Raw genomic sequence first — 119,966 nt, forward strand, 5'->3', positions numbered from 1 at the left:
GTCTGTCTAGTCAAGGCTATGATTTTTCCAGTAGTCATGTATGGTTGAGAGAGTTGGACTATAAAGAAAGCTGAGCGCTGAAGAATTGATGCTTTTGAACTGTGGTGTTAGAGAAGACTCTTGAGAGACCCTTGGACTGCAAGGAGATCCAACCAGTCCATCCTAAAGGAGATCAGTCCTGGGTGTTCATTGAAAGGACTGATGCTAAAGCGGAAACTTCAATACTTTGGCCACCTGAGGTGAAGAACTGGAAAAGATCCTGATACTGGGAAAGATTGAAGGTGGAAAAGACAGAGGATGAGATGGTTGGATGGCATCACCGACTCAGTGGACATGAGTTTGAGTAAACTCTGGGAGTTGGTGATGGACAGGGAGGCCTAGCGTGCTGCAGTCCATGGGCATCGCAAAGAGTTGGACACAACTGAGTGACTGAACTGAACTGAACCCGACAAAACTGCTCTCTTTTTGGGATCATGCTTGCAATTTGCAGGTGCTAACACGTAACTGTGGTTCTGGCTATGGAACTGGGGCTAACTGATCAGCCTGACCCAAGTGATGGATAATTGAAAGTCAGTCTTCTGTGTATGCTACTGTTGCTGCTGCTGCTAAGTCGCTTCAGTTGTGTCCAACCCTGTGCGACCCCATAGACCGCAGCCCACCAGGCTTCCCCTTCGCTGGGATTCTCCAGGCAAGAACAGTGGAGTGGGTTGCCATTTCCTTCTCCAATGCGTGAAAGTGAAAAGTGAAAGGGAAGTCACTCAGTCATGTCCGACTCCTAGCGACCCCATGGACTGCCGCCTACCAGGCTCAGCCATCCGTGGGATTTTCTAGGCAAGAGTACTGGAGTGGGGTGCCATTGCCTTCTCTGCTTCTGTGTATATATTAGATATAACTAGGAGAAGGCAATGGCACCCCACTCCAGTACTCTTGCCTGTAAAATCCTATGGACGGGGGAGCCTGGTGGGCTGCTGTCCATGGGGTCGCACAGGGTCGGACACGACTGAAGTGACTTAGCAGCAGGAGCAGCAGCAGTCACACTGGGCAATGGGAAAGTAGCAAATGAGTGCAAAATGCAATATTAAGACAATATCTAAGTAACAGGAAATATTTTTTAACACATAAGTGAAATATGTCAAATAAGTCAAAAATAATAAAAGTAGTATAAAACTAAATTCCAGCAATTATCAACTACTGCTTCACCTATGTTCTTCCTCAGCTAGACCAAATAGAAAACACATTTATTTCAACAAGTATTAATTGATGTGGTTATCTTGGTCTGTGGATCAGCTCTATCAGAATCATCGGAGATCTTTTTATATTGATTTTAGTTTACTTGGTTTTGTTTTATTCTAGTTAAACTTATTCTATTGCCTTATTCTATTTAAACTTTATTATATTTAAACCTATTCTATTGCCTTATCCTATTTAAAACATTATTTAGTTTTACATGTGCAAAGTATCAATTTAAGTTGTTTACAAACTAGGCCTTTGCAGGTGGTCCATTTGTTAAGACTCCATGCTTCCACTATAATTGGAGAACTAAGATCCCACATGCTGCTCAATGTAGCCAAAACAACAACAACAAACAAATAAAACACACAATAGTTACAAAGGATTATGCAATGACAATAAACTGCCCTTCTCTTCCCATCCTTCAGCTGTTCAGTTCAGCTCCTCAGTTGCAAATACTGCACTAGTTTCTTTTATTTCCTTCCAGAAACATACCGTGTGTGTTTCTAGCAGATAGATTGCTTAATTTCTTTAATATCCATTCTCAGCCTCCTACTAGAAATCCTTCCTGTGTTACAGAGGCTAGAAAGCTAAAAATAAAAGCTTCCAGACTCTGTTATAACCAGAGTTCTTGAAGTTAGCTAAAGCCAAGATCATTCCAGAGGACAGTAGTGGGTGCTGGAGACGCTGTTTGAAGTAGGGGATAGGGGTGGTTTATCTCTTTCCCTGGCCCTCTGTATAGTTTCCTACTGCCACTGTAACAAATCACTGCAAATTATGTGGCTTAGAATTACACAAACTTAGGGGCTTCCCTGGTGGTCCATTGGCTAAGACTCTGTGCTCCCAATGCAGGGGGTCCAGATTCAATTCCTGGTCAGGGAACTAGATCCCACATGCCGCCTTCACACTGCAACTAGAGAAGCCTATACACTACAACAAAGACCCAGCACAGTCTAAATAAATAAAGTAAAAATGTTTTTTAAAATTACACAAACTTTTACAGGGCTTCCCTGTTGACTCAGATGGTAAAGAATCGGCCTGCGATGTGGGAGACCAAGGTTCAATCCCTGGGTTGGGAAGATCATCTGGAGAAGGGAACAGCTACCCACTCCAGTATTCTGGCCTGGAGAATTCCATGGACAGAGGAGCCTGGTAGGCTACAGTCCATGGGGTCACAAAGAGTCGGACACAACTGAGTGCCTTTCATGCACTCTTAATTTTACAGTTCTGGTGTTCAGAAGTCTGAAACAGGCTGCATCAGCAGAGCTGCATCTTTTTCTGGAGGCTCTCGAGGAGAATGTGTTTCCTTGGCTTTTCCAGCTCCTAGAGGCTACCAGCCTTGGGTCATGTCCTTGTCCCTGTCCTTGAAGCCAGCAATGACTGCTCATGTCCTCTTCATATGACCATCTCTCCAGGTCTCCTGACTCTCTCTTCCATTTTTCAGGATCCTTAAACCCACCTGGATGATGCAGCATGCTCTCCTTCTTTTAAGGTCAACTGATTTCCCAAACATAACGCTGCAACTCAATTGCCTTTTGCCAAGTAACATAACTTGAAGCACAAGCTGGAATCAAGATTGCTGGGAGAAATATCAACAACCTCAGATATGCAGATGACACCACCCTTATGGCAGAAAGTGAAGAAGAACTGAAGAGCCTCTTGATGAAAGTGAAAAGAGGAAAGTGAAAAAGTAGGCTTAAAACTCAACATTCAGAAAACTAAGATTATGGCATCCGGTCCTATCGCTTCATGGCAAATAGATGGGGAAACAATGGAAACAGTGACAGACTTTACTTTCTTGGGCTCCAAAATCATTGCAGATGGTGACTGCAGCCATAGAATTAAAAGACGCTTGCTCCTTGGAAGAAAAGTTATGACCAACCTAGATAGCATATTCAAAAGCAGAGGCATTACTTTGCCAACAAAGGTCTGTCTAGTCAAAGCTATGGTTTTCCAGTAGTCACGTATGGATGTGAGAGTTGGGCTATAAAGAAAGCTGAGCACCAAAGAATTGATGCTTTTGAACTGTGGTGTTGGAGAAGACTCTTGAGAGTCCCTTGGACTGCAAGGAGATCCAACCAGTCCATCCTAAAGGAGATCAGTCCTGGGTGTTCATTGGAAGAACTGATGCTGAAGCTGAAACTTCAATATTTTGGCCACCTGATGCGAAGAACTGACTCGTTGGAAAAGACCCTGATGCTGGGAAAGATTGAAGGTGGGAGAAGGGGATGACAGAGGATGATGGCATCACCAACTCAATGGACTTGAGTTTGAAAAATCTCCGGGAGTTGGCGATGGATAGGGAAGCCTAGCGTGCTGCAGTCCATGGGGTCGCAAAGAGTTGGACATGACTGAGCAACTGAACTGAATTGAAATAACATAACATGTTCACAGTTTCCAGGGGTTAGGACCTAGGCATTTTTTCCAAATTATTTTTTAGAAAAAAAATTATTTATTTGGCCGCACTGGGTCTTAGTTAAGTTTCGGTCTGCAGATCTAGTTCCCTGTACTGTGCATGCTTAGTCACTCAGTTGTGTCTGACTCTTAGTGACACCATGGACTCTAGCCCCACCAGGTTCCTCTGTCCACGGGGATTCTCCAGGCCAGAATATGGAGTGGGTTGCCATGCCCTCTTCAGGGGATCTCCCCAACCCAGGGTTGGAACCCAGTCTCCCGTATTGCAGACAGATTCTTTACCATCTGAGCCACCAGGGAAACCCCTAGCTCCCTGACCAGGGATCAAATCCAGGCCTCTGGCACTGAGTGTGCAGAATCTTAGCCATTGGACCAAGAAAGTCTTGGGAACTGAGACATCTTTGAAGGGTATTATTCTTCCTTCCACACCTTCCAACCGTCTATCCTCAACTGGGAAACAGCTGACTGGGGAAGTGCTATGCAGAGATCAGCACGCTCCCCACAAACACACACTCATAGGGGAGAAAGATAACTAGATCTAAGGGCAAATGGATACCTGGATACTGAGAAAAGTGATGAAGATCTCTAGAATAAAGAGTTCTTAGAAAGCCATGAGAAAATAATAAATAAAAACATGAAGATGAGTCAAAGATATGGGCTGGAGGTGGGCAATTTTAAACAAAGAAATAAAAGTAGTCAATCTACAAAGATTCTCAGCCTCCTTAATGTAAATTCAAACAACGAGTTTTAACATTTCTCCTACCATATGGACTAAACGCAAAAGATCATTAAATACTCAGCTTTGGTGACAATATAAATTGTTGAAGAAATGTGAATGGCATGATATTTTTGGATGAGTTTTGATCTAGCAACTGCACTTCTATGAAAAATTCCACATGAGTGTGCAAAAATTTACATACAAAGATGTTCACTGAGGCAGATTTATGGCATCCCAAAATACAAAATTCTGGAAGTGCTTCAAATGTTCATTAATGTAAGATTGGTCACGATTCAATAAAACAATAGAATGTACCATTTGAAGTGATGACTTGTTTGGGAATAAATGCAGTGAGATTAGGTGGAAAAATTACAGTTGCAAGCAATGTATAGTGAGTTATACTACACTACACTATAGTATCGTGCAGTATAGTACACTACGCTATATATTATTATACTGTACTGCTGCTGCTGCTAAGTCGCTTCAGTCGTGTCCGACTCGGTGCGACCCCATATAGGGCAGCCCACCAGGCTCCCCCGTCCCTGGGATTCTCCAGGAAAGAACACTGGAGTGGGTTGCCATTTCCTTCTCCAATGCATGAAAGTGAAAAGTGAAAGTGAAGTCGCTTCAGTCCTGTCCGACCCTCAGCGACCCCATGGACTGCAGCCCACCAGGCTCCTCCATCCACGGGATTTTCCAGGCAAGAGTACTGGAGTGGGGTGCCATTGCCTTCTCTGATTATACTATACTACATTGTAGTAAATTATAAGCAATTTACATGTAAGAATTACAAGCAATTTGCATGTTAGAACATGAATACAAATGTGGTTAATATAAACTGTTAAGAGTGGTTGTTCTGAAACATGGGATTTTGGGGGACTTTTAACTTTTCAGTTCAGTCAGTCAGTCGTGTCCGACTCTTTGCGACCCCATGCATTGCAGCACGCCAGGCCTCACCTTTTACTTTACATATTTCTTTTTATTTTTGAATTTTGTACAACAAGCATTCTTTACATAACAGAAGAGAAGCATAAAAATGTGGAAGTAATTAATATATGGATTTAAGAATAGGCCAAGTCTTTATTTACACTGGATAAATTTGACTTCACTTTGTCACATTAAATCGATCACATTAAGAATTCGTGAATCATGATTAAAGCATTCTCCTCTAAAAATGAACAGATGAATGAAGAAATGAGTAATTAAGAGAGATTTTCTCTTCAGGCCTTTTGTTGCCCGGTATTTCTGTCTCTGTCTGTCTCTCTCAATAAATTTGTTTAGAGAGTTCCTCTTTCTCAGGGTCCTTTTCCTACAAATGAAAATGTCCTCTAGGGCTTTCAATTCCTATGTCTACAAGATGTCTGTCATGAATTTCCTTTCCGTTTCATTTTAGTTTAAGTAATATTCAAATAGATCCTCTAACACTTTCATTTGGGAAGAGAGATCCTTAGGTGAACTTAACCAGAAATGGGAATTCCTCTAAAGTTCTTTTTCATGGCATATCATTTTCCTGGGTCCTTGAGAACTGGTGGTCTTTTAACAAAACTCTACTGTGTGGTGATCGCAACATCTTTCTGTTTTGTAAAATGTTTATTGAATTGTTTAATCAGATTCAGAAACTGAGCACCTCTCCTACTCCTGGGTTCTCGTTTCCTCCGGATCTGAGACGACATTGCACTGGGGAGGTGACTCATTTCTTAATCAGCAGGGCATGACTAACTTTTCGAGCACAGTCTTGTAGTGACGTAATAGCTTGGATTTCTTCATTCTTTGTATTCTTTTTAGAGGTTATAGGTAAGCCTGGAAGAAGAAAGTGATGGTCCCCTGCTGAGAAGTGACTACCGCATGCATGTAAACACAAATATACTTCTGTGAAAAGGCGAGGCTAATGGGACTTCACCCGCAGGACTGGTGGCTCTGATGCATGCCACAGGGTAGTTAAGATTTTTCTAGCATGTATCTCACACAGCCAGCATTTATTTCACTCCTTCCTCCCTCCCCATAACTCTTAGGGAAAAAGAACTATGACTTTGTAATAAGTAGAATGCATTATATTCTGAAGATATTTCTTTTTATAAGTATTATTTCTACCAAAATTCTAGTATGTAAAAATTAACTGAAATTTATGACAATTGTTTAAAAGGAACTGTCTTTACTGCAAAAGATAAGGGATTACTTAGGCACGCCTAAGTAATGACATCTTGACTAATCACGTCCAGGAAAAGTTTGGCACAGAGTGGCAGATAAATCACTGATAAGATAGCATTTGTAAGAGGAATATGACCGAATCAGTGAAGTCATAATGCCTTGATTTGAAACATTCAGGAGGTAGAGACATAATTTTACAGTATCTTTCTGTTGTTGAATTTAGTACACAATTATTGAGGGCCTCTTTGCATTAATGGCAGGCAAGGGGGACTTTGCTGTCCATCCAGTGGTTAAGACCCCACACTTCCAATGCAGGGGGAACGGGTTCAAGCCCTGGTTGGGGAGAACAAAGATCCCACATGCCCACATGCCACACTGCAACTTCTTCCCCTAGACCGCAAGCTCCATGAGAGTTGGGTCCACTTCTCCATTATCACTTCTCTACATCCATCTACTCAAGCACCTTGTACACCTCCTGGCGCTGAGTAGGTCCTCAAAGAAGGTGTAAAAGTGGGAAGAGAAATTAGCATTAAGTGCCTACTCTGTCCCAGGCCCTTTCTTGGTTGATCTGTATAACAGACTCCTGAAGGAGGAATCCTTTCAATCTATTTCCGGGGCAAGAGCAGAGAGGCAGACGTGGAGAATGGACTTGTGGACATAGCAAGGGAAGGAGAGGGTGTGATGGTGAGAGGGAAGCGTTGCCGTACATACATAGCCATGCATAAATTAGATAGCTGGTGGGAAGCTGCTATACAGCACAGGGAGCTCAGCTCTGAGTTCCCTGATAACTTAGAGCAGTGGGATTGGGGGTGGGTGGGAGAGAGGCTTAAAAGGGAGGCAATACAGCTATGAAAGTGAACTGAAAGTGAAATTGGTTCAGTTGTGTCTGACTCTTTGTGACCCTCATGGACTATACAGTTCACATAATTCTCCAGGCCAGAATACTGGAGCAGGTGGCCTTTCCCTTCTCCAGGGGATCTTCCCGACCAGGGATCGAACCCAGGTCACCCGCTTCACAGGAGGATTCTTTACCAACTGAGCTATGAGGGAAGCCCTAATTTATGTATACATATAGCTGATTCATGTTTTTGTACAGCAGAAACTAATGCAACATTGTAAAGCAATTATCAGTTCAGTTCAGTCACTCAGTCGTGTCCGACTCTTTGCGACCCCATGAATCGCACCACATCAGGCCTCCCTGTCCATTACCAACTCCCGGAGTTCACTCAGACTCACCTCCATCGAGTCAGTGATGCCATCCAGCCATCTCATCCTCTGTCATCCCCCTCTCCTCCTGCCCTCAATCCCTCCCAGCATCAGAGTCTTTTCCGATGAGTCAACTCTTCGCATGAGGTGGCCAAAGTACTGGAGTTTCAGCTTTAGCATCATTCCTTCCAAAGAAATCCCAGGGCTGATCTCCTTCAGAATGGACTGGTTGGGTCTCCTTGCAGTCCAAGGGACTTTCAAGAGTCTTCTCCAACACCACAGTTCAAAAGCATCAATTTTTCAGTGCTCAGCCTTCTTCACAGTCCAACTCTCACATCCATACATGATCACTGGAAAAACCATAACCTTGAGTAGATGGACCTATGTTGGCAAAGTAATGTCTCTGCTTTTGAATATGCTATCTAGGTTGGTCATAACTTTCCTCCCAAGGAGTAAGTGTCTTTTAAGTTCATGGCTGCAGTCACCATCTGTAGTGATTTTGGAGCCCCCAAAAATAAAGTCTGACACTGTTTCCACTGTTTCCCCATCTATTTCCCATGAAGTGATGGGACCGGATGCCATGATCTTTGTTTTCTGAATGTTGAGCTTTAGGCCAACTTTTTCACTCTCCACTTTCACTTTCATCAAGAGGCTTTTGAGTTCCTCTTCACTTTCTGCCATAAGGGTGGTGTCATCTGCATATCTGAGGTTATTGATCTTTCTCCCGGCAATCTTGATTCCAGCTTGTGCTTCTTCCAGCCAAGCGTTTCTCATGATGTACTCTGCATATAAGTTAAATAAGCAGGGTGACAATATACAGCCTTGTCGTACTCCTTTTCCTATTTGGAACCAGTCTGTTGTTCCGTGTCCAGTTCTAACTGTTGCTTCCTGACCTGCATACAGATTTCTCAAGAGGCAGGTCAGGTGGTCTGGTATTCCCATCTCTTTCAGAATTTTCCACAGTTTATTGTGATCCACACAGTCATAGGCTTTGGCATAGTCAAGAAAGCAGACGTAGATGTTTTTCTGGAACTCTTTTGCTTTTTCCATGATCCAGCGGATGTTGGCAATTTGATCTCTGGTTCCTCTGCCTTTTCTAAAACCAGCTTGAACATCAGGAAGTTCACGGTTCACGTATTGCTGAAGCCTGGCTTGGAGAATTTTGAGCATTACTTTACTAGCATGTGAGATGAGTGCAATTGTGCAGTAGTTTGAGCATTCTTTGGCATTGCCTTTCTTTGGGATTGGAATGAAAACTGACCTTTTCCAGTCCTGTGGCCACTGCTGAGTTTTCCAAATTTGCTGGCATATTGAGTGCAGCACTTTCACAGCATCATCTTTCAGGATTTGAAATATGATAGCTGACTCATTTGAAAAGACCCAGAGGCTGGGAAAGATTGAGGGCAGGACGAGAAGGGGACGGCAGAGGATGATGGTTGGATGACATCACTGACTCAATGGACATGGGTTTTGGTGGACCTGGGAGTTGGTGATGGACAGGGAGGCCTGGCGTGCTGCGGTTCATGGGGTCACAAAGTGTTGGACACGACTGAGTGACTGAACTGAACTGAGACACTCTCAGTTGTTATTAATGTTGCCTTCGTTACTAATATTGCAAAACAAGAAATTATTTCCCTGATTTATTTTAAGGAATACATTGGGATTACGTGCTATTTGAAATATTTGAAAGCAATTATACTACAATTAAAAAGAAAAAAGTATGGAAGGAGGATTCCTTTAAGATCCTCCTCCTATTCCTTTCTCTCTCTCTTCCTCCTCCTATTTATTTATTCTCCTTCTCTTTAAACAAACAAACAAAAAATCACGACTCAGGGGTCAAATTGAGATCAACTGAAACATTAGCTGTGAAATTAGCTCTGTGTGCAAGCACAGGCACTGCTATTAATAGTTATGTGATCTTAGGCAAGAGAATTACTGGTCTCAGTTTCCAGCTCTTTAAAATGGGGATGATTATACAATAATTCATAGCAATGTAATAAGAACTGTATCAGATGAGGGGTATAAGGTGTATGGGTCAGTGCCCGAGACTTAAAAATGGTTAGACACTCTTTGTCAACAAAGGTCCGTCTGGTCAAGGCTATGGCTTTTCCAGTAGTCATGTATGGATGTGAGAGTTGGACTATAAAGAAAGCTGAGTGCCAAAGAATTGATGCTTTTGAACTGTGGTGTTGGAGAAGACTCTGGAGAGTCCCTTGGACTGCAAGGAGATCCAACCAGTCCATCCTAAAGGAGATCAGTCCTGGGTGTTCATTGGAAGGACTGATGTTGAAGCTGAAACTCCAGTACTTTGGCCACCTGATGCGGAGAGCTGACTCATTTGAAAAGACCCAGAGGCTGGGAAAGATTGAGGGCAGGACGAGAAGGGGATGGCAGAGGATGAGATGGTTGGATGGCATCCCTGACTCAGTGGACATGGGTTTTGGTGGACCTGGGAGTTGGTGATGGACAGAGAGGCCCGGCGTGCTGCGGTTCATGAGGTCACAAAGAGTTGGACACGACTGAGCAACTGAACTGAACTGAGACACTCTCAGTTGTTAATAATGTTGCCTTCGTTACTAATATTGCAAAACAAGAAATTATTTCCTTGATTTATTTTAAGGAATACATTGAGATTATGTGCTATTAATGCATAAAAACTTTGTTTCCTTAAAACTGCAACAATAAGTCTGTGAAAAAATATTTGGTGACCAGGGAGGGTTAGGAGATCAGGGAGGCCTCCTATGTAAAGTTGACTAGACCGGACAGACTGGATTGGCAATTGGAGGTAAAGGAATTAGAAGAGATATGTTGTAAGACAGAAAGAGGGGGGAAGGAACAATGCAAAAAAGGAGGGTATTTAGTCTAGGGAATTAAGGGTGAAGAAAAAGTAGCTCAAATATAAAATTATGAGAGTCCCCAGCAGTGATATGACTGTTGAGAGAAAATAGGGGGACAGGGTCCTGTTAAAGCATCAGTTCTAGAGTGAGGGAGGTAGGCAGGATGTGCAGGAGATCATTTAGAATGACTCAGGTTCCCTGGTTATAAACTGGAGGGATTGATGTGATATGAGGAAAGGCAAACGCTGGGCGAGGTGATGTGGGCTGACCACAGGAGATGGAGGAGATCAGCTTAGGAGCCACATATAGAATCTGCCTTAGTTGTGGAAGTGGCTCAGAAACCTGCAGAACAGCATGTGAATTCTCAGGAATAGGCAGAGAGGAATGTCTTGGTTCATGAGCTTCTTTTGCCTTGGCAGGCATTTAACCCCAGACATCAGAATAATATCAGAGCAAGCAGTTTAAACACTCTAGTCTCAGATGGGACATAACCTTGTTGTCATCTATGCCATTAGGAGGTTAAGTAGAGATTTGAAATAAGGTTTCTACTTCTTGTTTTAGAAACCATTCCTGGTTAGATGAGCAGAAGCATAGAAATATAACACTTTGATAATTCGATGAGTGCCTTTTAGTATCACATTAGGCAGACACAGAAATGGGATTGACCAGGGGATGATGATTATAGATGGAATCCTCTGCTGAGAATTCTCTTAGTTTATTAAAAAGAAAAATCCCTTCTTTGTCATTTATAAAAGCTCACAAGTGAAGAAAGCACAGATCACTCATATTTTTGTTTTCAAAAAATCTACTCTTTTTTGAAACTTGTGATACAGCAACTTGTGATATGTATTTTCTGAGTTGGGGGTCAACAGGTCACTTGCATTTATTGCTTAGAATTTGCAAAGAGATCTAAATAAGAATACTAATTCATTACTAAATTCATGACTAAAACGAGAAGGTACCCAGTCTATTGGTTTTTGCCGTGATAATGCTAAACGCAGATTCTCTGAAAAAAGGTAAAGTTCACATCAGTTAAGCATATCTTATAGATGTGTGAGCTGGAAATCACATTCCTTTGTTTGTTTTTTAAAATTTTTATTGGAGTATAGTTGTTTTACAAATTCCATTTTTAAGAAGTTTTTATTGGGTTATAGTTGATTTACAATGCTGTGTTAGTTTCAGGTATGCAGCATAATGAATCTGTTATACATATTCATACATCCCCATTCTTTTTTATACATAGAGGCCATTACAGCACACTGAGTAGCGTTCCTTTTGCAATACAGTGGGTCCTTATTAGTTATTTATTTTATATATAGTAGTGTGTATATGTCAATCTCAGTCTTCCAATTTATCCCTCCCTACCTCTCCTTATCCCCGGGGAACCATAAGTTTATTTTCTACATTTGTAACTTATAGATAAGTTCATTTGTATCCTTTTTGTAGATACCACATATAAGTGATATCAGATGATATTTGTCTTTCTCTGTCTGACTTACTTTACTCTGTATGACCATCTCTAGATCCATCCACGGAAATCACATTCCTTAAGGGCAGAGCTGATGTTTGCTGCACTGCATCTTTCACGGCATCCAGCATACACAGTGCCTTGTATATTATGTTAGTTTAATTAATTTTTTTTTAGTATAAGTGAAAAACATATTTATTAATTGATCAAGGGTTAGTGGGGCGTAATCAATGCTTATAGAATCAAATATTTTATACTTGATTTTTTAAAACGTGAGAATTTTTTTCTGTGGCTGAAAGAGCAAAGCAATTACCTACTTCAAGTTCATCATTAACTACCTGTAACTTCTAGGATAAGACCTCAGGATCATCTCCATAACACATGAACCCTCTGTGTTTGGCTATGGTTTCCCCAGCCTGCTGCTGCTGCTGCTAAGTCGCTTCAGTCATGTCTGACTTTGTGCAACCCCATATAGGGCAGCCCACCAGGCTCCTCTGTCCCTGGGATTCTCCAGGCAAGAACACTGGAGTGGGTTGCCATTTCCTTCTCCAGTGCATGAATGTGAAAAGTGAAAGTGAAGTTGCTCAGTCATGTCCGACTCTTCTCGATCCCATTGACTGTAGCCCACCGGGCTCCTCCGTCCTTGGGATTCTCCAGGCAAGAACACTGGAGTGGGTTTCCATTGCCTTCTCCCAGCCTGGCTCCCCCTAAAAGCTATCCTGGACTTTCAATAGTTTACCTACTTCTTGTCCGGGCTGTCCAAATATACTTTCTTGTCCTTATTGGGCAACTCCAATGTACCCCCCAAAGCTCCCCAACATTTGCACTTTTAAGAGCAGAGACTATATTTTCTACCTCTATATTTAAGACAGAGCAGGTGCTGATCTATAATGGGTGATCCCTAAAAATGTCTGTTGAGTTGAATGAATCTGTACTCATAGCCAGAAATTCTTCATGGGATATTGTGTGTATAATTGAATTGCCTGATATTTGAAAAATGGAAATGTATAATATTTGTCATTTGGGATTGTTTAAAATATCTGATCCTTCAAAAGAGACTAGCTTTAACATTTTGAAAAAGTAATGCTTCTTGAAAGAGATTATTATTGGGGATCTATGACAAGGCTCTCCTCATTAGTATAGTGGTGAGTATCCCCGACTGTCACACAGGAGACTGGGGTTCAATTCCCCAATCAGGAGACAAAAAGACCTATTTTGAGCTTATTTCCTTGTGGCTCAGATGGTTGAAAAATCTGCCTATAATGCAAGAGACCCAATGAAAGAGACCCAGCTTTGATCCCTGGGTCAGGAAGATCCCCTGGAGAAGGGAATGCCAACCCACTCCAGTATTCTTGCCTGGGAAATTCAATGGGCAGAGGAGCCTGGTGGGCTACAGCCCATGGGGTTGCAAAGAGTCGGACTGGGCTGAGGGATTAACACTTTCACACTTTCACTTTCACCATCTGAATAAAGTTCAAACAACATTACTAAAAAGGTCCTTTTCAGCTTGCAAAGTGATAATTCATTTGGATGGGTTCATCATATTTTTAATTAAACTTTTTCTTTATGTGTAATAATGAAAAGTGCTTAGAGCCATCATGTGTTTAAGTACATCTCCCAAAGTACCAACAGAGTAGCAGGATTTGTCGGAAGGTGATGGGTCACCAGTTTGAGCAGGGACATTTTTCAGCTTCACTGACCTCACAGTATAGGCATTGTGTTTGAGATTATTATTTCCTACAATTATTTTCTAAAGAATGATTTTTTAAAAATTGAGGTTATACATTGTTGCAATTTGTGCTTAAGTATACAACAAACTACCTAAGGCAAAACAAGATAACAATAAAAAAGCTGGCCAGGAAATCTAGTACTTTGGAACTAAGAATAAAGAAACAAAAAATTTGTTGCCTTTAAGACCTGAGCTAAATGAGTGTTTTAAAAATAACACAATCAAGTTAGAATTTAATTTTCTTCAGAATAATCTTCCTGGTTAGAGTAGTTTACACCAGAAGGAAAGGAGATAGATGGGTTTTTCAATACAGATATCTTCTGATAAATTCCTAAGAAAACACTGGGAAGAAATGATAGCAGTTTGGCATGAATTAGACTGGTTGAAATTGTCATTCTCACCGAAATTGTAATATTCTCTTTCATACCAGGTCAATATTCAGCAGAAAAAAAAAAAAAAGGAATAACTAGAATGGTATTAGTTCATTTGTCTGGGAATGCAAAAAAGGGTAAGGTCAGATAAAACCTAACTCATTATAAGATAAAGGAAATAAGGGCAAAAGAAAAGGTAATTTGTTCTTAGCTGAAAGGTATTTGAAGTTAAATCTAAATATATGATGAGATTATCATCTCATCATATTTTCTATCATCCGACTAATAGTTACTGTTGAGGAAAGCATTGTTTTGAGCTGAGCAACGTGCTAGATGTATAAAAATGTATAAAATAAAGTACCACACTTTGAAAGTCTCCTGGGGGGTGGTGATAAGACTTATAAGATGAAAAGAGCTCCATGTAGTAATTAATAGCTAACATTTGCTTATTATTACTCACAACTTGAGAACATAGTTTCACATACCATTTTGTAAGTTTAAAAAATATATTTCTAATTTTGTTCTTCTTCTGGAATTTCCATTGGCTTCTTCTCCTCTTGAAGACAGCGTTGGGACTTCCCTGGTGGTCCAGTGGCTAAGACCCTGAGCTCCCAATGCAGGGGTCTCAGGTTCAATCCCTGGTCAGGAAACTAGATCCCACATACTGCAACTAAGAGTCGGAATGCTGCAACTAAAGATCCTGTATGCCAAAGCAAAGACCCAGAGCTGCCAAGCAGAGAAAAACAGGATATTATTAAAAAAGAAAAAAGACAGCATTAACTCTGGGATGGTTCTCTGCTTTACTTCAGTTTTCTCATCCTTATGGTCCTACTCCCTGATCTTTCCAATTTCTTTTATGATCCATTATGTCAATATCACCTCAACCAGATTTTGCCTTCTGAATTTATACAGTGATTTTGCTTATTTCAATTTTCAAACTTCTAAAATATGTGGTTTCTCATGAAAATACTACAGACCTTGAGATTTCTAGGGTAGAACTGATCATAGATTTTTTTACCTTATCAGATTATGCGACCTGACTTCTGGTTAAGAATATGTTCATCTTATGGCCTCACTTCTTTTTCACTTATTTAGTCATTGAAACCTTTAACTGACTTCTAACTTTTCTGTTCTATATATGCTGAATATATGCAGCTATATATATTACGTATTCTGTTATGTATATTCTTAAGTTACAGTTTCAAAGGTAACCTTATTGTCAAATCCAGTGTTCTTTTTTCCTCTCCTGTTTTCCTGACCCTCTCTTCATTTCTATTCATTGGTCTTTATTCTTAAAATATTTAGGCTCCTGGAGACTAAGACATTCAGTTCTCTTCCTATAATACCTTATATTTTTCTTTGTTTCCTTCTATGAATCCTATTTTGCCTCTCATCAGCCTCATTCATTCAAAGTTTAAATGGTTTGGTTTCTTATGGGTTGCATAAAACTCAACATTCAGAAAACTAAGATCATAGCATCTGGTCCCATCACTTTATGGCAAATAGATGGGGAAACAGTGGAAACAGTGTCAGACTTTATTTTTGGGGGCTCCAAAATCACTGCAGATGGTGATTGCAGCCATGGAATTAAAAGACGCTTACTCCTTGGAAGGAAAGTTATGACCAACCTAGATAGCATATTCAAAAGCAGAGACATTACTTTGCCAACAAAGGTCCGTCTAGTCAAGGCTATGGTTTTTCCAGTGGTCATGTATGGATGTGAGAGTTGGACTGTGAAGAAGGCTGAGCGCTGAAGTATTGATGCTTTTGAACTGTGGTGTTGGAGAAGACTCTTGAGAGTCCCTTGGACTGCAAGGAGATCCAACCAGTCCATCCTAAAGGAAATCAGTCCTGAATATTCATTGGATGGACTGATGCTGAAACTGAAACTCCAATACTTTGGCCACCTGATGCGAAGAACTGACTCATTGGAAAAGCCCCTGATGCTGGGAAAGATAGAAGGCAGGAGAAGAAGGGGACCACAGAGGATGAGATGGTTGGATGGCATCACTGACTCAATGGACATGAGTTTGAGTAAACTCTGGGAGTTGGTGACGGACAGGGAGGCCTGACGTGCTGCAGTCTGTGGGGTCGCTAAGAGTCGGACATGACTGAGTGACAGAATTGAACTGAACTTCTTATGGCTTGCAGGAATCAGACAGATTTCAGGATATTTCCCTTGCATTTCCACTTTCACCCCTTACTTCTAGGACTCCTTCAGGTTGTAATTACTGCCATTCTCCAAGCCTTAGCTCAATTTATACCTTCCTCCTGAAGCTTGCCTTTATTATTGTTATTTAGTGTTAGATTCTTTTCAGACCCCATGATCTGTAACCTGCTAGGCTCCTTTGTCAATGGGATTTCCCAGGCAAGAATACTGGATTGGGTTACCATTTCCTTCTCCAGGGGATCTTCCCAGCCCATGGACTGAACCCACCTCTCCTGCATTGTAGGCAGATTCCTTACCCCTGAGCCACCTGGGACGCTTGCCTTGCCCATAGCTACACACACAACTCACTGTCAACTATCTGTTCACGTCTCTCTTCCTGCTTACACTGCAAATCTTTGAGGATAAGGGCTGGACTTCAGGTTTTTTGGTTTATTTGTTTGCTTGCAAAGGAGGGTGAACACAATACTCAATAAATATTTGTTGATTGAAGAAAGTCACATTGTTACACGGTTTCAATACAACACAACCAATATGTACATCTTTTTTAGGTGTGCATATTAATTTTTTTTCTTTTTTCCTTATTGGTCTCTGACTGTAACTGACACTTTTTGTTCTAAAGGTATGCTATGCAGTCTTTTTAGAAGTAAAAGATTAAAGGATGTCAAATGCAGGCGTATAGGAGATAAGTAGAAATGGATATTTACAAGGTTGCCACTATCAGCCAGACACTGTGCTTTGCACTGTAAAGATTTCTTTCAACAGACTCAAGAAACTGAAATCCAGCAAGGTTAATTTATCCAAAGTCCCATACAAAATGAATGGTTGTGCTGAGTTTCAGAAATCCAGGTTTGCCTGATTGATTGTGAGACTTAAAATAACACAACTGCTTTAGAAGTCACTAGACAAGAGCTGGCATTCAGCAAATGTTGCTGTCTGAGGATTGGGTTTGCTTCAACAGTAGGAGAAAAAAGTTGGCTGATTGTATATGTATACACACACACACACACATTCTGGTCATCATGCAATTCACTTCTCTGCCTGATGTTCTAGTAACTATAACATGGCTCACAGAATATAGCTCAAAATATTATCTATAGCCCTTGAGGAAGAATTAAAGGTTCATGCAGAGTACATCATGAGAAACGCTGGATTGGAAGAAGCACAAGCTGGAATCAAGATTGCCGGGAGAAATATCAATAATCTCAGATATGCAGATGACACCACCCTTATGGCAGAAAGTGAAAAGGAACTCAAAAGCCTCTTGATGAAAGTGAAAGTGGAGAGTGAAAAAGTTGGCTTCAAGCTCAACATTCAGAAAACACAGATCATGGCATCCGGTCCCAACACTTCACGGCAAATAGATGGGGAAACAGTGTCAGACTTTATTTCTCTGGGCTCCAAAATCACTGCAGGTGGTGACTGCAGCCATGAGATTAAAAGACGCTTACTCCTTGGAAGGAAAGTTATGACCAACCTAGACAGCATATTCAAAAGCAGAGACATTACTTTGCTAACAAAAGCCCGTCTAGTCAAGGCTGTTTTTCCTGTGGTCATGTATGGATGTGAGAGTTGGACTGTGAAGAAGGCTGAGCGCCGAAGAATTGATGCTTTTGAACTGTGATTTTGGAGAAGACTCTTGAGAGTCCATTGGACTGCAAGGAGATCCAACCAGTCCATTCTGAAGGAGATCAGCCCTGGGATTTCTTTGGAAGGAATGATGCTAAAGCTGAAACTCCAATACTTTGGCCACCTCATGCGAAGAGTTGACTCATTGGAAAAGACTCTGATGCTGGGAGAGATTGAGGGCAGGAGGAGAGGAGGATGACAGAGGATGAGATGGCTGGATGGCATCACTGACTCGATGGAGGTGAGTCTGAGTGAACTCCGGGAGTTGGTGATGGACAGGGAGGCCTGGCATGCTGCGATTCATGGGGTCGCAAAGAGTCGGACACGACTGAGCGACTGAACTTAACTGAACTGACTATGCCTAGTGACTACATTATTATTATTTAGTCTCCTTCGGCTGTTTTCTTCTGTTTCTGCGTTTCTCACTTCTCTGATTAAACTTATTCTTTGACTAAAGTTTTCCCCAGACAAAAGGTAGGCAGAGGACATGGTTTCCGGGATGGGGGTGGGGGGCAAGGACCATAGGGTTGTGCTCTGTTTTAACGTCTGATTACAACAATCCTATGCTCTTCTTCATATTGAGACTAGAAAAAAAAAAAAAAAAAACCAGCCAGTATTTCAGATTATGACTCTCCGGCCCTGCTCCCCATCAGGTAGCAATTTATATTTTCAAAACAGAAAAGGGTATTTAGAAAGTTGCCTTCAGCAGACAGAAACTAAAGGAATCCACTAATTGAATCCTGTAAAAGAATTTATTTTGTGCCTATGATTTTTTCTTTTTTTTCGATGAAGAAATGCTTCTAATTCATACAGAACTTTGCAAGGTAAACCGCAGGTCCTGTTTGCAGCTGGGTCTCTAAAGGTCGAAAGAAAGTGGGTTCTCTCTTTCTCTATACTCTTGCACGTTTCTCTCGCGGTCTCTTTCAGGTCCCCCGAAGCCTGCCGTACAAAAACAACAGTGCAAAGTGGGGCAGCCCAGCCTCACTTTGCCTATCAGCAAAACCTCTGTCAATCCATCGGAGGCGACAAACCACACAAAACGCCCGTCCCAGCTGCTTCGAACCTCAAGGCAGAGAAGTGACCGCAGCTACGCCGCTTGTCTCCCTCATCCGCTCCGCGCACCTGGACGCGGGCGGCGTGAGAGTCCCGGCCGTGACGTAACCGCACCTGGCAGCAGCCCCAGCGCAGCGGTGAGCCGGAACGCACGGGGGCGGGGCAGGGCGGCCTGGGGATTCTCGCGAGATTTTCCTCCTCCCGGCCCTGCTCCCGGCACCTTCCCGGCCTCTGTCCCGGTCTCCACCTCACTCTTTGGCGTCGCGTTCGAGGACGGCGGGCGCTGACGGAGCTGCCAGGGGCGGGCTCCGGGGCTGGGCTCTGCGTTGGAGCCGACGGCCAGGACGAACCGGCAGGTCCCGCCCCGTGGCAGGAGCGACCGGGGGTGGGAAAACCGCCGGCTGGGCGGGCGGGGGAGGGCCCTCCGGCCGCCACGAGTGAGGAGCCGCAGCCGCCGCCTGTTCCTTGCGGGCCGTGGGGACCGGACTGGCCGGGGAGCGCCGCGGGCGAATGGAGGCGCCTCCTTGTCCCGCCTGAGCTCAGCCGGGCTAGAGCCGAGCGGAGGGCCCGCCTCCTGCCGCCGGAGCGGCCGCGCGAGCAGCGGGAGGAGGAGCAGCGGGCGCCGGGCTGCTCCCCGCCGGAGCCCCCAGCATGGGTAAGGGACTCGAGCGCGCTCCTCGCCACCCGCTCCGACCTTCCGGATTCGGGGAGGCGGTTCCCTTTCTCGACCTCGGCGGGGAGGGGTCGGGGGTGGGGGTGGGCGTCGGTCCCTGCTCTGCCACACGGCCCGCTCCCTGTGTCCCCTCCTCGCTCTGCCTCCCACCTGGCTCATCTCGCGGAGAAGCTGGTTGCGGGGCCCCAGGCTGCTTTTCCCGTCTCGTGCTTTTCTCGCCACCTCTTTTCCTGGTCTCGGGAAAGGTGAGGGGATGGGCGAGGGGCGGTCCGATCACTTCGCCCCCCGCCCAGCTCCTCTCTGCACCGAACTTCCCTCCTTTGCCAGCCCTTTTCGTCCCAGATCCTAGTGGGTTGGGGGAAGGATGATCGAAAATCTTGACCGCGTAGCACTTTCAACGTATATATCTTCTGCGAACCTTTTTAGAGATTGGCCTTTTAAAGCGCTTTTTTGGTTTGTTAGAAAAGGCATCCCCCCCCCCCCCCCCCCAGCCTGAAACTTTCAAGGGGGTATCTCAGGGGCAGGAAAGCTTGAATATTTGCTCCGTTTCTACCCAGGCAAGTGTGTTGGCACTTAAATATTAAATCTCTTCCTGAGAACTGGATTGGAGTTGAGTAGGATTTCTGCGTTGAACCCTTTGAGAAGCAGTTTCCTGTTTGGAGTTAGACTTCCTCGCTAGAAGGGGAGAAAAGTACAAGGCCTTATAGGTTATTTACAGTGTGCTTTAAAGTTTTGTTTGGCGCTAGAGAAGGAATGTGTTGCAGTCTGGTTTGAAAGGGAGTTTTGTTGAGTAGTGTAACAATTCTTTTGATAACAAAAGTTCGATGTGGGCTAGGCGCTATCTCTCTAAAACCTTTGAAAATGAAAAGCAGTTTAAAAGAGAACTTTAAAAAAAATCAAACTGTGTCACCGTAAGGCATATGTATGCTTTGTAAGAGTAATCCCATTGTTGGTTCTGTAGTCAGAAGGACGCTCTCACTTTTTGCAGTTCAGGAAAGAATTGGTGCTGCTTCATCTCAACAAACTATTAACTGAAATTAATAATTCATGAGACTAACAAACGATTTAGAAGCAGGACAAACACAGGACTGCTGATGTGGCACCTACTGCCCACACATTGTCTTGTGGGAAATGCTTTAAGCATAGTGTTTATAAACAGTCGCAGTAGCTCTTTTGTGTTTTCCTAGACTTTACAGTTTTATAATCTGTCTCCCTTTTGCTTTCAGGTAACTTTTGTGCACAAAGTGCTCTTAAACTTAGAAACAGTAAAACCTTTGTTACTTGGGACTTTCCAGTGAATTTCTAATTGATTAGTTGAGCTTACTGGGTAATTGAGGGTTTATCCTTTAAGCTTCAAATTATAAAACCACTTTGAGTGCAGATCATACTAAAATTAAATGTGTAATTCTTTTCTGTTTTAAATAGGATGTGAGTATAATTAAATCTTTTGATGACCTAGGGTCATCATTTGTGACCTTCAGTTACTGTGGTTCGTTGAGGATCTATCTGTTGGATTGTATATAGGACTCCTGATCAGATTTCTTTGCATTTTGGAGTAAGTATTTTTTGTGCTTCGCTGTTGGATGTGCTTGTTACTGTGATCAGTGTCCCCCTTCACCCTCTCATCACCAGTTTTTCTACAGCATTTTTTTCCTGCGGAAATCAAATTTGTAATTCTGCAAAGGAAAAAATGAGTTGACCCTTATTTGGTGTGTGAGGTCTTCTTTGAGAATAGCGAGTGTCCATCCTTGCCACTTTGGAGTGTCTGTTTTGGTTGTCCAGAGGCCTTCACTCAGTGACTTTGCTGTGTTCTGCCTAGGTGAGTTCTGCCGTATTATCTTAGTACAGTGTGATGTTTGAGTACTCAACTGGACTGTCCAGAATGTATTTTAAAGTTTGGTTACTTGGGGGCATGTGCAGTTAATTTTTGAAAGGTATTTGTCAGACGAATGTGTACTTTAAATTTATTGGTCATATATTCATAATAAAACTGTCAAAATCATTTAAGGAGTTTTTTCTTTAATATAAGTCTAAGGTGCTTGATTTCACTGTCATAAGTCTTTATTTCTTATGTTTTGAGATGACAGCTTAAGGGATTCCCTGGTGGTCCAGTGGTTAGAGATCTGAGCCTCACTGCCAAGGGCCCTGGTTCAGTTCCTGGTCAGGGAATGAAAATCCCACAAGCCCTGCAGCATGGCCAGAAAAAAATAAAGTAAAAGATGATAGCTTAAAATACTTACATGATATTTTATCTAATTTATCACGAAATGAAAAATCTTTAATTTCTTCACTTTGAAGTAACTTGGATAGCCATTAAGTGATGGTTCTTGACATTTAGGTGGTACAGCGAGAGTTAAAAGCATGGACTCTGAACTGGGACAGTTTAAAGTCAAATCCTGGCTCTTCTGTCTAGGAGCTGTTGTGACTGAGCTTTAGTTTCTTAATCTATAAATGCGATAAAACTATCAACCTCAGGTTATTAGGAGGATTGAATGAGTTAATACTTGTAAAATGCTTAGAACAGTGCCAGTGTAGGTTGCTGTTATTTTCAAATGATGAAATAAAATAAATCAATAAAATAAATTAAAAAAATAAAAATTTTCAAATAAATTTCCCCAATTCTTGCACCAACTTGAAAAAAATAATGCTCAATGTTTGACCTTTATTATCTTTAAAGGCCAGTGGGATGAAATGATTTTGTACCAATGCAGAAATAGATAACTTTCAACGTTTGGTATATACTGTGAGAAAGTCCAGCGTTGGTAGTAAGGTTAGTAGAGTAGGAAAAACTAAGTGGAATGAGTGCTCGTAGAGACTTACTTGAAGTTTATCTTTTAAGCACTGTTTTTAGTTTCGACATTTGGTTAAATGTGGGAGAATGCTTATAAGGAAATTTGAGGCATTCTGTGGGAAAGAATTTGGGGAGAGTGTTAGCGAGGTGGAAAGACAGTACTTATATTTCTTATTGGGAAAGTACAGATCTGCATTTTGGAGTGGAATAAGACAGAAAGCAATTGGCACAAAGTGTTACTATATGTAACTTCTGATTTTTGAAAAAATAAGTGGATTTTAAGGACTTGATATTTCTGAATTTTAAATAAGGTTATGAACTTTTCACATATGACATATAACAAGTCAACATGTTTAAATTATGAGGCAGTTAATGGACAGAAACACACAGTTGGTTTAGAGATAATATGTACAATTCTATAATACAGACATGTATTTCTTTGGCTCATTGTTTGGAGAAAATCTTGATTCACCCAGATAAGTAAGGGCAACTAGAAATTGCCTGCTAGTAGCTCACCTTTTAATTTCAGGATTTACTTCAATTAACTAATCCAGAACACAAAAGTGGAATATTAGGGAATTTTGTTTCAAAGTTGAATCCTAGTAAATAATCAGTTGTATTCTTTAATTAGTAAGTACTTGTAATCAGATTTGTCTTAAGTGCTTCAAATTTGGATAGATATAATTCCATAAAATCACATTTAGGGTGAAAATACACATTCATAATATATTTTTCCATAAAAACCAGCTTGAAGTTTGCCATGTACCTCTCTAAATGAGGGGTTAGCCAAGTAAGATGATGTCTTATTAACTTAATAAGATGATCTAAATTTTAGGACATTTAAGATAACACATAAAGTGCTTTTGGTTCATTCCATGTTGTCAATCAAAAATACCTTCAAATTTTTATTTGTAAGTAATCCAATCTGTGATTTCTTTTTCTCTCCTCTTCTGTGTCATGGAATACCCTCTATGAAATACCTTTTAAGTATGATACCATTTTTAATGTGTTTTAAAAGTGGTGTCATGTCAAGAGGTTGAACATAGGCAAAGAAAGAGGTGAAGATTCTTGATTTGGGTGGGAGAAGGACAGCTGCAGAAGCTGTAAACTGGTGCAAGTTGTGAAAGATCTGAAAGCTGTTGGAGTTTGTATTCAGAAAAGAAAGGGGAATAAAACCTAATATGATGTGATTGAAATTTAGGTAAATTGGTAATCATTATGATGGATCTGTGACTTTGTTAATTGTGAAGTTTGATATCCAGCTATTAGGCAATAGTTCCTCAAGCGGAATTAGTTCTTTTTCAATGGAGAGGCCAGAACACTCGCCTGAGAAATCTGGATGAAGGTCCATGTATGCCTGTAGTTAGCCTCTCAGCATGAAGAATACATTCTAGCAAAAGCCAGTGCACAGACAGGTGGAGTTGGCCAGCTTGGCATGGTGGTGAGCAGCAGGCACCCTGGAGAGGTTCAGACTGGTATCTTGGAAAAGGGAGGAAATGGGTTTTAGCAGTAGGCTTTAGAGAGCTAGCAGGGGAGAAACAAAACCAGTCAAGGTCCACATTTCTTATGAGAGATAAAAGGTAAGGTATTTGTTCCTGAGAACAAAAGTGAGCTTAGTTATTGGATTGTTTAGGGTGAGCCAGGTAGTAATATTGACAAGGTAACTGAACTCTTATTAAACTGTTGATCTTACTTATTTTCTGCTTGGCACTGCATCAGTAGCTGAATCTGTGTGTGTGTTACAAGTTGTCCTGGGTAACTGGGATGAAAGGAGATTTTCTGTCTCAGTGCTTGAGGATATTTCTTGCTCACAGTTTAGCACTTCCTCTGTTTACTTGGTCGCAGGGATTTGATACATCTGCTCTTTTTTTTTGGCTGCCTTTTTCACCTGTTCCTCTCCTTTCTCACCCAAGACAAAGCAGATTACAAAATTTCAGTATACCCTTCTGTTTGAGAAACAAGTGTACAATCCTTAACAGTTTTAAGTAGTTTTAGCTACCAATATAATAATAAATGATAGAGTAAGCCATAAGAAACTTGAAAGTACTACTAATTGTTCCTGAACAATTTCACTGAAGTGGTATTAGGTTAGTTATTAGAACGACCTTTCTTGGTTTTGCTTTGTTTTTTAGTAGAGTATATCTGCCCTTTTCAGTCCTCCCTCATGCTCCCCCACTCTATATTATCCACAGCTTTCTTTTAGGTTTGCTTATATTGGATAGACGTTCAGACTAGTTCACAGTCTTTTATCACTACTAGTAAGCGTATAGGAGAAGGCAATGGCACCCCACTCCAGTACTCTTGCCTGGAAAATCCCATGGACGGAGGAGCCTGGTAGGCTGCAGTCCATGGGGTCGCTAAGAGTCGGACACGACTGAGCGACTTCCCTTTCACTTTTCACTTTCATGCATTGGAGAAGGAAATGGCAACCCACTCCAGTGTTCTTGCCTGGAGAATCCCAGGGACGGGGGAGCCTGGTGGGCTGCCGTCTATGGGGTCGCACGGAGTCGGACACGACTGAAGAGACTTAGCAGCAGCAGTAAGCGTATAGAGTTCCCTTCATAATCTACTAGGGCTTCTCTGACCCAAGACTGTGCTATACTTTCATTTTTCAGTTATAATCACTTGGTTTTAGCCCCAGGTGAGTTAGGTATTTTCTTTCTAGGGTCTCAGTGTTTCTTCTTTTGGACTAAATGACATTACCTCTTTTCTGTTTCTTGGGTTTTGTTTGATAGTTTCTGAAGACCTCAGTTGCCTGAATGTTCTATTCTTTGATTCTTTTATTTCAACTGAAAGCATGTTTACTGGTTGTTTGTATTTAAAGGAACTTGTACTCTTACAAGTAACTCTACTGTTTAAGTATTCATTATTCTAAAATGATACCTAGCTTAAAATGTTGATCTAGTGTCAGATATGGCAGTTTTATGGACTCTTTCCTGGAATCTCATTATACTATATCGTTCCTTTCCATTGCCTCCAGTAGACTTGTGTTTTTAATCTTTAAAATTTTGTTTACTTACTCCACTTGCCTTCATGATCACATTTTACTTCTCAACTAAGTTTCAAAGCAGAAATGACTAACATAGGATCCTGAATTCCAGTGACTATTTTAGTGCCATGTAGCTCTGGTTCTTTTTGATGATCCAGTGTCCAGGTAATTCTTAGGGAGTGACTGTGACATCTAATCACTAGGAGTTCCCAGTGGAAAAATACTTTAAGTGTGGTAACAATAACAGTTACCACCAACATGAAGAGAAAGGTTCTGCCCAAGGTCAGAGAAAAGAGCTTTTTGTCAAAGAAAAGAGCTTTCAATGAGAGAGAGATAAATCCAGAATTATTTGTCTTACTGTGAGGAATGTGATTAATGGTGTGTTCGGTGTGAGGAACATTAGGACACATACACATCCAGTGGTTTACAGCAGCGTTAGAGGTTGGGCACGTTATTAAAGTCATTTGGATTTCAAAAATTTCACACAGGAGATTCTGATGTACATGCTCCCATGTCTCCTTCACTCCAGTTGTTGATAAGTGTCATCACTGGGTTGGGATGGCTGAGTGTTGTGAAAGGAATAAGACATCATAATAGGAATAAAACTTAGCTCACGGATCACCAGAAATCCATTTAGAAAGGGAATTTAGTACATTAAGAAAGTATCAGTGTCAGAAATGTCAAAATATAATAGAAGTATAAGGAAGATTAGGATATAGATTCCTGCATTGGAAGTCAAATAGGATTTGTTCGTTTCTCTTCATTTGACCAGTGACGTCATGAGTCCTTGACAGTAGCCAGGATATTTTTTTCTCTCCTCCTGGTACTGAACCTTTAGAGTGAAGCACACCTTCATTTGAACTGATTTCTTCAAGATCCTTTTACCTGAAGTACTAAAACCGTACTAACCTTCTTAGTGTCTATCAGTGCCCCGGTACTGAGGAGGTCAGAATTTACTTAACATCTAGGCTGACTTTGTTAATTATCAGAGTTCTATTCTTACAGTATATGTATTTATCGTGATTATTATAATAATCAAGTGCCAAGTTGTTTGCTTTGGTTTATAAGTATAGAATTTCATACATTTGTACAATTGAGATCATCTAGTCTTGGCTGAAGCAGCGTGTAATGATTTTAGGAAACATATTTAAAGTTGGTCTTTCAAATGTATGGGCTTCTCTAGTGGCTCAGACAGTAAAGTATCTCAGGAGACCCAGATTCAATCCCTGGGTCAGGAAGATCCCCTTGAGGAGGGCGTGGCAGCCCACTCCAGTGTTCTTGGCTGGAGAATTCCATGGGCAGAGGAGCCTGGCAGACTATAGTCCATGGGTTCACAGAGTCGGTCACGACTGAGCAACTAACACACTTTCAAGAAAATGTATACTCTTCTATGTTTTTTTCCTAATTGTTGTTAGACTTAATAGTTAGAATGTGTTTTACTATCAGGGGTTTTTTTGTTTTTAATTAGACTTTAATTAAAACTCCTGTTCTACTGCAGCAGAAGGTGCCCTGATGCGTATTTTGCCTTGCTGCTTTGGAGGGTGCGTGTGTGTGCACATGTGCATGTGTTTAAGGTGTTTAAGATGAAGACTCCATTTTTTTCTTGCCTCTTAATTAGACCATTTTTATCCAGCACACTTTTTTGAAGCAGTTAAAAAAATTACCTTACATGATGAAAACAAATCTGTCGATGAATTTTCAGAATGAATGTCAAATGTAAAGGCTATTAAATTTCTAGGTAACCTCTTTCCCACAAAAATTGCCTAAATTTCTTACATTCTATGTAACCCAACTGAACTTATGATTAGAACCTTACAGTTTAAAGCCTAAATAAATGTCAAATGTAAAGGCTATTAAATTTCTAGGTAACCTCTTTCCCACAAAAATTGCCTAAATTTCTTACATTCTATGCAACCCAACTGAACTTATGATTAGAACCTTACAGTTTAAAGCCTAAATAAAAATTCCTATATTATTACTGTCTTTTATATGTAATAATCTTACTTGCCTGGAACTTATGTATGCCAGAGACCCCATAATTTATTTTATACTATTAAAAAAACTTAATACTCTTAGTAACTCACAGAAAATTGGGAGCTTGCTGTGTGTTCACCATGTTTGTGATTCAGTAGTGTTTTAATTGGAGTAACTGGAGTGGATGAGGTCTCACTTTCTTTTTAAAAAACAGTTGACCATTGGTTTGAACTTCCCAGGTCCACTTATATAGATTTTTTCAGTAGTAAATAACACAGTACTATAGGGTCTTCGGTTGGTTGAATTTGTGAATGCAGAACTGTTGGTCCAAAGAGCTGACTATAAATTATATTTGAATTTTCAACTGTGAGGAAGATTGGCACTCCTAACCCCTATGTTGTTCAGAGGTCAACTGTGAACTCTTTAATCTTTCCTGTATGACTCACTGAGACTCTTTAAGTCCCTTTAGTAGAGAATCAGTAATCAAGGATATTGAACATCTTGTCAGGTGGATCTGTAGCTTGCCTACTCCATGAATGTTAGAATGAGGTTACATATTTCTACTAAATAAAGGGGAAATTGCTTATTTTTCAATTGAGAGACATTTCTTTATGATTCTCCTGTTAAATAAATTTAGGCATAATTTGCTTCAAAAAGTTTGTTTAAAATAACTTGAACAATGTTGTTGAACTATAAAATTATATCATCTTAAATGGGTATTATGAAGCAGCTATACATACGTTCTTTGAGGCATACTAAATTGATAAATTACATATATAATTAAAAATTTTCTAGTAGCTGTGTTAAAAAATACAGGAAAGGTGAAATTAAATGTTTTGGATATGTTTTTTTCAACATGTTCAATATAAAAGTCATTAATTTGTGTACTTTTTTTCTGTCTTTGGAATCTAGTATGTATTACACATTTATAATCAGATTGGACTAGCCACGATTCAGGTGCTTCATATTACCTGTGGGTGGCGGTTACTGACTAGAGGATGCAGTTTTAGAATGTAAATCTTAAAGGCTTTTGTGAATCTAGTGAGAGTATATGTGAAAACATTTTATAAGTACTATGCAATTATAAATAGTTATGTAAGGAATTGAACTATTATAGGTTTCTGTAAATAAACCATTTTTGGCCTTTACCAATTAGTTTTTTATTAGATATTTAATTATTGATAATTTATTGTGATTAAATAACAAGTGTATATTCTCATCAGTTCAGTTCAGTCGCTCAGTCGTGTCCGACTCTTTGCGACCCCATGAATCGCAGCACGCCAGGCCTCCCTGTCCAGCACCAACTCCCGGAGTTCACTCAGACTCAAGTCCATCGAGTCAGTGATGCCATCCAGCCATCTCATCCTCTGTCGTCCCCTTCTCCTGCTGCCCCCAATCCCTCCCAGCATCAGAGTCTTTTCCAATGAGTCAACTCTTCGCATGAGGTGGCCAAAGTACTGGAGTTTCAGCTTCAGCATCATTCCCTCCAAAGAAATCCCAGGGCTCATCTCCTTCAGAATGGACTGGTTGGATCTCCTTGCAGTCCAAGGGACTCTCAAGAGTCTTCTCCAACACCACAGTTCAAAAACATCAATTCTTCAGTGCTCAGCCTTCTTCACAGTCCAACTCTCACATCCATACATGATCACTGGAAAAACCATAGCCTTGACTAGATGGACCTTTGTTGGCAAAGTAATGTCTCTGCTTTTGAATATGCTGTCTAGGTTGGTCATAACGTTTCTTCCAAGGAGTAAGCGTCTTTTAATTTCATGACTGCAGTCACCATCTGCAGTGATTTTGGAGCCCCCAAAAATAAAGTCTGACACTGTTTCCCCATCTATTTTCCATGAAGTGATGGGACCAGATGCTCTGATCTTCATTTTCTGAATGTTGAGCTTTAAGCCAACTTTTTCACTCTCCACTTTCACTTTCATCAAGAGGCTTTTGAGTTCCTCTTCACTTTCTGCCATAAGGGTGGTATCATCTACATATCTGAGGTTATTGATATTTCTCCCGGCAATCTTGATTCCAGCTTCTGTTTCTTCCAGCCCAGCGTTTCTCATGATGTACTCTGCATATAAGTTAAACAAGCAGGGTGATAATATACAGCCTTGACATACTCCTTTTCCTGTTTGGAACCAGTCTGTTGTTCCATGTCCAGTTCTAACTGTTGCTTCCTGACCTGCATACAGATTTCTCAAGAGGCAGGTCAGGTGGTCTGGTATTCCCATCTCTTTCAGAATTTTCCACAGTTTATTGTGATCCACACAGTCATAGGCTTTGGCATAGTCAGTAAAGCAGAAATAGATGTTTTTCTGGAACTCTCTTGCTTTTTCCATGATCCAGCAGATGTTGGCAATTTGATCTCTGGTTCCTTTGCCTTTTCTAAAACATGCTCGAACATCAGGAAGTTCACGGTTCACGTATTGCTGAAGCCTGGCTTGGAGAATTTTGAGCATTACTTTACTAGCGTGTGAGATGAGTGCAATTGTGCGGTAGTTTGAGCATTCATGGAAACCCCCTAATATGGTTTAAAAATGAACAAATTTAAATATTTATTACCTAAAAATTGTGGATTAATTTACACATTGTTCATGAATTTGTGTTACTATTTTCTCTCAAAAGACTTACATTTTAACTGTATTACACCTTGTTCTTTTACTCATTTATCAGTCAATAATAGGGGAATCATAGGATTTTTTTTTTTTTTTGAGGGGGTGAGTTCTATAAAATTTGACAAAAATTTATTGGTATTTTTAAAAATCTGGCTTCAAATGTGCTTAAAATTAATTTCTAGTGTTTTTTCAGAGTTAATAGTGGATTAAAAATCTGAGGAATATTTAATTGAATTTTCCAACTTATTTGCTTTTTAAGATTTTGTAAATTTGTTGTTTTTAGGATTTATTATTTTGGGAGGAGACATCACATGCACATAATTTGTTTTGGGCTAATTCTTAATTTTTGTGAGATTGAAATCCTTTTTTGTTTTTAAACTTTGCTTAAGGTTGTTTTTGGGTGTCTGTCACCTATTGATCTGATTTAGTAATGTTTAAAGGAATGCAATGCTATGTAAAAGCTTCTTTATACCAAATTTTATTTTCTTGTCTTTTACTGTGTGGTAAAAGTATATGATACTTTGCATACTTTTCACACTCTTATGTGAAATACAGAAAGGAGAGGTGGGTTTTGTATGATATCTTAAGAATGACTGCATTTATTTATCTCTGCTCTAAGAAATGCTGATTATCAGTTCTGTGTTTAACAAGCTTGAGGAAGTAAATTATAGAAATTCTAATATTATGCATATAGCTAAAAGGTTGCAAAATGCCAGACTAGATGAATCACAGGTGGAATGAAGATTGCCAGGAGATATCAACAACCTCAGATATGCAGATGATACCACTCTGATGGTAGAAAGTGAAGAGGAACTAAGAGCCTCTTGATGAGGGTGAAAGAGGAGAGTGAAAAAGCTGGTTTAAAACTCAGCATTCAGAAAACTAAGATCATGGCATCCAATCCCATTACTTCATGGCAAATAGATGGGGAAACAATGTAAACAGTGACAGACTTTACTTTCTTGGGCTCCAGAATCACTGTGGACAGTGATTGCAGCCATGAAATTAAAAGATGTTTGCTCCTTGGAAGAAAAGCTAAGAAGCTAAGACAAATCTAGACAGCATATTAAGCAGAGACATCACTTTGCTGACAAATGTCCATATAGTCAAATCTATGGTTTTTCCAGTAGTGATGTACAGATGTGAGAGTTGGACCATAAAGAAGGCTGAGTGCTGAGGAATTGATGCTTTTGAATTGTGTTGATGAGAAGACTCTTGAGAGTCCCTTGGATTTCAAGGAAGTCAAACCAGTCAATCCTAAAGGAAATGAACGATGAATATTCATTGGAAGGACTAATACTGAAGCTGAAGCTCCAATACTTTGGCCACCTGATGCGAAGAGCTGACTCACTGGATAAGACTCTGATACTGGGAAAGATTGAGGGCAACACGGGAAGAGGACGACAGAGGATGAGGTGTTGGATGGCATCACTGATTCAAAGGGCTTGAGTTTGAACAAACTCCGGGAGATAGTGAAGGACAGGGAAGCCTGTCATGCTGCAGTTTATGACGTCACATAGAGTAGGACAGTGGTTTTTTCATTTCTCCATTTATGGTGAAGATAGTCCTGGAAATAAATTTCTGGTAAAGATGTTTGGTTTATGGTAAAAAAAAAAAAAAAAAAAAAAAATTAACCCTGAAAATAACTAAAAATACTAAAAATAAATAGGAAATAAGATGTGGAACCATTATAAAGTGTTTCTTATCATACAGCTACTTCTTTGGCAATAAAGCTTATAGGGAAGTGTGTTTCTGTTCATTTTTGTGTAACTTTCTATATTTTGACTTTTCTATAATAAAGGTTATTACTATAATAGTTGCTATAATATAAATAAAGTTAGGTCCTATAATTATATAGGTGTTATGATGTGAATAAGGTTAATTTGACATACCCAGTTAGATGATGCCATTGTGCTATTTATCTGTATTGTATTTATCCAAACCAAAGTAAACATTCCCTAGTGAATGTTCTTATTGCTTAAACCTACTTGGAATTTGTGTGAATTATTTCTTCATTAGATGGTATTTCATTATCAAAAAAATATGGAATTATTAGTGCAGAACAGTCAAAACTTTTATAGTGTTATTATCTTAAATATTTTTGTGTATGATCTTTTAAAAAATTAGGGATTTTTAAGAGTTTTAAGTTTTCAGATATTTTTGTTTTAAAAAGATCAATATTTTTAAATTAAGTGTTTAAAACATATTCCACCAGAACTACTCCCCCAATTTCTTCTTGCAACCAAGTTGTTACATAAAAAAATTTTTTTGAGGATTTAATTCTTAGAGTGGTTTAGTGTACTTTTTAAATAGTTCACTTTCTTTTACTTCATTTTCATTCTGGGTTTTCATAGTTGTCTTTTTGGTTCTTACAAACACTTTCAATTATTAGTCTTCCCAGTTTTCAGTTTGTTTGCTTTAGTTTAGAAATTTCTTCTTTCTCTATAATTTTGATATTTGCTTCCATTTCCTTCTCTCCTGCCTGTCTACTTCCTTTTGTTTGTGTGTGTGTGAAGAGTTCTCTTTTACTCAGTTGGAACTGTGGGATATGGTATGAGATGAACATCTGTATGTAGTATGTTACCCTTATACAGAGTTTTGTGGCGGTTTTGTGTTGACATTTGGGGCCAGAAACTACTTGCTAAGAGTCTATCCTGTGTTTTGATGGGTGCTTAGCAGCATCCCTAACCTCTACCCAGTAGATGCCAATAGAATTGCCTGAGTTTTAACCACCAAAAATGTCTCCAGACATTCCAAAGTGTCCCCTATGGGGCAGAATTATCTTGGTTGAGAACCATTACCCTAATATAACTTAGTTTTGAATTTATATGTTCTAAATATAGTTGTCCTGAGAGACACTGATTTGCTGTTTTAGCCCCAAACTTACGTTTTCTGGGGCAAAGCTTGAGGTTAAGACCTCACACTGTGGACTCTTTACTGGGGCCAGGGGGATCAGGTTCACAAAGGCTAATTTTTATTGAATGCTTATTTTAGAATCTGTGGATCATGTGGTTTTTCATATTACATCTATTTATATGACAAATTAGATTTTCCAAGATTAAACCTATCCCATGATAGACCTTGCTTAGTTGTAATAGCCAATTATCTAATTATGCATTTGAATTCCCTTTGTTGATAATTTAGAACCATTTCTATTTGAGCGAGTACATTTTTGGGTGCAATCTTTGGTCTGAATAACATTCATATTATTTCAAATACTGATTATTTTTAAATAGTGAAGCTTTGTAGACTTATTTTGTGTTCTATAGAAGTTTTGAAAAAGCCTTTAAAACAAGCTTTTTTCTTTGTAACTTTTTATGAGGTCATTTTTTAAGACCACTTTCTGATTTTATTCCTGGATTGATCTGTTGATTTCTAAAAATTTGTTGAGTAACTAGTTTTTCTTTAAAATAGAAATTTATCCATTTCATTGAGATTTTTAAGCTTGGAACTTTAGGGCATATCCAAGAACAAGCCTAGTTTCATTAAGTTCTCACATCCCACTGGACGGCTGAGTCTGACCCAACTCTGCAGCATCTCTTTTTAGAGTGTTGAATTGACAGATCTCTTTGTGTGTTCTGTAATCTCTTGTGGCTCCGGTTTATTTTTCATTGCTCATCCTGATAGGCTTCTTTGAGGTATTCAGTCTTTTGAGATGCTTTGGAAATGGGTTGCTGGATGGGTTAGCCATAACAGTGCCAGTGCCATTTGAGATCACTTGGTGGAGTGCATCGGTTAAATGTACATATTTTCAATATTGGCTGTTAGAAGGGCTATTCATGTATTGGCAAAAAAATAAACCCAGATATCTAGGATGAATTTATTTTGAAGTTCACTGACTTCAGAAAGATCTGGTTCACTTGGCTCTAATAAATGAGATGCTGGTGTTTTTTTAATATAGTTTGATTATCTGAGAAAAATTAAAAATAGAATGCTACTTTAACATGTACATGCAAGTAGCTCTGACAAACTGATTTTTAATGAATTAAGTTAATTTTACTGGAAAAAACATGGATTGTTGAAAGTTGGACTTTGGAATAAAGGTTTTAAGTGGCTAAAATATACGAAAGTCAACTCTGTTACTCTGCAAGATGACAAAAATAAAGAGTAATTTAATGAGGAATTCATTGTACTGAGAGGCAGGCCTGCTTGGTGTAACATTACGGAGGTAAAATTTTTGTCTGACTTTTTTGGCTTTTTCATTTTTCTAAAAACATTTCTGTAGTTACCAATCCTTCTTTCACAGCTTGGTTTAGTTTCACTGCCTGTATCATAGAAGGATCCACCTCATAAAAGAAGTCAAAAGCTGTCTTGAATAATCAGCACCCTTCTGCGAGATTATCTCGTGTCAGTCTGTTTTCTGGCACTGCTGTTTCTATGTCATCTTTCTCATTGTCTGCTTTGGAAGCATTCCTATTAATTCCTGTTGCGTATTGTCTATTAGCTCTTGAATTTCTCCAAGATCCCTGTCTTGAAACCCTTCATCCTCCACTTTTTTTTTTTTTTTTTGCCGTATCTATACTCTTTCATGGTTTCCTTGATTGGCTCTGTTGTAAATGCTGTTAAGTCATTTACAACATATGGACATAGTTTTCTCCACTGGGAATTTTTTGTTTCAGGATTGATGGCTTTCATGGTTTTTTAAAAACTTAACAACAGTGGCATCTTCAGTGGTGTAATCCTTCCAGACCTTCATGATCTCTGTCAGGGTCCTCTTCTGTGAGTGTTGCCAACCTATTCTGTAGCTTTATGTATGATGAGCCTTAAAGGTCCTTTGACCCCCTGATCTAGAGGCTGAATTAGAGACATTGTGTATGAGGGCAAATAGGTAACTAACGCCTTCATTATTGAACTCATGGGGTCGTTGTTCAATAACAATGGCCAGGGGACATTGTCCAATAACAGAAGAACTTTAAAAAGTAGTTCTTCACTGGCCAAATACTTCCTGACTTAGGGAATATGTCAGTGGAACCAGTCCTTTTTCTGGATTGGATTCTCATCCAGTCCTTCTTGTTTTATAACCAAAAGATTGGCAACTGATGTTTATCTTTTCCCTCAAGGCTCAAAAATTAGTAGCTTTATAGAGGAGGGCAGTCTGGACCATAAACCCAGCTGCATTTGCACAAAACAGTGGCGTTAGCCAGTCTCTTCCTCTCTTAAATCCTGGTGTTTGCTTCCTTCTCTTCCTCCCTCTCTCTCTTTTTTTTACACTAATAAATATCCTTTGTGAATCCCCCCGCCCCGTCCCAGAATAGGGCACCTTTGTCTGCAGTAAAAACCTTTTCAGACAGATATCCTTTCTCCTCAGTAATTTTCTTAATGGCATCTGAGAACTCTGCTGCTGTCTCTTGGACAGCAGAAGCTGTTTCACCGATTATCTTGACATTTTTAAAGCCAAACCTCTTTCTAAAATTATCAAATTATCCTTTGCTGGCATTAAATTCTCCCAACTTCACATTCTTCATCTTCCTCTTGCTTTAAGTTTTCATGCAATGATTTTGCTGTTTTTCTTGAATCATACTAGAGTCTGTTGGTATGCCTTTCTTATAGCAATCCTGAATTAAAAGTTGCATTTTCGATATGAGTAAAAAGTGCAAAGTTTTCAACTGTATGCTGGGACAGCTGCAGTGAGTGACAGCTTCACAAATTTCCTGTCTTTTATTTTTTAAATTTAATAATAGTCCTTACCCTGGATTCATTTATCTTGAAATGGAGGTCAGTCGTAGCTACAGATCTCAATCTGGTGCATATCAAATAATTCAGCTTTTTTTGGCGTCACAACTTCTCTGTGTTTCTTGGGAGCATTTCCAGCATCAGTAGAGGCACTTTGTATCGCAGAGTGATATTTCACTGGATGACTGTACCAGTTTTTTTTTTTTAGTCCATTTGTCTATTGAAGGGCATTTGGGATTTGTCTAGTTTGTGGCAGGCAGTTAAGAACAGGGCTGTTGTAAACATTTGTGTATAGGTTTTTAGGTCAACATAAGTTTTACTTCTTCAGAGTATGTATAGTTTGGAGTCATATGGTAAGTGTCTATTTATGTGAAACTTCCAAGTTTTTCCTGAGTGTATATACCTTTTTTTTTTTTTTTGCATTGGCACCAACAGTGTATTAAAGTGTCACTTGCTTCATGTCTTTGTGGTTTTTTTGTTTTTTTTTTATGTTGCTGCTGCTGCTGCTAAGTTGCTTCAATCATGTCCGACTCTGTGCGACCCCATAGACTGCAGCCCATGAGGCTCCCCCATCCCTGAGATTCTCCAGGCAAGAACACTGGAGTGGGTTGCCATTTCCTTCTCCAATGCATGAAAGTGAAAAGTGAAAGTGAAGACGCTCATTCGTATGTTGCTGCTGCTGCTGCTAAGTTGCTTCAATCATGTCCGACTCTGTGCGACCCCATAGACGGCAGCCCACCAGGCTTCTCTGTCCATGGGATTCTCCAGGCAAGAGTACTGGAGTGGGGTGCCATTGCCTTCTCTCTCTCTTTTTTTTTTGTTAGCCATCCTTAATAGGTGTGTAGCAGTATCTCATGGTGTAGAATTGGGAGATTTCTTCTTTAAATTTTGCCAGGGAAGCCATCTGGCTCTTGGGATTTCTTTTTTGGAAGGCTTTTAACTACAGACTCAATTTAAAAATAGTTATTCAGACTCTCTCAAACTACTAAACCTCTGTGGCATTCTGCATGAGTGTGTTGTTTATACTGCTGCTGCTGCTAAGCAGCTTGTCGTGTCCGACTCTGTACGACCCCGTAGATGGCAGTGTCTTGTTTATAGTTTTCTTTTATTATTTTAAAAATTAATGTGAAGTCTCTGGTGATACTCCTTTTAATTCTTAATATTGGTAGACTGGGTCTTCTCTCTCTTTTTTTCCCTTGATCATTCTTAGAGATTTATCAATTTTATTGACCTTTTCAAATAAGCAATTTTGATTTCATTGTTTTTTCCCTATTTTTCTGTTTCTCTGGTTTCAGTTGAACATTTTATATTATTCAAATTTATGTCCTTTTATACTTAAAATTTTCTTTTAGTGTAGGTGCCCTAGAGTTTACAGTATATGTTGATTACTAATCTAAGTTCACCTTTAAATAGCACTGTCCCACCTCATGTCAAATGCAGATCCCAGAGTATTCCCCATTCCTGTGTCTTTTATGATATTGCCGTCATTCATTTATCTATATGCTAAAAGTCACCCAGTACATTGTTACTGTTACCAATTTAAACTAATCTTTTAGATAAATTAAGAATAAGGAAAGTTAAAGATTTTGTTTTACTTCACTTATTCCTTTGCCTTTACTCTTTATTATAGATTCACGTTTTTGACCTGTATAATTTTCCTTCTATTTGAAGAACTTCTGTTAACATTTTCATTGTAGGTCTGTTATTTTTGTTTGTGTGAGAAAGTCTTTATCCTTTTCTTTTAAAGATAATTTCACTGAATATAGAATTCTAAATTGGTAATTTTTTTCTTTCAACAGTTTAAATAGTTTACTCCACTCCTTTCTTGCTTCAGTGTCGCTGAGAGAAGCCTGCTGTGATGCTTTTCCTTGTTCCTCTGTCGTTAAGGTGTTTTTTTCTTATGGCTTTTTTTACGATTTTCTGTGTCTTTGATTTGAATATGGTATACTTAAGTGTAGGCTTTTCCTCTTTCTTTTTGTCCTTTGAGTTTCCTGGATGTATGGTTTGGTTTTGGTATAGGTTACTAATTTTGGAAACTTCTCCACCATTATTACTTCATTTATTTCTTTTGTTTCTTCTTTCTTCCTTTTCTTATATTCCAGTTATACATATGTTATATCTTTTGAAATTGTTGGATGAAACAGAACTTGGATGTTCTGTTTTGTAAAAGAATATTATTTTTATTTTTATTTTTTTTTGTTTTTTTAGAATGTCTTGGTTGTACATTATATGTACCTTTACTGAATATCCTAAATTGTTCTCCAATATAATTTTACCGGAGCTATCCTTGGTAGCTCAGACTGTAAAGAATCTATTTTTATATTTAGTTCAAGAAGTTTCTGTCGATCTGTCTTCAAGCATCTTGACTCTGTTCTTGGTGGTGTCTGGTTGGTAGATGAACCTACCATTGGCATCCTTTATTTCTATTACAGTGTTTTTTGATTTCTAGCATTTCCTTTTGATTGCTTATCTTAGGGTCTTTATCTGCTTACCTTACTCATCTTTGCTTACCTCTTTTTTTTTCCATTATCACTCTTAATATATTTAAAATTCTCAGATTTCAAAAAATTTGTTATATTTGAGTCTGGCTTTGACTCTGGGTTTGTCTTTGTGTTTTTCTTGCCTTCTGAGTGAATGATGTGTAATTTTTTGTTGAAAGTTGGACATGCTGTATTAGATAAAAGGAGCTGAGATTAATAGGTCTTTTGTGTGAGGTTTTATAGTAACCTGTCAAGGAGTGTACTCTCTAACATTGTTCTACCTGTAGTTGCCAGAGGCATCAGATTCCTTTAGTGGCCTTGTTTTTGTCTCCCTCTTGGGTTTCCCTGAGCCCTCCTTCTCAGGTAGAATCTGCATCATGTATACTCTTTCATGGTGATTAACTCTTGTTATAATGGAGCCCCATCAGTCTAGTTGTAAGGTGCTGGGAAGAGGAAGCATCCTATAATCTTAAAATTAAACCTTAAACTTTTGGTGGGTCTTTGTCCTGGGTCTGTGATGTCTTATCTCCCCACTTCTGCATGTGAGACAGAAAGGTAAGAGGGGACTGGAATCAGAGAAATGCTGTTATAACCCTTTCCAGTGGTGGAATCAGGACCTGGTTAAGTCTTTTTCCTGGAGAGCAGGTCTTTGTTTGGGTTAGTGGTTATTTCACAGTGAGTACTTTCCCTTTCCTCCTTGCCAGAACCTCAAGGAGATCTTTATAGACTCCTGACGGTGAGAACCTGATGGGGTTCCTGGAAGTAAAACCCACGAAAGGTGGGGGCCTGCTGATACTGTTGTCCCTAGGAGTTTTCTACTCTTAGGCTGTTCCACACTCGGCCTCCAGAAATTCATCGAAGTTTGTGTTCTAAATTTTTGTAGTAGATTGATTTTTGGCCCCAAAATGTTATGTCTAAGTCCTGCCCTGGCACATATGAATGTGATATTATTTGGAAGTATAGTTTTTGTAAATGTAACTATGGATCTTAAGATGATATCCTAGATTTAGGGTTGGCCATAAATCCAGTGACTGGTATCCTTATTAAGAGTAAGGAGAAGGAGATTTGAGATAGAGACACAGAAGGGGAGGGCCATGGAAACAGAGATTGGAATTATGTCAGCCAAGAAATGCCAGAGATTGCTGGCAGCCCCTAAAAGCCAAGAGAGAAGCATGGAGCAATTCTTTATCAGTCTTCAGAAAGATGCAGTCCTGATGATACCTTGATTTTGTATTCCGGCCATCAAAAATGTAGCCATGAAAGAATTTTATAAGTTTTATTGTTTGCAGTCACCTAGTTTGTGATAGTTTCTGTGATAGCCCTGGGAAGCTAATACAGTATTCATACCAGTTGATGACTCTGGTGTTTGCTGCTTGGAGTGATCTAGTAGATCTTAACTGTGACTCTGGATGTGCCTGTGTCTCTGTATCTTGAGGTGGTGGTTTGCCCCATGTCCTCACTTCTCTGCTGGGTCCAAGGAAAGTCATTGATTGTTTAGCTTGTTTAAATTTTTTCTCGTTGTAAGGGTGAGTGTGACAGTCTCCGAACTTCTTTCATGTTGGAATTGAAATTGCAAGCTGAGTTGTTTTTTTTGGGGGGGGGTGGGGGGTGGGGATCTGGCATTTTTATACTGTATTATTTTAGTGATTATCACATGCATGTTTATCTTTTAAATATCTAATGTTAATTATTGCCTTTACTCTCCTTTTGTATCATCCAAGAGTCTTAGGCTACTTTAACTCCTGATTTATATAGCTGTTATTATTTTAATCTTCCTATATTTTAAACTTCCTCATCAGCCTCCCTCCTCCTTTTCTGCTTCTTATTTAGGCTTTTTGTTGGGTATAACTGTCATATAACAGTGTATTTCAGGTGTACAACATAATGATTTGATATTTATGTTTTGAGAAATGATCACCAGAGTAAGTCTAGCTAAAATCTGTCACCATACATAGTTACAAATTTTTTTTCTTGTGATAACTTGTAAAAGGTTTACTCTCTTAGCAACTTTGAAATATGCAGTATAGTTTTATTAAAGTTACTATGCTGTGCATTACATTCCCAGGACTTACTTATTTTATAGTTGGAAGTTTTAATTTTCATTTCTCTGATGATTACTGATGTTGAGTACCTTTTCTGGTATCTGTTGACTATATGTATGGCTTCTTTGGAAAAATGTTTATTCTGATTCTCTGTCCATTTTTAAGTCAGATTTTTTTGGTTAGCTTTTTGTTTTTGTGTTTTTGCTTTTAAGTTGTATGAGTTCTTATTAATCCCTTTTAATACACATGATTTACAAATATTTTCTCCCATTCTGTAGGTTGTCTTTTCGCTTTGTTGATGTTCCTTTCTGTGCAGAAGCTTTTAGTTTGATATAGTTCCACTTGTTTAGTTCTCTTTTTGTTGCCTTTGCTTTTTGATGTCATATCCAGAAAACCATCCCCAGGACTGATGACAAGGAGCTCACAGCCTGTGTTTTCTGTGAGGGGTTGCATGGTTTCCGGTTTTAAGTCTTCAGTCCATTCTGAGTCGGTTTTGTATTTTACTCGGTGTTTACCTGCCTGTGTGTTTACCTCGCTTTGCCTTTACCTACTGAGTCTCTCCCTGGGTATTGGCTGTGTTCCTCTTTTCCTGATGTCCTCAGAGAACACCTTCAGAGTTTCTTTCAGGGTGGCAAACTCTGTTTTTGCTTGTCTCTTCTTGTGTTTTGAAGGATTTTTCCCCTCTGGTTCAGATTTTATGATTTGCAATTATTTTCTTTCTGCATTTTGGAAATATGAAACTGCTGCGTTCTGGCTTCCATTGTCGCTCATCAGAAGCCCATTTTAAGTGTTGCTTCCTTGGTAACCGTTTAAAAATTTGTCTCTTCTGAGATTTCTTTCTTTTTCCTCTGTGCTATTTGGCAGATTTACTGTGTTGAGTTGCAGGTTTCTTTTTGTCTATTCCATTTGGAATTGCTTAGACTTCTTGACTCTGTGGTTTGATCTCTTTTATCAGTTTGGTGAGTTCATAGCTATTAACTTTTCAGATAGTTTTTATTTTCTTCCTCTGGGATGCCAATTAAATATGTTAGACTGGTTTACTATATCTTCTGTTTCTGTTACATTCTCATCTCTATTGTCTATATTTTTGTCCTTCTTGGCTTAATTTTGGTTAGTTTCTATTTACCTGTCTGCCTTTTAGCTAGTTTTCTGCAGCCTTGTCTAATATACTTTAAAACGTATCCTTTGAGTTCCTACTTTTGGTTATTGTCTTTCTCAGTTCTAGAATACTTTTGTGGTTCAGGTTTATTTTCTCACTGTCTGTGCTATTTAGCTTTGTGTCAGTTTTTCAAGCTGTAGTTTATATCTCTGAACATGGTAAATGCCATCATTTTAAAGTCTGTATGTGATGAGTTCAGTATTTGGAATTCATTGAAGTGTTTCTGTTATTTCTTGTTTCCCTAGGTACTTATTTTAATCTTTTTTTTTTTTTTCACTTTACATGCCAGGTTGTATTTCCTTGTCTCTGGATATTGTAAATTAAAAAAGTATTTCTTGACATAATAGGGCATCTCCCAGAGAAGGTTCTGGTTTCTTCTCTTTTGTCTTGGTGTGAGGTTTCCTGAGTCATCCACATAACGTTAAGCTGGGGTACAGTGCTTGGGTGCATATATTTAGGTCCTATCTCAAACTGTGTGTGTAGATTTCTAGTGCTCACTTAAGTTTCATCTGATAAAATTGCTACATTTTTAGTAGTTTAATCTTCCTAAGAAAGTGATTTTTATATTTCATCAATGGTTTTTATATTTCATCTTGTGAGATTTGGTGCAGATTATCTAGTGTTCTTCTATTTTGAGTCTTTTGTTGCTATGTTTTAAAATCTTTATTACCCTACTGATCAGATAAATGCTAAAATGTCATATCTGCTTAAAGTGGATAGCTTTCTTCACACTTTAAAAAGAAACTGTTACATAGCCAAAGTAATTTAAATTTAACATTCTCTTTCAGTGGCAGTCACAATTGAAACGCACAATGAATAATCCACAACCAGAAAGTGTCGTCTGAAACAATTGGTTTTGTAGGAGAGTAGGTCAGGGGGAAGAGCCCTCAGTGATAGACAGGGTCTGTATACCTTTTATAGTCCTAGAGTGTTTTTCAGGATGTGCATTTTCTCTTCCTTTTATTTTTTTCTTTCCAAATGTTTTTAGTCAACATGTGTTTCTTCACTTTAAGCAACCATTTAAAGTGAAGAAATAAATTTAGTCAGTCAAAATACAATTGTTTTAAGTGATGAAAGAGTTTTGTTTAATTTGAAATTTAAAATAATGAATTTTTTGAGTTTCCACAATATGGAGGATGCTGATTCTTGGTATAGCAGACTTGTGAATTAAATGAAGTTTTATTTAAACTGTTGTAGCTTTTCTGCAAGTATCATTGTTACATACTGTCTAGTGAGCATCAGTGTTTCTAGTAACTTGTTTTTACCTAACTAGTGTATGTTTATTGTAGAAAAATCCTGAAATATGGGTTACTGTTTCTAAGAATGCCCTCACTTATGACAGCTGCAGACTTTGGGGATTCCCACAACTGCCCTCACCTTTGACAGTTGGTTGGAAGAGTTTGCAGAACTCATTGAAAGCTGTTATACTCTTGGGGATGGTATTCTGTTGTAAAAGGACACAGATTAAGGTTGGCCAAGGGGACAGAAGCCTGGGGCAGATTTCAGGAAGGTACGAGACATGATGTCAGTCTCTCTCTCTAAAGTCACGGATGGCCTTAAGTCCTGGCGAGGATGTGTGACAACATGGAGAGTATTGCCAACTGGGGGAACTCACTTGAGTCTTCGTGTCCAGAGTTTTATTGAAAAGATACAGTTGACTGCCCAGGTAACTGACCTGTTTAGTGTCTGGCGCTTCCAGAGGTAGAACAGCTGCAACAGGGTTTGAAGTCCCAACATAATGACATTGTTTGGTAAAGTCTTCAGGTAACAAAGGTGCCTGAGGAACTTCAGAATCCCTCAATAAACAAACTCTTCCCATAGATCAGGATGAGGCCAAGTCCTGTCCTCTCTTTTGGGTGAGATTCATTTTTTTTTAATTGGAGTATAGATGATTAACAATGTTGTTTTAGTTTCAGGTGAACAGCAGGATGATTCAGTTATACATCTACATGTATCTATTCTTTTTCAGATTCTTCCCCCATTTAGTTGTTACAGAATAAATACCAAGCAGTTTCCTGCTGTTACACAGTAGGTCCTCATTGATTATCTGTTCTAAATAAAGCAATGAGTACGTGTCAACCCCAGAATCCCAATCTGCCAATCCCAAGTACGTACTCCCCCACTCTTTTAATTCTTTACTAAAGGTGAAATATTATATCAAAAAGAGATAACAAACAGCATCTTAGATCCCTTCAGGCATCTGTTAACATTTTGGAATGTAACTCTTTATATTTTTCTGTGCATATGTTTGTTTCTTCCCTTTTTACAAAAATAAGTTGTTACAGTACCTTTGTTTTATAACCTTTATTATTTAGAATGGTATTGCAAGCCTAATTAAAAATGTTTAAAAGGGCAAGAAGGACTTCCTGGCAGTCCAGTGGTTAAGACTCTGTGCTCCCAATGAACCCATGGGTTCAGCCCCTAGTTGGGGAGCTGAGATCCCACATGCTGCTGCATGGTGTGGCCAGACATTAAAATAAAAGGGCAAGAATTTAACCTTATTTACCATATGGTGTTTTATTTAGAAGAAATAAATTATCTTTGACTCAGTAAACTTTTAAATTATGAAACAGAATCATGAGTTATAAACATCTTTATAATAATATTGGACAAGCCACTTTTAATATTTAGTGCTTTCTTAAAAAAATCTTATACAAGTAATACCTGCATATGCTATAAAAACAGAGGAGCCTGGTGTGCTACGGTTTATGGGGTCACCAAGAGTTAGATATGACTTAGCGACTGAACAACCACAATGAAAAAAACGGTATTTCCTTGCCTTACTGTTCTCTTCCTCTGTTCTCATTCTCCAGAGGGAAGCAACTTAGAACTATCTAATCTTTCAGTTTTGATTTTTTGGCTTTTGTATTTCTAAATAACAAGTTTATGTAGCTGTTTCTGATTGGATACTTGGTTTTTTAACCTTCTGATATGATAGGTAAAGATTTGGCTTACTTGTAATCTCACTTCTGTTCTAAGTTTATCCCAATACAGTTTTATTTCTCTCTTGGATACCTTTCTGAATTCTGAGTTTTATAGTTACATTTTTATTTCTTTTTCAGCAACTAACACATTATTTCTGGACTTTGAAGTTTGTATGATGAAGATTTACCTTTCTCTTTATCAGCCTCTCCAGTATTTACTTTATCCTATAATGTGAAGGCTTGTTAATATTTACATTTCGTTCTGTAACCGTAATATAGTCTTGTTTTGTTATGGGTTGGTTTTCAGTGTTAAAATTAATAACTAGTCTCTGTTATTATGACCATGTAAATACTTTTTAGTTTGCAGCCAAGTAGTGTATATGATGATTATATTTTCAACACTGTATAGCTCTTTGCCTTTTCAGAAGTTTCTAGTCTCTTTAGTTTTTCTTCTCCTTATAGTTTTATTGTCTCTTTGAATTCCAGATTCTTAAGGATAGTATACAATTTCACAGTCTGGCTCTCACTTCTTTTTTGCCCCCGAATACTTCCTCAACTTTCTGTCTCCTGCTTAATCTAGACTGTTCCTTAGATCTATAGCACAATTACTATCTTAGAACTTTTCTTACTCTAAGGCTGGCTTCACTGGTTCTTGAATTTTGTATCCTGTCTTTTGGTTCTTAGTCTGTCAGATAAGATCGTGTAATCGCCTGTGTATTGTTGTTGTTCAGTCGCTGAGTCGTGTCTGACTCTTTTTGACCCTGTGGTCTAGAGCCCGCCAGTCTCCTCTGTCCTCCACTGTCTGCTGGAGTTTGCTCAGATTCATGTCCATTAGGTCAGTGATGCTATCTAGCCATCTCATCCTCTGCTGCCCTGTTCTCCTTTTGCCTTCAGAAGTCTTTCTCAGCATTGGTCTTTTCCATTGAGTTGGCGGCTCTTTGCATCAGGTGGCCAAATTGCATATGTAGGAATTAATTTTCTTTGTCCTTGTCTGTCTGAAAATGTTATATCTTGAATATGGAATACATTTTTCTTCAGTACTTAGGTGGCTTTGCCTTTTTATTTTCTTTTTCTGGAATCTGGTGTTGCCAGTGAGAAGTCTCCTAATGAATATGATTGTCATTCTTTTGTATATGAACTTTTTATTTCTTCTCAGATAAATTTCTAGGATATGTTTTTTAAATTAATTTTTAATTGGAATATAGTTACTTCACAATGTTGTGTTAGTTTCTGCCATACAGCAAAATGAATCAGTTGTATGTGTATGCATACACATCTCCTCTTTTTTTGGATTTCCTTCTGTTTATGTTACCATAGAGCATTGGGTTGATCCCTGGGTTGGGAAGATCCCATGAAGGAGGGCATGGCAACCTGCTGCAGTATTCTTGCTTGGAGAATTCCATGGACAGAGGAAGCTGGTGGTCTACAGTCCATGGGTTTGCAAAGAGTCGGACATGACTGAGCAACTAAACACAGCATAGCAGAGAGCACTGAGTAGGGTTCCCTGAGCTGTAAGTAGGTTTTCATTAGTCATCTATTTTATATATAGTATCGGCAGTGTGTATACGTCAGTTCCAATCTCTGAGTTCACCACCCCTGCCCCGCCCAAGTAGTTACTTTAAAATTTTTGTATCGTACTGGCTTCTCATAGACCTCTCTATTTGAAGATTTGTTTCATATAGCTTTGGAATATTTTCTTCTATTATTTCACTACCTATTCTCTGTTTTCTCTTTTCTCCCCCTAGAACCGTTACTTGGATTTTGAATTGACCATCTGTGTCTTGTCTGTTCTTTTATATTTTCTTTATGTCTCTTTACCTGTTTTGATAAAGTTTTCTTGGGTTTGTTTGTCTCTACCTTTGCAAAAAAAAAATTAACACGACTCATTGGAAGATATATTTCCAAATGCTTTTTATTTTCATACTTCTTTTTTTTATAACATTCTGTTCTGATTTTATTACATCTCTTGAGGGTAAAAATTTGTACAGTTTAAATCTTTAAAAATTTTTAGACATTAAGTTGTAGAAATGTTTAAAATACAATACAAAGAATTTTTTCCTGACTGATGCTTTTCTCCTGAATATTTTAGTGTTTTCTACAGATCAGGATCTAGTATAAAATGTAAGAAATTAACATTTATTTATATATGTGTGGACTCATGGTTTTTTTTGCTTTGTTCAGTGGGGTATATTGTTACACTGTCATTTATTTTCGTTTTTTCATCGTTTATTTTGATGCTCAGATTGTCTTGACTTGGCCAGTAGGATGTGTTCTGATGTTACTTCTCCGTGTCCTTGGACATCAGCTTATCTTTCTTTGAGAACTTCCTTGCTTTCTAGCACAACACCCTGTTCCACGTTTATCTTGTACTTTTCCTGCCTAAGCCCTGGAATTGCATATCTTCCCAAGGATTCCTGGTTCCTTTCAGTAGAAAGTGGTTTTTATAAGATCTCAGCATTAGGTTTGCTCGTTGATAGGTTGTGGTTTCAGGCCCTTTCAGTGGATAGAGCGTGCATGCCCGTGTGGTACATTTGTGTTTATGTGTATGTGAATGTCTGTGTATTGAAAACCCTGAGTTCACGGTGATACTTCTCATTCCCACTTAATATCATAGGATTAAGTGAAGTCTTTTCCCATTATGTTTGTAACTCCCTTCCTTTCATAGAGAAACTTGGCTTCCATTGTCCTTAATTTATTTGATCAACTCTCCTAGATGTAGCCAGTCATTCCCCACCCTAGTATGGACACCCTCCTCTCTGGCATAGGTTGTTCCACCCCATTCTGGGTGACCTCCACCCTCCGTCTAGGTTACCTTTCCTCTGCATGGTGATCTGGCCCTAACCCCACTACAGGGGGCTTCTGTTCCTCACCAGGCTGCCCATCAGCTTGGATGCCCTCACCACTGTGACTGGGAACTGGCATACCATATCATGTCACCTCTACATGGATGCCTTCCTCACCCTGCCTTCGAGTTGTGATAGGCTGCACTGGGGAACCGCCACAGACAGACACGCTTCTCATCCTACTTTGGCTCTGATAGCGTCACTGCCACCCCTGCCCTCCTAGCTTTGGATACCTTCTCTACTCTTTGGTCCCTGTCTTCTCACACCTTCTCAGACTCCTTCCCCTCCTTGGTCTCCCTTCCCCCCACTATGCTTTTGTATACCTAGTGACTTTAATACTGAATTATTCTGGAAGGGGAGAGGTTGGTGTGTGCTTCATCCAGGAGGAGTTTTTCAGTTTATCATCGTCTTTCATGGTTAACTGTTGTCTACTATTCATATTTATGAATAAATGAAAAGCAAAAAGCTGATTGGGAACTCTTTATATGGGTATAACTTTTTAATTTTATTTTAGAGTTGGTAGGTTGGAAACCACCCATTGCTCTGGAGACCTCTAAATTCTGGGTATCAGAAGTCGTTTTTCTAGGAAACCATCACTCATCCATAGTAGCTTTACTAGTTCCCCCAGACTATTGTGTGTGTGTATGTGTGTGTGTTTCTGAGATTAACCCTTTAGTATTTTACCTTTGAAGAAAAATACCTACCTATGTAGCATTGTTGTCTCAGAACTGTTGTGGTTAATAATGGGTCTCAGCTCTTCCGTGAGATGCTAATTTCCCTATTTTCAGTTCTGTGTTTCCCACGAGCGTTCCTTTTCTTAATTTCTGGCCTTTCTGGGGTTCTGCAGAGCAGTTTGATGTCTCAGTTATAGTTTCCTTAAGTTTTCTGAGCTCTGGCTTTATCAGTTATGGATCCATTTTCAGGAATTTTAAGTTTCTTGCTAATTTCCATCTCAGATTGGTATGTTTTCAGCTGCAAATACAAATCTTGTCTAGAATTTACTTAAAAGTTAAGAAAAAACTGCTTCTATAACAAGAAATCTAAAAGTTATAGGGCTGGTTAGATTAGCAGTTGAATCAGTCTAGTAAAGATCCAAGCCATTTTCATCTTTCTTTTCTTGTATTCTAAGCATATCTGCTGTTTTTCTTGTCTAATCTAGTTGTAGCAGTTTTGGCCATTACATTCTCAATGAAGAATATCCAAAGTCTGTAGGAGGACACTCTTTCCTTGTGTTTTGTTTATAAGGTCAAATAAAACCTTTCAAGAACCCCTACTTACATTGTATTGGTCTGAGTCGATTCATCATATCTGTATTTGAAAACCAGTCTGTGTGTGTGTGTGAGATAGAGAATATGAATGAGATTATCATAAATCTGTGTGTGATCTGTGTGCATGCTCAGTCGTGTCCGATACTTTGCAGCCCAGTGGACTTTAGCCCACCAGGCTCCTCTATCGTTGGGATTTCCCAGAGAAGAATACTGACGGGGGTTGCTCTTTCCTTCTCCAGGGAATCTTCCTGACCCAGGGATTGAACCTGCATCCCCTGTGTCCCTGCATCTCCTGCATTGGCAGGTGGATCCTTTACCACTGAGCCACCTAGGAAGCCCCTGCTATAAATCAGTTCTCTTCAGACATTTATCTCCTTGACCAGAAGTGTTAGGTGTCCTGGGACCTACTCAGTCTGCGCTTAAGCAAGATTCCCAAAGTCAATAAGATGACCCGATTGTACATTAGTATTTGAGAAGTACTGGTCTAAAATAGTTTAATCCTCAGGGTTTAACCCTCTGAGTCTGAGAGAAGCTTCACTTGTAAAAGTACAGGGTTCCAAAATACCTGAACAGAATCAGGGTTCAGTGAGAAAGGAAGGAGGAGGAGGAGGAGTCGGTGTGGGAGTGGCTGTTTGTTTGGTAGCCAACAGTGTCTGCCCATACTCCCTTCCCTTTTTTTTTTTTTTGGTATAGTTGTATATATGTGTTCTTTTTTCTTAATCATTCTTTACGGAGGAAGAAAAGGTAATGGAGGTATGACTAGTTAAAATATTAATAGTATGCTTATATGCTGTCCTATAACCTTAAAATCCTTAACAGCCTTCATTTCAGGGTGTATTCATTTTCTATGCTTCTGTGAAAAATATCGCCACAAACTTAGCAGATAAAAATAATACACATTTATTATCTCACGGTTTTTGTGGTTTCTTCAGTCCAGGCATGGCTACATCCGCTGAAGGGCTGCAATCAGTGTATTGATCATGGCTGGCTTCTCAGCTGGGGAAGGATCTGCTTCCAGGCTCACGAGGCTGTTGGCATCATTCAGTTCCCTGTGGGCAGTTGGACTGAGGGCCTCAGCTGTTTGTGGGCTCTCATCCAGAGACTTCCTCAGTTACTTGCATGTGGCCCTCTCCATAGGCCAGCTCAACAAAACAACTTGTGTCTTCAAAGCCAGGAAGTGACAGAGTTTCCTAGCAGGGGTATTACAGCCTTATGTCATCACATACAGTCCATCATCTTTGTCACATTCTGGTGACTAGAAGTCAGTCATAGATCACGTTCACACTAACGGAGAGAGAAGTACACAAGGGCCTGAATACCAAGAGATGGGAATCGTGGGGGCCGCCTTAGAGGTTGTCACAAAGCATGTATAGCTGACTGGCAGGATAACTGACGAGGTAAATTGTACGTTGTGTTGAGGTTTCTCCGTAACACTGGTACTGTGCATTATAGTTAGGCAAAAAAGAAATCTGCGGGTGTAGCCAAATATTAAAAACTGAGGTAAGCTTTGATGGTATCTTTATTGTATTAATCATTGCTAAATAGGTTCCTTAGTTTTAAGTTTATTAGTATGGTTAGTAGTATTTCATGAGTTAAGTTTTAGATGTTTGTTTCTTTTTTTTAGTTGACTATATTGTGGAGTATGACTACGATGCTGTACATGACGATGAGCTAACGATCCGAGTTGGGGAAGTCATCAGGAACGTGAGGAAACTGCAGGAGGAGGGATGGCTGGAAGGAGAGCTGAATGGGAGGCGAGGCATGTTTCCTGATAATTTCGTTAAGGTGAGCATTCTCGGTTAGATTCCTTGCTGTTGCTCTATCGGATTTAATCTTGAAGAGATGCATACACATATTTTTAACACTAAAATATTTTAGATAAATTTTTTGTCTGAGGAATTAAAAAAACTGGAGACTCAGGTACCACTATAATGAATGTTATTGTTGCCTGGTGTCCTGGGGGATTATAAAACTGTGTGTGTGTGTGTGTGTGTGTGTGTGTGTACATGTACCTGTCTACCTGTGATGTAGGTAGCACTTTGTAATTTGCAAAGTTTTTGCTATCTACATTTCCATTTAAGCTTAAACATCTTGTGGAGGAAGTAGGGAAGACGATAGCCCCATTTTAAATCAATGACATGTAGGTTGAGAGGTTAAATGGTGTTTACCCAAGGTTGGATAGCTAATAAAACAGAATCTGAACTGAAATCTGAGATAGTTGCCTCTTTACTCAAGTGTGAGTAAAAATACTTACTGGGTTTTGGTGCTTTTCTAGCCCCTTTGAGAATCTTGTATTCTTAAGTTTCAGCATTGCAGCAGTTATCTTTGATAGTAACAAATACTCTTCAACTACCACCAGACGTTCCTTTTTAAATAATGTTCTAGTCACTTCTGCCAGAAAACAATCAAGATTTTTAAATATATTACAAACTAAAAAAGTTCTCAGAAATTTAGAGGAGGAAAAAAAAAGTAAAGGATATCTGTGTGTTTACATGCCATTTATAATAGTCTTAACCCAGAGCTTCCTTGGTAGCTCAGACAGTAAAGAATCTGCCTGCAACACAGGAGACCCCGGTTCAATTGCTGGGTTTGGAAGATCCCCTGGAGAAGGGAATGGCAACCCACGCCAGTATTCTTGCCTAGAGAATTCTGCGGACAGATGGTGGGGTTGCAAAGAGTCGTACATGACTGAGCAACTAACACTACTATAGTTGTCTTTATTTTCTGGATTAGTTTTCTTACATTCAGCCACATCCCTCTTCTCATGAATTTGTGGCTGTGAGCTCTTCTGGGAAGGCTCGAGTCTATCTCTCATTTGGTTTGTCCAACTTGCAGAGTAGTTGTTAGAATGTCTGTGCAGTGTGAATGTTTTGTAAATATTTGCTCAGCTGCGGTTTTACTAAGTATGAACACATACTTTGTTAATTGGTTTTAGAGAAGGTGAACTAACTACATTTTACCTCTCAAAAGACCTGAGAAAAGCTGTAGTAGGAATTGAGCTCTTTTGTTTATTTTTTACTTTACAAATTGACTTTCTTCTAATCTAAAATGGAGTGTAAAGCAGATGCTGTCAAAATTGAAGCAGAATAACTACATTTAAACCCAGTCAAATGAAGTCTCCCTTTGTTGGTAGAATGATATAAGGAAAATCACATAATGTCTTTGTTTTCTTCCTTTTAAAATGGCCTGTCTTTAGTCTGTAGTCTGTATATAGTAAGCTGCAACATTGGCCTCTCATCTCTCTCTCTCTGTGTCTCTTTTTTGGGGTGAGTGGGGGAAGTGGCTTTTCAGGAAAAATATATTGAAGTAATAGAACAGTGTTTAAAAAAAAGAACTTAGTAAGAAGTATTAATATGGGTCTGTTTTAAATTGTGTGCTGATAGGTAGTCCCCGTGCTGACATGTGGTCACACTGGTGGAGATGACCTGTCATGGCACTCCCATCTTAAAATACATTTTCCTATCCTGTTACAGTACAGCTAATTGTAGAACTTGAATTTAATCTGCCTGCTAGTAGAGGATGCTGTTTGTGTTTGCTCGGAGATGGAGGGAAGCTTAATCTGGGATTAAAATGAACCACAGGGTGGACTAGAGTTGGGAGACATCAACATGAACTCGTGTTTAATTTAAAATATATACAGATACATACAGAAATAATTTTATATGTGTGTGTTTATACTCCGGTCACTACACGTGCGTATATATATTCCTCATTTCTTCCACTGAGGGCCTGGAAGCAGTGACACACCAGTACCAGTGAGTACACTCGTTGCTCAGATCTTGGTTTCAGAATATCATTTTCCAGTAAAAGGAGGCTCCTGAGAGGAGTGATCCTATGGCTGCAACACGGTATTCACAGGATGAGCTGGAGCAGCTAGTAGTGCCGAGAGTAAGAATTTGGAAAAAGGCAACATAGGTGCCAACTGGAAAGCTGGTTGAGCATCAGAATAACCTAGTATTTGAAGAGCAGATAGATATGCACGAGTCTAAATAGATAAATGCTGATATAAATAGATTGTTATGTAAATAATGGAATAGAAAGGATAAATCTTACAGAATTATTCCAAGTAATATTTGTAAATACCGTCCCCACCCCCAAGTATCCTTCAAGTGTAGGTTGGACTAAAGAATAGATGGAAGAGAAAAACAGCAACTGTACAGTGGAGAAACTCAGCAATTACTGCCGTTACCAAGTGATCAAGGCTAACATCGTCGGTAATAAATTATGTTGATACCATGTATCTGCTGAGCCTCCGGTATTTATTCTTCTCCCAAACCTATCATTGCAGTCCATTTGTGAGAAAAAAACATCAGACTGACCCAAATTAAGGAACATTTTACAAATATCTGATCAGTACTTTTCAAAAATTTCAAGGTCATTAGAAAACAAGGAAGGCCTAAGAAACTGATGTTGAGCAGAGACTGAGGAGACATAGTGACAAATGCATTGTGGTGTCCTGGATTGGATTCTGGAATAGAAAAAGGATGTTGGTGGGAAAACTGTGAAATCTCTATAGAGTTGGTGGTTCTGTTAGTAGTAATGTACTATTTTAATTTCTTAGTTTTGACAAGTGTAATACAGTTATGCCAGGTATCACTGTGGCATATATATGGGAGATATATGGGAACTCTGGGCGGTACCTTGGCAACTCTACTGTAAACATAAAATTATTACAAAGCAGAATTTTTTAAAATTTTCTTTTAGCCTTTTATTTATTTTTAATTAATTTATTTTTTATTAAAGGATAATTGCTTTATAGAATTATGTTGTTTTCTGTCAAACCTCAACATGAATCAGCCATAGGTATACATATATCACCTCTGTTTGAACCTCCCTACCATCTCCCTCCCCATCCCACCCCTCTAGATTAATGCAGAGCCCCTGTTTGAGTTTCCTGAGCCATACAGCAAATTCCCATTGGCTATCTATTTTACATATGGTAATGTAAGTTTCCATGTTACTCTTTCCATACATCTCACCCTCTCCTCCACTCTCCCCATGTCCATAAGTCTATTCTCTATGTCTGTTTATTCAGTTCAGTTCAGTTCAGTTCAGTCGCTCAGTTGTGTCCGACTCTTTGCGACCCCATGAACCACAGCACACCAGGCCTCCCTGTCCATCACCAACTCCCAGAGTCCACCCAAACCCATGTCCATTGATGCCATCCAGCCATCTCATCCTCTGTCGTCCCTTCTCCTCCTGCCCTCAATCTTTCCCAGCATCAGGGTCTTTTCCAATGAGTCAGTTCTTTGCATCAGGTGGCCAAAGTATTGGGGTTTCAGCTTCAACATCGGTCCTTCCAATGAACACCCAGGACTGATTTCCTTTAGGATGGACTGGTTGGATCTCCTTGCTGTCCAAGGGACTCTCAAGAGTCTTCTCCAACACCACAGTTCAAAAACATCAATTCTTCAGCACTCAGCTTTCTTTATAGTCCAACTCTCACAATACATGACCACTGGAAAAACCATAGCCTTGACTAGATGGACCTTTGTTGGCAAAGTAATGTCTCTGCATTTGAATATGCTATCTAGGTTGGTCATAACTTTCCTTCCAAGGAGTAAGCGTCTTTTAATTTCATGGCTGCAGTCACCATCTGCAGTGATTTTGGAGCCCAGAAAAATAAAGTCAGCCACTGTTTCCACTGTTTCCCCATCTATTTGCCACGAAGTGATGGGACTGGATGCCATGATCTTCGTTTTCTGAATGTTGAGCTTTAAGCCAACTTTTTCACTCTCCTCTTTCACTTTCATCAAGAGGCTCTTTAGTTCTTCTTCACTTAACTGCCCTGTAAATAAATTCTTCAGTACCATTTTTCTAGATTGCATATTTATGCATTAGAATACAATATTTATCTTTCTCTTTCTGACTCACTTCACTCTGTATAATAGGTTCTAGGTTCATCTACCTCAGCAGAACTGACTCAAATGTGTTCCTTTTTGTGGCTGAGTAATATTCCGTGGTGTATATATACCACAACTTCTTTATCCATTCATCTGTTGATGGACATCTAAGTTGCTTCTATGTTCTAGCTATTGTAAATAGTGCTGCAGTGAACAATGGGATACATGTGTCTTTTTCAGTTTTGGGTTCCTCAGGGCATATGCGTAGGAGTGGGATTGCTGGGTCATATGATGGTTTTATTCCTAGTTTTTTAAGGAATCCCTATACTGTCGTCCATAGTGGCTGTATCAATTTACATTTCCACTAACAGTGTAAGAGCATTCCCTTTTCTCCACACCCTCTCCAGCATTTATTGTTTGTAGACTTTTTGATGATGGCCATTCTGACTGGTGTGAGGTGGTATCTCATTGTAGTTTTGATTTGTGTTTCTCTAATAATGAGCAATGTACAGCATGTTTTCATGTGTTTGTTAGCCATCTGTATGTCTTCTTTGGAGAAATGTCTGTTTTGGTTGGGTTGTTTGTTTCTCTGGTGTTGAGTTGTATGAGTTGCTTGTATATTTTGGAAATTAATCTTTTGTCAGTTGTTTCATTTGCTATTATTTTCTCCCATTCTGAGGGCTGTCTTTTCACCTTGCTCATAGTTTCCTTCGCTGTGCAAAAGCTTTTCAGTGTAACCAGGTCCCACTTGTTCACTTTCGTTTTTATTTCCATTACTCTAGGAGGTGGGTCATAGAGGATCTTGCTTTGATTTATGCCATCGACCATTCTGCCTGTAGTCTTCAATCCATTTTGAATTTATCTTTGTGTATGGTGTTAGGAAGTGTTCTAATTTCATTCGTTACATGTAGTTGTCCAGTTTTCCCAGAAGCATTTATTGAAGGGGCTGAAAGCAGAATTTTTATCAAAAAGTTAACCACAGGTGATGAACAACAGTGGAGAGTCCACAGTTTAGTAAGGTAGTTGACTTTTATCATTTCAGATGCGTATTAGAAGTTTCAAGGAAAAATAAAAAAAATAAAATAATAACTTAAAAAAAAATAAATTTTTTTGTCTACTGGAAAATAAGCTTTCAGTGGGACACTAGTATGGTGCTTTGTAAACACAGAACTGTGGTGTCGATGGTAGAACGAAGCTTCCTATAGAAAACTCCTGTTATTGTTTTGAATAACTATACTGAAAAGCAGCATTTAAATAGGGCTGGAAGATGGATAGAAAGGTCACATCATTTTTGTAGCCTGTTATGAAACATTGTAGATACTGTAAATTTTTTTTGTGTGGCTAACGTGTCTGTTTTCAGTGTCTCTTTGCAATGTTAGTTCATCTTTATATATGATTTAGAAAATATTTTACAAAAACCGTAGGACAAGGATCTGTGAACTTAATGTAAGAATGTTGTCACTTTGTTTTTTGCTTCAGAGCGTTAACTTTATAATAAAGACAGCATGACAGTAACATTGAATTTTTTATTACCCTCTTCTCATTTCTCTTTCTCCCAATTGCCTGTGTTCTGAAGCTCTGTGTATCCTTCTAACACATAGTTTTATATGTATTTACCTATGCATAAATAAAGACTGTTTTGTGTGATTTATACATTTATATAAGTACTGTGTCAGATTGCAGCTTTTAAAATACTTAACGTGAGATTTTGATGTGGATACATAATATAGTCACATCTGCCAAAATGTGTTTTATATCACTCATCAGTGATTGATAAATAGAGGAATGAAGTTGGGACAAAGTTGTATTTGTTTTTCTAGACAAGGTGAGCTGTCATAGAGTGTAGTGTTTTAATTTCAGTAAAAAGTTAAAACTCACCTACCTGCTTGCATAGACAGGAATTCTTTTGGCTCTTAAAACCTCTTTTTTTCTTTTTTTATATTTGATCCTCTATAACTGGATATTTTCCTCAAAGTTACACAGTCCTAACATGATAAGGGCTTTTAATTTCTGGTGCTTCCGTCTGCTTCTGTCTGCATTATCTTAGTATCCACTAACCACCATTTCTACTTTATTGTTCTATGCATTTTTAATAACTCCTGAAGAATCTATTTGTCATAACTCCTTGGGTAATCTTAGGTTATTGCTCATCTTTTGAGGTTCTGATTATGTTATTTGTTTACATTTTTAGTGGTCAGTTTCCAGAGCATGCATAGGTTTAGAGTAGTCTGCCCCAAGTCCTACCGTTTGCATAATCATTGGTATTTTTAGTATTTGATTCAGAGGTTTTCACAGAATCATTGCTTTTTTAGTGTGTGATTCCTCCCGCCACTCCCCACCCACCCCCCACCCAACCCACCCGTCCTCGCCCCGAATGTCAGGTATTTAGGAATAATCATATAGTGCGTCTATAGTAGAAGTTCCTTTGTTGTTCAGTCGCTAAGTTGTGTCCAGTTCTTTGCCACCTCATGGATTACAGCACACTTACTGTCTCCTAGAGTTTGCTCAGGTGCATGTCCATTGAATTGGTGATGCTGTCTAACCACCTCATTCTCTGTCACCTTCTTTTGCCTTCAGTCTTTCCCAGGATCAGGGTCTTTTCCGATGAGTTGGCTCTTCACATCACGTGGTCAAGGTATTGAAACTTCAGCTTTAGCAACAGTCCTTCCAGGTTCATTTCCTTCAGGGTTCGTTTCTTTTAGGATTCAATTTGTAATAGCCATATAGTGTTCCAGTTTATGTCTTAAGCATATTTTATGAGTATTTAGCTATTTTCTAATATGCTAATTTAAACTCCTACCAGTGATGTAATGAGTGTTTTTCTTTAATGTTCTCATTAACATTTGATGCTATCAAATTTTCTTTTTTATTCTGTATTCTATGTCTATGTAATGTTCAGAGTTTAAACTGTGGTTAGTGAGAGAAATAGGGAAAAGTATATGTATTCCATCTCTCCACAAGATAATCTAGATGGTGATGCATTTTGATAGAGATTTTTAGCAGTCTAAAAACTTGCACAATATAGAAGTTTCTCCTTTTAGAAGTGGTGTTGGAATAGCTGTTTTTCCCTTAAGCTGTGGTTATAAAGCTGGTGTTCAGAAAAATGTAAATTAGTTACCTTTAACATAAGAATAGATTAGTGTTCAGTAAAAAGGTAATAAGCATATTTGATACCCTCTAAGTTATGCCTTGCTTCTGAAGGTTAGGGCTTCCCTGGTGGCTCAGCTGGTAAAGAATCCACCTGCAATGCAGGAGACCTGCGTTCTATCCCTGGGTTGGGATGATCCCCTGGAGAAGGGAACAGCGACTACCCTCTCCAGGATTCTGGCCTGGAGAATTCCATGAACTGTATAGTTCATGGGGTCACAAAGAGTTGGACGCGACTGAGCGATTTTGACTTTTTCTGAAGGTTAAGATAACCGTGACAGTAGCTAATAGTGCAGCTGACTAGTTGTATGCATTTACTAACGTTAGTGGACTCTGTTCACTGAAGAGTGTCGGGTATGGTAGAGGCCATGGTCTGATTCACTGAGAGTGAGTCAGAGGAGGTTGGGCTGGAGAGTGGGAGGAGCATTACTATTCAAGGTACACTTGAAAGTTTGACCAGTGTTGAAGCACAGGGCAGTACGGAGAAAACAGAGAAATACCAATGGAATAAGATATAAAAGAGGTGAAAAGAAATTATTTTTATTAGTTGGACTTGAAGAGTATTAGCAGGACAGTATTTGTGGTAGGAGATCCTAATGTTCAAGCTTTGAAGCACCTTTCCTGTGAGCACTATACTTATTCCGTGGAGGTGCTACAGGTTATTCTAAGATCTGTTAATAATACAGTTTTGACTTTAGTGCTTTAAAAAATAAATGAGTATGTCCACAGAAGATGGTTCAGAGCTGGTAAGTGAATTGCTGTTCTTTATATTTTTTAATTTAAAGTGGGATTTTGGTCCCTTTTGAAGAGTTCTCAGAGCTTGATAATAATATGTTTTAGACTTTCTGGTATAATAAGGAACAAGGAAACAGAAGTTATTCACACTTTAGCTGGTAAGTAAGTAAAAATCATTCAGCTGTTTACTCTTGTTTGGACCTAAATTTCTGAACAAATTTTTTTTTACTGGTTTAGAAAAAAATATTCAAATCATTGCACCTGGTTTTTTCTTAAATAATATGTAGTGTGAAAACTTATCTTGCCTTCAAAAATGTTTGTTTTCATTTTATTTCTAGATTTCATAAGTTAAATGGCTAAGTAGACATTAAATCTTTATTCATGTCTTTTTAAAACTGCTTTTAAAGAAAAGTTAATTAGCAATATGGGAAATAAGATGATGAGATGGATACTTTGAAAGAGTTTCAGTGATTGTTTGTTTTTAAAATATCACATTCTGATTTAGTTTTAAAATCTTATTCCACTATTTCCATAGGAAGAATTATTATTTGAATGAAATAAATGACAGTTTGATTTTATGTGACCTTTAACAGTGGATGTGTATCAAATAAACATGTAATCTTGCTTAGTTTTCTTTTCTTTAGTAATATCACTTCCATATCTTCTGATTTATACTTCTATAAAGTTGAAGGTACTAGTTTTAGGTAACACTTTTGGAAATCCTGAATGTTAAAAGTAATTGAGTGTAGTCCCCTCCTTATCCTTGGGAAAATTCCAGAAATAAGTCGTGTTTTAATTGTGCACCCTTCTGCCTGGGATGTGAATCATCCCTTTGTCCAGAGTCTCCTACTCATTAGTCACTTAGGAGTAGCCCTCTTGATTATCAGATCAGTTGTCTCAGTATCCCAGTGTTTGTGGGCGAGTAACCCTTATTTTATTTAATAATGGCCCCAAAGTGCAAGAGTAGTGATGCTGACCATTCAGATATGCCAGAAATCATATGAGTGAAAAGGTGTGAAAGCTTAATAAACAAGAAAAAGTTGTGTGCTGAGGTTGCTAAGATCTACATTAAGAATGAATCTTCTGTCTGTGAAATTGTGAAGAAGAAAAAAGGAGTTCACACTAGTTTTGCTGTCTTACCTCAGATGGAAAAGTTACTGCCACAGGAGGCGGTAAGTGCTTAGTTAGGATGCAGAAGGCATTATATCTCTTAAGTTATTTTGAAAGATAGAAACCACATTTATGTAACTTTTCATTAGAATGTATTGTTATAATTGTTTTATTATCAGTTAATCTCTTGTTGTGTTGAATTTATAAATTAAACTTTATCATAGGTATATATACATGGGAAGAAACATAGTATATGTAAGACTCAGAGTTCTCTGCGTTTTCAAGCATCCACTGGGGGGTCTCAGATTTTAATTAGCATAAGCAGAACTATAACTGTTTAGAGATTTGTTGGTTAAGTTATCTGCCTCTTTCGTCTGAGAAGTAGAAGAACGCTCCTGCCATCTAATCTGGTTTTTATTATTCTTTGTGACCTTTGCTTCTATGTTCTAGAGGTAATTGCTTTCTATTTTCAGATCATGGTCGTTCACTGGCCATGATTAGATAATCAAATTATAAAATAGGTATATTTCAACATGATGGAGTGGTTCATGAATTTTATTGATGAACCTTTAAAGTTACCTTTTTTGATTAATGTGATTGGAATTAAGTATTCTTCTTTACCTCAGATCAAGAGTAACTATATCCTTCCCACCTTTTTAAAGCTGCTTCTTATTTGCTTATATTTTTCATCTTTTCCTTTAATTTACTACTTCCTACTCCTTACCCTACTTTCTTATCCTTACGAAAACAAGCAAGTCAATGTGTAGTACATTCTTATCTATACAGCAATCATCCACGCTGTATTTTCTTGACTGGTTTTGTATTGACATTACCTGTTGTGTAGGAGACTTCCCTTATTTGTACAGTGAGGTTTAGTTTTCTGACTTTGCTTTGTCAGTACATGATACTGTTTTAAGTGAGGGCTCATTCTTTCATTGCATCTCCTAGAGTCATTTTCAAAGTCAGTAAAGGAAGTGAAATTTGTAGGAAAGAGATGTCACAGTGTTAATATGTCAATATTTTATTTACTGGCTGATTCTCAGTCTCAGTTCAGTCGCTCAGTCGTGTCCTACTCTTTGCGACCCCATGGACTGCAGCACACCAGGCCTCCCTGTCCATCACCAATTCCTGGAGTTTACTCACACTCATGTCCATTGAGTCAGTGATGCTATCCAACCACCTCATCCTCTGTCGTCCCCTTCTCCTCCCACCTTCAATCTTTCCCAGCATCAGGGTCTTTTCAAATGAGCCAGTTCTTTGCATCAGGTGGTCAAAGTATTGGAGTTTCAGCTTCAGCATCAGTCCTTCCAGTGAATATTCAGGACTAAATTCCTTTAGGATTGACTGGTTGGAGCTCCTTGCAGTCCAAGGGACTCTCAAGAGTCTTCTCCAACACCACAGTTCAAAAGCATCAATTCTTTGGCACTCAGCCCTCTTCACAGTCCAACTCTCACATCCATACATGACTACTGGAAAAACCATAGCTTTGACTAGACAGACCTTTGTTGGCAAAGTAATGTCTCTGCTTTTCAATATGCTGTCTAGGTTTGTCATAGCTTTTCTTTCAAGGAGCAAGTGTCTTTTAATTTTGTGGCTGCAGTCACCATCTGCAATAATTTTGGAGCCCCCCAAAATAAAGTCTGTCATTGTTTCCACTGTTTCCCTATCTATTTCCCATGAAGTGATGGGACCAGATGCCATGATCTTAGTTTTCTGAATGCTGAGTTTTAAGTTAGCTTTTTCACTCTCATCTTTCACGCTTATCAGGAGGCTCTTTAGCTCCTCTTCACTTTCTGCCATAAGGATGGTGTCATCTGCATATCTGAGGTTACTAATATTTCTCCTGGCAATCTTGATTCCAGCTTGTGCTTCATCCAGTCCAGCATTTCTCTGATGTACTCTGCATATAAGTTAAATAAGCAGGGTGATGATATACAGCCTTGACGTATTCCTTTCCTGATTTTGAACCAGTCTGTTGTTCCATGTCCAGTTCTAACTGTTGCTTCTTGACTGGCATACAGATTTCTCAGGAGGCAGGTAAGGTGGTCTGGTATTCCCATCTCTTAAAGCATTTTCCACAGTTTGTTGTGATCCACACAGTCAAAGGCTTTGGCATAGTCAATAAAGCAGAAGTAGATGTTTTTCTGGAACTGTCTTGCTTTTTTGATGATCCAGTGGATGTTGGTAATCTGATCTCTGGTTCCTCTGTCTTTTCTAAATCCAGCTTGAACATCTGAAAGTTCACGGTTCATGTATTGTTGAAGCCTGGCTTGGAGAATTTTGAGCATTACTTTGCTAGCATGTGAGATGAGTGCAGTTGTACAGTAGTTTGAGCATTCATTGACATTGCCTTTCTTTGGGATAGGAATGAAAACTGACCTTTTCCAGTCTTGTGGCCACTACTGAGTTTTCCAAATTTGCTGGCATGTTGAGTGCAGCGCTTTTCACAGCATCAAAATAAAGGGCAGAAGGAAGAAACAGTAGAAGCCTTACTGACCCTTCATAGGTGCTCTATAAAATTGCTATTTAAGATGATAGCCAAAGAATAATTTCGAGGCACTATGTGTCCAGGAATGAGGGACTAGAGTAGAGAGAGAGAGGGAGAGAGAAGGGGGAGAGAAAGGGGAGAGAGATTGGAGAGAGACAGAGAGAGAGAGGGTGTGTGTGTGTATCTGGTGGTAGTAATTTGTAACAGGAAGAGGTTCCAGAGATGGAGCAGGGTGGAGCCTAAAGTGGACCTTACCTTATTTGTAATTTTGCTTAGACCCTAAAGTCACTTGGTACTTTTGATAATGGCTTAGTTGGCACTGTGTATGTGGAAGGCTGTAAACCTTGAGTTTTCCATATTACTGTAGATTGTATATTTTTTTTGTTTTGCTTTCCTCCTCTCTTCGTGTCTTTTGTCTTCAGAAGATATATTATATCTAATATTCATGGGTTTGATTTCTCAGTGAGTATTGAAGGTCCTCAAAATGTTTCTAGATCTTGAGCAGTATGTTGTAAATTTATATTTTTAGAAGTGGTAGACACTGTCATTGTCTTGTATATCATACCTGTTTATATGGTTAATTTTTGTTAAAAGATAACACAAATATCTATTTAGCCTATGAACAGGATAGAATGAAGCTTTAAACCCAGGATATCTGTCTCCTGTCTCACATTGGGTCAAACTGGAATTATTTTCCTAGAGGAATAAGATTTGAATATCAAGCCAGGTTCTTGGTCTCTTGTACCAGAGAGGCAACAATAGCTTTCAGAGATACGATATTTATCTTTTTAAAATGTAGGTAGCTCATGAGATGTTCAGGAGAATCCAAAATTAGTACTCTTTGGCATGTTGAGGTTATAGCTACTAGTTTTTACATAGATTTCATATTTTTATTAGTTTGAAAAATACTTACTGTGATCTGAAAACTGAAGTTTTCATATGGTGTGTCATTTATTATTAGTAGCAAATTGAAGTTGTTTTCCTTACATACATTACTAGTAAAAATGAAGCAGTCACTACAGTGTGAAATATTTTGTGTGTCTTCTATGATTTATACTTTAATAGTTTTCACAGTTTCTCATCATTTAACAGATATTCCAAAATGAAAAAATTTTCTGTTTGCAAAATGATATGCCTTGTTAAAAAAACACAAAAAAGCAAGTATCAAACATAATAATCTGAAATCCTACCAGCTAGAGTAACAACTCGTTAACATTGCAGTAGACATAAACACCTGGAGATACAGATTCTTTGTTGTGAAAAATACCTTCTGGTTAGGGATTTACTTTTTTCTTGTGGTTGGTTACTTTTAATGAACAGAAACTGTTAATTTTAATATTAAATGTGTGAGGCAGGAATCCAGTTTGATTCCCTGCTGCCTAAATGTGAAACAGTGCATGCACCATCTATTTTAAGATTAATATTTTCCCTCCCTTTTTGCCTGTTGTAAATCGTTTTTCTGTTTATGGATTTTGTTTCATTTATCACTGTGTCTGTTTTTGTGCCAATACACTCTGATTCGTAGTATCGTATGGTTTTTCTTTATTTCTTAGTTAAAACAAAAAAAATCCCCTCACTTTCTTTTCATTGAAGTATTTTGGCTGTTCTTGGTCATTTGTTCTTCTCTACAAATTTAGAACTAGTTTATTTAATTGCTCTCCGAAATCTGTGACATACTTATTCAATTGCATTGTATCAATTTTAGGGGAAAAATGCTATCTTTATGATAATGAGTTTTCAACATCTGAACATGGCATGACTTCTCTTTCCTATGTCTTCTTTTATGTCTTCCAGTAAAACTTCATACTTCTTTTCATGAAGATTTACCTATCTTCTCTTAGACCTGTGACTTAGAACAGGGTTTATCAGACAACAGCCCATGAGCCAAATCTAAATACCACCTGTTTTTATAGTGTCACTGAACTGAGAATGCCAGCTAAGAGTTATATAAATAGTTGGAAAAAATGAAATGAGAAGCAGTATTTAATCACATGTGAAAATTATATGAAATTGAAATTTTAGTGTCCATAAATAACATTTTGTTGGAGCTGTAACCAAAGTGTGATATTCTTTAGATATGTGTGGGCAGAGAAAAAGGTTGCAAACTGTTGATACTTTGTTTTATATAATAATCAATGTACCTGGTTTTGGTATTTTGCATTTGAGGGTTTAATTTAATGAAATACAGCTTAATTTGCCTATTTGCTGATTTCCCCTTTTGTAGGAAATTAAGAAAGAGACAGAATCCAAGGATGACAGTTTGCCCATCAGGCGGGAAAGGCACGGGAATGTAGCAAATCTCGTACAACGAATAAGCACCTATGGACTTCTGCCTGGAGGAATTCAGCCACTTCCACAAACCAAAACCATTAAGAAGAGTATGTAAATAATATTTTCTTCTTCATTTAAATCAGAATAGACGTTTGTTTTATAACTAACTGTTCATAAGTTGTATTAAGAAAAATCAACCTTTTGTAGCAGACTACAGAAACTTCCTACTTATTCTTCAGTTACTAGTTATGGGCCCATGTCGTCAGTCTTCATTTGGAAATCCAGCATGAGCTGTTCTATAGGAATTGTAAATTGAGATACAAGGCTTTGTTTTCTTGTTGGTCTTACAGGCTCTGTTGGATAGTTAATCCTTTGCCTTAAATTTACTTGAATATTATTTATTAAATATTAAATGGGATGCTAAAATGTCTGTTCATCTTTAAGCAGTATAGATGCAAGCATTTGATAATACATTTTCTTTAGTGGTTAGCCATCTGAACATGGATATTCAGTTTTCCAAGGTGGTTGGCCTAGCAGAGTGCCTTTGAAGTATTTGGTGTAAATATGTTTACACCAAAGACGAGTTTAATATAGAGGGAGAGTACCACATTTAAAATCAGACACTATTTGAATCTGTCTTATGACCTTAGATCATTTAGACTCTTGAGTTTTATTTTACTGCTGGTGAAAAAGTGGCTTAAAAAAATAAAAAGACTAGTAATATTGCTGTTGTCAAAAACGTAGTCTTTGGAAAGACTGTTACTCAAAGAAGTACTTCAAGCCTGGGAGCAGATAGTGTTTTAACATAGTAAACCTGAGGCCCCATTAGAGATTGAATACTATGTTAAGTTTGATTTAATAAGTTATAAATGAGTATTTATCCACTATTATCTTCGATCATTCTTTTTTTTTTAAACCCACCTCCCCTCCCTCCCTCGCCACTCCCCACACCAGTCTCTTTGATATTGGGGTCCCTGGTGTTTGATGCTGGTTACTACCTTGTGTACCAGGTAGCCTAAAATATAAAGAGATTTTGTTTATATATGTTTCATAAATGTAAGATTATTTTTGATTTTTATAGTCTCATATCTTAAACCTGTTACTTTCTATGCTACTGTCTGTGAAGTTAGGGGAAATCTCTACTTTCTAGATTATATCACACTTGATTATTTTCATAAAATAAAAATAGGTTTTCATAAAAATGAACAGGTTTCATGACACAGAGACAGACCAGTTAAAAGGTACTACTTGTTGTTCTTTTCTCCCAGTGAGTGCAGTGTACAGACAATATTTAGATATCACTCACATTGCCTTCAGTCTTCTGCCCGAAGGTGGACTGTTTAGTAGTTCTGGTTGTCCTGGACTCTGAAACTGTTTGGAGATTGAGGAATAGATAACAGAGTTATTTCCGCAAGCTATACATGAATCTCTACGTAGAATTTCTGTGCACAAGGAGAATTTTAGACCCATAAAATAGTTACTTATGATCTCTGTCTGTTGTAAGATATATATACTACTTTCTTTAGCTCTACTGAGCTATAAAGGAACACACTTTTTCTTAAGTGGAGGCTAGACAAAGGACTTCAAGTTTATTTTGTCTCCTAATAGGAAAGGACACTAAACTTCACCTTCTTTGAGAACACTGTCCATCATTTTTCTTGTAAGAAGGAGAAACCATTATATAGTTGGTGCCAAGAGGCTTAGGCTTTTTCCTAAGGTTCCTCCATAACTTGTTTTTAAGTGCATGTGTTGCAAAGACTAAATTAGTCACTTGGTGTGCTAAGTAACATTTAAAACAGGATGCAGGTTGTTTTTGCTTTCAGATTACTTTTCCAGGAAAAGCAGCTAATTTTTTTTTAATCAGATTTTTTTTGTTACCGTTAGTTTGCATCATTTCCTTGGTTAATGAAATAGATCAGTTATTCAAAGTCGTTCATTGTAATGTTAAATAGTAGTATATACTCTTTTAATCAATACTGTTAATATAAAAAAACCCCAAACCATTGTGAAGGTTGATAATGATAAACACTGCATTGTGAAGGTTCAGTTCAAATCTCTGCCAAGACAAGTGAATCTGCATGTGTGCTGAGTTTTGACTAAGCAACCACAAGGAAAAGTTCACATAGTTAATATGATAGATACCTGGAGACTGGAATCGTTAGCTGTTTTTCTCTCCAAAGCCAAAAAACGTTGGCTTTATTTTTTTTTCTGCAAAGTCTGGTCACGAAACCATTGAAACTTTTGCTATTGCATGTAAATTAAGCATCTTCTTTAGTAAGACAGTTATTTTTAGATTGAGCACAGAAAATTTTCCAGGACAAAGTTGATTGTAAAAAGTTGCTAAAATTATAGAATAGAACCAATTTACTCTTTTATAGCAAAAACATGTACAAATGGAATCACTGCTGAGACCCTTGTAAAATCGGACACAGATATAATGGTGTAGAATATTTTTACTTGGAGTAAAGAATTGATGTCTTTCAGCATCACAGTTGTATATAATGTGCAGTGTGGAATATTAGTGGATATTCCACTTTATATTTGGAAAACCTTGATACCAGATATGAATCTACTCATGGCATATTGTATTCCTTATTAGTGGGAATTCATGCTACAGAAGTGATTTTTCCATCTAGTTATTTTGAATGCAAAAGATGCATTGAGATTAATATTGATAAATCATTGGTAGTTGTATAGAAAGAAATGATGATACATTAAAAGTTGGTTGACTAGAATATAATCCACATAGTGTTTGATTCTCAGATAACATTTGGTAACATGCCTCCCAATTTTGAGTCAGTACTGAAGAAGATAAATTTCTGAATCTCATCAAAGTATGGTCACTGATGATACATCTTTGCAGCATACATGTGAAAAGGAAGGGGCATATTAGTAGTTCAGGCTCTGCTCTTTGACATTGAAATATTCTGACTTAGAAGGGGAATAAAACCTCATTCAAATGACTGCTCCCTGGCTGCAACCTTTCATATGAATGGGGTAAGGTGTTTTGATTTTTTATTTTATTCTGAAAAATTTAGTCTTACAGAGAAGTTGAAGTAATAATTGTGTGCTAAACGTGGTATATTCTTCACCTAAGCTTGCTTTGTTATATTGGCTTTATATATCTGTTGAAAATATGTTGTTAGACATGATATTTCATCCCTAAGTACATGAGTTTTTTTCTTCATGCTAGTGATGATGATAATGTTTTCTAAGATTTTGATGATCTTAAGTGTGTATCTCAGCAGTATAGGTAGAATCTTGAGTAGCTTAAAATTTTCACTTACTGGCTTAATATGATTTTTTTATTGCTGAGGATAAGAAAAAAATTTAAAAAATTCAGCCATGTAGCAAATGGCTCAGTCTTGATGTTTCTTTACTTTTGATGACTGCCTTTGCTTACTGGAGAAAGAAATTGATAAAAAAAATTTTTTTACATTAGAAAATGCTGTAATAAAGTTTGACGATTTACTTTCCAGAACTAAATGGAACTAAAAATGGATCAGAACATGTAAAATATCATGTAAGAAACGAGTTGCCAGTCCAGGTTTGATGCACGATACTGGATGCTAGGGGCTAGTGCACTGGGACGACCCAGAGGGATGGTATGGGGAGGGAGGAGGGAGGAGGGTTCAGGATGGGGAACACATGTATACCTGTGGTGGATTCATTTTGATATTTGGCAAAACTAATACAATTATGTAAAGTTTAAAAATAAAATAAAAAAAAAATCTTTTTGTTGCTATTGCTGAAATTTTGGCATTCAGGCTTCTAACTTCTGAGTATGATATGCTCTTCATTTTAGCATTTGATGGAAAAAATTAAAAGTGTTCTTAAATGAGAAATAATATAAGAAGTACTTAAGAACTCTGTTTGATCTAAATATTTAGATCTTTTTTTTAAGAACCATGAAATACTTCCCATTTGTGATGACTTACATTTGAAAATAAAAAATATTTCAAAAAGGTTTTTCTGAAATTATTTGACATTCATGTGATGAATACTGTAATACCTGTGGGTATGAAGACCATAAGAGCAGTGTTAATGTGGACAGTCAAATCTGCCAAATAAAAACTAGATATGGATAATGATTCAAAACTCACAATTTAACAGAGGAAAATGCCAAGTTACTCTAACACAAGGATGATAGTAATAATTACCTTATAGGGTTTTCAAAGTATTAACATGTTAAGTAAATATTATAAGAAATGCTCTGTAAATGTCTGTACTTGTCATTGCAGTATTTTATACTATTAAGAACCGTACTTGTTGTTGTGCAGTCACTAAGTCACGTCTGACTCTGCCACCCCATGAACTGCAGCGCGCCAGGCTGCCCCATCTTTCACTCTTTCCCAGAGTTTGTTTAGATTCATGTCCATTGAGTTGGTGATGCCATCTAACCACCCTCTTCTGCCCTTTTCTCCTTTTGCTTTCAATCTTTCCCAGCATCAGGATCTTTTCCAATGAGTTGGCTCTTTGCTTGATGACTAGAAACATACATAATGTGCAGTTCAGATTCAAATGAAAGGGCAATTCTGTACCCAAGTCATCAAATAAAGTGTCATTAAGCTCTTCTTTATGTAGGACATATCATTCACATAAAAATTGGAGAGTATGGCATTGCAGTTAGAATTGCAGCCTTTGAAAGACCCATAAAGATAAGCAGGTCCATGGTATTTTCAGAGAATAAGGATCCATCATGACTAGGGTACATGAGTTATGGTAGAGCACTCTAATCTGTGAAGAAAGCAGCCTGATACAGTGGGAAGGAGTTCCTGTTTCTCCTTGATAAAATATGTCTGAGCAAGTTTTTATGCTCTTTTGTGTGGGAAGTATTTATGAAGGACTTGGAGTAATATTGGTACATAAAAATTTGTCACTGCCTTTGTTGTTACACTTCTTTATTTGCTTTCTTATTAATAGCTTTACTTATAAAATACTGATTTAAAGAAATACTTTATCATTAATTTCTCTGTAGTTCTAAAAAGCTGTATGGAGGTTACTTACGTTAAGAAAATACTAGTTAAAAAAATCGACTGAATGCTACACATCCTTTTATTGACAGTTTTACTCTTTAATTTCTTTTCTTTTGTGCTTAGCAAAGGTTCTGATACATTTTAGAAATTCAGTAAATATTTATTGACCAGTATGTATGGGTAGACATTGTATGTGCCCTTTGAAATGTGAAGAATCTCCAAATTGCTTAACTTGTGTTGCCAACTAATAGAAAAGTTCATTATAGGCAGTCATTCTAATTGAAGAGTAAGCTGTATAAAAATACAGAATCATACAAAAAAAATTTTCTTTTTTAAATAAATGACTCACATTTTGTGGCAATGGTAGGGGCTATTTAGATATTTTTATCCAATGTGGATTTTCCTTTTAAAAATGAGAAGTTCCTTTGCAAATAATTTTGCATACCATCTTGGAAAAAAAACTGGAGAATTATGCTAGTGTGAAAGACAAGACAAAAACAAAGCTTTTGATTAAAATATCACTAGGTTGTTTGAAGTTAATTGACATATGCTTAGGGGCAGAGGAGCTAATTAATACTCTTTATTAACTTTAAATTATTTAAAAAGATACTGATATTCATTAAAAAGAATCAAGTTACATCTTTTGAAGTCCTACATTATATAATCATTACTTTTCTGAATAAATGAAGCTTGTTTAAAACGCTACAGTGAAATTATTTTTGGCTTCACTTGTGTTTTTGTCAGAAAAATTATTAAATAAGATAAAATACATTTTAGATTTGTGCATTGTATCTTTTTTTTTTAAACACAGATACTCTTGACTTAGTGCCTTAAAGTATTCCTAGATTTTGATCAAGAAGCAGTCTGAAAATCACTGGTTCGAAGGACGTGTCTGTGATAAATTTGTTATGCCAATAGTGTCTAAAGTCTGTGTTTCTAGTTCCCAAATTGGCAGTGGAAATTTTACTTTTGTATAATCAGTTGGATCTGATTTCATTTCTGAGAGCTACCTTATTTGCAGTTGGCTTGAATTCATTTTAGGAGAAGGAAGCGCTTCTAGGGTGGGGAGCCAGGTGGAAAGCCAGATGGCACAGATAACGGTGCTGTTGAGAATGTGTCCGTGTTCGGTTTTCATTCATACACACAAATCCTGTGACAGTAAACACGGTGCGTAAATAAAGCTGCTACTGTTTGTTTTAAAGGTCTTTCTTAATTTTTTTATGTGACTTCCTTTAGAGACCAAGAAGCGTCAGTGTAAAGTTCTCTTTGAATACATTCCACAAAATGAGGATGAACTGGAGCTTAAAGTGGGAGATATTATTGATATTAGTGAAGAGGTAAGGAAAACACATGTTAGAGATAAAGCAGCAATTAGAATTAATGCTCTGGGTATTAGAAAAATGCTTTGTAAGAATACTAATTTTTAAAATTTATTTTGCCAGTTTTTTTTTTTTTAAGATACAGATTTTAAAGTGAATCTTTAATGACCTAAAGGAAGGTTGTTTAATTGTAGAAATAAAGCTTTATTCATCCTTGCTATGCCTAATATTTGTGTACCGAATTTGTATCTTTGACTTTAAAAATAAAATAAGCTCTTTTTTTTAAGCTAAAATTGATGTAATCTAAGTAGCTGAGCATATAAACCTTTCTTTGATTCTGAATTCACTTTAGACACAAGCCATAAAAACAGAAGGATTTTTACCTTTTGCACAGCAGAGATGTTTGCAAGCAGAATGTAAAAGCTTTGTTTTGTTTGAATTATCACATTCAAATATTAACCCCAAAACACTTTGCCTCATTTTAATATCTTAGAATAAGATTTTAAAATATTTCAAAAATAGTTTTTCATATATCTACTTTTATCATTAAAGGAATATCAAAGTGTTATTTAGCAGCTAAAGATGCCATTTTCAGAGTATATATTTTGATATCAAGTATTGCCACCGCAGCTGATTTTGTTTGATAACGTGTAATTTATCGCTAGTTTTTGTTAAATTCCAATGTGTTTATAAAAGGCAGTTCTGGTTTATTGCTACCAGGTGGCAATAATAACAGTGTTCATCAAGCTCATATTATGCCTGACGCACCATTCTGAGTGTTTCAAACTTATTATTTCATTTAAGTTTCTGAACAACCTAAGGAGATAGGAATTTTTATCCCCATTTTACGAATGAGATGGACTCACACAAGATAAGGGACTGGCTTACCTCCTGTTGCTGCAGGACACAGCATTCCGAATTTTGTGGCAGAGAACACTGTTTTGTTAGGTTTGTTAGTTATGTGTGTCCAGAATTCAGATTGGATGGCATGTTTCTGTTCTGTGATTTATTAATAAGATTTCATTGTGGAAGGGTTGCAGAGTGCTATTGATTAATCCGTGTATGAGTAATTCAATCCACATAGATTTAATCTACTTAAAAATTTTTTTCCCCTTTGTTTTTTCTTATAGATTTAAAGGGATTATTTTGCACCACTAACTTTGTGCCTGTTCATTTCTGTAGCTCAATTTTTCTGTGGGGGAAGTGAAAACTTAAGAGAAACTATTATTATTTTTGAGTTGTGAACTCTTTCAGGTAGAAGAAGGCTGGTGGAGTGGAACCCTGAACAACAAGTTGGGACTGTTTCCCTCCAATTTTGTGAAAGAATTAGAGGTAACAGATGATGACACTCATGAAGCCCAGGAAGATTCAGGTAGACTATTTTAAAAATTTGAATAGATTTAAACAAATTTTGTATATGACTAGTGTTCATTTTGTATATTTTTAGTCTCTCGTCTTTTTGAACTATGAGCTTTAGTTTATCTACTTTTAAAAAAAGCAATTTATGACAAGGACTTAAAGTGAAAATGTTAGTCGCTCAGTTGTGTCTGATTCTTTGCAACCCCATGGACTGTACCCGCCAGGCTCCTCTGTCCATGGGGTTCTCCAGGCAAAAGTGGGTAGCTATTCCCTTCTAGGTAATTTACTATTTTTCCTTCTGATGTCTGCTTCAACCCAAAGTAAACTTATACTACCCTTATTATGAAACGATACTGCTTACGTTACCTGATTTCTTCCCACTGAAGGTCTACTTATATACAGTTGTGATCAGAGTTTGCAAACGGCCTGACTACTTCTGAAATATTAGGAGTTTAAAAGACTCTTCCTCTGATCTTCTGTATCACTTAATAGAGTTTGTTTTCCATGTGCAGCCAGAATGTAATTTAATTATTTTGTGACCTTGTCATTTAGAGACCATTCAAAAGTATAATCAAAAAAGCTTTATCCCCAAACTTGGAATTGCATCTGTGAACTGCTGAGGGATTTAGGAGAGATTTTTTTTTTTAAGAGATATTAAATTCATAAGTGGTGGCATAGGGATAAGTAGATATTTTTCTTTATAGAAAAGTATGTAGTGAAAATGTTCAGGAATTCACACTTGTACATTCGTGTTATTTGGCAGTTTTATAATGGTTACATAGATTCATAAAAATGAGGTATAGACATACAACCTTAAGGTTGTTGATATTGCTTTTTTATTTCAAAGACAGTGTAGAGTCAAGATACGAAGACTATTGTTTTAGTCCATTAGAGCTGCTGTAACAAAAGACCACAATCTAGGTAGCATTCAAAACAACAGAGATTTATTTTTCACAGTTCTGGAAACTGGGAAGTCCAAGATGGAGGCTCCTTTCTGGTGCATAGTTGCTGACTTCTCACTTTGTCCTCACAAGTTGGAAGAGGCAGGGGAGCTGTCTGGAGCCTCTTTGTAAGGCACTAATCGCATTCGTGAGGGCTCTGCCCTCATGACCTAATCACCTCTCTGAAGGCCCACCTCTTCACTTGGGGAGCTAGGATTTCAACATAGGAATGTTGGAGGGACAGTTACTACTTAGCACCCTGTCCCCTGAATTACTTCAGGCACATATTGGTATTAAGTGTCATAGATATTGTATCTATTGATGTTTATTTTTAATGTTAGAATTTAGTGTGAAAAAAAAAAAAAGAATTTAGTGTGAATTAAAGTGTGTAGTGAAATAGTCTTTATGATGCCATATAAACTGAGCCCTTAAAATATTGTATGAAATTCAAAGTCCATAAGGGATCAGTAGCAAAAGAAAATCGAATTTAAATTTGGATGTAGTTCATTACTTCATAATTATAATACTTTGGGCATTTCCTTGCACTATTCAGCCTTATTTGAATTTTAGTAACCTTGCAGAATCATATCTGTTAAAAATGTACTTCCTTGCTTGCTTAACCCCTTTACAATAACAGTGCATTCTAAATGTGGAGCTTTGTGATTATGGGGTGGGAAGTCAGTGGTTGAAGTACACTGTAATTTCCCTTTTTTTAAAACTCGAATTTTCAGGCAGAAAGATTTTGCATATTGATGTAAGTACCAAGAAGTGAGCACTTTATAGGATCTTTAGAACTTTACTGAAGACATGATGTCCTTTGAGTTTTAATTTAAGCATTTGGTATCTTACACATTGGGTCTTAGAGAATGAAATATAACATCTTCTGTGTTAACTGATGTTTTGACAGTCTTCTTCAGTCAGTAAAATAGCATCTATTTCAGATAACTGTTACAGGAATTACCAACTGTACATTATAAAATATGTTTTTTTTTGTTTTGTTTGTAGTATTGGAATGCCATATCCACTGCATTTATTTTACATAGCTTCTTCTTACACTCCTTCTTTTAATAGATAGAATGAAGTATATGGGATGTGTTGTGGTTTGACCAGTTAAACTCTGGCTATTACTGCTAAGAAGATAATTCTGACTCTAGACAGTAGGTAGACAGTATTACCTGAGCTTTTATGAATAATTTATTTTCATGCCCTCTGTTTTCATTGAAGAACTGTGGAATAAAAGGTATAAGAAAGCCCCTTTTTATATTTTTTAATAGGAACATGGTAAATTTATAATCTATTCTATTACTTAGTGGTTTCTATATAAAAACCTCAAGATTAATATCTTTTTAGTAGTCAATTTCAGGAAAAGCTTTGCTTTTCTAGGGAAGTGTTATATTTCAGTTTTTATAATAAAGTGACTGCCCTTTCATTTTGTCGAATATTCTTAGCCTTTGTTGTTTAGAGTGTCCTTTTGCCTTGCCTGTAAAACTGTCTTTTCATGTACTTTCACCCCTGTGAGAAATATGAGCAGTGGTATATGGGTTTGATGGCATTTCCCATGGATCCAGTGTATTCCCAAATCTGAAATTTAAAAATGGAAGTGAGTAAAGGGAAATTCTAAATATATAAACATTATTATTTAACGAAGTCAGCATTGATGTATTTGTTCGTTCAGTACATTGAATGCTCACTGAGCATATCGTGCACGTTTACCGTTTGTGTCTTGTGTCATCTTTGTAAAGGAGCTGTAAATTTTGACGTACTCTTCTTAAGAAACTGATATACTGTGATTTCCTGCATTTCTGATTGGCCTTTTATGAACTAGAAATACCTAAAATTGTTCTTAAATATAGGAAAAAAAAATCAGTATAAAGTGATTAGTATAGTTTTACTACTCAGCAATTTTATTTTTATTCTACCATTTTTTTATTAGGAGGTATAGGATATAAATCCTGTGGAAGTGGAATGTCAAGGCTTTTGTGATTTTAGGTGTCATTCTTTAACAACCAGTTATCCTTTCAGAAACTGCTCTGACTGGGCCTACCTCACCTTTACCCTTCTCTCTGGGGAACGGGACTGAAACTGCACCTGGATCAGTTACCCAGCCAAAGAAAATCCGAGGAATTGGATTTGGAGATATTTTTAAAGAAGGCTCTGTGAAACTGAGAACAAGAACATCCAGTAGTGAAACAGAGGAGAAAAAACCAGAGAAGGTAGTAGTGATGTGCTTTCCTTAGATTAACCCCCTTCATTCTCTCATTAAGCAGTTTTAAAAATGTCACAATTAGTTTGCAATTCTGCTTCCTTTTTTTTTTTTTTTGAGATTGCTGGTGATAGGTTATGAATGAGAAACTGTGAGAAACTTTTTAAGCTTAAGTGACTTCCTTTAATGTTTACATTTGATTCTTATAAAATTGGATGGGGGGTAAATTTAACACAAATTTTTCTTAGTGGAAATTTTTAAGTTTTTAGTTATTATAATGTAAAAATATAAAAGCAAATACATTTTTGTTTTCCTTTTAAAGCTAAAATTATGTTTTGCCTTTCAGTTTGAAGTAGCCCTTAAATGGGCCATTTTAAAATGAATTCACAGTGAGATATTAAGTTAAGTTAGGCCTTGCTTAATTTTTCTCTGGATTGTTTTTTTTTTTTTTGGATTGTTAATAGTGGTGAAATCTACTAATCATTAGCCCTAGATGTATGGAGAACTTAATTTTTTACTAGCATTTCACTGGCATTGTGAAATAAAGAGAATGTACCATCTAATAAGAGATTTTAAAATAAATCATTAAATTTTTACTTTGGGGGGGGAAATAGCTACAGTCTTTAGGATGTTTACTTCAGGTCTTGTTTCTGGTGTTAACACCTTGGAGATAGTTTGAGTACTTAACTTCAGGAGGCTTGTCCCTTGACTTTTAAAGTATTGTTTCCCTTCTGGTTCTCCTTTGTTGTGTCTTATTTAACTCATAATATTTGAAAATGTTTTAGTGTTTACTTGTCTTTTTTAGTTACATTTCACTATTAAGACTGTTTTGGTTGGTGAAATATATTCTGAAGTTTTCTCCTAAAATGGTTAGTTTCAACTTTTTTTTTTCCTTCCTTTCCCAGCCTGTTACATATTTTCCTATATAATAATAAGTTAGGTTCGGGAAAGAGAGCTTACACTTTCTCCTCTGCCCTCTCCTAGCTGTGTGACTGTCTGACATTAGGATTATGGGCCTAATTCATTCTTGGTTTTAAAGGTACAGATTAGAATTCTTTTTGGGATGGTGCTATATAGTCCTGTAACAGCTAGGAATGTCTAGAAGCACTGTCTGTATTATGAGGGATATTAGGCTAGATGATCTGGGGTCCCTTTTTAACTCTAAAGCTTATGGTTATGTTGAATAACTTTATCTGATTGTTGATTACACTGGTAATCTTTTCTTTGCCATTTTTTTTTTTAATTTCTGGCTATGCTAGGATGATTATTGATTGATTATTGATTACACTGGTAATCTTTTCTTTGCCTTTTTTTTTTAATTTCTGGCTATGCTAGGATGATTATTGATTGATTGATTATTGATTACACTGGTAATCTTTTCTTTGCCATTTTTTAAAAATTTCTGGCTATGCTAGGTCTTCATTGATGTGTGGGCTTTTTGCTACTGGGGGTGAACAGGGGCTGCTCTCTGGTTGTGGTGCACAGGCTTCTCGTTGTAGTGGCTTCTCTTGTTGCAGAGCACAGGCTTGAGGAGCGCAGGCTTCAGAAGTTAGAACACGTGGGCTCTGTCGTTGTGGCGCACGGGCTTAGTTGCTCCATGGCATGTGGGATCTTCCCGGACCAGGGATTGAACCCGTATCCCCTGCATTGGCAGGCGAATTCTTCAACAGTGAACCACCAAGGAAGCCCCTCCTTTGCCATTGATAATGTTCAGTAAAGAGTTGTTGTAAGTGAGGGTATTCTCAGGATTACCATGTAAGATGGCCTTCCAAGACTTGATTTGATCACTGACCTAGGAATTGATAAAGTAGGGAGCGCATGTGTGTTTGTAGGCAACACCAGATTGGAAGATATAATGGAGAAAAGTTAGGAGAAATTAAAGTGAGTATTTTAAAAGATAAATAGAATGTACAATGATATTACCAGTTAGCAGTATGCTCAGATTTTTAACTAATGAAATCTAAGGTCAAATGTAGTGTTACTTCTGAGGAGAGAACTTAAGGAAACACTAAGACATGATGAAAGGCTTACTGTAGTTGATTACAATGGAAAATTGTCCACTAGACTATATAGTTACAAGGGTTGTAACATTACCTAAATGTTTTCATTCTGATAGCAGCATTGAAGTAAGTATAAAGACTTTCTTTTCTTCTCTGATGGTAAGGAAGTTCAGTTCTGTCGTTTAAGAGCCCTCCTTCTGGAGTTGAATTTTGAAGGTTCAAATCTGGGCTGCACTGCTAAATTATTTTTATTGTAGTCAAGTTATTTAACTGCTTTCTAACTTATAAAAAGGGTGACTGATAGTGCCTACTTTATTCTGATTGTTCTGAGGATTAAATTGCAAGGCGTGTAAAGTGCTTATTAGCTTAGAGATTGGTACATGGTACATTTTCAAATGCTGTTTTTATTTGTTTTGGAGGTTCTAAAATCATAGCATTTTGGGTATCAGAGTATGTTTGTTATCCTTAAGACAGCATTTTAAAACTAGAAGTTCTAGACTATCATTTAAATAGCTTTTCAGATATTTATCATTTTCATGGCAGAGTTTTCAGTTATATTACTAATCTGGCTATAAGTACTGTTAGGGAAAGCTAGATAATTGTTAATGGAAATTTTGTTTAACCTTATTAGCTTTGTTATAACTTAAAGTAGACGATACTGTCCTTTCTATTCTAGCCTTTAATCACACCGTCACTAGGATCCAAAACTCAGAGTGTGGAGATAACAAAAACAGACACTGAAGGTAAACTTAAAGGTAAGTTTTTTAATGAAATGTTCATGTTGAGTGAAGCATGCTCAAATATATTATTAGATTTGTTGAAGACACTTGTTACATTGTACTACTTCATCAGAGTATTAAATCCTCCTAGATGTGAACATCATGAGGTCAGAGATTTTTGGAGGTTTTATTCATTGATATATCCAGTACAGTTAGAACTGTGTGTGGAACAGGTAGGCACATAGTAACTGTTTGAATGAATGATTAATGAAACTTGTTATTTAATTCAGCATGAAGTAAATTGGCTAAAATTATTGAAACCATCTCTAAAAGCTTCTAGTATTCATTTCTTAAGACAAAATGGAGGCTTAATAAGTATTTGTTGAAAGAAGTAATTTATATGTAAACTTTATTTACGTTTTTCATTTTAGCTAAGGAATACTGTAGAACGCTATTTGCCTATGAAGGTACTAATGAAGATGAACTGACTTTTAAAGAGGGGGAGATAATACAGTTGATAAGTAAGGTAAGACACTTCGCAAGTTTTTCAGTGAGTAACTTAATGTATTCATAGAAATATTTTTTCAGTAGTCTTGCATTCACACTAGAAGGTAAACTATGAAAGACCTGGGACTTTGTCATATTTATTGTTGTGACCTGAGAACCTGGCATATAGTAAATGAGCAGAAAGGTTTTTTTTAAGCAAATGTTTATTGTCTATTGTTATAACTGATGTATTGGAAATTATTTTTACCCTCATATTGTGGGGAAATATATTTTTTTAGTAGGATCTCAAAGTCTGCTTTAGGTCTTTATTTTTTCTTTATAAAAATAATGGAATTCAGTGTTTTCTTATTTTGTTGCTAACTTTTTTTCTTATTTAGACATAACCATTATTTTTATTCTTCATTTTGTGGTTTAGGAGACTGGAGAAACTGGCTGGTGGAAGGGTGAACTGAATGGTAAAGAAGGAGTATTTCCAGACAATTTTGCTGTTCAGATAAATGAACTGGATAAGGACTTTCCTGTAAGCTTTTCTTTTTTAGTGATGATGATAAGTTAAAAAACCTTTTACCAGTGTTTCTTAAAAAAACAAGTTTTTACATAGTTACTGAGTAGTTTTCCAGGAATTTCAGATTTATATAATCAGGTAAAAATTATTTGAATTATGGTGAAACAAAACAGTGTATCACTTCTGTGTTTTGTTCCTGTTTTTCTTTTCCTTTGACTAAAAATTAACTTAGACTTTATTACTTTATTATGATTAAAAGAAAAAAGACTGGCTGTACTATTCAGACAAGTTAGCACTTGACTGTAAGTCATTATATTTAATTTTGTGGAAAATTTTTATTTTAAGGTACTGTTGGTTACTGTTACTCTGTCACTGCATTTCTGGGACAGTGAGAAGGCTTTATTTAGCCTCCTTACAGGATTTAATGTATTGATCTCACTTCTCACAATGAATACTGTGAGACTGAGTCAATGATCTTTTAGTTTTATACAGTTTGATCCCTCTTTTTTGCCTATGGAGGGATTAATGAATTTTTAAACAAGAGGAAAAGATTTACACAGAGAGCTGGCAAACCCCAGCAAGGCAGTAAGCCATATTTAATTTAAGCCAGTGCAGAAATCTCTAACCTTTGCAGTCTTTTATTTAAAGTAAATTACAAAAGGATAATGTATGAAAGCTTACACTGTCTGAGATTCTTCCTTTGCTAAATTTCATTCATTATTAATTCAACAGGCTTCAGGTGTGCTTTATTTTTACACACTTTATACTCTTGTTAATGAGCTCATTTTCTTTTTTTGGCTTTTTTTAGATGTTCATGGAGTATTGATTATCAGTTATTTTTAATTTGGAAAAACCAAATTCACAAACTTAGAAATGTGTTTCAAGTTTTTTAAGGCAAAAATGAATGAATGCTTCTAAAACCAAGAGAATTTTAATAAATTAAAAAATAGACCTTTGCCTTTTTGTTCTTTTTGAGAGTCCTGAATAATCAAAAGTGAAAGCTCTCTGTATTTATTAGGTATTCCTCTTCTTTTAAAATAAAGTATCTTTCTTTCCCTGCCAGGTAAAGAGAGGTAAAATGGTGCATAGGAATCTTAAAATAGGAGAGATAAAGAAGAATGTTTCTGCTCATCATTAAGCTTTTTTAAATTCATCTAAGTCAGTGATAATTTTTGAAATATTTGAATTTTGATCAAAGAGGCATTTGTTCTAATAGGATAAATTTTTTGTCTGTAATCTTTTGTGGAGTTGCTTGAATCTTACCATTTTATAATTTCTAGCAGGGATGGGGTAAGGAGAGGTATTTATGTAACTTAGATTATTTATGATCAGAATTTAACTATAAATATTTAATATGTAAGTGTTTTACTGTTTTCACAATTATTATTTTAATAGAAACCAAAGAAACCACCACCACCTGCTAAGGGTCCAAGTAAGTAAGAAACAGATTATTCAGTTTTCTGTTTTTTATAGTTTTAAGTTCTAAAATGATGAAATTGGGTCTTCTGTAAATCATTTATTTTTGGTAGCAAAAATTAAATGCTATGACACTATATATAATTTTTTAAAATCTATGAAAATTGAGTGTTCATGTGTATTAATATGTCAGTATTTTTTAAAAGTATAAACCATATAAAATTGGGATTTTGAAAATAATTTGGATATTTTATGACATTTTGAGTTAAGAAAATTGACTAAGCTTAAATCTTAAATATTTACCTAGCTGATAAGTTTTCAGATGCAATCCATTTTTCAGTGTCACAAACAAGTACTGATTTATTTATATATTCTTCAAAGAGTGTGATAATGCTTAAGCAATCTGGAAGAGTTTTGTTTTTCCTTTTTAAACAGTTGCATAAATGATGAGTACCTAGAAGTGTTTTCCAGAGTTAATGTTTTATAATCTGACTCTACTTTTTTAAATTCTAACCCATAATTTCTGATTTTTAAGATGTGCAGTCCAGTTTTTTTTTCCTTGAAAGATTTGCTTTTTTTTTGAGTAACACAAGTCCTTCCCTCCTCCATAATTTCAGCTTTATGTTTGCTAACCTTATCTCAGAGCAAGGATACCTTAAAGGTAATTTTCGATAGAAGCTGGCATTGGAGAGTTTTTAACCACTAGTCATACTGGGCTTTTAAAATTAATTAAAATTAAATAAAATGTAAAAGTTAATTCCATAGTTGCAGTAGCAGCATTTCAGGTCTCAGTCAGTGGTCAGTATTGGACCATACAAAAACAGAGTATTTCCATCAGTACAGGAAGTTCTCCTGAGCAGTGGTGTTGCAGAGGATGTGAACGCCTTCCCTTGATAGAGTAGGAGCTCAGCCATAGTGCTGTCCCTTACTCAAGGGGACAGTGGCAGGTTCAGGGTCAGATACAGAGTGATTGCAGTGTACTGCTCATTCTGGTAAACCGTGTTTTCATCTTACATTATTTTTTTAACTTTCGCTTTTAGTAGTATAATTATCTTTGTGCTCTAAAACTATCTTTTTTTTAAAGTATTAACTTTATTCCCCCTTTTAGTTTCAAAGCCTGAGCTGGTAGGTACCGAGAAGAAGTATTTTCCCACAAAGCATGAGGAAAAAGGTGAGGTGATTTCTTCCAGTATCAGAAAAATAATTATTATTTATCAGTGTAGAGAAAAATGTATCTCCACATTGAGTCACTGACACTGATTTTTAACAAGTGTTCATTATGTATTATGAAATTCTTGGAGTTTTCTGGAAGGAGTTTGTGCAGATCAATAGGAAATTAAGATTTTACTCAAACTGATACCAATTTACATTCATGAGAAAGTTATACCATCACTTCAGTAAGGATATAGCATTTAATCAGTTATTTCTAATAATGTGTGAGAAAACCAAATATTAAACAGTTATACTTATTATTTTCATAGTGTCCCAGTTGAAATATATTAAAAATTTTTTTCTTAGGTATAAGAGTGAGGTCTTAACCTAAAACATGGAAGTGATTTATTATGTATTGTTTGATTTTCACTGTGTATATTTATCATGTAAACTTGGAAAGGTATTCCAAAATATGTATTTTGTTTGAAAACGTCACATGTTTTGTTACTGTTAATACTTGCTTCTTGTACACAAGATCTGCAGTGGTGTATCTAGTAGAGTAGGTTATAGACACTTGCAAAGACTTGTCACTGTTGCAGAATACTTTGTATCTACTGCCAGTGTTGATTCTCCTTCCTGTTCTTGTCTCTTGCTTAAAGTGTTAATGTATTCTCTTAATGATTTCTCTTATTTCAGTCCCTAGTCTGGCTTCTATTTCACATTGTTACCAGATTAATTTTTTAAAGTTTTTTTTTTTTTTTTAATTTATTTAGAAGTTTCAGAACCACAGCAGAGTTGAGCAGAAAGCACAGAGTTCCCGCATCCTCCCTGCCCTAGGCACGCATGGCCTTCCCCTCCATCAGTGCACCCCACAGTGGTTCACTTGTTACAGGCAGTGCACCTCCACTCACAGCATCAGCCAAAGTCCATGGTTTACACTGGGGGGTCACCTCTGGCATTGGACAGCTTATGAGTTTGGACAAATGTATAACTGTGCTGTCAGACAGAATAGTCTCTCACCTCTCAAAAATTCCTGTGTTCTGTGCTTTTCGTCCCTCCCTTCCTCCAACCCCTGAGGCTGCCCATCTGTTAATTTTCTCCCTAGTTTTGTGGTTTTCAAAATGTCATATAGTTGGACTCATACACTACATAGCTTTTTCACATTGTCTTCACTTTGTAATATTCATTTAGGGTTTATCGATGTCCTTTCATGGCTTAATAGCTCAATTCTTTTCAGTGTTGATTAATATTCCAGTGTCTGGATGTACCACAGTTTATCCATTCACCTACTGAAGTTGGTTTCAGGTTTTGGCAGTTATGAACAATGCTGCTTTAAAACTTGTGCCATCTTTTTGTGTGTCCATAAGTTTTCAGTTCACCTGGGTAAATACCATGGGGTGTAATTGCTTGTTCATATGGTAAGAGCATGTTTAGTTTTGTAAGAAGTTGTTAAATTGTCTTTCGTGGCGTCTGCACCATTTTGCATTCCCACCAACAATGAATGAGAGTTCCTGTTGCTCCACATCCTGGTCTGTATTTAGTGTTGTTAGGAAATGATCCCAGATGACATTTTTGGTATTATCTTCTACTTTATTCACTAAATGTAGCAACCACACTCTTGACTCTGAATGTCATACACCTTCATAGCTTTATCTCTTTCTCACGGTCTGGGCTTACCATGGAAAGTTTTTATATCCTCAACTCTCCTCCTCCTTTTTTTACATTTGAGATTTTTAAATTTAGATGCAAAGATATTTCTTGATTAGTCTTGTGATATACCTATTGTTAGGTCCACATCTTGGATCAGTTTATTTTGGTACTTGGTTAAAATATCTGTCCTACATGAAAAACTCACCATACAAAGTTATATAGAATCATACACACACACACACACACACACACACACACACACATGTAAGAAGTTTGTTACTAAATTATTTTCATTATTTTATTTCTTTTGTAGTCCCCTTTATCAAGTAGGTAAGGGTTTTGTTAAAATAAGTTAGTGACTTTCTATATTTCCTGAAATCAATCAGTTGATCTTATAAACAAAATGGGAGGTAACACATTTTTATTACTTTTATTTTTTCAAAATCCTTTTCATGAGGAAGTGACAGGGACTGAATTTGCCCTCTTGAGTTAGACGACTAGGAAGCTGCGTAAAATACATTTAACGGTGGTTTCAGACATTGGACAACAGGTAAAACATAGGGCTGTTATCACTGAGAGAAGTTATCACTGAAACCAATGAGGCAAACCCTAAAGTTACCCCCAGCGTATTATCTAGAAGCAGTTTTCAGGCAGCAGAAAGAAAATGGATTTACTTATGTGTGAATGGAGTCCCTGAGGAAATGAGAGAGAGAAGGGACAGGAAAAAAAAATGTGAAGAAATAATGGTTGAAAAATCTTTAGATTTGAAAGAAACTTGAAGCCCACAAATCCAAGCTGCTCAGTGAACTCCAAGCAGAAAAAACAGAAAGGATATCACCTCAAGACACATCATAATAAGTTCTGTGAAAAGCAGTGATAAAGAGAAAAACCTAAGGCCTGAAAGAAAATAACTGACAACCTTGAATTCTCTACTTAGCAAAATTACTTTTCAGGCAGTGGAGGCAAAATTAAAACTTGGAGATAAAATCTGAGAGAATACTTTGCCAGTAGACCTGTATGTACCACACAGGGACGGTTTAAAGAGGTTCTTTTTGGCAGAAGGAAAATGATCCTGTGTTGTCATTTGGATGTACACAGAGTAATGAAGAATGCCAGAAGTGGTAATTATGTAAATGAATAAAAAAGACCTTTTCCCCCCTTATCCCTAAATGTTACCAAAACCACCAAAACTCTTCTTTGAAAAAATTTTCAAGCTTACTATGAAGTGTTGATTTCAAAGTTTAGGTGTACAAATGTAAGAAATTTTTAAATAAGTGAAATAAGACAATTACAACAAGGAAAGCAATTCTTAATATTTTGAAAATGTTCTCCTCAACCTGGTATGACTTTAATCTGGTGCAAGAAATAAGAAGAATGTCAGTGCTTTGCCTATTAACTAGCATTCAGGGAGAGCCAATATCAGTTCAGAGGGTCTGACTATTATAGACATAGATTACATTATTTCTTTAAAAAAATAAACATAAGTTTATCTCTCTTTCTTGTTCCAGAGTCAACAGAGCTTTTTCAAACCATAGCTAGGCTAGGTCCACTTGGAGGAACCTTAGCCTTCTGACAGGAGATACAATGTATTCTTCCAGTGTGTGTTCCTTACTTTTATCTCTCTCTTGATTGCCATTTCACAGAGCATGTCCTTTGAAAAACCCTGCCTTATTGATAAGGATAAAAGTGGAGCTACTAGAAAACCTGAAACAGATCACCATCTTACCTTTGACTCTTAGGTGACTCCCCATTATTTCATGGGGCACTTTCCCATATCATAAGAATGGAGCTTAAATCCTCCCTGTCCAAGACTCCGCACGGGTTGTCTCAAACCTGCTTTGCAGCATCATTCTCACTGTTTTCTCAGAGGTGCTGTGCTCATCATACGTGTTGTCCCTCAGGATAGTAATGATCCCAACACTTAGGAGCACATGCTTTTCTCCTGCTTTGGGGGAAGACTTTCCTGGACATACCTTTCAGTAGCCTGCTTCATTCTTACCTGAGTAGGAAAAAGTTACTCAAATTCATTACTCAGCAAGGAAATGTAATTTTATTTAAACCAAAGTAAGATTCTCATCAACATGAGTGAATTTTTTTACAATGGACTTAGCAACAGCAGCACCAATACTAAATGTTGGTGAAGATCCAGATTATCAAAACCCTAATACATTGTAGGTGGGAATGTAAGTCGTTATGTCTACCCTTGAGAACTAAAGTTGACCCTGTTGCCCAGCACTTTTATTTCTAATTATATACTCACAGGAAATGTGTGTTCCATATGTACACCAAAAGACTCAAAGTTTATCGTAGCATCATTTACATTGACCCTCAGTTGGAAAGAGTACAAAATGTCTATCAGTAGTTGAATGGATAAATAAATTGAAGTAATGCATGTGCCAGGATACAGTATAGCATGTGTGTGCATTAGTCATTCAGTTGTGTCTGACTCTGCGACCCCTTGAACTGTATCCTGCCAGGCTCCTCTGTCCATGGGATTCTTCAGGCAAGAATATATAGCATAGCACAAATGAATACAATAGAGTTTCACACAGCAGCATATTATGATCTCATTGGTGTAAACTTTAAATATTCAGAAGTGATCTGTCGTGTTAGAAGACACCTTTGGATTGGTGCATTGAGGTGGTGATTGGAAAGAGGCATGAAGAGAAGGAATTAATGTGGTTAAGGCTTAGTTCTTGGCTGGAGCAGTGGTTACTCAGATGTGTTCCTGTGATGATAGCTCCTTGAACTTTGTACTTAGACTTCTGAAAATACATCACATTCCAGTTTGAGTCACTTCAAACTGGATAAATACGGGGTTTTGTTTTGTTTTTTTCCCTAAACTTTTCTAAAATGTTAGGAAAGTAGAATCAATTAAGGATATACTTCCTAGTTTTTGCAGAGTACTGTGTTACTGTGTTTTTCTCTAAAGCATTTCCAAGTGACCACTGATAAAATATGGAACAAGAACTTACAAGTATGTCATTATGTATATAACTATGCCTTTTTGGTGACAAAATTTTTATTAACATGACATGGTACTGTTCTTAATTTTTTTTTCCCCCAGTATATTTTATTAACTATCTCATAAAATTATTCAGTAAAATGGTACTAATAAAATTCCTAATATAATGATAAAAATTATAAATATAAGCCTGTCATTTTCTTACCTGCAACTAATCAATGTAGCCTCAGTTTTTCAAAAGAAATTTTTTGTCATCATGATTATTTTTAAATAAATTAATTAAATGGCACTAGAGTTTGTACTCATTTTTAGTTCCCTATACTTCAGTTTTAGAAAGTAGACTGGATTTAAGTCTAGATAATGTTGTTTTCTGCTTAGAGTAAATTATACATGATTATATTGGAGTAGAATACCAACCCTAAGAGCAAAGGATAGTGGGAAGACAGTAAGAAGCAGGCATTATTTGTTAATCAGAAGATTATCAGTGCTCCCCCTTCCTACCAGGGTAGAGTTTTTTTAAAATGATAGTTAAGTTTAAAGTGGCTCAGACAGTAAAGAATCTGCCTGCAATGCAGGCTACCCAGGTTTGATCCTTGAATTGGGAAGACCCCTGGAGAAGGGATGGGAATGGCTCCCCACTTGCATGTTCTTGCCTGGAGAATCCCATGGACAGAGGAGCCTGGAGGACGGCAGTCCATGGGGTCCCAAAGAGTCCTACATGACTGAGCGACTAACACTTCATAAATAATTTAAAGTTAAATTATAACTTTAAAACAGATGAAACTGTACACATACACGAAGTGTCTCTTTTTGTTTCACACCTTTCTAGTCTGACATTAGCTTTAAAAATAGTTCTGATTGTTAGTAACTTTCTAAATATTTTTAAATAATAGAAAAATCAGATGAAAAATCAGTGCTGGAACAGAAACCTTCTAAACCAGCTGCTCCACTAGTCCCACCCAAGAAGCCTGTTCCACCCACCAAAGCCAATAATATATTGAGGTCTGGAGCAGTGTACCCAAAGCGCCCTGAAAAACCGGTTCCTCCACCTCCTCCTGTAGCCAAGTAGGTTTTATCTAACTTTAAATTAGTTTATTGATTTACTTGGTTTTGACATAATTTTGGCTCTACTGTTTTTTTAATTGTAAAAGTTATTTTTAAAGTCCTTGCTTTTCATCTTTTTCGTATAGACTGTAATCTGTGTTAAATGTTATTAATCTTATGTTCACTCTAGGCAGATACACTTATGTTAAACTGTTTTATTTACATTTCTTATTTTATTAGGATAGGTCTTAGGGTAGAGGTTTATGTTTATGGAAATAATTTTATAGACGAATAAGAAAAATCAGTGTTATACTGTAACATCTTTAGTGTCATTAAATCACAATGTTAAAAAGATGGTCATGCTTCAGATACAAATGATTTTTGCATGTGTTTGATTTTTCTCATTTCAGGATTAATGGAGATGTTTCTACCAGCTCATCAAAATTTGAAGCTGAGCCAGTATCAAAACCAAAGCTAGATTCTGAACAGTTACCACTTAGACCAAAATCAGTAGACCTAGATTCATTTACAGTTAGAAGCTCTAAAGAAACAGGTAAGTTAACATGTGGAAAGATGGTGTATAAAAAATAAAAGTGCAAATACAGTTTTCAGAAACTACTGAAAATAAGATTTGTGTGTGGATATAATGGAAATTAATTAAAACTTGTTTAAAATCTCTCAAGCCAAAAAGAAAATGAAACTGAAAGAATATAAATGGACAAAATATTTCTGGTTCACATAAGCTTTGTCACTGGTCAGAGAACTGAGATGGATATTAAAAGATCAGCCATTTATCGTTCTGTCCCTCTAGTGGAACGACCATACCACCTAACTTGGGCAGATATGAATGAACTAGAGTTTCAGTGCCATGCTAGATTATATTTAAGAAGAATATTTTTCTGTTCCTACTGAAATCTCCAAATACTGTTGTTTCCAGTTCTGAAAAATAAGACTTTTCATGACTCTCTCTCTGTATATATACATAGCAAGGTTTACATCTTTAGCTAAATATTATTCCTTCAGTTTTATCACTAATTTTTTAGCCCATTAATCTTCTTTGTCTCCTGGTGTTTTATACTTCTTGGTTATAAAATGAAATACTGAGAGGTCATTTTCCTTTTTCTTTTTGCATCAGAGAAGTCTAGATAAAGTCTAGATAAAGGTCTCACTGTTAGGAAAAGCATCACACAGTCCTTACTTTGTGGTAATGGTTGTTTTTTAGCAGTTTGCATTTGTTCTTTAGTTTTTTAACATTTTAAACACATTTTCTCATACATATTCTTATGTTAACACTGACTTTAAGAGGCAGAGACCATTTTTCCCTATTTTGCATCTAAACAAAGTAAGTTACAGTTACAGCAAATGTTCAAGATCACATAAACCAGAAGAGAACTCTTTAAATCCCCTTTAAGTTCTCTGGTATTTCCTAAAAAAATTTTTTTTTTTAATGTCTTAATGTATTTTTTAGCTTCAAGTTAACATTTCTTTACAGTTAAACTTGAAGGCCAGTTACACTAAAATTTTTTTTATCACTATTGTAAAATGTGCTTCCTTTCTTATTTTTAAGGTGATTGTATTTTTCTTCCTTCTTTTTAGTTTGGGAGTACAAAAGCTCTGACTTTAGCATAGCCGCCTATAGTTTTTTAATTGGAATGTTTTATAGGTGTTTCATCATATATTTAGATCCTGCCTGATCTGGATGAAGTCATATTTATCAATAATTTCTGGAAATTGAGAGGTTGATTGTATTTTAGAGACATTCACTCAAATATATTCAGTATATTTTTGGTAAAAAATTGTTCTTATTTACTGGTAGTTAAATAAAAACAAAAATCATCTTTCTGTTTTTTAAAAAAAATCCTTTAATTTAAAAAAAATTGAGGTTAGTAGTAAATATAATTCTATTAGTTCTTACTATTTTCTGTTTGATTTTAAATGTAGCTAGAAATATGTTTTCAATAGTAAAGAAAAAATTAAACACAGACTCTGGATATCAAAAATCCATTGGTATTATCTTTTGAATTTCCACAGTTTTCTGCAGTCTTTTATCACAGAAGTTCTGGATTTTGATTAAAAAGTCTCTTTGGTAGCTGAAAGTGTAATATTTAGAGTTTTTTGGGTTTTTTTTCCCCTGCCTGTATTTTTTGTTACTTGTATCATTCTTTAACATTTGCTCTATTTAGTTTCCTCATAGTCTTGGAAATTATCAAAAATTTTTGTAGATTAAAACAAATTTTTCACTTTTCCCCCCAAACCTCATCTATATATAATTACTAGCAAGCTTTATTTCCTTGACATGTGTGACTACTGGTGATTGAAAAGTTCTGTTTTTTTCCTTTGTTTCTTGGTCCCATTTCTTGTCTTATATCCATAACCATTATTTATTCTTCATTAAAAATTAGAGGCTTTGTGGAACAGGGTTTGAAATGTTCTGATTTCTAGTTAGCTTTTTTGTTGAAATGAATAATTTAGAGGTGCTAAGACTATACATGGTCAAAAAACTAACAGTTAACTTCCAAGCTGCAGTCTTTGTATCTTCCACTGTCACACTGCCTTTGATGTATTGCAGTTACTCACTGTGAAGTTCAGAAAATATAGATTTTGGAAATTGAGTTCATATTAAGTAGCAAATACTTACTGAGCAGGTGTGTATTCACAGTAGTGTTTTGGGCACAAGTAGGATGCTAAGATAAAAGGCATTGCTGCTGACCTCAAGTAGCTTGTGTTTCAAGCCTCACATCAGAGGCTTTTTATTTCCTTTTTTTTTAAAATTAGAATATTATGTTCTTAGTACTTGTAGTATAAAATGTACCTGGTACTTGTTTTACCTCTTCTTTGAGATGTTGGCACCTTAAAAAAATAAACAGAACTGTGCTTGTTACCAGATACAGCCTCAAATTTGGCCTTGCGTTGAGGTATGATTTAATTTACATACATGGGTTGGTGTGAGGTTTAAAATTTTTTAAATAACATGAAACTAGCCCTTTAACATAAGTTCCAGAAAGTTTAAAACATACATGAAAGTCTCCTTAGAATTTATTTTGTAAAATAATAATTTGAGGTGAAATGATATAGTAGAATTTGCTGTTAAAAAATGTGGGTTTTAAATTATTAGTTGGTAGGTAATTGACGTGTTTCTTCAGTTTTCTCACTTATCTAACAATTGAATGATCCCTTAAATCTCTGATGTACCTACTCTTGTCTGTTAAGGATATAAATTCCTTTCCCTACTCTCTGATTTGATTTCCTTATATATAAAGCCATATATAAACATATGTATATAAATATTGAGTCTGACTTTTGTTCATATAAGAAAAATTCCTAGAATACTTAATTTGTTTCAGTTTGTTAAAACGTTTCTTCATAAATATTCTCGTATGATACAAGATAGCATTGTACATTGCAGAGCTGTCAAAGCATGCTTTCTTTTTTTTCTTTTCTTTTCTCTTTTTCCAACACTTCATCAAAAATAGGTTTAGGATAACCTTACTGCTACTACAGGTTAAGTATAAAGTTCACATAGTCTAAATATTTCTAAAATAGTAAGTTTTCCAGAAAGTAAAATTGGTTTGTAAGTAGTTTTAAACCTCCAGCTAGAAAATTTAGTGGAAACAGCTATTTCATTGAGAAAGGACAATTGATGAAGTATTCTTATAGAGTGTAGTATTTTATCCTGTTTGATTATCTTTCTGTGATAATTCTTCTTACATTAAAAGAAATAGTAGAAATATATACATTATTTGATCTGAAAGTCATCATTGTTAAGTAGAATGGTTTTCTTTCTCTTCAGTTCTATTTAATAATTGATCTGTTTTGTTTAAATTAATTTCTCAATATTTATTCAACTTATGGTGAGATTTTTCAAATATGATGTCTGCCTGTTGAGTGGTAGATGCTTTAAAAAGTGAACTTGCATCTAAGCTAGGATTCAAACCAAAAGAAAACACTGTACCCCAAAATATAGAATTTACCTGGGAAATAAGGGCAGTAATTAAACTTTTTTATTTTCTAATAATAATTTGCTTGATAATATCATTATAGAGAGTTTCACATAAGGCACAGTTGAATTTTCATTTGTTTCTGTGGGAGATTTTAAGTGTTATATTGAGTTGTATTTTTATGGTGAGATACTTAAAAATAATATTTGGCACTTTTTTTTTCCTATTATACCAGAATTAAAATTGCCTGTCTTATTGTAACTACTATCATCTGCTGAGGACTAAAACTTGACTATAAGGTGGTTTAATTTCAGTTGCAAATATATCAATGAGTTGTTAATATGTTGATTTATTACTCTGACCTCTAGTTTCAGTAAGTACTAAAGCATCCTTTTAGAAATTGTCGTGGTGTTAAGTGAGTAATTTTTAAAAAGGCTTCTTTCTAGTTTAATGTATGTTGAAATTAATACTAATAATAGTTTTTCCTTATGAAACACAAAAGAATAAATCTAAAATCTAATACACATCTTAATGTAAGTTTAGATAAACTGCAATATCTGCTAAACATGAAATGGTTCTATTCATTTACGACTGTTCCTTTTTCCTGCTTTGTAAAATAATTCTTTTGGTTCAGTCTTTTCTAGACATTCCTATCCTTGACTTTTCTTTCCAGATTTTGTTTCCTAGCCTGTTTGCCATGTTTCCCTTCTTACGTGTCAGGAAATTATCCTACCTTTCTCCATTTTGGTAAGATGACAATTTATAAAAGAAATCAAAATAATATATTCAGTATAAATAGGTGGTGCACATTGAGTTTTCTTTGTGATTTTACTAAAGTGTACATGTTTGTCTGTCTATTCTAACCCTTTTGGTTTTCCATTTTAAAATAAAATGAAATTCATATTGGAAATTTTTTATTGATTAGTTAGTTTAAAATATTCTTTTGATAAAAGTTTTTTTTTTTAATTAACAACCATAAAAGTCAGTTTATTTTCTCCCCCAAATTTTATATTTCATTTTGATTTTTAAAAATTCCACGTATTCGGCAGTGTGTAGCAGTGTACACGGCAAGCAGAGTGGCTGTGTGATGGCAAGAGTTAAGTGCCTCTCATGCCTTTCATGCCATGTGTAAAATATAGATTCACTGATACCACTCTTAGGTAAAATTAAAAACATTCAAACATATCATGAGTCAGAAATGTGCACTATTTCATTTTACTAACCCAGTGACTTAAATGGAGGACCTGAGAGAGTATTAGAATAGTAAAATTACTTGTCTTGGTGTTGTGGGCCAAAACTGGACATATAGAAGGCATTTTACATGAGCATGATATATAATTTTGTAAATCTTCCTTTCATTTACCTTTTAAATTTCATTTAGCTTCATCTCTTCTTGTGTTTTTATTTCTTTTTCTTTTTGCATGTTGCTTAAATATGCATTTGAAAATAATCTCCATAGGTAAAAATTACTGGATTGTGCTTTTCAAGATTTTTTTTGTAGGTTGTCAGTATGTATGTATCAGTGTAAAAAGCAGTTTCTAACCTTTCAAACTATAGCATATTTTTAACACCTTTTAAAGACTGTTTTCTTCATTTATGCAGTAATTAACAAATGAGATATTTAGATATATATTTAAACTCAAGATCTCTCACATTATATAATGCATTTTCCATTAAAGCCGCTGTGTTTCTTATTATGCTTTGGTGTATATTATAATTATTTGTGTACACTTACCAAACAATTCAAGACAGAAATCAAACCAAGCATATTAGATTGCCTGTTGTGATATATTAGCCTAGTGATTAGATCCAAGATAGAATAAAGCAACCCCAGAACATGAATATGGAAAAGAATTAACAGAGGTCAACAAATACAGTTATTACAGAATGCATATTGCCAAGTAGTAGTAACCTCTGCCTGTTTTACCTTTGTGTCTTCCAGCCCTTTAAAAAAAATTCTCTAAATTATTTAGAATATGAAAATTGATTAAGTTTTAAAGGCAATAATGATAACTGTCTTTGGACTTCTTTTAAGAAATAGCAGTTCTTTGAATCTGTACATGTAAATATTTGACAGGAAGCATTTTAAACTTCTAGGCAATGGCAGCGTGAAGAATGATTCCATACTTGGAAGACAAGGCGAAAGATGCCTTGCTGCCGAAATGAGTGATGGCATATTTGCTGTGATTAATGTTCTTTGTTTGGAATCTGGGCCAGAGGGAGATTTTAATAATAGTGGAAGTGTCTGGAATTATAGGGTTCTTATACCACTTATAGATATCTGGGCTTCAAAATTAAAGATCAGCTCCTTCAGGAAGGTTTTCTGGACCATCTAGCAAAAGGGAAGGTATTATATACCATTGTTTCAGAGATGCAAATTAACCTAGATTTGTTCTTAAACTCAAGATACTGAATGAAAGGTCAACCAGCCTTTGGTGATGGGAAAGCACATGGATGATGTATGTAGCATTTTCCCTTGCTGTCTGAACCTGCCTTAGATTTATGACTGTCATCTGATTCGTACACATGGATGCTGTCTGAACAGAAGTGCAGTGAAGTATATGAATAGGTCCAGGCCCAGCTACAGTATACTATGCACATACATGTATTAAGACATTAAATTACACTTCATCTTTACCTTAAGAAATGTGGTTGGAAAGCAGCAGGGTTCCAGATAAAAAATTGAGTTTTTAACATTTTAATATTAGGATATTACTTGAACTTTAATACACATTCCATGAGTTAATTTTTTGATATGTTGTAATTAATTCTGAGTTGAAGTAGATTTTTTTTTTTGTAAGTAAGAACTTAGGAAGATTGGCTTTTTCATACTACTGGTTTCCCTGGTGGCTCAGATGGTAAAGAACCTGCTGGCAATGCAGGAGACCTGGATTCAGCCCCTGGGTCAGGAAGATCCCCTGGAGTATGAAATGGCAACCCACTCCAGTATTCTTGCCTGGAAAATTCCGTGGACTGAGGAGCCTGCCAGGCTGCAGTCCACAGGGTCGCAAAGAGTCAGACACGATTGAGCAACTAACACACACACAGCTTATGATACGGATTTATATTTTTCAATAAGAACTTTGTTGAGGTCTAAGTCTCTATGGAAGATATGAACATTATATTGTTGATATATAAAATGTATCAGGTAAAGAGAATGTTAGTGTTTGAGGGTGTGTTGTTTTCCAAATGCATATGAAAAGCACAGGTCAACTTGTGAGTCTTAGTGGTACTCTTTCTAATTTTATAGTTTGTTGAAAATACAGAGACATTCTTTTTTACCTTTTAAAATGTGCAGTTATCTCTTAATAGATATGTTTATTTTTACTCTCCAGATCTTGTAAATTTTGATGACATCGCTTCCTCAGAAAACTTACTACATCTCACTGCAAATAGACCGAAGATGCCTGGAAGAAGACTGCCTGGCCGCTTCAATGGTGCACATTCTGTGAGTTACATTTGCTGCTCTGAAGCAAGACCATTTAGCAAAGCCAGAGTCCTTCCAAAGATAAGAAAGGGGGGGGGGGATTTAGAGTTCCACTGAAGTTTAAAAAATCAGAAAGACAGCTATACGTAAGTGGCCAAGGGTTGTATTTAAGAGATATGGGGGAAGAGACCTGTTCATTTCCGCAGAATGTGGAATGGAAGATTACAGAATCAGAAATGGAGCTGTCCCAAGACCATAACCATAGAGCACAGTGTCGAAAGGAGACAGGGGACCTGTGTAATCTCCTTGTCCAACAACAATAATTAGAATTGAGTGGTACCTGTTCACTTCAGGAAAAAGTGAGAGCATTCCCCACCCCCTTATAACTTCTTTTTATGCTTTCTGTGCATCGCCTGGGATACTGGTAGTACTTTAAGTATTAATATATTACCTCTTAAGCACTATTATGCTTTTAAGTTAATGTAAGTAGAGAAAATTTTTGTTGCTAATAGACAAGCTGTTTTTCCATGCTTACTGCATGAAATTATGTAATATGCTGTTAACAACAACGGGATATCTGGAACAGTAGCTGCTGAAAACAGTGATAAAAGTTGCTTAGTTTATTATCTAGATGCTTACTACCTTTTCTTTCTTTGGTGTTTTCTGTTTCTTGATTTAAAAAAAATCATTTAGCCAACTCAAAGCCCAGAAAAAACCTTGAAGTTACCAAAAGAAGATGACAGTGCCAACCTAAAGCCATTTGAACACAAGAAGGATTCATGCTACTCTCCAAAGGTGAGGTGCATCATGGTCTAAGATTTGTATGATTTGTAGCGTTCTTTGTGAACATCAGAATTACGAGGTTTAAAAGTGTCTGTCAGGAAGGATTATTTCTTAAGCCAAGAAATAATGCCTACTAAAACTAAATAAAATGATTACTGTTAAATTGAAGTTGCATTATTCTCTGTAGATCTTTTTTTAGGAGGGTTACATTATTTTAAATGAGTAGCACAAATGCTACCTGTTTCATAATTTTTAAGGCATAGATCTATACATTTGTTTCATTTCCCATTAAAACACGGGCTGTTTTGCAGAAGCCAACAGTTCTTTACTCCTTACATCATAGTGAGCTTGACACCATAATAAGCACTGAATGCACACAGGAATGACTTCTATTCTTCCATCTGTTACATGGTGTTGAGGGCCTTTTCTAGACCCTTGCCATTTAATTTAAGATAGTATTACAACAACTGACACACATCTTATGTTTGAGAAGATTATTCCTGCTCCTCAGATTCATTGCAGGGTATCTGACTGCCATTCAGATTATCAGATACACTTAATCTGATTCTCTCAGCTGACAGCAGTCTGTTGAAATTTTATCAATACCTGCTGTGCCCAAGTGAAATAGGAAAAGGGTATCAGGCCATGGATTCATTTTAATGCCTCTTTGGACTTACTGCATTCTTTATAGTTGCTTTTCATTGGAGCTCTTTGGATATTCTAAACAGTAACTATTTAATATGAAGGATCAAAGTAGTACCTTAATAATGCTTTTATATTCTTGCTTCTAGATGGTCCAATAGGCAGCCATAAGATAAATATAATGGATTTTTTTCTTAAATGAAACCTTTGACATTTCTAAGAAAAACCCTTAGTAATTACAGGTTTATTCTTTGGTCTTTTAGTGGTTTTTTTCCAGTTGTGAACATCAAGCTGCTTTTTTTGATTTTCAAGTTTATCATTTATCTTGAAAGTATTACTTCAGTTATTTATCTCCTTGTGGTAAAAAAAAAAATCCTTTGAACTTATTAAATATAAATACAAATAAAATAAAAATTTTGTTTATTATGTTTTCAGCCACCTGTGCACCTTCCAACACCTTCAAGTACTTCTAAACCAAATACAGCTTCTTTTCTAACTCCATTAGAAATCAAAGCTAAGGTAGAAGCAGAAAATTCCTTGGATGAACTTAAAGCTCAGATTGTTGAATTGCTGTGTGTTGTGGAAGCACTGAAAAAGGACCATGGGTAAGTAGCCCTTGTGTTCTTTGAGTACTACTTAACACATGTGTAAAGAGTTCTTCCAAATTACATACCTCAAGTAAAGACGTTTCTAGTATGAGCAAGTTTATTTTCAAAGAAATTTTTTAATAGTGTCTCCTCTTGGCAAAAAGCTTGAATTAGAAAACAGAATAATTAGAAACTCAGTTATTAATTCTAATTATTCCAATTAGGAATTGGAAAGCTTGAATAAGGAAACCTAGCCTGATTATGAAAAAGGCAAATCAGTGAAAACAGAAAGTAGTAGCTCAATTATAGACTAGGTTCCAGCAGTTTGATTATAGAAAAATGGCCAATAGCCACATGAAAAGATGTTCAGCACCATTGGTCATTAGCACAGGCAAATCAAAATCAAAATAGTGAGATACTATTTCATGCCCACTCAGATGGCTGTAATAAAAACTGAGCGATCACAAGTGTTTGCAAGGAAGTGAGAAATTGGAATCCTCATGCATTGAGAGAGTGGGCATGTAAAATGGTACAGCCAATCTGGAAAACAGCCTGACAATTACTCAGAAAGTTAACTGTCGTGTTCCCATAGGATCCAGGAATTCCTCTCCAAGGTATAATGCTGTCCAAGAGAATTGAAGACAAATGTTCAAACAAAAACTTGTACAAAAATCATAGGTAGTGTTCTTCATAACAGCCAAAAAGTGCAGACAACCTAAATGTCCATCAGTTGATGAATGAGAAGCAAGGTGTGGTGCATGCGTACCGTGGAGTGCCTGACTACAGCCAGAAAAGAAGTGAGCTGGTAATGCCTGTTATAGCATAGATAGGCCTGAAAAATGTAATTTGAGGCTAGAAATGTCAAACATAGGGGTTAATTAGTCTTAAAAGTACTGGCAAATAAGATTCACCTTATTTTGGATCTGGGATATGTCTGCATGTATATTTTTTTCTTCTCAGAGGATTTGAATCACTTTTTGCTAGGGTTGAGTTGGGCATTTATAAAATAAATGGGTTGGGACATCTTACATTTTTGATGCCAAGTGTGCTGTTAAGAACTAAGAAATACATATACAGATTACCCGTAGATGCTCTTAAATAAGCTGTTGAATGAATAAAAATATTAATGACCTATATTTTAAAGCATATATATCAGATCTTTTAGAAGTCTTTCCAAAGACTATTTTAAAAGTCTTGAATTCCTCCTGGAAAATCAAATAGAAGGCAAAATGACTATATAAAAAGATAGAAAGAAGCCTAGAAAAATGAAAACATGAGTTACAGGAGAAGAATTGCTGGCTGAAGTTTTTTGTTATTGGTTTGGATTTTGGAGTTTAATGTAATATTTAAGTTTAAAAAAGAGAGAGAAAGATATATGTAAAGTTCAAGTTTATTCTATTAAAAACTATAATTTGTTTTGCCCTGTGACATACTGTCACATTCATTTTATCACCTTATTTGAGCTGTGTGTCCTGCCTTGAAATGGATGATAACTGAATATGGAAAATTACCTGTATTCACTTAAAATTTTCATTCTTTCAGATTTGCCCTGCTTTTGCTTTGCTTTTAACTGTCATTTTGAATTGTCTCAGCTAGAGAATTTGAAGTTTTTCTAATCAACGTGGTTGTTTCCTTTGTAAAATTTTTCCTAATGTTCTGGGATATCAGCCAACAGATTTGTTCACCTTACTCAAATACATTTATTAATTGAAAGACTTAACAGCAATAAATAACTTTGTTTTTAGGAAAGAACTGGATAAACTACGAAAAGATTTGGAAGAAGAGAAGGAAATGAGAAGTAATCTAGAGGTAATTCACTTCTTCCAGCATTGAGATTGTAGTCAGCATAAACTAGACATGTTTTTTCCAACCCAACTGGGCAATTGGTTCCACCACAAATTATGCTATCCTGCTTTGGTTGGACACTCCCTACCATGGGTCACCATTTAATTAATCTCTTGCTGACTCCCTGCCACATTCCATTCATTCATTCAGCAAATGTTTTTGAGCGTTCACTCTTGTAGGCATGAGGCACACGGGATGCACTCTTAAATAAAGCAGACATCATTCTTGTCTCTTAAAAGTGTCTAGTTCGAGATCTTTTGCACTCTGTTTCTCTCTTGACCTGTAGTTTTCTTCACAGTTAAACTTTTTTTCCATTTTTTGCTTGGGGGCAGGGGTAGTGGTAATGGCAATGAAATGGTTTTAGATTTGCTGACTTCTATTTCTCACTGAATTAATTTTACTTTATAGCTAATGTCATCATCTTCAATCTGCTGATGACTGACAGTTTCACTTATTTATCTTCCTTTTTTTCCATCCTCACTGACTTCTGTCTTCATTTGTATTTTTTTGTGTTTGAGTTTTTTCCTGCATATCTCAGTGTTTCCTCTTCTTAAGAGGCTCTTCCCATTTTGTATTTAAGTCTGATATACTCCTCCCTATTTTACCTTACCTTCTTATTTACCCTGTGTCTTTTTGTTCTCACTGTGGAACAGCAAACATGGAACTTCTTAAAAACACAATCAAACAAACTTGAGCTCCTCTTCTGACGTAGCCTTGTGACTTTCAGTTCAGAACTGTGCATATGTCAGACTCAGCACTTCCTGAACATTGTCTCATTGGACACATAACAACTTGTAGGCATCATTGTTCCTATTTTAAGAGTGAGGAAACTAGGGTTTAGAATGATTAAGTCAGCAGTGGAGCTAACATTTTTTAACAGAAGCAGCCAGACTTCAGAACCTTTGCTCTTAGGTATTAAATTACATAGCTTTAATGAGGAAGTCACTTACCTAGTTTAGCTTTACTTGTTGAGATACTATATGTGAAGGTATTTGGCAGATTATCAAAACTCCATTTTTACTCTTTTTATCTGACATGTACCCTTTATTGGTACTCTCCTTTCTTTGCCTGAAAATACTCAATTTTCCTCTTTATTAAAAAAATAAAAAGCCCCCCCTGAGGTCTTGCTACCCTCTTGATCTGTAGTTTTCTCTTTTCATTTGTTGCAAAACCAGCAAAAGCACAAGAAAAGCATATATTTGTAGTCAGTGATTCTTCGCTTTTAATTCAGTCCTTAACCCTTTGCATCTTGGGTTTCTGAAGGCAACTCCTGTGTCTCTTCAGTTTCTCCAGCGCTTCACGTTTCTACTTTTCAAAGTGTGTTCTGGGTTCTGTGACCCTGCATTCTTCTGACTTCTCGTCCCTCCTCACCTAAGTGAGGTGCTCCTGCAGTGCCATCCTCAGCCCTCCTCTCTGTATCCACGGTGCTCACCTGTGCCCAGGAGTATGGCGATTAGTGTGGTGCATCTTCCGCTGAAGTCTAGTTCTTCTTTTCCCAGCTTCTCTCTTGTGTTTCCAGCTAGTAGTCTTCCTGAATGTTCCACCTAGCATGTCCCGTTACCCTTAATACCTTCTATTCAGATTCGGATTTTCTGTTTGTGTTGAAAGTTTGTTGCCCTTCTAGTCATGCAGATGTGGGACTTCCATCTTTTCTAATTCCACTCACTTTTCAGGTCTGGCTTTACTCCCGAAACGTCTTCCTTATTCCCACTATTTCTGTCCATTTCTCATGCTCTTATCTTCTGTTTAGTTTGTTTCTCTCATTCTTGTCTTTCCTCACTCAGTGTTTTTGAGAACTTCTTTTTACTTGCTGAATGAAGTTCAAGCTTATTGACTTGGTATATGAAGTCTTTTATGTCGTAATCCTAGTTTATCTTTCTGTGCTCACTTGCTTCTTATCCCCAATTGTCCCTTACAGTTGATTTGCCTGGATTATTATTATTGTCATCGTTGGCCGTGCTGTGCAGTGTGTGGGATCTTAGTTCCCTGACCAGGGATTGAACCCTTGCTTCTCTGCAGTGGAAATGCAGAGTCTTAACCGCTGGACTACCAGGAAAGTCCCTGGTCTGAATTTTTGCTCCTACTGTATTTTCATGGGTGTCCCTTTTGTCTCGTCTTCTCATCCCCAAGTTCTGTAGATTCTCAAGGCCCTGCTCAAACAATGACATTCATTGAGTTGGCCACCAGTCTTCTGATTAAAGGCAGTTTTTCTTATTTCAAATTCATGTTGTTTAGTCTTATAGGAGATGAATACGTAATAATTTTCTACCATCGCTATTTATGTTATATACTTATTTTGCCCACTTCTGTACTGTTGAAGGTGGGATCTTTTTCTGTTTCATCTTTGCCCATAGCTCTTAGTACAGTGCTGTATACATATTAGATTGCTGACAAATTTCTGTCACACTAATAAATGGTAGGAGATACATAACATCTTCTAAATGTATGTTAAATTCCAGTGTAAAGCATGGTAGACATTGAAAAAAATTTTTTTAATGTTTCTTGAATGTTGTTCCTTATATTTTTATACATAACAATATTCATACATGGAAATAAGGTATTAATGTTAGCAAGAGGAACTAATAATGCTAAATTTGTATATATGATTTAGTTTGTCATAAAAATTATGAAAAGTCAAATGAATTATTTGTCTCTTATTTTGAAGAATTTCATCTAATTTTTGTTTCCCAGCAAAATCGGCTGTTATTTAGCTTCTTAGTGACCTGTGTTATTTTTTTAATTGGGAAAAATTTGACCCTTGTATTTGCAAAAGTGTACTTAATAAAGCAGTAGAGTTTTAGGATCATAGTTTAAAGGAGAAACTATATTTTCCTCCAAATTAAAAATAACACTTTGAATTACTGTAGCATGAACATTTGTTGTTGTTGTCCAGTTGCTAAGTTATGTCTGATTTTTTTGTGACCCCATGGACTGTAGCCTGCCAGGCTCCTCTCTCGGTGGGATTTCCCAGGCAAGAATACTGGACTGGGTTGCCATTTCCTTCTCCAGGGGATCTTCCAGACCCAAGGATTGAACCCACATCTCCTGCATAGATAGGCAGGCAGATTCTTTACCACTGAGCTACCAGGGAAGCCCTAACATTAACATCAGATAGTATTAAATTATACTGTGGAGTTATACGAAAAGCTAGTGATGAACAATGGACATAAACATAGTAAAAGAGAAACTCTAGCTGAAGATTGAGGGTATTTTGTCTCAATCCAATGCTGCTAACATGTTTGGCTAATAATCGTCTTGCTCCTGCTGCTGCTAAGTCATTTCAGTCATGTCCGACTCTGTGCGACCCCATAGATGGCGGCCCACCAGGCTCCCCCCTCCCTGGGATTCTCCAGGCAAGAACACTGGAGTGGGTTGCCATTTCCTTCTCCAGTGCATGATGGTTTTAGTCAAAGAATAATACCAGGAAATATCCTGGAATAAGCAAACCGTTCTTGAATGGTTAGGATCCATTAGGAGATGGTGAGCTTATTGAAATTATACTTTCCGACAGTTGCAAAATGCTCATCGTTTAGTAATGAACTGTTTGTCAGAAGTTAGCCATAACATGCATTATTTTTATGCCTTATTGGGGAAAGGGATGATGGGAGAGAAGGATGATGCTGTAAGGAGAAGGTAAACTCCAAATGTTTCTACATGCAGTGAATGGTCAAACATGATCAAAATGTCTCCACTGTGACCTGTCTGTCCTGGGTGTCCCTGCATGGCATGGCTCATAGCTTCATTGAGTTATACAAGTCCCTTCTCCATGACAAGGCTGTGATCCATGAAAGGGATATAATTGGGAAGAGAGTACAAAAACTGTGGCTTTTAAAGCCTTAGACTTTACCAGTACAAGTTCTGCATGGAGTCACAAGTGTGGTATTGAATCTCTTAGCCTCAACTTAGTTATTTGTATTATGTCAAAATTAAAAACAACTCTAGAGTTACTGTGAAAATTTTGTGAATTTTTCTAACTTTCTTCTTCAGTGTCTTAAATCATGAATTTCTGTTAAGTGAAGAATGTCTTCTACCTAATGGTGGACATATTTATAACCCACTGACTGAGTTTTATATATATTCTTGGGCTTCAAAGGCAACTTAATCTAGAACATACTAGTTTACACTTGAGGAAGTTGAGACCAAGTGAGGTTAAGTGATTTACCAATATTATCTAAGCAGTAAGTAAAAAACGTAGAACTAAATTGGTCCTACTTTTTGGGAAAAAATATTCTGAACTGCCCGCTTTGTGTAATTATAGGTATGAGTATATTTCTTAATTTGGTTTCAAGGATGCTCTTGTTCTTTGCAGGGCTAAAGATTTTCTTACCGATCTTCAATGACATTATTTAACATTGTTCTCTACGAAAGCAGCTGTAGCTGCTTTTTTTGTTGTTGTTACCTACCACTAAGGAACTTGCATTGTGACATTTTCTTCTGTTGAACCTTTTAAGTATTTATCACACCATTGGAAATTAGATTTTAGATTGGAAACCAAAATCTGGAGGCTTGAAATTATGATCAGATCTTCTTGACTTATGATGAAAATAAACACACCTTACTAAAGTAAAGATTTTTATCTGTTGCTCAATTTATGTCTTGTATTTTAGGTGGAAATAGAGAAGCTGAAGAAAGCATTCCTGTCTTCCTGAGGTGACGGGCACCCAGTGTTCTCAGTGTTCCAGGGATGCAGAAGCAACACTATGGACTTCAACTGAAATAATAAACGCTGATGTTGTGATAAAGAGTATGAGTATATGAACTCATATACTATATGAATATAGTATACTATATCTATATAAAAGTTGTAGGTGGGAGGGTAAATTTTTTTTATATATTTTGTTTTGCCAATACGAAAAAAAAAAGAGGCCTTATTTCTTATGTGCTGGGATTGCAAACTTTTTTGTTGAGTTTGCTTTAAAATACTACTGAATCTGTATAAAAAGGAAAGTTCACAATAGTTTTTTTTTTTTATCAAAATTGTAGTATTATTTTTAAAGAGATCTATACTATAAATATGGTGATATCTTTTCAAATAATCTGTAAAATATATCATTTGAGAGGGACAATTTAGCTTTATAGTAACTGTAGCCACTACCTTTCCCATAAAACATAAGGGATATAAACTTTGTATATATATATATTTTTATGTTTAGCTTCTTAACCCAGGATTACACTGTTGTGCCTGTTTGTTTGCAGTGCTGTTTGTACTCTGGGTGATGAAATAGTTTCCTAGCTATGAACCAGATTACTCACCCATGCATATAGTAATAACTAATGAAATAATCAAAATAACTTCTTCAACTTTGGGAATATTTTATATTGCTTGCACTATAGGATTCATAAAAGGAATTTAGTTAAAATGTATCAGATTATTAAATATATTGGGGAAAATGTGAGCTATCTTTTAAGCTCATATGAGGTCTAAGGAACTAAAAATGTCAATTTAACCCTTAACTTGTTGTGCCTACAAACAACAGCACATATAATATGCAGACACCAGCCTTATTGCTGTACTTCTCTGCTTATTTTACGGGCTCAAATATTAACTCATTTCATGATCTTGTGATTTAATTCTTTGTGCCCCTGCCTCTGATTTTTAAGAACAGAAGTGTAGAAAACGAAACTCCGGAAGTTTCAGAACTTCAGTGTGCAGTTTCCTACTTGGACGCGCCGTCATTGTGTGTATACTCAGGTTTTCCCTTGCGTGATTCACCTGCTGGACTAAACTAGCTGGTGCAGATGTTTTGGGCTATCGTTTAGGTACCAACTTTAAAAAGAGTGTCTAGTAGATCATAAGGCTTATTTAAAACCAAATATACTTGTCCATTTTCAAAATGCATTTTCACAAAATGGATGAAGAGCAGATTCTTCAGAGTCACTTATGAACACTTGTGCATTTTAAAATGTTATCTACAGATAATAATGTCTCAACATATGTGAGTTTATATTAAAAGTAAAAATTTGATTTTTTTTTTTTTGCAAAAAGATTAGACTTTAAGCTTTATTATAGCAAATGACTTACAGATTTTAAGTACCATCTATCATGCTTCTGTTATGTATTGTTTAAACCCCCAAACTGATATTTTTCCTTTAAGTTTTAGTCTTAAAATACTGAAATCTTGTGTTAATGAAATTTTGTCATGTTGTCTCTAATAAAAGAAGAGTGAAATAGAAAATAATAGACACTCCAATACATAATTACTTGATGTTAGATCCACGACTTTAGTGCTTTGGGGGAAATCTGATTGTGTGTTGAGTGAATACATTTTAACTTTTTAAAGTCCTTGGGCTCTTCTGATGAGGTCACTACTGAACAAAATTGTTTATTCCTCATCTAATGTTTTTAAATGACTTGTCAAATGAATGATTTCTTTTTACTTAAATAAATTGCATCTAATTTTCTTTTAATATGAAAGTCCTTAGGTAGAAATAAAAACAGTGTATTCTGGAAATCATCCTTCAGCTTGATGACTGTAAAGTCTTATGAAAGGACTCTTCCCCACTCTAATAATAGGGTAGGGGAAGTTTCCAGAGGATTTGAGGCTGTTCTTAAAGTTTTTGTTGATCATTTTCTCACCAGTTCATAAGGTCAAGATGGTCATGAGTGCAGAAAGGCATTTAATAAAGTGTTTGCCTCAGTTAGAATTAAAAAATAATAAAGTAGCATATCTGTTTTCCTGTCCTTGACCAAATAGTAAAGAAAACCCAACAAATTCAAAGGGAAAAACGATTAATCTAGCAATTCACCAGTATTTGCTCTTGATATAGGAATTTTATTAATTCCTGTAAAGTTCATATCACAAGATGCTGTGTAATAATAATAGCTTTTACTTGGGGATAAATCTTTTTCTCTTTTTTTTAATAATGAGTGAGTATAAATGACAGAGTGGAGGTGAACTGCTTGGCATCTGTCATTGCCAAATTGTTAGTGAATGTGTTGTTCAGGTTTGCTATTCTCTGAAACACGTCATATTACTAATTTTGGGAGTTATATTTTAATATTAGATGTACTGTGTGTATGTATGCGACCACTAGGCTTCGGTCATTCTATAAAGCTGTTACCTCTCTACAAAATCTAAGTCTGAAGATAGGAAGAGAGAATGGGCCTGGTGTAACAGAGGATTCTCTTTTTATGCTTCTTACCGTGATCACAGAAAACAACAACAACCCAAGTGCTCTCTCGATGTATTGGTAAACATTTTATGCTTGCATTTAAACTTGAAATGTATGAATAGAATGAGACAATCAGTTCAAATCAGCAATGAGAAGTGTTAAAATTTAATGGCCTTGTATTGCTGTAGCAATAAAATGACCAAGTGCAATGACTTGATTTAATAAAATCATCTTTTTAAAAGTTGCTGCTATGAATATTTTTAGCCATAAAATTTTACCCTTGTTATAGCCTAACTTGCCTTCAGTAACTATTATGTAATGCAGTTGGTGTTGTGGTATTCTAACATTCCAAAAAAAAAAAATAATAATAATATATATTTATGGGGAAACTCAGAACAGTATACTTCACTGACTTGTTTACAGGTGCTGTAAAAAAGCATGCTTCTCCTTCAAAAAGAAAATAAAGAATAGTATTGCCAGTTGTGTTGGTCTTTATTATTTTTTCATTAACTTCAGCTTATGCTTATTGCAAAGTATGACGAAGATTATTTTATATTACTTTGAGTTTTCCAATTAAAACAGTTTTAGTCGCTCAGTCATGTCCAGCTCTTTGTGATCCAAATACAGCAGTGCAAGCAGGAAGATATAAAGGCATCAAAAGTTCTAGGCTTGTATGATGTTTCCTGAACCTTTGTGAGTCTTTTATTTCAGTTGGAACTGTGAGATAATTCCTACCTCATAGTGCTGGGAGAATTTGAAATGATTTATATGAAGTACCTCATGGAGTGTTTGCCATGGGGTAGATTTTTTAAAATGGGAGAGGTTAATTTACTCTTCTCAAAAACATCTGGCAGTGATGGAGATGATATGGGTTAGGCAGATGAAAAGGCACGGACATCCTCTCCCCTTGTTTTTGAATGCAGCATCCCTTTCCTCGGAGGAAATACGCCTTTCATTTGTCTTCTGTTCAAAATGGAGCTGAGAGTGCTTTGCCCAAATTGAAGTCTCTTATTGACTCAGAGATTGAGATTTTAAACATTTGAAACAAAGAGCTAGTCTCAGCATGGAAGCTCTCCACAGTTACATTTTTCTGTCATCTGGAAAAAGCTGATTTGAAAGAGCAAAGCAGAGTATATATAAAGATATGAGAATAGAATACAGGAGGATTTTAAAAACTGACTAGAGTTTTCCCAAGCCGCAACTACCCACCCATTGCTTGGTGGCTTAAGTATAAACTTGAACATAAACTTTTTGGGTTTCTGAACTTAGAACTGGATGTCCTGGTAAATAAGAGAAAATACAGTCATGTGTCCTTATCCGTAGCAGGTACGTTCTAAGACCCCCCCAGAGGCAGCCTAGAGCCACAAACAGTGTTGAACCTTACATTATACTGTGTTTTCTCCTATACATACGCACCTGTGATGAAGTTTAGTTTATAAATGAGGCACAGTTAAGAGATTAACAACTAATAATGGAACGATTATAACAATATAGTCTAATGAAAGTCATATGAATATGGTTTCTCTCTCATGATACTTTACAAATACAATGCCTTTTTCATCTTAACTAGGAACTTATCACACATCGTGGCTGGGCCTAACTTTTGCAGCTTGAAGTGGGACAGCAAAACTAGCAGGAATTTGCTTTCTTCACAGTTTTATGGATAGAAGATTCTTTTTTGCCATAGATCTTGGCAGCATCAGCAGATGATTTTTTTTTTTCCTTCTCAGGAGCTGTCATTGTTTCACTTAAAGGAAGCACTGTTTGTCATTTCTAAATTGCCGGCATCACTACTCTTAGGCTCTGGGGACATTATTAAAGCAAAGAGTTGGTTAATGTAAGCACTGCATCCCTGTGTCTCCGAAGTGACTAATGTCCAGACCAGGATGTTGCAGTATTTGTCATGCTATTCCAAACAACATGCACTTTAAAGGTTATGAATTCTTTCTGGAAATTTTCATGGTTTTTGGACTGCAATTGACTGCAGGTAACTGAAACTTTACAGAGCAAAACCACAGATAAGGGGGCACTACTGTCCAGAAGACATGAAGGCCCATTTACTCTTGCTGAGCACGTCTATGACTCCAGACTTTGTGGAAATCCGAAAGATCTGAATCAGAAAAGGATTAAGACACTACTATGAAGCAATATGGAAAATAAGTGTAGCAAGTCATTTTAAAATTTTTAGTTTTGATAGTTTTTGCTTTTTGTTGGGCTCTATAAACACGGGATAAATTAAGCCCTGCAGGTGGAAATGATGGTAAAATTTTGGATTATAGTTAACAATGTTTGAAAGGACATTAGACATTGTCTAACAACTGTGCAGATGGTTGAAGGAAAAGTTTTCAAATTTAGCCCTATTTTAGGAAGTAAAAGCTGGCAGCAGCTTAACTCAAATGGGTCTATTTGACTTTATTTGCCAATCAAGGTTTAAGAGACTAGGTGGTGGAGTGTGAAATTTTTTTTCTGAACCCTAACAATTATTGCCTTTATTTTTACCACTTAACAACTTTATTGTGAATATGCTTACATAAAAGGAAAATAAATTTAGAAATAAGTATCAATATTTTTCGTATAGAGTCAGTTTTTATCACAGGTGTGGTTTTTCATTTTGCAGCTATTGGGTGGTATTTTTTCATATCATTTTATAAGTGGTTTTTAATAGCTATATGTCAATTCCTAGAAAATTGTGTAAATAATGCTAGGAAAAGTAAAGCTATATTTTAAGTGCATTGAGTAACTTAGTTCTTTAATAAGGGAAATCACTTGTTAATATTTCGTGTGTATTTTTAGAAATATTACTAAATGTTAACAGGATGCAAATATAGTCTGACATGATAGAATAAAAACATGTTTCACTCTTATCCTCTCCCTTGAAACTGACCAAAAACAATAAATGAATGAAAAATCGACTTCATAGATTGAAAGAGACTTAAGGTAAAAACATCCTTCCCAAATAAACAACCACGACAATTTTATAGTAAAAATACCTCCCAAGTGCTTTGAGATTTGGAACAAAATGACCATCAGATGGTCTTAGATGCGAATCCTCTCTGGCCAGATGGCAGTGGCTTGAAACTGAAAAAGCAGCCAACCACTGTAGGCCCTACTAGCTGAAGGCAGAAAACCTAGGGGCTCCCAGGAAAGACAGCAGGTTTGATGATGGAGTGTTTTAGAAAACGTATAAAAGTACAGTTATCTCCTGCTGCTCTTCTCTGCTAATTGGCTAATAACAGGCCGATTCAAAGGTGAGCAATCAGCCTATAAACCTCCGAGACAAATGTTATTCTCTGTTCTACAACTTTTAATGGAAGAGTGTAAAGGTCAGAGCCTTGAGAATAGGCTATCCTGTATATTCAGACTACAGGCAGTATTCTGTTAGAAAAGGTGCAAAGCCAACATGATTAAGCACAGGCAACAGAGTTCAAAGATTAGAGCTAGAAGGGTTTCTGACTGCAACCGCATGGACTGCAACACACCAGGTATCCCCTGGAGTTTGCTCATACTCATGTCCATTGAGTCCAGTGATTCCATCCAACCATTTCATTCTCTGTCATCCCCTCCTCCTGACTTCACTCTTTTCCAGCATCAGGGTCTTTTTCAATGAGTCAGCTCTTTGCATCAGGTGGCCAAAGTATTGGAGCTTCAGCTTCAGCATCAGTCCTTCCAATGAATATTCAGGGTTGATTTCCTTTAGGATTGACTGGTTTGATCTTGCAGTACAAGGGACTCTCAAGAGTCTTCTCCAACACCACAGTTCAAAAGCATCAATTCAGCACTCAGCCTTCTTCATGGTCCAACTCTCACATCCATACATAGCTGGATGTGATATGGAAAAACCGTAGCTTCAATTATATGAACCTTTGTCAGCAAAATAATGTCTCTGCTTTTTAATATGCTGTCTAGGTTTGTCAAAGCTTTTCTTCCAAGGAGCCAGCGTGTTTTAATTTCATGGCTGCAGTCACCATCTGCACCGATTTTGGAGTCCAAAAAATAAAGTCTGTCACTGCTTCCACTTCTTCCCCTTTATTTGCTATGAAGTGATGGGATCATATGCCATAATCTTAGTTTTTTGAATGCTGAGTTTTAAGCCAACTTTTTCACTCTCCTCTTTCACTTTCATCAAGAGGCTCTTTAGTTCCCCTTTGCTTTCTGCCATTAGGGTGGTGTCATCTGCATATCTGAGGTTACTGATACTTCTGGCAATCTTGGTTCCAGCTTATGCTTCTTCATCCAGCCCGGCATTTCACATGATGTACTCTGCATATAAGTTAAATAAACAGGGTGCCAATATACAGCCTTGAAATACTCCTTTCCCAATTTGGAACCATTCTGTTTTTCCATGTCCGGTTCTAACTGTTGCTTGACCTGCATACAGGTTTCTCAGGAGGCAGGTAAGGTGGTCTGGTATTCCCATTTCTTTAAGAATTTACCCAGTTTGTTGTGATCCACATGGTCAAAGGCTTTAGCATGGTCAATGAAGCAGAAAATGTTTTTTCTGGAATTCTCTTGCTTTTTCTATGATCCGGGGGATGTTGGCAGTTTAATCTCTAGTTCCTCTACTTTTTCTAAATCCAGCTTGTATATCTGGAAGTTCTCAGTTCACATACTGTTGAAGCCTGGCTTGAGGGGTTTTGATGATTACTTGCTAGTGTGTGAGATGAGTGCAATTGTGCGGTAGTTTGAGCATTCTTTGGCATTGCCCTTTGGGGTCGGAATGAAAAGTGACCTTTTCCAGTCCTGTGGCCACTGCTGTTTTCCAAATTTGCTGGCATATTGAGTGTGGCACTTTTAACAGCATCATCTTTTAGGATTTTAAATAGCTCAGCTGGAATTCCATCACCTCCACTAGCCTTGTTCATTGTGATGCTTCCTAAGGCGCAGTTGACTTTGCACTCCAGGATGTCTGGCTGTAGGTGAGTGATCACACCATCATGGTTATCCGGGTCATTAAGATCTTTTTTATATAGCTCTTCTGTGTATTCTTGCCACCTCTTCTGTTGCACTTTCACATATGAGGTTGTTGTTTTCTGTTACACTTTTACATCTGAGGAAACAGGCTCAGAGAGGTTATGCAACTTGGCCAAGGCATAGAAGGATAGAGCTAAAACTAGGCAAGCTAATTTTGAAGCCTGTGCTCTTGATTATATGCTCGCTCTACGTACTGTGTAAAGAACATTCTTTGTAACCTTTTATATTTCTCTGAGTATCAAATTTTCCTATCCGTAAGAGAAAATTATTTACAAAGTCCATATTTAGTGGTCTCATATTCTGCTTAGATTTCTCCGTGTAACATGGTCTCACGTAAGTTAAGATTTGGGGAAACATTCTTTGTTTCTAGATCTACATTTTTGTAAACTTAAATTATTTTATTGGCTTTTCAGCAAAGACATGAAAAACAAACACTGCAGTGCTTAGCTTCCCTACAGAGATTAAATGACCACTAGATGGCAGTCAAAGAAAGCCCAGCTTCTCAAGGGCGCCTTGCTTAAAACCACAAATAACAGCTGAAAGCTGTAAATATTACAGACTTCTCCAACCAACTGAATTCCCCCAGAACTAGGACACAGCCACTACAGTCTCCTAGCCTGCCTCAAGTTCCACATGAGAGACGACTGCAAAGAGTTGAGGTTTTGGAATCCTATCGGTCTGGCTTTGAAAACTGGCTCTAAAAAGTAGTAGCCATGTGAACTTGGCAAATCGCTCAAACCTTGTCACTTCCCTGATTCAAAAGAGATCTAGGAAAAAAAAATAATTGCTACAATTTAAAGCCTTTCCCTTGGGACTTCCCTGGTGGTTCAGTGGTTAAGAATATGCCTTGCAATGCAGGGGATGTGGGTTCAGTTAAGATCCCACATGCCACAGAGCAACTGAGTCTGGGTGCTGCAACAAAAAAAATCCCACATGCCACAACTAAGACCCGATGCAGTAATTAAATAATAAATATTTAAAAACATAAAGAAGGAGGGGATATGCATATAAATATGGCTGGTTCATGTTGACACATGGCAGAAACCAACACAATATTGTAAAGCAGTTATCCTTCAATTAAATAAATTTAAAAAATTAGCTTAAAAAAAGTTGTGAGGATATATGGTACAGCGTAGGGCAAAAAGCCTATATTTTATAACTTTAAGTGGAGTATAATCTATAAAAATATTGAATCACTATGTCGTACACCTGAAACTAATCAAAAATTCTCAATAAAAAAAAAAAGGCTTTCCCTGTGATCATTTACTCAGAGAAGAGCGAGGAAAAGGGCCCTTCATACTTCAATATACTGCTCTCAGAATAGTCGCATTGAAACAGCAGCAACAAAACCATTCTGGTCTGTTGGTCATTCCTTTGACCCCAGGTGGCTGCAGTGTCCTCGGCCCTTCATCGAAGCTGATTTGCCATTTCCTGCCCTCGGTTCTCTGGGAATTGCTCCATTTTCTCCCCTGCAACGTGTACCTATATCAACCAGATCAAATCCTTCCATGGTCACTTATGTAAATAACAAGCTCACACAGTAGTGAGCTTGTGTGATGGGCTTCATAAATATCTCTCATTTTGCCACCTGTCTTCTCTGCAAAGGTTTTGTACAATTCACATACAGTTGGGGTCTGACTCTAGAGCAGGTGGTCAGTGGGCAGTCCTTGGTGCCATAACCGTGCCTGAAAAGACAAATCCAGACTCTGCTCGAATTCTAAGCAGAAAATGACTTTTCTCTCCACAAGGGGGTTAAAATGTCCATCTTGTGATTGGTGACATGCCTACAGGATCACAAAAGCAGAGAACCATGCTACCCCAGAAAGAATATGATCATCCGAGGGACTTGAAGCTGTGGAACACGCGTTGTAGGAGGAGGGAACTGGAGATCACACAGCTCTTCCCACCAACCAGCCACACAACGGCGGGCTCCCTGCAGTGCACTGTGGGTGTGTGTGTGCACGCTCACTAGTGTCCAACCCTTTGTGATCCTACAGACTGTAGCCTGCCAGGCTCCTCCATGGGATTTTCCAGGCAAGAATACTGGAGTGAGTTTCCATTTCTTCATGCAAACATGGGCTCAATAAAGGACAGAAATGGTATGGACCTAACAGAAGCAGAAGATATTCAGAAGAGGTAGCAAGAATACACAGAAGAACTACAAAAAAGATCTTCACAGCCAAGATAATCACGATGGTGTGATCACTCATCTAGAGCCAGACATCCTGGAATGTGAAGTCAAGTGGGCCTTAGAAAGCATCACTACGAACCAAGCTAGTGGAGGTGATGGAATTCCAGTTGAGCTATTTTAAATCCTGAAAGATGATGCTGTGAAAGTGCTGCACTCAATATGCCAGTAAATTTGGAAAACTCAGCAGTGGCCACAGGACTGGAAAAGGTCAGTTTTCATTCCAATCCCAAAGAAAGGCAATGCCAAAGAATGCTCAAACCACCGCACAATTGCACTCATCTCACATGCTAGTAAAGGAATGCTCAAAATTCTCCAAGCCAGGCTTCAGCAGTACGTGAACCATGAACTTCCTGATGTTCAAGCTGGTTTTAGAAAAGGCAGAGGAACCAGAGATCAAATTGCCAACATCCGCTGGATCATGGAAAAAGCAACAGAGTTCCAGAAAAACATTTATTTCTGCTTTATTGACTATGCCAAAGCCTTTGACTGTGTGGATCACAATAAATTGTGGGAAATTCTGAAAGAGATGGGAATACCAGACCACCTGACCTGCCTCTTGAGAAATCTGTATGCAGGTCAGGAAGCAACAGTTAGAACTGGACATGGAACAACAGACTGGTTCCAAATAGGAAAAGGAGTTCTTCAAGGCTGTATATTGTCACCCTGCTTATTTAACTTATATGCAGAGTACATCATGAGAAACGCTTGGCTGGAAGAAGCACAAGCTGGAATCAAGATTGCCGGGAGAAATATCAATAACCTCAGATATGCAGATGACACCACCCTTATGGAAGAAAGTGAAGAAGAACTAAAAAGCCTCTTGATGAAAGTGAAAGAGGAGAGTGAAAAAGTTGGCTTAAAGCTCAACATTCAGAAAACGAAGATCATGGCATCCGGTCCCATCACTTCATGGGAAATAGATGGGGAAACAGTGGAAACAGTGTCAGACTTTATTTTTCTGGGCTCCAAAATCACTGCAGATGGTGATTGCAGCCATGAAATTAAAAGACGCTTACTCTTTGGAAGGAAAGTTATGACCAACCTAGATAGCATATTCAAAAGCAGAGATATTACTTTGCCAACAAAGGTCCATCTAGTCAAGGCTATGGTTTTTCCAGTAGTCATATATGGATGTGAAAGTTGGACTGTGAAGAAAGCTGAGTGCCGAAGAATTGATGCTTTTGAACTGTGGTGTTGGAGAAGACTCTTGAGAGTCCCTTGGACTGCAAGGAGATCCAACCAGTCCATTCTGAAGGAGATCAGCCCTGGGATTTCTTTGGAAGGAATGATGCTGAAGCTGAAACTCCATTACTTTGGCCACCTCATGCGAAGAGTTGACTCATTGGAAAAGACTATGATGCTGGGAGGGATTGGGGGCAGGAAGAGAAGGGGACAACAGAAGATGAGATGGCTGGATGGCATCACCGACTCGATGAGTTTGAGTAGACTCCGGGGGTTGGTGATGGACACGGAGGCCTGGAATACTGCAATTCGTAGAGTCACAAAGAGTCGGACACAACTGAGTGACTGAACTGAACTGAGGGGATCTTACCCACCCAGGGATCGAACCTGCATCTCCTGAATTGGCAAGCAGATTATTTACCACTGAACTTCCAGGGAAGCCCCACAGTGCACTCTGGGGAGAAGCAAAGCCTTCCATGTGGGCTGGTATCAGCTGGGAAAGGCTCAGGGCTTATTTTGAGCAAGTAAGAGCTAGTAATTATGATTCTTAATGGAAACAAAGGTCCCAAAGAATGAGAAAAACAGCCTTCTGAGGGCTTCGATGGCACAAAATTTAGTAAGAACTGTCTTCTTTTTCTTGTTAAAGTTTTGCAAGCAAGCATCTACAGGCAAAGCAAAGGGCAAAGGAAAAGTTGCATTTCAGTGTTTTTATTCACTACTGAATAGTTCCTCCCCAATTCCTCCCCACCCCACCCCCACCCCCATTCTTGAATGTAGAGATAGGAGTTGAAATTTGGATTCTAATCCGGGCTTGCATTCTCCATCTCAAGGAAGTTGAATAGATGTCATCACATCTTTGGATCTATTTTTTTAACAAAAAATTAAGAACTTGAATTTTAAGAGCTGTTCTAACGTGTGTTTGGTGTTATCCCTTCCTGTCCTTGGTGCTATGTACATGAACAGATGGTGGTTTCTCCTCTTTAGAGGGTTACTGTTGTCTAATCTTGGAGAAGACTTCCACAGTCAATGGTGTCCACCTGCAAGGTCACCGACTCCTGTAAAGCAAGGAAGTAGGTGTGTCTAGGGGTTTTCACCTGAGACGGAAACCCACAGAACCCCAGCAGAACAACAGCATCACACTGAGTAAGAGTGCTGGGGTCTGCATCTGGAAGGGAAATGGAATTGGAGTGACCAGTAAATATTAAGCCACACAAGATGAAAGAAATATTCACATATGGAGGTATGGGGAAGTCACTCTGGCTCAGCCATGATTTGACTTGAATTTTATGTTAAGTAGAACAGCCTGTCACACAGCCTGTCAGATACGCATCGTACATCAACTTTAACTAGTCAAGAAGAGAACACATTGAAAACTCAAAACGGACTAACTGGTTCAGGCAAAATGGAGCCGCATGGCCATTGTGCATGTGATTTCAGACACATTCCTGCGTCACCAAGAACTTAAATTTTCTGAACTGTATCAGACTCAAGGACACCACCAGCCGTTCTCAAAACAATGTCCGCTGGCAGCTGGCAGTTGCAAACTTGTGGTCTCAAGGTGAAGTGAAAGTGAAACTTGCTCAGTTGTGTCTGACTCTTTACAACCCCATGGACTATACAGTCCATGGAATTCTCCAGGCCAGAATACCGGAGTGGGTAGCCGTTCCCTTCTCTGGGGTATCTTCCCAACCCAGGGATCGAACCTAGGTCTCCCGCCTTGCAGGTGGATTCTTTACCAGCTGAACCACCAGGGAAGCCCAAGAATACTGGAGTGGGTAGCCTCTCCCTTCTCCAGTGGATTTTCCTAACCCAGGAATCAAACCGGCTCTCCTGCATTGCAGGCGGATTCTTTACCAACAGAGTTACCAGGGAAGCCTCATGGTCTCAAGGTCTTCTCTTGTAACTGTGCAACCATTCTGGACATCAACAACCCTTACTTAACAAGCTGGCTCCAATCCTAATTCTTGACAAACTGTTTATATAACTTTGAGGGTTTTTTGCCTATGCATACCTCCTATTCCCATCGCTACCTTTTTTGGAACACAATTCAAGTGCCTCTTAAATCTGTGTCTCCTGGACTATAGTCTTCAGTTTGGCTCAAATAAAATTCTTTTCTATTCCTATTATAGATTGTTTATTAGTTATTTTTGTCAAAGACAGGAACACAGCTGAAAGGACCAGTCCTTCAAAAAAGAAAGCAGGGAAGTGGCTTGAGGTAAATAGATGAATACAGTGAAAAGGAAACACTTTGCCCCCGGGAGACATTCAACATCACAGTCTGTTCCAGCAATGAGACTCTTAGAGTTAGCCAGCTGGCTAATTCTGGGATAGAGAATAACACTGGAAGAGCAAGATAACAAGGTCGCCTGCCGATCAAATTTGAGCCTAAAAGCCTATTTAGTGATTAAGATCGGAAATGAGAATATTGACTACTTAAATAATGGAGTTGAGGAAAGATGAGGGGTGGGCAAAGAAGAGGGCTTGTCAGTGAAAACTGGGAGAGTAGGTTTTAGAAATTTACAATTAAGATTTTATGATGGCTGAGAATTCAGTGTATTTTCCTGTGTTAAACAATACTGGAACTGAGCATTCTTTCCTGTCCCAGTGTGAAATAACTCAGAAAATATGCAAAAATAGATTGAGACCTTGGTCTCCAGGAAATGTTAATTCTTGGAAGATAAGCTCTGGACTCAGAGAAGGCAATGGCACCCCACTCCAGTACTCTTGCCTGGAAAATCGCATGGACAGAGGAGCCTGGTGGGCTGCAGTCCATGGGGTCGCTAAAAGTCGGACACGACTGAGCAACTTCACTTTCACTTTTTCTTTCATGCATTGGAGAAGGAAATGGCAACCCACTCCAGTGTTCTTGCCTGGAGAATCCCAGGGACGGGGGAGCCTGATGGGCTGCTGTCTATGGGGTCACACAGAGTCGGACACGACTGAAGTGACTTAGAAAAAAAGCTCTGGACTATGTAAAAGAACTTATTATCAACAGTAACCTCTTGCTCTTTGAGACTTACTGAAGATCTTGGTCTTAAACACCTAGCCAAGCCATTGGACACAAACTCTGCCCAGTCCCACCAGTTCCCCAGTGTTTTCAATCACCTAACAACCCTTTACATATTCTCCCCTGATTTCTTTCTTGTGAACCTTATGAGGGCCATCACGGTGGTGTGCTCTTACTATGTGTAAAAGGTGTAATGAACTTAGAGTTGCTTGATCAATGGATTTTTCTAGTGGTGTTTTGAGCACTTGTCAAAAGTGAAATGTTGCTCTAAGCTGTGAAACAAAAGTTTTATTGTAACATATCAGAAATGAGGCCACTTTTCCATACCAATTTACCTTTACATTTTTTATATTGGGTTAATTGTCAAGATTTCTATCTTTCCAAGAATCTTGAATCTAGTAATGCTTGAATTTTTTCATTTTGAAAAATCAAAAATTTCAGAAGCTTTACTTCAAGTATCAGTACTGTGGCAACTCTTAACCCCCTTCCTTCTTCCCTCTCCCTCCACCCCCAGAAGGGAGAGGAAGCTGACCAGGGATTGATATGAATGTGAAGCCCTCTACTTTCAAGGATGGTTGAAGTAACTGTGGCTATCAAATGTATTCAAAACCAAACACTTACTGTGTGTGCCCAGCTCTGGTTTTCCTGAGGACGAGGGAAAGACAAACAACTTCCAATTAAATAAATATGTAGATAATTATGCGACTTCCTAGGTGACACAGGTAAAGAATTTGCCTGCCAATCCAGAAGATGAAAGAGATGTGAGTTCAGTCCTTGAGTCGGGAAGATCCCCTGGAGTAGGAAATGGCTACCCAGACCGGTATTCATGCCTGGAAAATTCCATGGACAGAGGAGCCTGGCATGCTACAGTCTATGGGGTCACGAAGAACCTAATACGACGAGCACACAGCATGCATGTATGCAGATAATTATACACTGGAACACATGAACCATGAGAAAGAAGAAAGGCGCAACAATTTAGGATTAAAGGGTTGGTAGGTGGAAGGATGAAGGGACTTATTTGGAGACAATGGTCAAAGAAATGAATAACTGAATCACTTGGCTGTGCACCAGAATCTAACACAATATTATGCCAACTATACTCAAATAAAATAAAATAAAGATTAGCTACAAAACAAAAATAATGTTGTTTCATTGCACTTAAAAATATGTGGCTTATTTTCAAATATTTTTTGATTTTGATTTCTAAACAATTCTACAGTGATAAGAGAACACACCCTGCATGATTTCAATACCTTTAGATCATGAAATTTTTGTGCCTTGTTTTACATCCCTGGATATTTTCCAGTGTCTCCTAGTTTACAGTCTATGGGAACGTGAATATAATTTGTACCCTACTGTTGTGTGAAAGTTGTGTAAGTCTTAATTATGTTGAATTGGTTCATGATACTGTTCAGGTCGACTATTTCCTTCTATTTTTCTGATATTCATTCTGTTGGTTTTTGAGAGTTTGAGACTGAAACTCCAACTAAAAATCTTCATTTATTTGCTTAAAAAGGTGTAAAATATAGTAGAACTATATGTAAATCTGTTCTGTGTTTTCCAAGTCTCTTGTAAATGCGTTAACATACTTTCAAAATTTAAAAAATAAAAAAGAAAGAGGAGAAAAAATAATGGTGTTTCTATCAAGGGAGAAGTGGTCCCCTGAGTTGAGAGCTACCAAGAGAGCAAGCAGGAGAAGGCAATGGCACCCCACTCCAGTACTCTTGCCTGGAAAATCCCATGGGCGGAGGAGCCTGGTGGGCCACAGTCCATGGGGTTGCTAAGAGTTGGACACGACTGAGCGACTTCCCTTTCACTTTTCACTTTCATGCATTGGAGAAAGAAATGGCAACCCACTCCATTGTTCTTGCCTGGAGAATCCCAGGGACGGGGGAGCCTCATGGGCTGCCGTCTATGGGGTCGCACAGAGTCGGACACGACTGAAGCGACTTAGCAGCAGCAGCAGCAGCAAGAGAGCAAGCAAGAAGAGAGTAGAGAGTTAACACGCAGGTTCACGAAGGTGGAGAGCACGCACTGGTGGCCTGTGTACAGCTGGCTGCAGTGGCCTGAAGGAGCAAACAGGACTGAAAGAGAACTGAGTGCGTGGAAGGAGACACAGCCAGTGTGGAAAGTTCGCAGGAGAAGCTTGGCCGAGGAGGAAGTGGTGGGGCGGAGTGAGTAGGAGAATGGGAACTAGTTTTTGTTTTTTTAGGAAAGAAGAGACTTGTTATATGTGAAGGTTAATGGGATGATCCATCACAGAGGGAGAGCTTGATGAGGCAGGAAATAGGAAATCTAACAGAATGTCACCCTGGAGAAGAGCTGAAGAGACAGGACAGAGCTTCTGGGAAGAGATAAGTGTTGACAGGAAGACGGGGGCTTCCTCTAACAGGACAGGAGGCAAGGAAGAGCAGCTGGGGGTGCGCGACGGTGGGCTTGTGGGTTTGCAGGTGAGAGGCGGATGGAGTCTCATCTCTTGGTTTTATTTTCTCTTTAAAATGTGAGATGAGGTTGGTAATGTGAGGACTAGGGGTAAGTTACTTCTGTGGTTTGAAGAGAACAAATATATATCATTAAGTTTCAGGAGGAATCATAGAAAAATTGATCAACCTCTGGAGGGGCTGTGGAATTCTGCATATGTTACTCTAAAGTGACAAATACATTTTGTATTTTACCAATTCTAAGATGCACTTCTGAAATTGAAGTACCCTCTGGTACTGTTCCATGGTTTCCTGGCACTGATTCAGAGTTTAGTTACCTGTGTTATTTCCGAGCTATCCATAAAGTCACCGCATCTTTCAATCAATAGCATCTTAGAGTCAGTGAAATATGTAATTTCATTCCTGCCAGGTTCAGCTGCTTGCATGCAGGTGTTCAGGGTTTCAAAGACAAGGCAATAGTTGTCAGTCACAAAGAGACCTATTTGAGTCCACTCAGGGAATAATATAATTGCGATGGGATTGTAAGCACTGCCTTCTGAGGGGATCAGCTCTTGATTACTGGAAGTACTTCATCAGAAGTTTGGTCTGTGAGTCCAATCTCAAGGATTTTATGCCAGGTTAAGACTCTCATAAAATTCTCTTGTAAGCGAAACTGTCCTGAGATGACCGTTCAGAATTCCTTCACCAAGGTGTCCAATATGAGATTCTCAGGAGCTGTGTCCTAAATGGAGGCATGGTTATTGAAGGAAGGGCCCAGAGAGCATATGTCTCCATCCATCAACTATTTATTAATTGCCTACTGTATGCCAAGCAGTCTGTTAGATTGGGGGTGGGGGATAAAAATAATTAAATCTAGGTCTCTGATCTAATGGAACTCACAATCTGCCATAAGAGATAGTTAAGTATCAAAGAGTTGTCACCAGAGGTATTTATTCATCCAATCACTTGAATAATACACATTTATCGAGCTCCTACAAGACACCAGCTACTGTTCTATGTGCTGAAAATACAGCAGTGATAAAATTGGACAGGTTCCTGTCTCCATGGTGTTTACTTTCTAGTGAGGGAAGAAAACCAACCAATA

General features: G+C 37.3%; 1 protein-coding gene across 3 annotated transcripts; it reads left to right on the forward strand.

Annotated features, from left to right (window-relative positions):
- The first annotated feature begins 19,178 nt into the window (after positions 1 to 19,178).
- CD2AP (CD2 associated protein) lies at positions 19,179 to 105,566 on the forward strand. 3 transcript variants are annotated; one of them, XM_061398372.1, is made up of 18 exons: positions 19,179 to 19,626; positions 50,027 to 50,187; positions 63,950 to 64,103; positions 70,209 to 70,309; positions 71,546 to 71,663; positions 74,614 to 74,804; positions 77,471 to 77,549; positions 77,945 to 78,039; positions 78,436 to 78,540; positions 79,921 to 79,957; positions 81,050 to 81,112; positions 86,602 to 86,773; positions 87,163 to 87,305; positions 94,026 to 94,138; positions 94,811 to 94,912; positions 95,978 to 96,147; positions 97,875 to 97,938; positions 102,582 to 105,566. In XM_061398372.1, exons 1-18 carry the CDS (start codon positions 19,623 to 19,625, stop codon positions 102,621 to 102,623), a joined length of 1,914 nt encoding a protein of 637 aa, XP_061254356.1. In that variant the 5' UTR covers positions 19,179 to 19,622; the 3' UTR covers positions 102,624 to 105,566. The 3 variants fall into 3 exon arrangements, with proteins under 3 accessions (XP_061254356.1, XP_061254358.1, XP_061254357.1); XM_061398373.1 differs by lacking the exons at positions 19,179 to 19,626; positions 50,027 to 50,187 and adding an exon at positions 57,831 to 58,138; XM_061398374.1 differs by lacking the exons at positions 70,209 to 70,309; positions 71,546 to 71,663.
- Positions 105,567 to 119,966: the final 14,400 nt, after the last annotated feature.

The sequence above is a fragment of the Bos javanicus genome, chromosome 23 (genome assembly GCF_032452875.1).
Source record: "Bos javanicus breed banteng chromosome 23, ARS-OSU_banteng_1.0, whole genome shotgun sequence".
NCBI classification, from domain to species: domain Eukaryota; kingdom Metazoa; phylum Chordata; class Mammalia; order Artiodactyla; family Bovidae; genus Bos; species Bos javanicus.

What these genes read in the sequence shown, in the direction of transcription:
- CD2AP (XM_061398372.1), top strand. An exon ending in TTCCTGATAATTTCGTTAAG is followed by an intron (nt 50,188 to 63,949) that starts GTGAGCATTCTC and finishes CCCCTTTTGTAG; the next exon opens with GAAATTAAGAAAGAGACAGA. An exon ending in GCTTCAATGGTGCACATTCT is followed by an intron (nt 94,139 to 94,810) that starts GTGAGTTACATT and finishes AAAATCATTTAG; the next exon opens with CCAACTCAAAGCCCAGAAAA.